Raw genomic sequence first — 144,179 nt, 5'->3', positions numbered from 1 at the left:
TCAAGATTGACATCTGACAATGTTATAATTTTTTGCTTCCAACACCAAACATACAAAAAAACCTCAAGAGGAAAATGATAATATATTATACTGTGCAATTTTTTTGCCCTGTTATTTATTTTACACTGCTGATATTTCATAATTTTCTCTATTCATCCTTTTACGTTTATGGTTACAAATTCTCTTATTTTTTCACTCCCATTCCTGAAGGATATTTTTGGTGGATATAGAACTCTGAGCTAACACAGATTTTCTTTCAACACTTGAAAAATGGTGTACTACTTACTTCTGGCCACTATGATTTCACTGAGAATTCCACTGTTACTTGAATTGGTGTTTCCCTATAAATCAAGCGCTATTTCTCTGAGCTTTCAAAGTATTTTTGTTTGTTTTTAATATAATAATGTGGATTTCTTTGATTTTTATCGTCTTCTTTGAGTTTGATTGTCTTCTTGAATTTAGGCTCTCTTTTGCCAAATTTGGGGAAATTCCAGCAATTGTTTCCTAGACATTCCATGTGAATGTTGGCTGAATTTCACTCTTATTATTATTTTTCCAATCTATTTTTTTTATTGTTCAAGTTATGTGTATTGATTTATCCTTGGGTTCACTGATTTTAAACTCTGTTGTTTCCATTCTACTAGTAAGCCTATCCTGTAAGTTTTAATTTCAATTATTGAATTTTCTAGTTCCATACTTCTCTACCTGGATGTTAACTTCTATTACTTTGCTGATATTTTCAATGTTTTGATTTGTTTCAGAAGTGTTATAATATAATTGCTTGTTGAAGCAGTTTTATGATGACTGCTTTAGAAACCTTGTCAGATAATTGTAACACCTATAGCATGTTCATTTTGGCATCTGTGGTTTGTCTTTTCTCATTCAAGGTGAGATTCTTTTGATTCTTGGTGTGATGAGTGAGTTTTTAAATTGGATCCTGAATATTTGGATATTATACTATGAGTCTGGATCTTATTTGATTCTCTATTTTAGCAGGCCTCCACTGATAGTATACTGGTAGAAGAATAAGAACACCTCTGCATTGTCACTGAGTTGGGGGGGGCGGTCCTAGTTCCCCACTCAGCCTCTGCTGACACCACCCTGATGTGGTATTGGAGGCATCCTTGTTACCACAAGAAGGGGTGCAAGTATAAGCTCTCCATTCGGCCTCCCCTGACCAGGAGCAGAGGGATGGCAGGGAGAGGATTACGTGCCACTTTTCCCCCTTGGTTTTTGGCTAGAATGGGGGATATTATCATGAAGACTTGTCTTGTTAGGGGCATCTCTTCCCATTCTTCTGGCTACAGAGATCAGGCTCTTCTTGCGTTCTACCCTCTCTTTCTCCTCTTCCTTGTCTGTGCGTATTGGAATTTCCTAATTGTGGGCTTCTCTAGTGCCTGTCTGGGATGCAAGAGGGGATTCATCATCATGTTGCTCCTGAGTCCTGAGGTTCTTAGCTAATTTGTGTTCTCTCCAGCTTTCAGAGTCTTATGTTTTATACATTATGCTCAAAATTTTTAGCTGTATTTAGCAGGAAGAAATGAATCTCCTTTATCTTGCTTAGAACTGGAAGTCCTAGGTTTGTGTTTTTAAATCAATAAGCATAGCAATCAATGAATCTTTTTAATCTGATTATTCAAATATCTTAAAGTCCATACATTTTTCTTCTATTATTATTTTGGGTGGGGGTGGAGAGGGAGACTAGGGATTGAACCCAGGGGCACTTTGCCACTGAGCTACATCCCCAGCCTTTTATAATTTTTTAAAATTTTGAGACAGGTCTTGTTAAGTGGTCAAGCCTGGCCTTGAATTTTTGATCCTCCTGCCTCAGCCTCTGAGTTGTTGGGATTACAGATATACACCACTGGGCCCAGTTTCTTCTATTATTTTTTGGTTGTTGCTCTGCTCCCTGCTTATTTTTTGCTCCATTTGGTCCTCCTGTTATTTGCTGTCTTCTGGATATTGCATCCATTTTTTAAAACCTTTTCGCTCATAATATCTATTATTTTGTATCTTTGGCTTTGTACTGTGGGATAGTTCTCCTTTTTCTTCTCTCAGATCATTAAATAAGTTTTCAGTGGTGTTTATTCTGTTTTTCACTTCCACAACTGTAAAGTTTAAGCTTAAAAATTATCTGTTTAATTTCCAAAAACAACTTTTTCTCACTCTGATCATTTCTTTTAAATTTCTACCTGAATCTCCTTAAAATTCTTATTAAATATATTCTTTCATCTGTTTATCTCAGAATGATTTCTGTCTTCTAGTTATTTATCCATCCTAGTCTTTTCCCTCAAGCTTTTGACTTCCTCTCAGTGATCTCTGATCTATTTTGACCACTGGTTTCAGCATCACCTGGTCAGGTCAGGCTGTTGTAGCCTCTTGGTAGTAGTAGTTCAGCAATTCTAAGAGGAAAGAAAAATGCTTCATTTCGAGTGGTCTAGAGGGGAGCAAGCTTGACTGACTAGATCCATCAGGCTTAAGTGAGTGGGGAGAGGCCTCTAGGATCTTTGGATACTCCCAGGATGAATGGGGAGGCTATGGGCTGCTATATGCCTTTATGTATGTGGTCTACTGCATAAGAGCACCTGGTTGAGAGGCTAAAAAGAAGCTAAAATGTACTGGCTGAACTGCATACGCTGGTGTGGAGTTATATCTGCCCAAAGGAAGGGAGCATTGTTTTCTTATTATCACAATGACATCTGAAATGAAATGCCTTTTTCTTACCCACATAAAGATGCTGTGTGTGCTAGTAGTGGACCTATAAAAAGTACTTTGACCCAATTGTGACATTCTTCTCTACAGAGGTAAGACTCAATAGAATCAGGGGCCTTCACTCAGGCAGGCAACAAACATGCTATAAACGGACAGGCAATTTTTCCTTCCCTGCCAAAGGGTCCTGCTTAGTTGGGGTCAGCTGAGCTCCTCTGCTAATTCCAGGATCAAAAGCTTTCACTGCAATCTAGTGAGGCAGGACATTCCCCAGGCTCCTGGGCTTTGGTTTACCTTGCAATTTTAAACAATGTTGCAGATACTACCTTTCACTGTTCTGTGCTGGATTTCTCTGCCAGCTGTATCCCCTAGTGATCTCCCTTAGGCTCCAGCTATAAGTCCCAGTGTCCTATGCCCTCCATTCACTGTACATCTCATAGTTTGAGTTCCCTCTATAGGCAGTTGGGTGAGAGAGTCATTCACTGTAGGATAAGGTCCCTGTCATCTAAGAACCCCCTTGGATCATCCTAAGGTGATCGAGGTAATTTCTCCATAACTTGATATGAAATTTCCTAATACCTTTTTCACACCAAGGAGAGAACTCTGCTACCCAGATAAACCTGATTTAAAAAAAAAAAAATTTTTAAACTAGGGATGGAACCCAGGGCTTCATAAGCATGTGAGGCAAGGGCTTTACCACTGAGCTATATCCCAGGCCCAGATAAACCTGAATTTTAATTCCATTGACCAGCTCTGTGGCTTCATGAAGATCATTTGACTTCTCTGAACTTGTCTCAGATTCATCTTATGTCAAATGAGGATCATAATAGTGTTCTGGATAATTCAAGGAAATGGTGGGAAAATAACTGAGAGCACTTCTGTCTGGTGTGTTATAAACTTTAAATTCTTTGAAAGAGTAAAGGGGTGACATGGAAATGGTGGAGTAGCACTGAAGATGGTGGCATCTGCTCCTGAAGCTGTGGGGAGCAGAACAGAACAGAGGTGCAAAGCTGCAGTCACCCAGCAGATTCAGAGCAGAACGGAACCTCTGGAAATTGGATCAGATTAGTTGGTGAGACCAGCATAGGGCCACACCAGAGATTGGCCATAGCCTCAAAAGCACATACTCCTTCCAGGTGCTATCTCCCAAAAGCAGCAGAGGTGAAGAGATTTTTACAGAGATAAAAAAGAAAGAGTAAAAGATGCTAAAGTCACTCCTATATATTCAAAACTGTCCTCAAAACAGATTTATCGCCTAAGAAATGAGATTCAAATGCGTCTAACAAGAGGCATAAAGACCTTGAATATTTTTTAAATTGTTATAATCACTCCCAGTTCTATACTCCCAGTTTATATCACTCCCATCCTCTCCCTCTCTTTCTGAGTCACTAAGTTTATCATATTAGCAATAGATTAGAATATCAGTTTTATCAAGGAGCAAGAAAAGAAATCTAAGCAAAGCTTCTGTGAGAGCTAAGGAAGCAATCCAGCAAGGAAAGATGTTTCCTAACCGCCCCAAGGAACCTCCCACAAAGAAAAAGTAAAAATTGATGATCATCTTTGTAGGAACAGCTGTGATAAGTGATTAGGCAAGATTTGGGAAGTTTTGGAGGACTGATCCTGCTTCATGAATACACAGATGGTAGATTGTCTAGCCCAACACCCTGTTCTCTGTATTTCCCAGTGAGTTGGGTGGTTCACTGTTAAGAAGTGAGCAATGAATGTCCCTGTCTGTGTCCTAGAACCTGGGGAGTAAGAACGTGTTGTTTTTATGTAATCATTTCTCTCTGTACAGCAACAATTTCCTCGTCCTTAAGAAGTAATGTAATCCCCATGATAAGTATCCAGTTTCTTTTGCAGAGCACAGCAGTGCCTCTCTTTGTGACTCGATAACACTTTAGCTTACTTAATCTCAAAGAATCATTTGGTGAAGAGCTCAAGGGATCTTGGTTATCATCAGATACCATTCTCTCTTCTTATGGAAAAAAAATATATAGTCCAGAAGAGTGGGTTTGCCATGAAGCAAGGTAGAGAGAACTAGGATCTAGAACTCTGACACAGATCTTGGAAAGGGCTATTTCTTATTTTTTTGTGTGTGCATGTGGTGCTGGAGGTCAAATCCAGGGCTTCATGCATGCTAGGCAAGCACTCTATCACTGACTCACATATTTAGGCCTTGAATAGGGCTATTTCTTTATTTTAAAAGATTTAATTTTTAAATTTATTTATTTCAGAACTGAGGTCTGAACCCAAAGATGCTCTACTACTCAGCTACATCACCAGCCCTTTTTATTTTTAATTTTGAGAGAAACCTGAAAGGTCATCTTGTCTCTTCTTTTTTCTTCTAAAACCCTAAAAAGACGTGTACAAGTGTAAAAACACTATTAGAAACTCCTGTCTACACTGTTTCCCAGGACAGTGTGCTTTCTTTCACCTGCAGTACTTCTCATTAACTGGAGAGGAAGTCATTAAAATTGCTAATATAATTGTGTTGTGGTACAAAATAAATGTTTCTAACATCTAGTTGAAAATCACTACTTCATACAAAATGAAAGGCCAGTTTTTAATTTATTTATTTATTTAGCCATATGGAATTTGATCATTCTGAGGAAGAGTAGAAATTTGTCCAGGTTACTGCAGACAGTAAAGCTGAAATTTGAAGCAATAAACTATTCTATTTTGGGAACAATAGATGTGCATTCAGGAAGAGTTAGACATTCTAAGAGTGAAATTGTATAGAAAAGCTAACTATTTAGTCAGCTCTTAGAATTATTTGAATGCAAAGAGATTAATACAGATAAAGGGAAGGTCCAGGCACTTAGCAAATGACAAATGGTACACTCATTGCCATAGAGAAAGCAGACTTTTAGCTGAAATGGTACTTATGGGAAATAAATTCAAACCTCAGATGTTTTAGTCAGGAAGTCTCATTAGGATGCAACATGGCTTCTCATTATGGGTTATTACATCGTGTCACTAAAATAAGGAGAGACATTCGAGAGGGACAAGGCACAACCAAACAGCAAGATGAGAAATTTCAGTCTTGCTACATCTTGCTCTATATCAATATGGGATCATTTGATGCTATTCTCTCACCAAAAAATTACTCTTCAGAGTGACAAAAATAAATATTAAAAGTGATCTATGGGGCTGGGGATGTGGCTCAAGTGGTAGCGCGCTTGCCTGGCATGCGTGTGGCCCGGGTTCGATCCTCAGCACCACATACAAAGATGTTGTGTCTGCCGAAAACTAAAAAAATAAATATTAAAAAAAATTCTCTCTCTCTCTCTCTCTCTCTCTCTTTAAAAAAAGTGATCTATATGGAAATGACAGCTGTTGGGTAAAACTCTTTTGAGAATCTTATGTATATTTTATGTGTTGATTTATTCATTCATTCAACAAATATTTATGGAATTCTAAGAAAACAGAAATGAGACATTGTCTTTCTCAAAGAGGTCTAAAGGTGATAGACATATTAACAAACCATTGTAATGGGCACTTTATTTGATGTAGATGCTTCAGATAGCAGAAGCACAAAGAGGAACTGGGAAGTCTTCATGGAAGAGGAAGTATTTTTTACCAGATTTAAAGGAAGAAAAAAAGCTTGTCTAGCAGGCAGTGGGTAAAGTAGGGAAACAAGAGGGAGGTAAGAGCTTATTCAAAGTTTTTTTTAACAGTATGTGATTTAGAATCCCATGTGAATATCAGGGCAGCCACTTTATAGCTATGGAATCTTAAGTGAATTACTTAATTTCTTGGAGTCTCAGTGTCCTTCTTTGTAAAATAAGCAGAGTAATCCTCACTGTATAGGATGATTATAAGCCTCACTAATAGTGCTGGCTAGCAGGTTATCATTACCAGAAACTCAGAATTTAGAGAACATTACTAGGTCATATGTATTTTTTGTTTGTTTGTTTTTTGGTTTTGGTACTGGGATACTGGGGATTGAACCCAAGGATGCTCTGCCACTGAGCTATATCCTGGCACTTTTTATTTTTTTAATTTTGAGACAGAGTCTTGCTAAGTTGCCTAGGATGGCCTTCAATTTTTAATCCTCCTGCCTCAGATCTCCCAAGTTGCTGGGATTACAGGTATGTACCACCTTGTCTGGCTTGAGGTGTAGGTATTCTTATTATGGTCTCTTTGCAGAGAAAGAACTGAGAGGTTATGGAAGTATCCCTTCAAATTACACAGGTTAAAAAGTGGCAGCACTGGGATTTGAACCCAGTTGGTTTCACTCAAGACTCCTTAAAAAAAAAAAAACAAAAACCTCAGTGCTCTTTTCTTATTGCATGAAGCACCCTGGAAACATAGGGTGAAAGATATACAGGTATATTGTGAAGTGGAGATGAAGCTTCAGTGGTAACAGGTTGGATTACCATGCTAAGATGTCAAGACTATTACTAGGTCAAAAAGGAACAATGGAGCTGACTACAGTAGCACATGCCTATAATCTCAGTTACTCTGGAGGCTAAGGCAGGAGGATTACAAATTCAAGACTAGCCTGAGCAACTTAGCAAGACCGTGTCTCAAAATAAAAATAAAATGGCCTGGGGATGAAGCTAAGTAGTAAACCTGGGTTTATTCCCTAGTACCAAAAATAAATAAATAAAAGGAACAATTGTAGTATCTTCCGCAGAAAAGTGACTTGTCAGATTTGTGGTTTAAAATATTATATATTACTGTCAGTATTTGAGGATGAATTGCAAATAGTTGAGACTAGGGGCAGTTACTACAACAAGAAATGGTAAGGCTCCAACTGAAACGAGGGCAGCAGGATGAAGAGGAGACATGCATAAGGAATAAGAAGGCACAGTTGATTGGACTTAGTAACCAGTAGAATATGAGGGCCAGGAAGAAGGAAGAGTCTGGAATGTACTTTTGTTTCAGACAGGGAACAATGCAGAAGGGGTAACTTGGGGGAAAGATGTGATTTTGGTTTTGGTTGCTGTTATGTTTGGATAAGTGACCCCCAAAGCTCCTGTGTTAATGCAGGAATGTTTGGAGGTGATGTGATTAGATTACAAGAGATGTAACCTAATCAGTTCATACTAAGTGGAATGAACTGACTGGGTGGGAACTACAGGTAGGTGGGGCCTAGCAGGAAGAGGTGTATCATTGGGGGTGTTCCCTGGAAGGGTTCTTCTTTCCTTTCATTCTCCACACCCCCCCCCCTCCATTTCCTAGCTGCCATGCCCTTCCCCTATGATGTTCTGCCTCGTCTTGGCCCTGGAGCAATGGAGTCAGGAGTGTATGGACTGAGACCTCTGGTACCATAAACCAAAATAAATTTTTCCTCCTATAAGTTGTTCTTGTTCGGTATTTTGGTCATAGCAATGCAAAGCTGACCAAAACAGCTGTGTTGGGACCAGGGTTCTTTTCTTTTTCTTTTTTTTTTAAATATTAGTTGTTGGTGGCCCTTTATTTATTTTTTTATGTGGTGCTGGAATTGAACCCAGTGCCTCACACATGCTAGGCAAGCGCTCTACCACTGAGCCACAACCCCAGACCCAGGACTAGGGTTCTTAAAGTGCATTCAGGAGATGTCTAGCAGGCAGTTATGTGTCAAAAGAAGGTCTGGGCTGAAACCACGCAGCCAACAGAATGGCTTAGTGAGACTGAAGGGGGGAAAAGAGACTAAGGGGGAGCATGCAGAACCTCAGTATCTGCCAGATTGGCAGATGAGGAAGAAATGACAAAAGATGCTGAGAAGGAAGAGCAATTGGAATGGGAACCCTAGCAGAGGGGGGACCCTGGAGCCAAATGTGGCATTGTTTATACAGAGCACCTAAAGAGGCAGATTCTTCTGGCATAGGCAACTAAGAAATTGAGAAGGATGGGACAAAATGCCATTGGGAAAATTTTTACTCACTGGACAAGAGGTTTGAGTTCTTACCTTCCTTTTTGACAAGTGGTCTCTTTGATGCTTAACCTACACTGGAAACCAAAATTTGGTTATTAATCTTTATCTACAATATACTTTTTAAGTTAAACTTTATTTTGAGAAAACTGTATTCATATGCAGTTGTAAGGAATAATACAGAAAGGTACATTTATTTTTTTTTAAAGGCTTACTTTATTTCTACTAGGGTTTCAGAATTTTCCATTTTTGTCCATTTCTCCCAATAGTGCTTACCCTTGGGCAGAACTTTGTACATCATATCTACAACAGAGATGAGTGAGATGAGAAGCAAATTCCCAGGAGCCAAGGCTTATTCAGCCCTGAGTGGCACAGGGTTGGGCAGTGAGAGAAAAGAAAGCTTGGGTGCAGTACCTAGGAGGCCTTTCAAAGATGGAGTTGCTCAAGGGAGAGTTTCTGGAGGGAAGCCTAGATTTGGGAATGAAGGATACAGAGAAGGCAGGTGCTGGAGCACCTGCTTACATCTGGATCCACTTGGCTCCAATGCTGCGAGACTGCTTCTTCCTCCCGGCTGGAAAAAGGACAACATCAATCTGTGCTGGATTTATCCACTCAATGGTCTGACATGACAATCTACTGGTATTCCTTCCATCCTCATAATCCTTCTCATGAACCTGCCTTTTACTGAGAACAGAGTACAAATTCCTGATCCGGCAAGGGCCACTCTGACTTTCTGGCTTCTGCTCTGATTTCCTGCTGCTCCTTCAGTGGGAACTGCCTCATCTTTGGGTCTTTGTTTCTGTGGCCTCTGCCTGGAATGCTGTCTCCACACTTTTCTTTCTTTCTTTCTCTTTTTTATTTTTATTTCTTTGTAGTTATAGATGTACATCATGCTTTTATTTTATTGATTTTTCAAATGTGGTGTTAAGGATTGAACCCAGTTGTTTCACAGGTGTTAAGCAAGCACTGTCACAGAGTACAGTCTCAGCCCCACTTTTCCCTTTTGTTGGCCAACCCCAGTTGACTTTTCAGGTTTGTTTAGAGAGTGTCTCCTCCAGGAAGCCTTCACTAAGTTAATGCAGGCACTGCAATGGTGTCCTGAACACCAATAATGTGTTATTGTTACTGGAGCTGCACTATATTAATAATCCGCTAGACTCTACATTCCTTGAGGGCATGGATCCTATCTTGCAGAAGGCTGTATCTCTAGATACTTGACCCTTCAAGTATCTCTTGGTTAGAGACAGGCATATGGTTATATGGACAGAGAGGTGGTAGGCTGGAGCCAAGGGAGTGGGTGAGATGGCCCAAGGAGTCAGAAGAGGACTGAGTGCAGTCACCCAGGACACTCCAGCAGTTTAGGGCTCTCGGGATTTGAGGAGCCGTCCAGGAGGGTTGGAGAGACACGAGGAGAGCTGAGAGTGTGCAGCATCCCGGCGAGACCAAAGGAGTTTGAAGAGGCGAGAGAGAGAGTTCCACAGTGCCATATGTGCTCCCTCATCCTGCCCTCTCCCCTCAGCCAAAGGTCCTGAGGGGCTGAGGGTTGGGGAGGTTATAGGGGAAAGGAAGAGTCGTCTGTGTCCCCCTCTGCTGAAAACCTTGGGGTAGGAGAGCCGAGGAAGATAGGAGTGAGAAGGAGGTCATTCTGGGTTCCAATTTTATCCCGACCGCTTTGGGTCTGGGTGACCTTGGGTAGTCCGTTTCCTCTCAGGCCTCAGTGTCCCCATGGGTACTTGGCGGACGCAGGGCTCCGGCTGGGAGCTCTGGAAGGCGGACCGAGACAGGCCCGGGTGGGAGCAGGACCGCCCACTGCGGCGGCCAGGACCTCCCGGGCCCTAGCTGGCGGTGTGCGGGGCTCCTCCCCCGGGGCGGGGGTCGCGGCGCCGGCAGCTGGCGGCCTCGCAGCTGCAGCCTCAGCACCTGCCGCCGCCAGACGGCGCGGGCGCGGCCCGGCCTGGCGCCCCCCCTCCGGCTGCAGCCGCTGTGCGGGAGGCGGAGCCCGAGCCGAGCCCGAGCCGAGCGGCTGCAGGAGCCTGGCCCGCTACTGTGCCCGCCGCTGGGCGGGGCCGCCCCTCGCCGAGAGCGTCAGCCCGCCAGGTCCGTGTCCGCGCGGGCGGCACCTCCTCTGCAGGTAAGGGCGAGGTCCCTTCGCCGCAAAGTTTTGCGGGGACTGCGGGTCTCCACACCCCAGGCCTGCGCCTCCGGCAGCTGCAAGCTGTCTGCCCCCCGGCTTCCTCCGCGCCGCCCTCCACGGTGCGCTCTGCCTGCATCAGCTGTCCCGGGTGATCCGCGCCTGCCTCCGGTCCTGGTGTCCCCAGTCCCGACGCGAGATTAGTCCGCCGCCTAGTTCAGGACCTGCAACGGTTAACTCTTTACACAGGACCGATGTGTCGCTTAAGTTTCCGAGACCTGCATGGTGTAGTTAGTGGAAAGAGCGGCAAACCGGGAGGCAAACCTGAGTTCAGGTGCGGCCGCAGCCAGCGCCAATTTTCTGAGTGACCTCAGACCGTCCCTCCCTGCCCTGCCCGACCTGGACCCGGAGGGATTCGCCAGGGACTGCCCGCTGAGCACCAAGCCTGTGTTGCCATTTTGTGAGTGGAGGGGCGTCTCTGTTTCGGCTCCAGGGTTCATTGGGGTTAGAGAGAAATGTTGGGACCCATAGAAGTGAATCTCAGGAGTCCTATCGCTAAGCTTCAGTAGCTTCGGCTGAGCTTTTAGGAGGGGTATTGAGAAAGCTTCAGAGCAGAAGAAGCTCCCAGTCTGATGGAAACCCAGGGTTGAGAGTCTGGATCCTGGTGCCTCCTCTACCATGGAGGCTGTGTGACCTTGGGCAAGTCCCCCACTGGTTTTGCGGCTTCTACCATAAGGTGAAAGTAGCGTTCACTAGATGTTCGCTGAGGTCCTCCAGCTCTAAGTTCTAAGGAAGTGGAACCTTGGGTTTCTGAGTTAAAGGGTCAATTTGGGTGGAGGCAATGTTTCATCAAAAATCCATCCAGCACTTGCAAATGGATGTTTAAAAAATAAAGGAAATATTTGCAGTTTGCTTTGGGAGTACCAAAATAGCATTTGGTGAATGCTCATTTTGCCTCCTTCAGTGCTTTGGACCATCATAAAATATTCAACGGCATAATGATTTGTTTTCAAAGTGGCTTATAGATCAGGAAATGTTTCTGTTTGTGAGGTGGATATTTTTGTAAAAACCTCAATTAGTTGCTTGGAAAAAAAATAGTGCACTATTCTAGGGGTCTGATAGAGAGGCCAATCTAGTTGTTTCTAATCTAAAGCTATGGTTGAGATGTTTTCCAGTGGAGACCATTTAAAATCACTTTAAATCAGGCATCCCTGGTCGGCGGTCTTATAGGGGTCCTTTGGGAGGCCTACAGATCAGCAAGTACATATTTTTCAGAACAGGAGAATTATGGTACAGCCGCAGCAAGATAAGCAGGAGGTAGTTAACTGTGATATGCTAGAAAGTGAGCTTTGTTCTTTTGCCCAAATCATGTTCCTCTTGTGCTGCAATTAGTGTCTCCCCAGTGTGTGGATAAAATGCATTACTATGAAAAGATTCTCATGGAAGTGATTTTATTATTTCCTTCCTAGAGATCCTGGTTTTAAATTTCAAGCTTTATGAAGTCAGAGGACTGGTGAGAGCATGCTTTGTGACTGGAGCAGAGTTGTGGGGCATAAGTTTGCCTTTCTCAAGTGATACTTTGTATTCCAAGCTAATTTGTCCAGAACCTTTTATCTCTCAGATGCATTCAAATGCAAACCTAATTTTTCCTTCTTCATTCTCTAGTGGTTCAGCAAGCACTTTCTTACCACTCATACAGGAATAAACAAACATGAAACTTACTAACAGGCCCTCTCCTCAAAGAGCTCAGATTCTCCTAAGGAATAAAGAGGTTATATCACAGGGCATTCTGAGCTTTATCATCTAGGACTTCTAAGAACAGGAGGATGGTGAATTACAACAGAATGGAAAAGACTTTCCCCTAGAAGGTGGAGGGAAGAAGAAGATTCCAGCAGGTGGTGACATATATAAAGGAACTGATATGAGTAAAGGCAAAGAGCTAGGAAAGCCCAGGATACAAATGACACCAGTGAGTCTGGTAGAAACACAGGAGGTGGCAGAATGTTCTAAAGCAGGGTCAGTGGGAAGAGGTGCAGTAGGCTCCAAACCTGAGCTTGGTGTCCACTGGCTTTGGCATATTGGGCCTCTGAACCTCACTTTTCAAAGGGAAATAATGATATTTCAAACTCACAAGATTAAATGAAATCATGTGTAAAAGTGCCTAAATAGAGTGTCACTATATAATAGGTGTTTGATAAAAGTTGGTTCCTCTTATCAATGTGTTCTTGGACAAGTTCAGTATATTGCTAAGCACTATTAGAGTATAAAATGGTGCTTTTTGTTTTAGCTTGTATATTGACTTGAGCGTCTCCACCAGAATAGATCTGCAGTGACAATTTATGTACTCAGAGTGCATTCTGATTCCAGAGACAAGGGCTATTTGTTATTTTGAAGGTTCTCAGGTCAAATAGTAACATCAGCAGCAGCCAATGTCCTATAAATACTATTAGGTAGTAGAAGCTATAGATGGGTTAATCAGAAGACTCAATCCCTGCCTCCCACAAGCTTATCACTTTGTGCTGAAGGACCCAGGCGGGAGGATTTGATAGTCAGAGACAGTTTATAAATATATCTTCTTTGTCCATATATGCTGGGAACTGGACTCTGGCTCCCTTCTGCCCTCATGTAAGTTGCTGAGCATTTATGGTGGTTAAAGAAGAAGAGGACAGGAGGGTGAAGAATTGCATCATGATACCTTACGACCCCCAGGACTCTAGGCCTTTGCCCTTCTATGGCTTCTCTCCCTCACAACTGAGTCTTAACAGTCTTAGCCATGCCTGAAGGCCAAGCTCAAATCCTCCTTCCCCTAGGAGGCTGTCTTTCTGATCCCTTTGTCCTGGGACTTTTCTAGAACCCTTATCATCTCTCACTGTACTTGGTTCCTCCCTTGGAGAAGCAGTTGCCATCAGCCATAAGGCATGTTGTATGTGGTCATTGATATATGTGGCTGTGGCCCAGAAGGAGCCCCTGGAACGGCAGACATGATTTCCCACTTCACTCCACAGCCCTTTTCATAGAGCCTACCACTAGCACAAGCTTGATAATGTGTTTGCTGTTTGGGACTGATAACAGCCTATGATTTTTCTGAGATCTGAAGTGGTTTGAGTCAAGCCAGAAATTCAGTGCTGCTATGTAGGGGTTGCATCTGGTCCTCAGCTGAACAAACTCCTGGCATTCTGATGCCTCAAATGTAGGGCCTTCGTTTGATGAACAGTTCATGCAGCCTCAAAGATGAGCCTGCACGTTGAATCTGGCTTTCCAATTTTCCTATTTTAAATAAATATACTATGTAAAACTTAAAGCTTCAAGTTTTTGACAATAATTGTATTATAAAAAACATTCTTTACTGTACCAAAATATCTGAGATGGAAAGTTTGGCAAATACCAAACATGCTGATGTTCTTAACACCGTTCAATATATAAAATTTTGATTTCTGTACAGCTATTGTAGTTGTATTTCTATTTGGCATGTTGGGGAGGAGGTATTGGGGTGAACCCAGGGCCTCATGCATGCTGGGCAAGCTCTCTACCACTGAACTACATCCCTATCCCTTTTTCAAATTTTATTTAAAGAAAGGATCTTGTTAAGTTGCCCACATTGATCTTGAGCTTGTGATTCTCTTGCTTCAGCCTCCCTGGTAGCTGGGATTATAGGTGTATATTATTATGCCCAGCTGTTTCTACTCTATTTTAAGATATATACTAAATTTAATAATGTTCATGGAAGCAGTAGCAATACTGGCTTAAATCTGTTTGAGTAACTACAGATTACAATTTGTTACTCAGCAAAAAAAAAAAAATTAAAATTTTAAATTAACTCTGCCTGAAGGACAGTGGGAAGCTTGGTTTGGTGTTTGGCCAATTAATGGGAGGGCAGTAGCCATTATTTTCAGTGAAGTGAAGCATTTTCAGGGACTTATTTAATGTTTGGAGACCTTTTTTGCCAGTGATTAGAAAAGATTCAGGCTTCCAATCATGTCCCAAGATGTCTGCTAAATGATGTGTGCTCTTAACACTGGCTCTTTTGGAGAAAAAGTGGGGTTAAAAAAAAAACCCAAAACACTAATTACAGACTAGGAAAGATATGATGGTAAATCTAAAAGTATGAAAGTGTATTCTTTTGACCTGTCTTGAGGAATGATCTGAGAACCTTAGCTGTTTCAGTAAAAGGGTAACATGGCAAATTTTCAAAATCCTGAATGGAAAGAGTTTCAGAGGAACTCATCCGGATGCAATAGTGCTGCGTTCTGAGATTTTGACTTAAAAGAAGACAGATGTGCAGACAGATGAGAAATGCTGTGCTTCCTTTCCTGAGTATCCAGAATACTCAGTGTAGGCTACAGCCTCTTAAACCTGCCCTCACCCAAAACACCTTCCCCGGAGCTAACTTGTGGACATTAACATGTTAAGCTTCTGAGTTACTACTTTGTTGTTTTCTTTGTCGCAGATTCAGAAAAAAAGATGAGGGTGTCATTTATTTGTTCTTATGAAAATAATTCAGCTGGTAGCCAGAGCCTCTGTTCTCTCTGATTTTCCCTGGGAAAGGACATCAAACCCAGACTGTCCAGGGTTCCCCTGTCACTTGTGTATGTGCTATGGTCCCTGGTGAGGTTATAAAACGATTTCTATACAGAGATACATGCTTTTCTGCTCTCCTGATGCCTGGGAGTGGGAGGCATTTTGTATGTAGGGACAGGAAGAATTGGTTCTTTTTAAATATTTTTGTGGAGCTGAGAATCAAACCCAGGACCTCACAGAGCTAAGTAAGTACTCTACTACTGAATGACACCCCTATTCCTTTTTTTTTTTAAATTTTGAGATAGAGTGTTTTTAAGTTCTGAGGCTCAGATTTGGGATTCTCTTGTCTCAGCCTTCAGAGTACTGGGATTATGGGTGTGTACCATTGCAACTAAGAAATAATTAATTATTTCTTTTTAAAAAAAGTTTTTAGGGCTGGGGTTGTGGCTCAGCAGTAGAGCACTCACCTAGTATGTGCGAGGCCCTGGGTTCGATCCTTAGCAACACATAAAAATAAATAAAATAAAGGTATTGTGTCCAACTACAATTAAAAAATAAACATAAAAAATTTTTTGGTTGTTGATGGACCTTTATTTCATTAATTTTATGTGGTGCTGAGAATTGAACAGAGTGCCTCACACATGCTAGGCAAGTGCTTTACCACTGAGCCACAACCCCAGCCCAAGAATTGATTATTTCTTTCTCAAGTCATTTCTGGGTAGTTTTTGATCTTAGTCCTTCACAAAAGCTGCATAATAAGTTTCTTAGAATTTGATTTGTCTCTAAGTACAAAACCTAGATTCACATACACATTACACGATATTTTAGCCACCAATCCTAGACCCTCAGACACAACTGCCAGCTCCAGAGATGATCAAGAGCAGCCTTTGTGTGACTTAGGAATTCCCCCAGCACACCCAGACTTTGTCTGCTTGGACCTGCCAATCCTCCAGGCACTCCTATTCTACTCTCAGTTGGCTCTGATTATTAGAAAATTCTTCATTGTACTTAGCCAAAAATCTTCCTCCAGGCAATGGCTGTCCCATTGGCCTTGATTCTGTCCTTTGAGGCCCCACACAAAAAGTCCGTTTCTTCTTTCCTGACAGCCACATGGGCTATTTGGACATTCAGAAAGAGGCATCAGGCCCCAGAGTCTTCCCTTATTCAGGCAGAATGCTCCGGTTTATCCAGTCCCCTGACAAGGACAGAGCTAAGAATTGGACAACTATACACGTGGAGTCTGATGAGCCCAGAGGAGTCCAAGACACTGCAGCCCCATTTCAGAGGTCTGTGCTTGTGTTAGTACCGCTTAGGCTCACTTAGGCTCCCCAGGGCCCCTCTTCTGGGTCTTGTGTTGTGCCATTAGGGGACTCCATGCCCTTTGTCAGAGGGACCAGTGGCTGATGTCAGGTGGCCCCAAGTCAGTTGGCCACCACACTGGAAAGGAAATTCCTCATCTGTTTCTTAGGTTTTGTATAGTTTCCTGTGGATATTGGAACAAATTATCATAACCATGGCTTAAAACTGCAAAAATTTATCTGTTTATGGTTCTGGAGACCAGAAGTTCAAAATCAAGGTATTGGCAGTGCTGACGGCTATAAGGGGGAATCCTTGCTCTGCCTCTTCCGGTTTCTGATGTCTGCAGGAATATCTTGACTTATGACCCTAGCACTCCAGTTCTCTGCCTCATTGGTCACATTACCTCCTCCTCTTCTGTCTACATCAAATCTCTCTCTGCTTCGCTCTTATAAGGTCACTTGTCATGGGATTTAGAATCCACCTGGGTGTTCCAAATAAGTTCCTTATCTGAAGATCTCTAACTTAATTGCACATCTAAAGACTTTTTCAAATAATGTCACATTTGTAGGTTTCTGGAGTTGGGACTTGGACATTTTTCCTTTTGGCTACTTTTGCATCTGCCTTTTCTCTTGAGTGTATTTGAACCTAGTTCTCCAGGGTCACTGGCCTCTGGTCTTTTTTCTGCCTGTTTTGGGTGTCTCCCTTCTTTCAGCATCCTGGCTGCTGCTCTGAGGGGTGCCAGTGCTGCTCTAATCATCCCAGTTGTATGACTGGGTGGGGCCATCAGGGATCGGGCTGTTCAGAAAAGCTCAGGTCTTTCTGGTCCACACCCTCATTTTCACCAGCGTGCTCTGGCTAGTCAGTGGAGTTTTTATCAATGGGAAGGAAAAGCTGCAGCTATTAAAATATTCGTTACAATTGTTAGGCTTAGGAAGGATCCCACAGTGAATGTGCTCTAGACAAGGAAGGCACACAGAGGAAAACTTTGGTCCTCATATTTCCCCACTAATTTAGTCCAATATTGGCTCATTGAACTTGAAGGAAAGTATTTATATTCTCAATAATCAAGTGTACATCTCTTTCTGTTAAAAATAAGGTCATGCCTGGTAGTAACCCTGAAAGAGTACTATAGTGCAATCTTGTCTACAATTGCCTATTTTGAAGCCTCATGGTCCTGTGTGCCCTGCAGCTACTGCTGGCTTCTGAGCTCTCCCAATGCAATTATAACATGTGCTTTTGTCCCAAAGCGTGGGCACCACTTTGTTTGCAGTTGACATTCCAGAGCACCAAAAGAATCCTCAGGGCAAGCAGGAGTGCTGGGTCTGGTGCAAGCTATAGCAGAGCCAAGGAAAATCAGGGTGATCTGGGAGGATCTGGGTACAGAACAGATCCAGACTCTGCTCAGTGCTGTCCCTGCTGCTCCCAGGGTTCCCGTCTCACATCTGCCCAGATTAGCCTCCTAGGCTGCTTACCTACTCAGTTCACTGTGCTTTTCTTAGAAAGTCCTGTGTAGGGCTGGGTTGCTGGGGAGGTTAAGAGGGAGGAGACAGGAGACAGATGAATCAGATAGTACTGCCCCACCTGCAACTGGCAGTAAGTGAGCCTGAGCAAGGTGCTGTACTTTACAGAGACCTGTGGGAGCCCAAAAGAGAGCTGGCCATGCCTTAGAGGAGATCCAGAGAGGCTTCCAGGAGAGACTGGCTGTTCAACTAAGCCCCAATGGGTAAGAGACAAAGAGGGGAGAGATGATTAGAGCAGTGTGCCCAAAGATGCCTTTAGTTGTGTCTTCTCCAGGGTTTCAGATGACCCCTTTCCTGATCATCAACCTGAGCTGGTATTGAGAGAACCTTAGGTCTGAAAGGGACTTTAAGTACCACCTACTAAGGCAGAGATATTCAGTTTGTACTGCTTGGAGCCCTAAGGGCAGGGCAGTTGTTCAGAGATCCTTTCTTCTTATTTTGTTTGATGGATTCAAAGCACAGTGATTCCCTATTTTGACAAGGCTTGTTTAGCATATCTACTTTGAAATATGTCCACATCACAATGTTTTCCTTTGTCTGAGATGTTTTTTCCAGGCTAAGGGAGCCTCCTCGCTTCAAAATAACCTCCCCAGATTGCATGGTCACATGGGTTTCTGTGTAACCTGCCCCACTGTATTATGAGCTTCTCCTGAGCAGGCACTGAGCCCTGCTGCTTACTCAAACCAGAACCCAGAAGTGAGGCCAGTCCAGGGCAGAAGTTCTGTGTATTGTCAACTGATGAATGAATGAATGAATGAATGAATGATGATCCTGATTACACTGCCTCAGTTGCTTCTGGCTCCCTGCTGCACACTGCTTTCCTTACTGTCTCCGGGGGCATGCTGCCTAAGTCAAGAACATATGTGGTCCTCTGCGTTTCTCCATCTTACACCTGGAGTCAATCTGCCCTGTCAGTCAAATGCTAGCATGAACTCAGAGGGTAATGCCACTTGCTGCATTCTCAGAGGACGAAGAGGCCAAGAACCCAATATGCAGCCTCTGGGTCTGCTTCCTTTGTCCTGGGACATGGCCAAGCTGACCTGGAGTCCAGCTGGCTCTTTCTTGGTGCACTATAGCCTTAGGACTAGGGTCAGAGGGGAAATGGGGTACAGAAGAAAGTGCCTGGACTTCTCACTCCATCAGACCTTGGTTTACTAGCTATCCACATAGCTGAGACCTATTATTTAGCTGCTTACTAATCATCAGGGAGTGTTAAACTTACAAAATAGAAGATACAGGGAGGACAGGATTCGTGTTTTCTACCTGCATATGGGAAATGTTTGATAAATGTTAATTTCCTTTTTATATTATCTGAAGGACTGTCATAGAGAAGAGATAAGACTTGTTCTATGTGTTAGAGACAGTCTAGGACCAAGCTTAGTTTTTCTCTAAGTTGAAATCCATTTCAAATTCCACTAACCACCCCTTCCCAAGCCTACACCTTCTATTTCCTCAAGTTTAAAACATTGCTGACATTTTTTTTTCTATCTTTCACTCTTTCACCTACTGAATACCACCAATTCCCCAGGTGAATTTGGAGATCGCTTCCCCTGTCAGGGCCTGTTTTCTGTCTGTGGACTGGGTTATTTCTAAGGTCTTTTGATGCCCTGACACTATATTTAATTCCACAATGTAGAAAATCTGTACATGCAGGGTAAGGTTCTAGGCCTCAGGGACATAGGAATGGAGATACGATCCTCAGTCTTATAGAGATCACAGCCTAGTGTGGGGACAAATAAATCAGCATGAAGAATTCTTTTGTAGGGGATGAATCCAGGACTGAGGGAATCCAAACCAGAACAGGGAAAGACCAGCCACTTGAGGAATGTTTGGGCTTTTACCTTCAGGGAAGAATTATCTAGAAATTTCTGTTGTCTTCATGAAAACATGAATGGTGAAGATGAGGTCCTCCCATGATTATTGCTTTGAATTGGAATTATCAGTATTGAAAATCCCAGAAGAATAGTCTGTGTTAGGGATTTTCTTTCCTGTTTTCTTTTCCTACCTTTCTGCAAAGGAAAAACAAAAACAAAAACAAAACAAAACAAAAAACCCTTTAGAATAGATTAACCTTCTTGCACAGAAGCCTTTGGGCTATGCAGCTCAGCTGAACAAGTACCTTTTGTGTGCCTAACTGAGAAATGTCTAACTAGATGCAGAATTACATGCCTGAAGAGAATCAATCCATCCTTTGCCATGATTGTGTTTAGAAGCTAATTTTCAAGGACAGTTTCAATTTTCCCAGCTGCCTGGATGACAGTTAGATGCATCCAACCCATGTATACTCATCCTGTCTTGTGTTTATTCTGCCCAATTTAATTTGTTTAGATTCTATAAGCTTTTATTGATTGCCTGTTAGATAAGTTTAGCCCAGGGTTGAGAACCTAGGGATATGAGAACATATCAGTAGCCAGAAGTTTCTTTTCTAGCTTGACCTATAATACTTACACTTAGGAGTCAGCAAACAGTTCTCTATTCACTGGGGATTGCTGAATAGAGTGGTGTTCCAACCAGGATTCCTGCCCCAGCAGAAAGATCTGGATAGATGGATGCTGATGAAGGCTCTCAAGGAAGGTTTTTGGAGGAGTCTGCTGTGCCAGGCAGGGATTGCAAGCCAGAGCTGAAATGCAGGGGAAAGAGAGCAGATCAGCAGGTGAACCCAGCATGTAAATTTGGCATGAGCTAATTTTTCAGCCTCTCCTTCTTATGCCCTAACAATGAAAATGTTCCTTCAACACATGAAACTCTAGCATACCTCTGGAATTTTGCACATGCTATTCCCTTTGCCTGCCTTCTTTCCCCCCATCCCTCTCCTACCAGCAAAACTAGGTATCTTTTAGCTTGAGTGTAGTTCTGCTGCTCTGAACTCATTACTTTCCCTCTCCTGGCTTCTTATAGTATCAGTCTATTATTTTCTCTTAGTATGATGCCAGAAGCATAGCAGTCCCCTGAGAGATGTCAGTTGAAGAAATGAATGCATGAATAAATGACCCATGGGTTCTGTCTGACTGCCCTGCTAGAATTGCAAAATGTTTTCTGAGAGAGGAGTGAAGGGCATGAAGGTGGAAACAAGTGGTAGATGCAGAGAGGGAGGACCACTGGGTTGCCCTTGGAGGTAGAGTGGGGGACATACCCTTTGCAGATGGGGTCGGATGTTGGCTTTTTGATGATAAGAAGTGCACAGTAAAAAATATTCTGAAAACTACTATTGACACTGAACTGTTGGGGAAAATAGGCTTCTAGAATAATCAAAGAACTGCAAATAAAAGCAGCCACACTCCCTTTATGAATCTTCAAATTAGGTATTGGTGAGCAAATGGGAGAAGTGGCTTTCCCACTGATGGAGAGAGTGAGATTAGGATAACCTTTCTGCAGGGCAGTTTAACTGTATCAGAGCTTTCAAAACTCATGCACAGCCTTTGACACAGCAATGCCAGTCCCCAGAACTTATCTCAAGAGAAAATCTAGATGTATTAGGCAAAGATGTTTATCTCAATGTTATTTGTAATACAGACATTAAAGATAAACCAAAATGCCCAGCAATAGGGAATTAGTTTAAAAATTAATGTCCTATGTATAGGACATAAAATAATGTTGTAGGATAATGAAGATTCAGGGAAAGTTTACTGTGTATTTTTCTAAGGAGAAAATCAGGTTATAAACCAGAATATATAGTAAGTTCCCAAGTGATGTTAAAAAATGTGTATTTTAGGGCTGGGGATAGCTCAGTTGGTAGAGTGCTTGTCTTACATATGAACAAGGCCCTGGGTTCAATCCCCAGCACCACCAAAAAAAAAAAAAAAAAAAAAAAAGTGTATTTTCACACATTCACACACAAAGCTAGAAGGGTAATTAGCAACTTGTAGATTTTAGTGGATAATTATTTTCTTCTTTCTGAAAAATGAAAAATTTCAACATTTTCTACCAGGCACATGTGTTAGTTTTATAGTCAGAGAGGGAAAATGAGTGTTATTTAAGAAGAAGAGATAAGCTTTTGAAGAGCATTGTTTAAGCATTAGTGGGTTGAAAGCTAGCCTGACATGTCATTTATCTTGCAAATTCCAAACAGGTAGTGTTTTCAGAAGGAAAAGTGGTCTTAGGTCCATTTGTGTGTATGTATTTATAGAAATAAAAGCTTTAAGGGGAGGAAATAGATTGATTTTTTTTCCCCTTGAACTTTTGAAATTATTTTCTCCACTCCATTTGTAACTGAACCCACAGAGCTATTCTTATTTCTTCCTTTCTTGGACACTGTGTTAGACCTAAAAATATTAACTTGCTTAGGATGTGGGTTTTGCTAAAATAATTCCCCTTGAAGTCTCCACTGGAATCTCTCTTATACTTAAAAATGGGGTCCCAAGGAAGATCACACTATTTTCTATTTTTCCCTTCTACCTTATCATTTTGCTCCCAAATTCTTTGGCAACCTTGGATTCCCATGTGAGAAACCACTCTTGCATTCTTGTAATGATGGACTCCATGAGCCCCATGTAAGGGATTAGGGAAAGTGGGCCTATATTGCTACTGTCTGTTGGAAATGCTTCTTTAGGGGCCAATCTGGCATCACCTTATCCTGTGAACGTAACATTAGTCTGCAGAAAAAGAGATCAGAGCTGGGTAGCATCTCATTAAATATTAATTATAGTGATGCCTTTTGCCACATCTTCAAAGAGCTCTGGGCATTTCACAGACATTACCTCATCATTAATTTTCAGTGTTCTTGGGTGAGAAGTTGATGGAGAGTATTATGTTCTCCATGTGGGGCAAACATAATAAATAAGGAAACTTAAAGTTGTCCTAATTGTTGACAAAAGAGAGTCAGGGTTTTGTTTATTTGTCTGTTTTTGCAGTACTGGAAATTGAATCCAAGGGTGCTTTATCACTGAACTACATCCTCATTCCTTTTTATTTTTTTATTTTGGAACACGATCTTGCTAAGTTAGTGAGACTGGCTTCAAACTTCAGCCCTCCTGCCTCAGCCTCCTAAGTCACTAGTATTGTAGGCTTGTGCCACTACACCTGGCACACTTCTCATCCTGAGCTGAACATTTGCTCTTCAGACTCATGCAGTGCCATCTTCTGTGCACTTTCTGTGCACTTTCCTAGATACTGCCTCCAGTGTCTTTCTCCTCACCCCAGTATATCTCACTTTCTGACCATCATTAACAGGCCACCTCCTGCTCAAAGCCTCCTGAGAGCTCACTCTGTCTACCTTGGGAGTGATCTGCCACCATCAGACTCCCAGCTTCTACTAGCTGTGGTCCTTGCTGTCTTTTACCTTGTGTTTAGTGATTTATGTATGCTCCTTGGTGATATTTAAAGCTTCTTTACTGAAGATATGGTCTATTCATTTTTATATTTCTCTCAGTTTCTTGGACACATTAGATGTGCGAGTGTTCATTGTGGAAAAGAAAAAAATGGGCACAGTTTTAGGCCAGCAGCTTGTGCAGAGCCCTGTGGCGTGCAGAGGACAGAGGTCACTGATAGCGCCCATTTGGCCCTGCCTCCTTTGATCCTTTTCACTGAGGTCCCTTGCTGCCAATCAGCCCAATGCATCTGTGTCCACACAATCTTTTATTCAATACTTGTATATTTAAAAATCATTCTTTTCTCATGGTGTTCTAGGAGGCACAGGCCAAGAGAGACAAATGGAGCAGTTTTAAAAAGGTTACCTTTCAACCTCTGTTGTGCAAACCATCCATGCTGCATGGGATCCTAGAATTGCAAAGGGCTTTCTCCAGAGCATTCTTTGTTCACAAGCTGGCATGAGGGCTGAGATCCTCTCGTGCTCCACCTGTGGCAGGTGGTGTGAGGCTGGGCAGGTTATTTAATCTTCCTGTGGCGTCATTTCCCCATCTGTTAAGGGGGGATGATGTGCTTGGGGGTGACCTGCATCCCTGGGATGCTATGAGGCTTAGTGAGCTAATGCCATTGCTATTAACTTTGACCAAAGGTGACTCCTGCAGAACCAGCAGTAGACCAAGTATTAGGTGGCACAGAATATACTACAGCCATTAAAGGGATGTGTCCGAAGACCTTTGACGTCATCAACTCTGCTGCCTTTAGCACAGAGGAAGCCAGTTTGCCAATCAAGGCCCTCTAGGGTTTCCTCTGTGGGCTGGCTCAGGTGGCCAAGGTCTTGAGGATGACAGTAACATCTGGAGGACTTCTGGGCCCGTGGTGCTGAAAGGAGAGAAGCCAGACTTGAGTTGAGAGGCAGAGCTGCTGTGCCTAGGATCAGCAGCCACAGAGGCTCTGCAACCACTGGTGCCCAGGCCACACAGAGACCATCCAGCTTTGCCCACAAGGCCACACAGCCCGCTTCACTTGGGCTTATTGATGAGCTATGGGAAGGTCATTTGATAGTCACATTCTTGTGGCTGCAGTCTTGGAAATGTGGCCTTTTGTCTTTAAAAATAGCTGTGTGCTGGGAGGCCCAGGAGCAGTGTCCAGAGATGGAGGGGAGGTGTCTTCATGGGGAGGAGGCATGCATTTTGTTCCTCAGAGGAGTTTTTTCAGCTCTGCTTGAATGGTGAGTTGATGACTTCTCACTCTGAAACATCTTCTGTTTCGTCTAGACTATTTTCAGAAAGGCAAGCTGTTTTGCTTTTCAATTATAATATCTAATCTGTATATTTTTATATATTTCCACAGTATATTTGTTCCTGAATATTTATCCTTTATGCAACCTGTTTGAGTAAAGGTTCTTCCAGTTTTCATAATGGCAATTTAATTGTTGATGGTTCTTCTCAAGTTTAACTGACAACTATTTCTCACATTTGTGCTTTTAAATGGCAGTATCTTCATTGTTTTATATATAGATAGAATAATCCTTCAATGCTTTTGGAATTAAATTGGCCACAGGTTTTCAAAATTGTGAGATTGTAGGATGTAAGACTGGAGAGTAGAGGTTTTCAGGTTGAATAGCTCTATTTCAGATAGTGCAATGTTGTCCTGAGAGGGTAATGAGTGGTCTTTGGTTACATAGCTCACTAGTGACAGAATTAGAACTTGAGCCCAGGTCCCTACTCCCTTGTCTATACTTCCCTGGTCTCATCTGTAGAATTTAGCCTCTGAATTACAAGTGAGGAGGAAACGGACACAAGCATTTCTAAAGCTAGCAAATTCATTTTAATTGATCAAGACACAGAGAAAAAGTAAATCAAAGAGTGATTTTTTTTCCTCCTCACTTGTAATTCAGAAGCTAAATTCTACAGATGAGACCAGTAGGGACCTGGGCTCAAGTTCTAATTCTGTCACTAGTGAGCTATGTAACCAAAGACCACTATATACTATGGCTGGTATATAGGCACAAGCATTTCTAAAGCTAGCAAGTCTCAACCACCCTCTTGACCTTGACTTGAATCACTTGATTTTATTTGACAGTCTGCACTGATGATTCTTAAAATGTGATTCCCATAGTATTGCTCCAGTGAACTGGTTAGAAATGCAAAATCTCAGCTCCACCCCAGACCTGCAGAAACCCTGGGGTGGGGCCCAGCAATGTATGTTTTAATGAGTTTTTCATGTGATCAATATTCCGTGAAGTTGGAGAACCACTGCCTGACATGACCTGTGTTTTGACAGCCAATGCTGTGACTCATCTTGTCTCTTTTGTGGATTTTGAGTTTTCTTCACCAAAGAGAATTTTTTCTGTTGCTGCTGCCAGCTTTTAATAATAACTCCTGTTCTTCACTCTGCTTCCCCCTCATTCCTACATCCCTAGCAAGAGTGAAATATATATTGGCCAATAATGAAAGTAAATAGAGGATTTCAATAGAAACAGTTTAGCAGATCCAAAAGAAAACAAAATAAGTCTCAACCACCAAGACATATTTCCTAAGTGTCAAAACTTGCTACTTCTCTAAACTCAGAGATAAATTAGACAGCTTCTGACCATATTGTGCCATGTTTTTCTATCATTTACTTGTTATTTTACTCATCATTCAGCAAATACTGTAGTACCATATATTTGCAGGACATATGTTAAGTGTGTATTTGAGTTTATGGTTTCTCAAGAGGTGGAGCACACATTCAGAAATACCATACTACAAGCCAGCAATACATGAAGCTCATCTTTAAAGAAAGGGCTTGGAAGATGGTCTAGAGCAGGTGTCATGGAGGAGGACATGGAAGATTTCATGAAGACCATGGGTGAAATTTAAAAGGAGGTAGTGTTTGACATGGAGATCTTGGGGGTGGGTAAAGAACATTCTAGGCAGAGGTGGAAAAAGATAAAGGCATGGCAGGGGTACCCAGTGCAATTTGTTTGGATCAGAATGATTTGAAGGTAATTAGAAGAAAATGAGGCTATGTAAGTAGGTCAGTGCCAAAAAGAGAAGGATCTGCACATATGCACTTTGGAGTTCTTTATCCTGAAGGCATAGGTTGCTACTGAAGGGTTTCCAACAAGCGTGAGGCTTGACCAGAGCTGTACTTCCATTCTGCCATTAGTGCAGGAAGTAGATTCAGGTGTGTAAGGGGGAGGCTTTTGTTATTTTTATTTTGTAACTATTTTGCATTAGTGTGTTGATATATTAAATTTTTGTCTTATGTTTAATTAGGAGATAGTTACTTTTCTTAATATGGTTATTGGATTTTGAAATAAGTTCCCAGGGCATAGCTTATTGTTTGGGGGAGATGCAGCTCTAATTTTATAATGGGGAATCTGTAGGAAAATGAAAATTGCTTAACAGAATAGCTTTGTAGGAAACTTCCAGAACTAACTCCTTCCTTTTTAAAAAATATATATTTTTTGTTGTTGTAGATTGACACAATACTTTTATTTTATTTATTTATTTTTATGTGGTGCTGAGGAATGAACCCAGTGCTTTGCATGTGCTAGGCAAGTGCCCTACCACAGAGCTACAACTCTATTCCCTAACTCTTCCTTTTAAACATTTTTTTTCTTTTTTTTTTTTTAGTTGTAGTTGGACACAATACCTTTATTTTATCTCTTTTATTTTTATGTGATGCTGAGGATCGAACCCAGGGCCTCGCACATGCTAGGCAAGTGCTCTACCACTGAGCCACAACCCCAGCCTAGCCTTTTAAACATTTTTAAAAGTAAAATGTTTAAGCAAAGAGGCTGAAGAGGGGGGTGAACCCTTGAATGTCTATAAGTTATTAAATAGCTACCATTTATGGAGAGCGTGAATGCAAGGCACTGTTTTAAGCAGTTTACATTCATTAACTCATTAATTCTCACAACCACCGTGTGAGACAGGTACTGTGGTTGTCCACGTGGTATCAGTGGGGAGTTACCTGCCCATAGTCATGGATCTGTTAAGTGACAGAGCTGGAATAGGAGCCCAGGAGGTCTGGCTTCAGAGTTCACAGTAGGGACCTAATAAATTATCATAAAAGTTATGGGATTACATCATAGAGTTTTATGCAGGAGAGTGAAAAGGTCAGATTTACATCTTATAAATGTAAATCTGGAGGATTGGAGGAAAGCAAGGCTGAAGGCAGTGACCAGCTACTGCAATGATCCTGAGAGACTCTATCACCTGAGTGTGTAGGATGGCAGTTGGGATGGAGTGAAGTGGAAACTTGAGAAATGTTTGGGTCACATTCACATTGTTCTGTTCTACATTCTTTTTTATATATATATATATTTTAATATATATATATATATTTATATATATATATTTTTTTTATTTTTAGGTGGACACAATTATTTTATTTATTTCTATGTGGTGCTGAGGATCGAACCTAGGGCCTCGCACATGCTGGACAGCGCTCTACCCCTGAGCCCCAGCCCCAGCCCCTGACCCCTGTTCTACCTTCTCAGAGACAGTCTGTGCCTCAGTGAGCACCCTGCTGAGTGGCCTTTTCCTTTTCTTTGTAGGCAACACTCCCAGCCACCAGTCTCTATGAACTTTTAAAGTGACTCAAACTGGACACTTTTCTCTACCAAGGCTAGGGACAGAGGACAGAATGTTTAATGAGGGCTGACTCTCTGTGTTTCTGGGCCCTGTGGTTTTCACAGGTCTCTGAATCCAGTTGGCATTCATTCACAGCTATCGGCTCCGTTCCTAATGGCTGCCATCTTCTAACAGCTGACCTGATTCCCTGAATCACTTGCTGTAAACTGGACAGTTCTACAGGAGGGAGAAGAGGTTTCTGGGCAGAATACTTAATTAGGGCTTAATTAAGACAGCCAAGGAGGCCCTTTGGACTGAACTTTTGCCGAAGGTTCTGATTGGCAGGCAGCACCTGGCATTCTTGGCTGGCTGACAGCAATCAGCTGTTCTCAAGCCCCAGGCAGAGGTGAGCGAGGCCCAGGCGGCCCTGTGGCACAGACGACCCTGTTGTTCGGCTTGAGCACTTTCTTAGACTCCCTCGGGCATTTGAGACCCCTGTTCTTATGGACCCTGTAATCTGCCTTATATTCATAAAGAGTCGTCTGTGTGTTTCATCTTCTTTATAACATAATGAACCCCCTAAGGAAACAAGGGTCAAGTTTGGTTAACCTGGGTCTCCTCTACCATACCCAACACACATCCCAGTGCAAAGAAGGGACTTGAGATCAGTGGAATGAATTGCATTGATTTGGGGACCAAATTCTTTGGCTTGAGATGGCTGCAGACCCTTCAAACTGGAGTCTGAACTACTGGGACTGGATTTGAAAAATGCAGAGACTGGGGTCCCATAAACCATGGCTAGTACAACGTCTATAGAAAGGGTAAGGACTTCAGAGAAGGGACCTCAAGCACAGAACAAAGCCTTGATGTCACAGGTCATGGATAGGAGCTCTATGGAGCATATCTTGGGGCCAGCCCTGGAAGCTATTCTTAATATCTTGTGCTGTAGTTGTAGTTGTTATTGTTTATTTCAGCATAATAGGATTGGAATCTTTCCTTCCTTCTCCAGTCACAGACACATGAAATCAAATCTCAGTCTCCCAGGGTGGCAAGCAGCAGCTCTGGGAGTCTTCAGTGTGAATTTTTCAAGCACTGTAGTTGCCGTGGGTTTTGTTTTTGGCACTTGTGGTATTGAACATTCCCAGAAGTTGAAGAAAATTAGTTGGTGTGCAATGACATTTGATAGTAAAAAGGAAAAAAATCCAGATTTTGAGTTCACATTCCACAATTTTGTTGAATTATGCCTAGGTGGCTGTCAAGAAAATATAAAAACAAAACAAAACAATAACAAACCAACCAACCAGATTCAAGGCATTTGTAATAACCAACAAATCTAAGGAGAAGAAAACAACCTCATATTGAATGGCCAGGGGACACTAAAGCCCACGGATCTTAAAATCTGTGAGCTGGACAGCCTAACAGACTTCTAGTCCAGTTCCTGGGCACTTTGTGTGACTTAACAGCAGGCGGCACCAGGAATATATGTCATTGTGTAGGTCTTAGTTGTCAAATCTACAGGCCCTTTTCAGCATGACTCTTTTGATTATCTTGGCTTTTTCGGACTTTAATGTGGTTGATCGTGTACTTTTTCATGATAAATAGATAACATAAATTTACCATGTTTGAACCACTTTAAATTGTACAATTTTAGGGGCATTTCATCACACCCATTAATCAGTCTCTTTATCCCCTCCTCCCTCCAGTCCCTGACAATCACCAGTCTGCTTTTGATCTCTGTAGCTTTTCTGTTCTGGACATTTTAAATGGGATCATATGGCATGTGACCTTTTGTGCCCAACTTCTTTCAATCAGCATGATGTGTTCAAGATCAGTCTGTGTTGTAACATGCATTGGTACTTCATTCTTTTTAATGGCTGAATCATATTCCATTGTATCTCTATTGTTTCTTGCCTAGTGGAAACTTCCACCAGAATGTAAGCTCCACCAGGGTATTGTTTTTCTGTTTTGTTCTTGATGTATCTCAAGACCTAGAACAATGCGTGGCACAAAGATTTTCGGATTCTGTATTTTCATATGAAAAGAGCAAGCATAAGGTTTTCAAGGTGCATCAACGCTTAACCCCTTAACTTTTTACAGGTAGAAAAACTGAGACTTGGAGAAGGAAGGGATGTGACTTGGATCACTTGTCCAACTGGTAACAGAGCAGGAAAATGAAGGTCTTTTGTCTCCCTGTAAAGTACTCTGTCTCTCACCCAGGTGGAGATAGGATGTTCAGCAATATCATTTGCCTTCCATGTCTGAGGCTGCGTAAGGAACCCCAGCAAACCAGCTCTGGTGAAGTGTGGCCTTGCAGGTAGCATCGGTGTTAGTGTCAGCCCTGTCCTACATTCTCTCCAGAGCTCATTGTCCATCTTATAAAATGTATGAGTGGTGTGGCCAGTATCCCATCTTTTACTTGGAGTAACCTGGGCCCCACCCTCTGTGATCACTAGCAAGAGAAAGACACAGCCTGGGTCCCTGTTGAAGCTTATTATTCTTGTGGCCGCCTTATAGTTCCCAGAGGGCCACATGGAGGCCATCTGTACTGAGCTAGATAAGAGACTAAGCCCTTTCTCAGAGATGTCTAATCCTGTTAGGCAGATGTGAAATCTGAGGGGCATGACGATTATCTGGACTAGGGTTCCCAAGAGCTTTGTATCATGTGAACTCAAGATGATTTTGGGTGATATACAAATGAATGGGGTTTTGTTTGTTTGTTTAAATTGTTGTATATTTATTTTAATGTGTATTAGGGTGAAAAATACCCAGAATGATGAAACCTGTGGTTTAATGAATATTATTATCTAAATCTTTTTCATGCAGAACTGTAGATGTGACACATGTGTGGTAGCCCGGTAATTTGCTGACATGATAAGTCACGAAGGCAGTTTGAGGTCAGCTGTCATGGGGAATGTTACTACAGGATGATGGTGATCCAGGGTATTTTCCCATGAACTACCTCCTGTGTCACCTGATACAAGGTGAGATGGCAGAGGATGCTAGTGCCCGAGCTCCTTCATATGACCTTAGGAAACCAGCTGGGAGCCACTGTCTTTACTTTAATCGATGATAATAAACCTGCTTTTAGTCATTTTAAGTCCTTTTATATATATGTTTAAGAAAGAAAGAAATAAAAAGAAAAAAGGCAGGTGGGAGTGGGATCCTGTTAGAGATCCCATGTTTATTATGAAGACGCCACAGTGAAACTCTACATCATGTTCAACCACAAGAATAGGATCCTAGTTAGAATAAATTATACCCCATGTATGCATAATATGTCAAAATACACTCTATTGTCATGTATATGTACAAAGAACAAATAAATAGATAAAAGAACAAATAAAATTTTAAAAAAAAATTTAAAAAGAGAAAAAAATGGAGAAGACATTGGATGATATGTAGTGCTATTCCAAAATAAGAAATGAAGTGATTCCACTTAGTTCTTCCTTGTCTTCTTTTATGGTCACAGGTTAAAGGACATGTGAAGGCATCACATATCAGGTCCTGTGTTGTAGTGAAAGATTGAATGGAATCCCTGCACAAGAGAGAGATTTGAAACTCCTTCATGGAGTCCTACTTGCAATCGTGCTTTAAGGAGTAATCACATGGTATATTAGAGAAGTCCTCTCTCCTTTTTCAGTATTGTCATTTTTCTAATGAAATATCATCTTAATCTGAATTCTTTTTAAGGAATTTATGCAAATCTGAGACTCCAGCCCGCTCTCTCTCACTGAACTCTGATCATTGTAATGAACCAAGGCAACATCAAATGATTGAGATTAGAAATACAAATGTGAGCTTCCCTGAAATATTTGTCAATAATTTTTTCTTTGTGCTCAGAAAGTTCTAGAATTAAAGCTATCATTGTTCTGGTGTTCTGTTCTTTCCACTGTGTATTAGACATCCATAGCCTGCCATTTTAAATTCAACAAGTATCTATCCCTGAAGGGATTGTAAACCAGGTACTCTTCTCCACTCAAGGAGTTTACAATCTAGGGGGCAGAAAACAAGACCTGAATCCAAATGAAGTTAGAAAACACAAGTCAAAGCACAGGGAAGATGGTCACAGGCTGGATGGAGGAGTAAGATACTACACAGCAGCACTGTGACTGGGGACCTTGGGGGAACATGGTACGCTAGTTGCCAGGAACCTGTCTTGGATGGGGTGGCGCTCTAGCTGGGTGTTGATGGTTAGATAGGATTTGAGTAAGTCTCCAAGACTGGGGAGATCATGAACAAAGACACAAGGAGGGGCTATGTAAGGGTTTTTTTAGGAACCAAAACAGCATTGAAACAAAGAATTACATGGTAGGAAGAGGATGAGTCTTTAGGGTCCCCTTGACTATTCAAAGTTCTTTAATCTTACCCAAACCTCAGTTTCTTTGCCCTCAAAATGGAGTTATGACTTACCAACATGAAGTGTTGTCATGAGGAGTAAATAGTTGAAATTTTTCAAATTGGTCAGGAGAACAGTCTTTTGGGGTAGCAGTGGGAGATGGAATTGGATATCCTGGAAGAGATTGGATTCTAGGTATGGGGAGCCTTGGAGGATTTGAGGAGGGGAGTGACAAAGTAATAGCATTTTAGAATCAGCAAATGTTCAGTGAAGATAAAAGAGATAACCAGAAATTTGATGACGTGTATAAACCTATGCTTAATTAGGGCCAGAACCAGAGAGGACCCCAGATGTCCTGATCCTAGCTCAGTGCTCTTTTCAGCTTCCCTAGGTTTTCCCTAGATGCTAGAAATTCAAATTCTTGGACCCCACCTGAGACCTACTGAATTAGAAATTCCAGACTGGTGATCTGTATCTGAACCAGTCCTCCAGGTGCTCTAAATGACAGGAAGGAAGGAAGGAAGGAAGGAAGGAAGGAAGGAAGGAAGGAAGGAAGGAAGGAAGGAAGGGAGGGAGGGAGGGAGGGAGGGAGGGAAGGAAGGAGGGAGGGAAGGAAGGAGTGGGGGAAGGGACAGACAGGTGAAGTTGAGCACCATGCAAAAAATACTTTTTACCTATCAGCAATTAATTTCTGTTTCTCTTTCCCCATAACCCCTGGCAATCACTAATCAATTTTCTGTCTCTGTAGGTTTGTCTGTTATAGAATTCTCATACAAATGGAATCATGAAATATTTGAACGTTTATGTCTGGAGTCTTTCTCTTAACATGTTTTCAAGGCTCTTCCATGATATACCATCTGTCAGAATCAAATTCTTTTTTTAAAAAATAATTATTTTATTTATTTTTATGCAGTGATAAGGATTGAACCTGGGCTGGACTGTAGCTCAGAGGTAGTGCCCACCTCACATGTGTGAGGCGCTGGGTTCGATCCTCACCACATAAAAATAAAAAAAGATATTGTATCCAACTACAATTAAAAAAAAAAGTATTGAACCCAGTGCTTCACACATGCTAGGCAAGTGCTCTGCCACTGAGCTGCAGCCCCAGCCTTAGGATCAAATTCCTTTTTATGGTAGAGAGAAACTTCTATTGTCAAACTTTTGCCCTAAACAAATTGAGTCACATACCTGAGTTCACACTACCTCAGAGAAAGAGGTTATACTTGGTTACTCATATTTGCATAGGACTCTATAGTTTTCAAAGCATTGTCACAACAGAATGGAATGTAAGGCTTACAGCAATCCTGGCACACAGTCAACAGGGATTATTATTATTGTTTTTGTGGATGAGGAAAAAAAACCAGAGAGGGGATGTTCTCTGCTGGTCATGTACTACCATTTCTGTTCATGGAAGTGTGAATAGGAACTTGATGGGTAGGCAGTGGGGGTTGGGGACTAGGCAGAGGAAATTGCATCTGCAGAGATGTAAGGGCATGAGAAATCAAGGCCTACCTGGGGAACACAGGCAATCAGTTGCTCTGAAGGGTAAAGTGAGAGAGATGAAATGGACAGGTAGGCAGGGACCAAATCACAAAAGGCTTTGATTGTGACTCCAAGAAGGAGAGACAGGGAATGGAATGGAAAGGTCAGTCCAGCTGCAGCACAAACTGAACTAATCTCATTTTGAATCTCATTTCTTCCCCTTTCTTTCTGTGTATTCTTAACCAAATTATTTAACTTCTTCATGCCTTAGTTTCCTTCTTTTGTGAATGAGGATTGTTACAAGCATTAAATAGTATCTATGAAGTGCTTAGCTCAGTGACCGGCACATAGTAAATGGTAGTATTGTTAATGTAGTTGTGTTATTCACATTATTGTAGGACTTTATTCTAAAAAAAAAAAACAAAAAAAAAAACCAATGGGGGATTTTGAAAATAAAAGTGTTGGGCTGTGGGGGCAGCTCTGTGGTAGAGCACTTATCCAGCATGCAAGAGGCTCCTGGTTTGATTCCCAGAATTGCAAAATAATTTTTTTAAATGAATTAATGATAATAAAAGTGTCATGATTAGAATTGTATGTTATCTTACTTTGGCAGTCACATAGAGGATAGATTGTTGGAAGGTAAAGCTGTGGAGACTGGCTGGGAAGTTATTATAATTTTTCAGATGGAATGAAAGTTTGCACTACAGCAGTAGTACTGAGAAAGGAGAGAGGGTGGGAATTAAGGTAACTGTGAACAAAGCTGCAGGACCTAGAGACTGGACCAATGCAAGGTATGAAACAGGGAGTTAAGGATGATTCCCCAATTTTTTACTTGGGTAATTAGAGAGTTAAAGGATGGTCTTTTTTTTTTTTTTTTTTTTTACTGATAAAAACAGTAAGAGATTTTAATTAATGTCTTTCAGGTGATAAGATCGAACAGATTAAAAGTAAATATATAGGAGATTTAATCAACAAGAATAATATAAAGCAGCCAGGCACACGCCTGTAATTCTAGCGACTTGGGAGGCTGAGGCAGGAGGATAGAGAGTTCAAAACCAGCCTCAGCAATTAAGCAAGGACCTAAGCAACTCAGTGAGACTCTGTCTCTAAAGAAAGTATAAAAATGGGCTGAGGACATGGTTTAGTGGTTAAGCACCCCTAGGTTCAATACCCTCCCCTCCAAAAAAGAAGAATATAAAACATGCATGTTGTCTACAATAATGTAAAAACAAAGAATATATCTACACATACAACTGTATGGAGGAAAATTTTAGTCAGCTTTCTTTGCTTCTGTGACTAAAGGACCCAACCAAAACAATTGTAGAGGAGAAAGTTTATTTGGAGGCTGAGAGTTTCTGAGGTCTCAATCCATAGACAGCAGGCTCCGCTCCTCCAGGAAGGGATGGTCTTTTTAAACAAGATGTTCTACCTTAGAGGAAAGCATGGGAGGAATAGAGCCAAGAAAGATGGTGAATTCTGTTTTAGATGTAATAGCTCCTTTGTTTATTGGACCTCTTGGTAGATATACTAAAGAGGCAATTGGTTCTCAAAGCAGCAGGAATTGTGGGAATAAGTGGGATTGTCTATTGAGAGCAGCAAGCCCCAAACTTTGCTGTTCACTAGAATTACTTGCGGGGGAGGGGGGGGGGGGCATGTCTTTAAAACTACCAGTGTCTGGCTTTCATCCTCAAAAGTTCTAATTTAATTGATCTGGCGTGTAACCTGGAGTTTTAAAAACTCCCCAGGTGATTCTAATATGCAGTGAAGTTTGGGAAACCATGGATTTAGAAGTAACAGTTACTATATTTTTTTCTGATGAGAAGGGAGGATGGGAACCAAACTTTGGAATTCAAGATAGCGGGGAGTTTGCAAGAAGGCTTGAGTAAGTTGTAGCCTGAGACTGGACAGGTGTCACAGGAGCCAAGGAGGAAAGTTGAAAAGTTGTATGTAACATTTTTATTTATGTTAGTTTAAGAGAAAGTGCTAGTTTGTAGTTTATTTCTCCCATTAGTCAAAAGGTTTAATATTTGTCATATATTCTGATTTTCCTATTTGCATTTTCTTCTTGTGCCAACAGTCAATTTATATACCTTTTATATATTGGACCTCATGTATTGTGGAATGGTTGATATTTCACTTTTCTATTTATTACTATTGTATTAACACCATCCTATTTGTGTCTCATTTATTCATTTATCATTTATTCACATTAGCAAACGCTTATTGAATTTATTGAATGTCTATTTTATGTTAGAGCCAGAGACACAAACATGACTAAGACAAAAACCCTGCCTTCAAGTTATTTATGATCTGGCCCCAACCAGCTTATAATATGGATTCATCTCTCCTAAATCATTCTTTAGTTTGGAAAACATGTTGGGTCTAGTCCTCATCCAATCTTGATTGTCCCCTATAGGGTCTCTGACAAGCAGATCTTTTTGTATTCTTATGTACTTTGGTGATGAAAAGCAGGGTAGCCCAGTGCAGTTTTTTTTTTTTTTTTTGAAAATTTTTTAAATTCATTTTTTTGTTGTTATAGATGTACTTTATTTTATTTATTTATGTGGTGCTGAGGTTCGAACCCAGTGCCTCACACATGCTAGGCAAGTGCTCTACCACTGAGCCACAGCCCCACCCCCGCAGTGTAGTTTTAAGAATCCTAATTATGAAAAATTCTTTACAAGATGGGAAAAAAGGGTAAGTGTTCAAGCTGAGTAACTTTACACGGAGATTCTGTCTACTTTTATGTATGTTTAAAAATTTCCCTAAGAAAAATTTAAAAGCTGTTTAGATTGAGTCAATATTTTTCTTCTTGAGCTTGAATGAATTGTTACTTTTAGACCATACAGAACAAGTCCAGGCTTCTTATACATAGAAAGTCTACTCCAGTGCTTTTGCTTGTTCCTAAAGTCTCCTAAGCCTCCTAAACAAATTTGCTAAGGTTATTCATGATCTCCAATATTTCAAAATTGAGTCCTTCTTATATATGTGTGTGTGTGTTCACACACACACACACACAAAACAGCAGAATGCATTACAATTCTTATTACCCATATAAAGCACAATTTTTCATGTCTCTGGTGGTATACATCAAAATTGAGTCCTGTATACAGTCATGCTAATTGCAGGTATTTATAGGGTTTAAGTACTGCCCGAGCTGTAAATCTCTCCAATTTCTTGTTAATTTTCATTGCACTGGCCAGCAACTCTAATGTGATGAATAAAGTAATTTTGTTTTCTCCATTTAGTGGAATGTTTCTATTTTTCTTTCTAAAGTAGCATTAAATCACCTGGTATTTCTGCATTTATTTATTTATTTATTTATTTATTTATTTATTTATTAAACAAGAAAATGAGGTTACATCTAACAAATTATTTCCAGCTTCTTATGATGTAATTATGTACCTTATTTATTTTTTTCTCCTTATTAAATAAAATATATAATACTTTTCCTTAAATTTAGCTTTTTAAAAACTTTTTTTTTAAAGGACAAATCCAACTTGATTATAGCATATAATCCTTATAATATGTTGCTGCTGGATTTTGCTGGCAGTTACTTTTCATTAAAAAAAGATTATTAAGGGAAAACTTAAATGTACACAAAAGCAGAGAGAATGGTAAAATTAACTTTGTGTATTTATCTCACAAATTCATGAATTATTAAAATTTTCTGGCTAGGTTCTTATTTCATAATTTTATGAGTAGCTCATTAGTGAAATTGACCTACATTTCCTATTTTAAAGTATAATCTTTGTCAGATTTTAAATTCAAGATTATCTTTGCATCATTAAAAGAACTTGGCCAGCTACTGTCATTTTTTCTGTTAAGAGATGTTATCTATTAATTTTGAGGAGAGGTTTTGATAAATATACTACCACATCAGGTTCTATGTGGGGTTTTTTCCTTCTCATAGGATTTTTTAAATTTTATTTTCCTTTTTTATTCTGCAGATATAGATTTACCTATAGTTTTAACTTTGTTGTTTTTGTTCTGATCCTTTGTTTTTGATAACAAAGACATTGAACTACCTCAGTTTCAGTTGATCAGGCTGAAGTTGATCAGCCTTTGGGTAGCTGAAGGTTAAAGTAATTTGTGGAAACAACAGAATAAGTGAGTCAGATACACTGACCACCTTGCCAGGATCTCTTGCCACTGGGCAGTGAATAGTTTAGTGACTGGCCCTTCCTGGTGCCATTCTCATTCTTGAACACCTGCACTGAGTGTTTTTCAGTGAATTGGATGTTTTACATTACAAATGGTGTCTTCAGCACATCCAGGAAAGACTAACATCAACTACTTTATCCTGCAAGTCCCCAGAGGCTGTCAGGATATTTCATTGGTAAGAATCCTATTTTTAGATTCTTCTTTAAGATTTCACATGGAATCTCACATGTCCAAGGAACCTGGTCTAGGGGTGTTTTAGTCAACTTTTTCACTGCTGTGACTAAAAGGACCCAACCAGAATAACAGGAGGAAAAGTTTATTTGAGGGCTCACAGTTTCAGAGATCTTAGTCCATAGAAGGCCAGCTCCATTCCTTGGGGCTCAAAGTGAGGTAGAGCACCATAGAGGAAGAGTGTGGCAAAGCGAAGCAGCTCACATGATGATCAAAAGAGCAGAGAGACTCCACTTGCTGGATACAAAATATATACTCCAAAGCCACACCTACAATGAACCAACTCCCCCAGCCACACCCTACCTTTGTGGGACACCTCACATCCAAACCATAAGTAGGGGAATCCCTTGATAAGTAAGAATGCACTTCTATCCCAAAGGGTTAATATGGAACTCTTGGGAGAGCACCATTCTATGAAGTTGATCTTGTTACCCAGGATTTGCTCTGCTGAAATTGAAAGATTTATCAGCTGGGCATGGTGGCACATGCTTGTAATCCCAGCAGCTCATGAGGCTGGAGAATCATGAATTTGAAGCCAGCCTCAGCAACTTATCGGGGCCCTATACAACTCAGCAAGACCTTGTCTCTAAATAAAATACACAAAAGGACTTGGGATGTGGCTCAGTGGTTAAGTGACCCTGGGTCCAATCCCTGGTACCAAAAAGAAAAGAAAGACTTACCAGGCTGACTGGAAATAGACATCTTCCAAAGTCACCCAGTAACTCAGCTAATCTAAATTATTTGTGAATAACAAGTACAGTGTTCTCCCCTGCCCTTGTGGTGTCAGGGATTGAACCCAGGGTCTTGGATATGTGAGGCACATCCTCAAAACAAGTGTGGTACTCTAATATTTTCCTTTTTCCCTAATGTTTGTTTTTGCTCATTTCTCATTTTATTGAGAATAACTTGTATCATTGGTTTATTGATTTTGTCAATCTCACATTATTCACATTGTCTCTATTAAGTGAAATTTGATTCTAATTTTCTACTTTTATTTAAATATTGTTCATTCATTCATTTACTTATTCAACAACATAAATCAAGTTTTATTATGTTTCACACCCTGAGAGAAAATAAATGGGTGTAAGACATGGTTTCTATGCTCAAATTGCTGATAATTAAGAGGAAAGAAGAAATAGTGAAAGGGGGAAAAAAAAAACCTAAGCTGACAAAAGAGGTTGAAAAATCACAGAATGACTCTTAGGGATGTCTTTCACTGATGTGTCATATATCATTTATAAAGATTTTATGCTTTTCAAAGAGAAAAATAATGAGCTTGAGTCTATATCTACATAACATGCTGCAAAACATATGAAATGTAATCTTTTCTTTTTTAAACAATCATTTTTTTTTCTAAAATAAGTTTTAAGGGTGATTTTTTTTTTTTTTTTTTGTGGTCCTGGGGATCAATCCAGGGTCTCATGCATGCTAGGCAAAGGATAATTCTTTAATCTTTGAAATTTAAGAACTTGAGTAAGAACCTTCCTTGGAGCATATCTGAGAATTGCTTTTTGGTTCTTCATATTTGAAAACAGAGGTGTTTTTCAGCTCAAGAAATTTTACTACTACTTTCATTATAATTTTATGCATTCCTTTTTAATTTTTCTCTGCTAGTCCCTATTATTTGTAAACTGGATATTCTTAGTCTAATTCTAGGTCTGACCGTTTCACTTGAATTGCTTTCCAGTTTTATTTTAAAATTCCAATTTTGTGTAAATGATTTTGGGCACTTCAGTTTCTCTTCTATCCTTCACTGCCTCCCTCCTTGTTTTTCATTTCTCAATAGCTTGTTTAGTTACCTGAAATCTCCATCACTTCTTTTATCCCTCTTGAAGCTTTATCTCTTTAATTATCTATTTGCTTTTGAGATAACTATCACCCTGTCATACTGAGTCATCTTATCCACTTGCAAAATATGTTGCAAGGGTTTGCCTTTTCATATTCACTTTGTTCCAGAAGCATGTTCAGGTTGGGAGTTGTGCCTTTTGAGGGATTTTGCTAAGTTGATATGTGCCCAAGCAGGGTGATCTAAAGTGTCACTGTATTGTGAAGAATTGTTAGAGGAACTGAGGATGTTTAGTCTTGGGTAGAGGAGACTTAAAGACAACAAGGTTTCCATGTTCAAATCCAGAAAGTCTAGTGTACTGAGGAGGTAGCTGATTTATTCTGGGGACAGTGGTTAGAGTGGTCAGAGGACAACACTACTGCTGAGGACCAGAGCTTTGGGTAATGACACTTTCTGTTAACAAGATGGGTCCAACAGTGAATGACAGAACCATTAGAGACCAGATGACATCTTGGCAGTGAGATTGTAGAGAAGATTCAAATATTTGGGGGATTATCCAGGCTCTTACTCTGTTCCATTAGCCCTGCAATCCAGAGGCTAATATTAAAGCCATTAGCAGGTCATTCTCTTGACTTGAAAAATCCCCTGCTCAGACCTTGCTGAGTCAAGGAGCACTTTTAATGCTTCGTTGATGTAGCCATTTCTTTGGTCTTTGGGGAAATCCTTGGATGAAGGCATGTGCTTACCCACAATCCAAATTAATTATTTTAATTAGAGTCATATATGCTTATAGAAATCAGTTAGCTAAATTGTATTTGGCAGCAGTTTCTTAATAATCCCCTGTAAGTAACCATTGCAATTTTGATGACTTTCAAAAGGAATTGAAAGGCTTGCTGACCTTCAGTACTTGTGGACATGTCTGAGATCCCTGACAACACTGCAGCCATTCAGAGACTGAAACAATTTAGAGGTCAGAAATTCTGCATCTTCCAGTGCTGTGGTTACCTCAGGACTTTCAAATACTCTAGGGGTTTTAATTCAAGACAGAAGGCAACACATACCATCTTGCCTGGCTCTGAGATCTAATGGAGCCCTCAAATTGCATGAATAGAAGGAACTGCTAAATTCTTCTAGTCCATGTACTCCATAGAAGGTCCCTCTACTCCACTGTAGTATCCCATCTGCTTCCCCCATGCAGGGTTATTCAGTCTCTGCTTCAGTACCCTCAGTGACTGGGATCTTAACAATTCTTGAGAAGACCCATTGAACCCTTGGATTACAAAGAACCCTACAGAGGTCTTGATTTAAACTGAGCTAAATGCTGCCAATCTGTGACATTCCCCATTAATCCTGGTTCTGCATCCCAGAACCATATGGATTGTGTTCTCACACCATGGCTTTTAAACTGTTTGTGAACCATAACCATACAGGTCATCCCCAAATTTTGTCTAATAAGAATTCTGTGATTTTTCAGTGAGTCTTCATATAATTTGGTTTTAAGCTTCTTTGCCATCTTAGATTCCTGAAAGTATGATACTCAGAAGAAGACAAAGTTAATATCCATATCCTAAAACTTCCACCTAACTTGATTCTATAGAAGGGCTGACTGAGGCAACTGATATTTGAAACAAAGTGTCCTGTGAACTTTGTTAGACATTTATTCTGTCCTCAGTGATTAGTCCTATCTTGTCAGAAAACCGAACATACATTCTTGATCATACTCCATGTTAAGTCTCACAGAAATATATGACTCTGTGTCATTGGCAAAGGAACCTTAAATAATTCTTATTTATAAAAGAATTATAAATAATTCTTATTTATAAAATTACTGATTACAATCAGTAATGAGAAGGCCAAAATTTCAGTAAGAATATAAAGGGAGGGGTTGGGGTTGTGACTCAGTGGTAGAGCACTCACCTACCATGTGTGAGGCACTGGGTTCAATCCTCAGCACCACATAAAAATAAAATAAAGATATTGCATCCACCAATAACTAAAAAATAAATATTTTTAAAAAAGAATATAAGGGAAAACCAGAAACAGAAAAATAATAAAAAATAAATATAAATGGCCAGAGCATATAAAAAATGTTGAGATATACTAGTTAACAAATAACTTCAAATCAAAACTATAAGGAACTCTGACCTGGAAATATGTCCATAATATACTCACAGGTTTAAAAAATACTAAATGAGACCACTGAGTGTAACATTATATAATTTTTGTGGAAATAGCATTTTAATATTTGTAATATTGGCCTCTATAAACTTAGGGCAAAGTTAATATGAATTCATACCAAATTATTAACTGTGTTTACCTCTGAAGGGATGGATTGGATATTTGAAATAAAATTCTTATTTCACCTAATTTTTAATGTGATGGAATTATGTGTGATTTTTACTTTTGTTTTATATAAATATGTATACTTATGTGTGTGTGTATATATATATATATATATTTTAAATTAATGATAGATTCTACTTTCCATACCATTAGCAAATATTTTTCAAATTATAACATCCAGTTTTTATGAAAATGTGGATATTTGCTTTAATTTCTGTGTTTCTTAAAATATTAAATATTCAAGTTAATAATTAGACACCACTTTCCAACCTCTTGGCAATATTTTTTAAATGGTAATATTCAGTGTTTATAAAGGCCTCTCGTGGAAAGAAAGCAAATTGTTGCTTTCTTGGAAGCAATTTGATAACATATATCCAAAATTTGAAGAAATGAATATATATTTACATCCAATAATTTTACTTCTATGTATTTATCCTAAGAAAATACCTGATAAGTGGCCATTGGTCATGAATAAGGATGTTTGTTGTAAAGCTTTTTATAAGAGTGAAATACTGGAAACATAAATTTCTGATGATATATTTATTGAATAAATTATAAGAGAAAATATACTATATAGCCATTTTAAATGATGGTGTAAATGCTTAAATATTAATATGTAATGATATTTATGAAACTATAAGTGGGAAAGTATAATATCATTTTTCTTTTCAGTGCTGGGATCAAACCCAGGGCTTTACCAGTGAATTATGCCCCTTTTCTTCACTTTATTTAAAAAATACACACATTTTCTGCTGAGCTTGATGGCACATACCTGTAATCTGAGCAGCTCGGGAGGCTGAGGCAGGAAGATCATGAGTTCGAAGCCAGCCTCACAACTTAGTGAAGCCCTAAGCAATTTGGCAAGACCCTGACTGTAAATAAAATATTTTTAAAAAAGATCTGGGGATGTGGCTCAGTGGTTAAGTGCCCCTGAGTTCAATCCCTGGTACCCCCCCCCTCAAAAAAAATACACACATTCTCTAAACATAGAAAAAGAATGAAAAGTTAATAATCAGTAACTCTAAGATACAGGATTATAGAAGATTTTATTTTCCATTACATTTTTATGTTTTATTATAAGCATATGTTACTTCAGTTTTAAAAACATGAGCTAGGGCTGGAGATGTGGCTCAAGCGGTAGCGCGCTCACCTGGCATGCATGCGGCCCAGGTTCGATCCTCAGCACCACATACAACAAAGATGTTGTGTCTGCTGAAAACTAAAAAATAAATATTAAAAAAAAAAATAAAAACATGAGCTAAATAATTTTAAAAGTTAAAAAACAAAATAGTACTAAGGCTTTTAATAAAAATCAGTGGCCTTAACCTCTTAGAAGCAACCTCTTTCAACTCTTCTAGCTTTTTCTCCTGGAATTTTCCTCCATATTTCTGAGAAATATGCTTATATTACTGTTTCCTAAATTTATTAATTCAGAACATCATCTAATCATTATGGTAGATAAGGATTTAGCTCTTAGGCCACTACACTAATATTCATTACCATATCTTCCCAATATCATTATATCACTTTTTTTGAGAAATCACTTTTCAGTGTCTATTATTATGGAAATGTAAATGTTCATGGCTGAGCCAAGTAGGGAACTATATAATTTTATTTTCTTTCTTGCACCGCTTTTTATATTTCCTAGATTTCATAATTTCCTATGTTTTTTATTTGCTTAGTCTTCCATGTATTTACTGCGAATTCTTCCCACACATTCCAACAGCCTCTCACATTTTCTACACAAACAAGTCAGATAATACAACCATTTCTATTTCTGTTTCCTAAAAGATCTCTGTCTTCATGCACCAATCTCTACAGTTTGCTCTTTAGGTCTTTTTTGCAGGTGTTTCTGTGATGCATCCCTTCAGAGTTATCACAGATGCTCCTTTTGCCTCTTCTCTGTATTTCAACACCAATTTCTTAGAATTCATTGTTCTTTATTTACTTACTTACTTGTTTGCAGAAACACATCCCTCTAGTATCATCCTCAGAAAGGGTATGTGAGAGAGAAATTTTTTGAGATCTGAACATGTACTTGATTGTGAATTTGGATATAGAATTCTAGATTGAAAATATTTTCCTTCAGAAATTTGAAGGCATAACCTCAATGTCTTTTCAGCTTTCATTTTTGTTACTAAGTGCAATGCCATTTTTGCTATCAATTGTTTGTGACCACCCCCCCCCCAGAAATTTGTAAGATATTTTTTGTTTCTAGTTTTTGAAATGTTATAATTTGTTCCTTGGTGTGGGTATTTTTTCATTTGCAGTTCTGGGCAATTAGTAAATAATCTGAAAATAGATTCTTCAGGGAAATTTTGTTGAATGATTGGAGAATTTTCTTACCTCTTTTTCCTTTATTTTCTATTTCTAGAACTTCTATTACATGAATATTGTACTTTCTGGATAGATAGTATACACTTATTGGATTGTATGTTTTCTCTGTCATTTACATTTGACTATTCTCTGCAATATTTCATCGACTACATTGTTCAAAATTTTAATTGAATTCTTTAATTCCAGCTCTTATTTTTAATTTGTAAGTATTTATTTTGTTCTCTGATAATTTACTTTAAAAAAAGACACTTTATGGACATAACATCTTTCTGAGGAGGTAAACTATAGATAATTTTTTGAGAGAGAGAGAGATAGAGAGAAATTTTTAATATTTATTTTTTAGTTTTTCAGCGGACATAACATCTCTGTTTGTATGTGGTGCTGAGGATTGAACCTGGGCTGCACACTTGCTAGGCGAGTGCGCTACTGCTTGAGCCACATCCCCAGCCCAATAGATAATTTTTTTTCTTTTGTTTCCTGTATTGTCTCTGTTACTTCTGAATTCTTCTATTTGTTTACATCTGTTTTTCATAATGCAGTCTTTCCTTCATTACCCATTCATAGGGAATAGTAACATAGTAAAAACAAAGAATTGGAAGCTTCAGGCAATGGGTCAGACCCATGGATAAGTAGGCTTCAATGCATGATGATTTGCAATAAACTGCCTCATCACTAGGGAAATACTGAAGGTGTCATTATCTAAAGGCCTTTTCTCTGTGCGTTTCAGTTCTCCAGAGGTTTCTGTAATCTCTTGTTTGGGATATAAATTCCTAGCTGCTCTTATTCTGGGAACTGTACAAAGAAAGACGTCATTCAGCAAAAAGAGTTTTATTTAATCCTTCTATTTTCATTCTGGCACCTGCTATTGTGCCTGGTTGCTCAAGATAAGGGTTTAGGATAAAGAAAGAGATATACTGAGTCTCAAAGGAAACATCCATGAGCCACTGAAATGCAGAAAGCATCTGGAACAGTTGTAACTCCTGATAGACATGCCCTGGGGCCACCCCCTTGTAAACTGAGGGAAACATGCACACTTAGAGAAATCCTGTATGTAGATGTGAGGCTTTACTCTGGCTCTACCTCCAGTTTGGCCCCCAACTACTGCCCCTCTATAAATATTGGAGCTCCTATGCAAGGAGGGACTTCTCACTCTCCAGATAGCCTGCATTTCCCCTTGCATGTCTGTCTACTTCCTGTGCATTTGTCTAACGTGCTGAGATTCTTTTTCATCATGTATGACAAGAACCCCACTGGTCCAGAGTCGAATTTCCCTTTCCTTCAGGGATCTCCTAGGACCCTTCTCCAGAGACATCTCTTCTCCCATGACATCCCCAATCCTTTTTTGTTTAATTTTTTCAGCAAATAAGTCTCTTGTCTCCAGTAGGATGGGGGAGAGATAGTGGTCTGGGTAGGCAGTGGAATGGAGATGGGACAATTGCTGCTTGTGGAGACTTTTCCCCATATTTTCAGCCTTTTGCCTCCTTCCTGCTTTCTCCTGTACCTACTGCCTCTAATTTCTGAGGCATTGGGAGAATCTGCTCATTTTTCATGAGCATCCCCCTGGGAATGCGCATAGGTCTCTGTTACCTCTCTTCCAAACATTTCCTACCTTCCAAACATCATTGACATCTCTCATCTGTTGTCTTCTCTCCTCTACTCATTATTCTAGAGATTTATGTTTTTTATTTCTTTGCTATAATATATAGGGTCTGGGAAGAAGAGATTAATACAATGTTTTCATTTGCCATGTCTAACCAGAAATCTACTCTCTCATATTACTTTTATATATTTGGCAGTCAGGTGTTTGGGTCTGGTGATAGTGGGGATTGAACCCAGGGTCTCATCCAGGCTAGGTCAGTGCTCTACCACTGAGTTATATCCTCAGCCCTTTTGAGACAGTGTCTCACTTTAAGTTGGCCAGGCTGGCCTCAAACTTTTGATTCTGCGCCTCAGCCTCTCAAGTATCTTGGAATGCAGGAGTGTGCTAACTCCCCTGACCTACACATTTTAAAAAGTGAGATGCCTAGAACTGAAGATAGTGTTCAGGTCTGATGTCCCCATAGAATAAAACTAGATACATCCCTTGATCTAAGTGTAATTTATTTTTGGTTGCAGCCTATGTTTCTGTTAGCCTTTTGCCCCTGAATTCGTATTTGGCTTCCATTTGACTGAACAGTGTACAACTCCAGGTTTTCAAAGTGATCAGGTTAGGTGTCCTGTGATCATTTTTGTGTACCTTTGTCAGTCCTCTCTTCTTATATCCCTGGTATAGATCCCACAGTTACTTTCTTGATTGCTGCTAGATTTTTTGCTAATTTTAAAGGATATTTTTGTATGCATAGATAAGAGTGCATTTTTACCGCACCATACGTGTTTTTGTCAAAATTGGTATGAGTGTTACACTGGCTCCTTAAAAAAGGATTTGGAAAGTTTCCTTCTTTATGCTCTTGAACAGTTGAAATATCATTGGGGAAAAATTAACTAAGCTGGCTAAATGCAATGTGGTATCCTGGATTTGATCCTGGAATGAAAAAGGAATATTAGTGGAAAAAACTGGTGATATTTGATTATAGTCTATAGTTTGGTTTAATAGTATTGTGCTAATAATGTTAATTTGTTAATTTTGAAAAAAGCATAATGCTTATGTAAGATGTTAACAGTAGGGAAAACCAAATGAAGAGCATCTGGTAACTTTTTTTTTATTATCTTTGTAACCTGATTATACATCTACAGTTATTCCTAAGTGAAAACTTTATTTAAAACAAAACAAAAACAAATCACTAGGGTGACCTGCATCTTATAAATGTGGAGGACTTCACCTTTAAGCCAGACTGTGAATGGCTTTTTTTGGTAAGAAGAGGGGTGAAGCATTTTAACAAATTTCTCTTCTACAATAATTATAGCTTTTCTGTATCTTCCAGGGTCATCTTAGATCATTTATGCTTTCCTTTGGAAACTATCCATGTCATCAGGGTCTTCAAGTGTATTCATGTAGTGTTAAGCAACATAATATCTTATAATTCTTATTTTTTAATTGTTCTGTATCTATGTTTATTTCCAAATGTCTTATCTTATTTTGTGTGGGTATTTATTGAGCTATGGGATTAATTTGGTGAGTTGAGACCAATTTTTAAAAAATATCTATTTTTTTAATAATAAGTGGACAAAATGTCTTTATTTTACTTTATGTGGTGCTGAGGATCGAACCCAGTGCCTCACACATGCTAGGCGAGTGCTCTGCCTCTAAGCCACAACCCCAGCCTGAGACCAGTATTTTTTAAAGTGAATAGACTATAATAAAAAAATCAATATATATTGATTTGTGGAACATTAATCATATATATATATATATATATATATATATATAGTGTGTGTGTGTATGTATGTGTGTGAATATATATATATATATATATATATATATATATATATATATATATATATATATGTATTTCTTCCTTTGTTAACCTGAAAATATCTATCAAATCACAAATGCATGCAACTTTTGACCTAGCAATTTAATATTTGGGAACCTATCCAGGTATATAATTGTAAACATGCAGAAATGATATATGTACAACATAACTCATTGAAATATTGTTTATAATAGTGAAAGATTGGTAATAACCCAAATGTCTACCAACAGCACTCTCTTTTAAATTACAGTACATTCATACAATGGAATACTCAGTAGTTGCAAAAAGAATGAGGAAGGAATCTATGCACTGATGTGGAAAGATATCAAGGATGTATAGTCTAAAAAACCCTGGTGCAGAACAGTGTGTGATGTACTGCCCTTTGTGTTGAGGAAATAGAAAAATCTGTATTTGTGTTTATTTGCATAGACATGAAGAAACTCTGGAAGGACAGATAGCAGGAGAACAGTGTGGGCAGGGGAGCTGGGTGGATGGCAAGTCAAGAACTTTCACTGTATACATATTTTTTACTATGATAAGGATACATAACAAAAGATCTACCCTCTTCACAAACATTTAAGTAGACAAACAAGTAGCTACATCTTTTTTTTAAAGGCTAGAATTGAATTATACATATGAACAACCTCTTCAAAAATGAAATATAAAATATTGAGCCAAAGAAGCAGCACTTGGAAGAATATGCTCAGCATGATTGAGAATGCTCCCAGGTTCCTGCAGTTCCTGACGCAGGCTACACTGAACTGTGTTGTCCAGGGATGCACACATAGTTGGGGGAGAAAAGACAGTGTCACATAGTCATGAAGTTTGAGAAGCCTTATCTATTGCACTGTCTCACTCTTGTGTGACAGATACAAAGCTATTCTGTTGACCAAAGATTGGCCTCTTCAGGGCAGAGATTGCTAAGTGTTTACTTTGCAGGCATTGAGCTTTATGTTGATTTCAGATAGAAGAAGAACACTAGATATTTGCTCAGCATGTCTTCAAATGGGCCAATACAGGAAGTATCATACCTTACAGTATTTTGGTTAGCTTCTTAAGAACACTCTTCTTCTTTTTAGGTAAATGGAAGAACTGGAGACCAGTTTATTCCAGACTCGGAAAGCACACAGAATAGAACAAATGGTAGCGAGATGGCTTCGACGCTCCCGGGACAGCTCAGCCCGGTAAGGCTCCCACTCCCGGGTGAGCAGAGATTTTTATCTGTCAGGATTTGGTATCCCTGTGGAGGAGATTTTGCCAGTCCTGGCAGCACCTGGGGATGGCAGTCCCTGCTTTGCTTTGTTCTTACACCATATGGGAGGGAGAAGTGTACATAGTTCAGTGATTTGGCTGGGATGCCTTTCCCTGTACCCCCACCCCAACATACACCCACACGCACAGTCATATTCACTTCAAATTCACACACGTATTTAAAGAAACAGACACAACTAGACACAGTCACACAAATGCTCTTGCATACTCATACACATGTACATATGCACTTTCTGGTATACATGCTCATATTCTCTCTCTCTTTCTTTCTCTCTCTCACACACACACACACGCACACACACACCCCTTGTCTTGGTATTTGATATGTGAACCAAGCAACCTGCTGTTTATATTCTTTCCCTATCTTTGTTTCCTGCAGCTGTTCCTTCCTTGTAGTCCTTATTTCATTCTAAACAAAATAAAATGAAATCAAATACAGATCTGATTTGACTGCTACAAGAGAACTTTAAAATATGTTCTGTTTCAAAGTGTTCATTTTCCATCTCAGATTTCCCGTCTGGCCCTGCCACAGAGATGAAATATCACATGTCAGGTGTTTCTGAGATACACATTCTTCCAAAGGAAATGGAAACAGCTGTTCTGCTGCCCAGTAAGAAGCTTTGCTAAGGGCTGCACTGCTCACTGGGCAAGTTCCCCGATCCTCACACGTTGAGTTGAGATAAGGCTGTAGAATTAGTCCCATTTTACAGATAAACACCTGAGGTTCAGAGAGTAATTTCTTTAGGACCATTCCTACTCAGAAATCCTTGGTGGGTCCCCATTTCTTATAGAATGAAGTCTAAATGGTTTTTTGGTTTAACACTTCCAGTTTCTCTGTGGTTGACCCACAGTCTTTCAAGTTATTTATCTTACTACTCGCCTTCATTCATATTATTCAAAAATGAACTATTCACTCTTCACTACTACAGCCACTGTCTCTTCCCCTTTGCCCCTTGAACCTGAGCTCCTATACCAGGTCCCTTCTCTCATCTGCATATGTCCAGAACCCACCCATGGTTACGGCTGCCTGAAGTACTGGGTCTTCCATGAAGTGTTACCCAGTCCACACTCAGAATGAACCCTCCCACAGGACCCCGTGGTATTTGAATTATAGCCACAGCATTGTGCTCCTCCTGGTGTGTTCAACTTCTTTGAACACATTCATTTTCCTTCTTCTAGACCATCCTTTCACAAGGTCCTGGAAAGTATTAGCCTCATCTCTGTAGCCCAGAAGTGACTGAGTTGTACAAGCATTAGAGGTGATCAGGTAGTGCTCAGTGAATGAATGGGAAACTACAAAGCATCTTGTTTCCCAGTATTCTGCAGAACTTAGTCCTGTGAGGTGCTGCTCCACTAAAAATGATCCTGTGACGAGAAGTGTTTGGGAAATTATGTTGCCTATGTCCTATCTAATCAGGTACCTTGTTAGTTCATTATACATACTATGCACATGGTATCAATTAAACCTTTAAAAAGTTCTGTAGAAAAGATACCCATTTAATTGGATGTTGCCTAACTATTTGACCTTGGGACCTGTTAACATCTTACTTCTCTCACAGGATGTACATGAGAGATAATATTGACCTCTAGCAAGCTTCCCCCCATATCCTCTTTGGTGCATTTCACATACCATAAAATTCAACCAAATATACAACTAAGTAGTTTTTAGTACATATATATATATTTTTTAGAACATAATCTGATTTTAGAACATTTTTAATACTCCAAAAAGAAACACTATACCCACTGTCATTTCCCATTTATTCCTTCCCTAGTCCTAGGTTCCCACTAAAGTACTTTTGGTGCTATAGATTTGCTTATTCTGGATATTTCACATAAATGGAATCTTAAAATAGAGTATCACTTGGGTCTGACTTCTTTCACTCAGCATAATGTATTCAAGATTCATCCATGTTGTAGCAAAAATCACTATTTCATTTATTTTTATTGTTAAATAATATTCCATTATGGAATGTTTTCTTTGTTCATTTTTCAGTTGATATATCATAAACATTTGGGTTGATAAATACTCTCAAAAATATATAGCATGTATATATACACACACGCATGATATGTATTTATATGATAGAAACATTTTGGGTTGTTTCCACTTTTTGACAGTTAGGAATAATGCTGCTATGAACATTTGTGTAAAAGATTTCATGCAAACTTATGTTTTCAGTTCTTTTGGGTATATACTTAAGGAATGGACTAGCTGGGTCACATGGTAACTCTATGTTTAATCTTTGAAGGAACTGCCAGACTGTTTTCTAAAGCAGCTGCACAATTTTACACTTCTGCCAGCTTTATATGAGGGTTCCAGTGTCTCTATGTCTTTGCTAACACTTGCTATAATCTGTCTTTGTTATTGTAGGCATTCTAGTGGGAATGAAGTAGTATTTCATGGTTTTGACCTGCTTTTCCCTGATGGCTAATGACATTGAACATGTTTTCACATGCCTAGGGAGTTTTGTTTTTAAGTGCTTGAGAAAGAAAAGAAAGAGAGAAGTTCCTCACAGCACCCATGGAAGACAGCATTTTTGCATCTGTGTTTCCAGAGTGAATCACATGTAGGCTTGTTTAAACAGTTTTTCATCTCTGATTCTGAAACCTGGATATAGGCTGGGTTCTTGTTCTCTTATGATTACTTTTAAAATGATCAAGAATTAAAAACCCTAAGTTTGGGGTAAATAATTACTTTTTCCAGGAGTAAAGTAAAAGGTACCACTTACCATCCAGTTGCTTAATCAGGAATCCTGAGAATCATACTGAATGCCCTATATCTGGCCCACCAGCAACTCCTGTTGATTTGCCTTCAAACGTATCTCAGATCTTTCTGTCCCTGGGAAAACTGCGATGGTCATTTATTCTTTCTCTGTCCCAGCTAATTCTCCACTTTATAGACTTTTCAAAATGCAAATGGCTCTTGTCCTTGAGCTAGCCCCCAATTCCATCACCCCCCACCCGAAACTACTCAGTGGTTCTCCTTCCATTGTGCCACGGCCTATAGGTCTCTTCCTAATCTGCTCCAGCCTAACTCTCCAACCTCACCTTGTTCCTCTTGCAACCTTGGTTAACATTTTCCATTATTATATTCCCTCCACATTCCTGGAACCAATCAAGCTCTTTCCATTTTACTCAATATTAAGTTGACCTAGAAAGTTTTTTCTTCTCTTCCTTTTACAGCTGGTCCTTATTCTTCAGGTTGTTTAAACATCACCTTCTTTACAAGGTCTTTCCTGATCATCTAAGACACGGTGGGTCCATCCTGTTTCCTCCACTCACCACACTTGGTAATAACATCAACATTTATCTCAAATCTCTCTGTCCCTGGGAACACTGCCATGGTCATTTATTCTTTATCTGTCCCAGATAATTCTCCACTCTATAGACTCACCATTTACCTATTTACCTCCCTCACTTATTTATTGTGTGACCTTTCTCCCATGACCCGACTGTCACATGTGAGACCATGGACCATGACTGTCTTGTTTTACAAAGTATTCTCAGCTGTGGCAGAGTGCTTACTATGTAGTAAATGTTCAATAAATTTATACTGATAAAGAGCTTTCAAAGTATAGGACTGTATTATTTATTTAATATATTTGAAATTTCCATCCCTCCATCTTCCAAGAAAAATTTTTGATGGCATACAGTTTTAAGACATGTAGGAAAAATTAAATAAAAAATAAAAATGTTATAAAAAGATTTCCAGCTAGTTAGATAGGATTTAGCATTTTAATATTTTAATATTAACATTAGCTCTGAGTTTCCTGGTAGCTATGGCCAGCAATGAAGGAAATACATCAAAATGTTTTCTATGGTCCAAAACAACGGAAACAGATGCTCACCTTCAGTCATATCAATTTACACACATATTCTGTTATATTTTTTTCAGAATTAAAAAAACTCCATGGGGCTGGGGTTGTGGCTCAGCAGCAGAGCTCTCGCCTAGCATGTGCGAGCCGCTGGGTTTGATCCTCAGCACCACATACAAAAAATGAAATACAATTTTTTAAAAATAAAGGTATTGTGTCCCACTACAACTAAAAAAATATTTTAAAAAAATTCCAGTCATTTCAGCCTTGTACTCACTCACTTTACCTGTAATTGGCATTTTTTCCCCCATAAAATTTGATCTCGGGCTCTGAGTGAACTATCCAGGAGTAAATTTGTCAAATAACAATAACAACAACAATAACACAATACTAAATGCTGTTTTTTTCCCCCTTATCATACTGGGGAATTGAACCCAGGCCTCACACATGCTAGGAAAGTGCTCTACCAATGAGCTAAATCCCAGCTCTGCAAAAAAAACTATAGCACATTGAAAGAACTCCACAAACAAAGTAATTTTTAACCATTTTTCTTTCATTTAAATGGTCGTCTTCTTTATAGGTTTATATGATTATAGAAGTGATAAAATGGAGTTGGAGGTATAGTTCAGTAGTAGAGTACTTGCCTAGCTTGTGCAAACCCTGGGTTTGTTCCCAGCACCAAGAAGAAAGGAATGAAAGAGGGAGGAGAAGGAGGAAAAGAGGAAAGAAAATAGACTTAGATCATAGTATAGCTTTCCATTTAATTATATCAGGTTTTTTTTCCCTGTGAAAGTTTCCATTTTTATATAGTTTTAAATAGTATCCTTTTCTTGGATGACTTTGTTGATTGCTTCTAAGCTTACAAAAATCCTCATCCTATAAAACTTTAACTTTCAACTCTATTTATAATAATTCAAAATATTTTACAAGTAAGTCTTTATTTTGAGTTTTAGTGAATGCTAGGAAATGAAGATCTATCTTGATCTTTTTCTGAGATAGTAAGTAGTGGTTTGCATCACCATTAATGCTGAGCAATCTTTCCCTTCTCAATTGACTTATTCTTCCCCAACCCCTCTCCTTTGTTGTATATGAAGGTCCTGTGTCTCCAAGTGGAAGATTGGATCCATTTCTAGGCTATTCTGTTCCATTGATGTAACTACCTATTTTTAACAAAACTGTGTTAAAATTATTTACTATAGCTTTGTACATCTTATTATCTATTAAACTAGGCTTCTATTTCTTGTTTTCAGTGTTTTTATTCCTACCTGCCTTTTCTGCCATTTGAACCTTAGAATAATTCTGTTATTAAAAGCAATTAAGCATGAGATTCACTGAACTCTCTTATGCTTAATCTAGAAAGGTTACTTCTATGGAACAAGATCTAAAGAAGCAGAAAGAGCTTAAGGCAACTTCTTACCTTCTTCGTTATTGCTTACTTGTATCTTTAGGGTTTGAAAAGAAGATTTCTTTCAACTTAGCTTGGAGGACTTGAGGAGGGGAGTGACGAGGTAATAGCATTTTAGAATTGGCAAATGTTCAGTGAAGATAAAAAAGATAACCAGAAGTTTGGTGACTCGTATAAATCTATGCTTAACTAGAGGCAAAACCAGAGAGGACCCCAAATGTCCTGATCCTAGCTCAGTGCTCTTTTCAGCTTCCTTAGGTTTTCATCTGGAAGGATGTTAGAAATGCAAATTCTTGGACCCGCCCCCCCCCCCCAACAGACCTACTGAATTAGAAATTCCAGACCCTGGTGATCTGTGTCTGAATCAGTCCTCCAGGTACGCTAAATGACTTTAAGCTTTTACTAAAAGAAAACTTAGCTTGAATCTTTTACTAATGAAGACACATGCACATGTCTACACACACAGGAACAAGGCACATACATACGTGTGTGCACACCCACATATGTGTACACAAACACATGTATGCATACGTGTACACATATACACATAAGGCAGCATCTTTTGTCAGAAGCCCTTGCTACTGGTTTTTTACACTTTCTTAATTTACTGTTCATTACAACTATAAACAGCCAATTTAATAATTATAAGACTAGCTTTTATTTTTTTTTTAGTCATAGTTAGACTCATACCTTTATTTTATTTATTTATTTATTTATTTATTTATTTATTTATTTATTTATTTTTGTGGTGCTGAGGATTGAACCCAGCACCTTGCACATGCTAGGCAAGCGCTCAAACGCTGAGCCACAACCCCAGCCCCTATAAAGCTAGCTTTGTTTGACCTTTTCAATATTCCTGGTGGTGTAGCAAGCCCCTTTTAGGTACCAATTTTTATTGCTGCTTTACCTGTGGGCAAAATGGAAACATTTGAAGAGAACAGTCTGGAAGCTTCCTAAATGACATCCAGAAAGTTCCATTGTTTCTCAAATCCTATTTTTAAAGTAATAATGGAAGAATTTTCTTTCTCTAAACTGTAGGAGCATTGTGCTTGCAACGTTGAATGCCGCCCTAGAAATTTTCACAGCCCCTAGCATATTCATCTGATTGTGACTACCTGCTAAATTTCTTTCTGGTATAGACTCAGCCTGCTTCTCTTTCAGCTTTCTTTGAATAGATTTTAAATTACAAAATCCAGTTTATATAAAATTTAGCTTTTTAAATCACTCAAGCTGAACACAATAAAGTGTTTAAACATAGATTCAAAATAGTTTCTCCACATCTTGCTGAAACATGAAGGTAACTTCTTTGTTGTTACAGGAAAGAGGTAATATGTATTTTTCCAGCATATCAGAGAGCAGATAAAAAGTCAGAGAAGATTTGAAGCATAATCTGTTTCCATCTGGTAATTTTTCTTCTCACTGTTATTGATCTGCTCAGTATGAACTTATGACCTGTGAAATTTAGAATTAGCCTACACAAGACTGTTTTTATGATAGATTCAACATGTTTTTCTGGTTCTACCTTGGGGTAAATCTGGTTATCTGACAGGAATTTCATTAGTGTGATGATGAGTCTTATACACTTGCAGAGTAAGATCACAGAAATGACCTCAGATTTATGGTTTGAAGTCATTACCAAGGCAGCAGACATATGTTTTTGGATCAGTGCTTCATTTGATATTTATAAGATGCTTCAGAGGAGGAAATTTTGTTACAGAAATCATTTCCTTCAGCTTACTGTCAAATATTAAATGTTCCCTGTGAGAGAGGCCACAGTTTGGTCATGTACTTAGGTAATCTCTTTCCAAACAAAAGCTAGAACATGGCCTTTGGGAAAATGTCAAATCCAGACTTTGAGCCAAAGCCACTGACACTGTTCAGAGATTAGTCAACACAGCGGGGCCTCATTTGTCCACCATTGTTGAAGAATACCCCCTTCCAAATGGAAAGTGTCAGATAACTGAAGCCCACCCATTTGGAAAGCATCAAAGTGGATTCTTTTGAAACCCTGTGGTAAGGGTTGTTCTTTCTTTTGTTCTTCATTTTGAAACCCTGTGGTAAGATTTGTTCTGTCTTTTGTTCTCCTGACAATTATTAAGCCTTATTCTATGGCTAGCATTGAGTTCAGCACATGGAACAAGAAATATTCAGTTCTTGCTATGCAAATTACACTACAGAGAGGACAAGAGACTTTGTATTGGTTGTTATGAATATGGCGTGTGTTTCAAAAAGGGATGTACCGTTTATTGGGCACATTCAGCACATTCCGTAGATATTTCCACCTACTTGGAAGTATGAGAAGCAGGTAGGCATGTAGAGTACATGGTTAGGCATGTTGGAAAAAGAAAGAAAGAAAGAGAACAAGAGAAAGAATATGTATGCATGCACACAGAGGGAAGAGCTTGTCCAGAGGCCAGTGTTTGAGGAACTCAAAAGACACTAGTTTGGATGGAACAGAAGTTTCAAAGAGAATGACTGGCTTGGTCTGAGAGACTGGAGTGAAGGGCAGAAGTGGTATTAAGCCATATTTAGGAGTCTGAATTAGGACGTTAAGTCAGGGGCAAAATGAACAAGTTTTCATCTGTAAAATCAGTCTGGCTGCTACATGGAGAATTATCCAGAGAGAAAAGAATAAAGAGCAGGAGGCAGTCAGGAGCCTATTTCAGAAATCTATCTGTAGGCCTGGTGGTGGGACCCTGAAATGGAATGGGAGATGTGGAGATGTATGAAATAAATGAACATCTTTAGAGATCTTTTGACGTTGGGACTAATGTGATGTTACGGATGAGAGCAGGGAATGATCAAGCATGACTCCCAAGAGCCTGGCTTGGGCAACTGCCATAATCCTCATGATACCCTTTACTGAGCTCTGGGATATGGAGAAGATGAATCCTGGTTAGGACAGTAGTCACAGGGCTGAGTAATGCACCAAATTAAGCAAACATAAAGGAAAATGAACTTGTAACTTATATTCAAATTGTAGTTCTATATATATTTTCACCTTTTTCTAACTATAGGAGAGGTAAAACTATAGAAGGTACCATGATATATATGCATAGTATTTTGCTATTTATTTGTCCACTGAGCACTGATGCTTCCTGTAAGCAGAGATCTTCAATGCAGGTGGATAAAATGTGGTTCCTGCTGCTTCCAAGGAATACCAAGTTTATTATATTTGAGATCTAATGACTTCTAATAAAGGGTGGGTCAGGTCTCTAAGATAAATTATGTCTAGCTAGGAAAACAGAGAAGGAAGAGCTAGCATTTGAGCTGAACTTTGACCTGGCTTTACACTTTCCTGCAGGGGCAGCTGGCTGAGTCCCAGCACTTAAAACTGGTGTAGAAGATATGATTTGTCCAGAGTAATGTCCTAGAAGGAGTGTAGGGCATATGGATGCTGGCCACTGCCTAGGTCTGAGGACACAGGACCACAAGGGCAAAGCTGAGGAGTTTGACTTTTGTTCTGTGAGTGGAAGGGAATCATGGGGACAGAATAATCCCAGTTCTCCTTTAGGAAAAGGATTCCAACTACAGCTTAGAAGTTGCATTTTCAAAGCCTTGGTTCCTTGCATATCTGAAGTTTCAAAGGTCTGTGATACTTTGTTGGTATATAGTCTTGAGTGATTCTTTGCTGTTCTTGGTTTGTCTATCCCTTCTTAGGTTGTTTCAAGTGTTTCTACTATTCTGAGTACAACTGTGATGAATATTTTGGAACATGCAAGAGCCAGGGTCTTTCTGAGCTTATATTCTATTCTAAGATTTTACTAGGCACAGGGGACACAGAGATGAATAGATGCCATGCTTGCCTTGTTAGGAACTTATGGTCTAATGCAATTATATTATTTTTTCCCTTTGGGATCATTACTAGTCCAAAGAGTAATAGGTGGTTGAAGAGAATGATCAAGTTTTAAATTCATATTATAATTTCCATGATTTATTTCCTAGAGAAATGAAATAGCCAATTTATATTGTCAGCCCTGAATCTCAGTGTCAATACATGTTGGGTTTTATATTTATTCATATTTGGTAATTTAGTAGAAATGTAATAGTACTCTGTAGCCCTTTCTGTTTTGCTTCTTAATTAATAAGGTTGTACATTTTCTTATTTACAAGCTTTGTTTCTGCATGTGATAATCATCAATTTTCTTGCTCTGAGCATTTGAAATCTGGATATTTACCATATGCATTTGTGCTTGTTCTTCTCATATTTGTATTATAAGCTTTCTCCTCTCAGAATATTTTTGTTTGTTACTGGAGATTTAACCAGGGGCACTTTACCACTGAGCTACATCCCCAGATTTTTTTATTTTTATTTTTTGAGACAGGGTATCTTTAAGTCACTTACAGCCTTGCTGAGTTGTGATCCTTCTGTCTCAGCCTCCAGAGTCACTGGGGTTACAGGCATGTGCCGTGGCACATAGCAGGATATTTTTTCTTTTACTTTCTCTTTCCTTCCTTCCTTTCTTTCTTTTTTTTTTTTTTTTTTTTTTTTTTGAGACAGTATCTCACTAAATTGCTTAGGGCCTTGCTTTGAACTTGCAATTCCTGCCTCAGCCTCCTGAATCACTAGGATTATAGGCATGCACCACCATGCTCGGCTAGGATATTATTTTTTTTTAGTCAATTTACTTATTTAGTTTTTAACCTCTTTCCTTATTATTTTATTGAGATATACTTTGCGGGGGCTGAGGATGTGGCTCAAGCGGTAGCGCGCTCGCCTGGCATGCGTGTGGCCCGGGTTTGATCCTCAGCACCACATACAAACAAAGATGTTGTGTCCGCCAAAAAAAAACAACTAAAAAATAAATATTAAAATTCTCTCTCTCTCTCTCTCTCTCTCTTTCTCTCTGCCTCTCTCCCTCTCTCTGCCTCTCTACCTCTTTCTTTAAAAAAAAAAAGAGATATACTTTGCATTCTTATATCCATTTAAAGTATACAATTCAATTATTTCTAGTATATTCACAGAAATGTATAACTATCACTACAGTCAATTTTGAAAGATTCATCACCCCCAAAAGATACCTTATAACTATTAGCAGTCATTCCTCATTTTCTCCCAAACTTCCTTTGTCTGGCCTTAAGCAACCACTCATCTACTTTCTGTCTCTATAGATTACCTATTCTGGAGAGTTCACATAGGTGGAATCATATAACACGTATTCTGACTGGCTTCTTTCACTTAGCACAGTGTGTTCAGGGCTTATCCATGTTATAGCACACACATCCATATTTCATTCCTTTTACTGCTGAATAATATTCTGTCATGGAATTTTTTTATCTATGTCATTAGTGGATGATTTGTCTCCACTTTTGAACTGTTAGAGATAATGCTGCTATAAACATTTGTGAGCAAGTTTTTATGTGGACATACATTTTCATTTCTATTGGATATATACCCAGGAGTAAAACTGCTGGACATATTATGCTCCATGTTTAGACTTGAGAACTGCCAGACATGAGAAAGAATCCCTATTCAATTTCATTGCCAAAAGCCACAGCAAGCAAGCACTGTGATCATTGCCTCTGTCTGATAGGAGCACAATGAAGCTACGATCTGTAGAAGAGAGAGAGGTCAAATGTGTGATTACATGTTGAACTTGCTCTCATTCTTATAGCAGTATTAGAGTTTAAGACCTCAGGCTCTCAAATCAGACCATCTAGGTTCAAACATCTCTGTTTGAGGCCCAAATCTACATGATATCATATATAGTACATGAAATATACCCATGTCTCACAATGAATAGTTTTTGTGACTCTAAGGTTTGACACATTCTATAAAAGTACATTTTAGATGTTTACTCTGATATGCATTAATTACCATTTTGATGTTTAAAGTTTTTTTTTTTTCCACACATAGGAGTCTCATTCATTTTTCATGCATTTTTATAGACTCTAGATTTGTATTGTCTGGTATGGTCACCACTACCCACAGATAGCTATTAAATTTTTGAAATGTGGCTAGTGTGATCAAGGAACTGAATATTTAATTTTAAGTAATTTAAATTTGAGGAATGAAAATTTAATTATGGAAAAACTTTTAAGTATATGTTTGAAACAACTTGGACATGAAAAGTTTACTTTTCAACTGTAAATTTTGTGAGAGCTAAGTTTTTTGTTTGTGATGAAAATAGATTCCACATTGGATTTTGAAGGTATTATATGGGGGGAAATGAGTAAAGCATCTATAATTTTTGTATTAATTACATGTTAATAGTATTTGAGGTATATTTGGGTAAATTTAAATATATTGCTAAAATTAATTCATTCACTTTGCTTGTTTTTCCTTTTTTCACATGGCTACCAGAAAACTTACATTTTCATCTAAGGCTTGCCTTAGATTTCATTTGGGCAGCTGTGTCCTAGAAGTTGTTATGACGTGCCTATTAAAGAGAGTAGCCCCAATTTGAAACTTACTTCACAGCCAGGTGACTTTTACCAAGTTAAATACTGTCAAAGCAAGATGCAGTCTCCTTATCTACATGTAAAATGTTGATAATGATCACACCTACCTCACATGTTTGTTGAGAGGGTTGAAGGAGATGTATGAGAAAACAAGTTAGATTATTCTACAATATACAGTTGTGCTTGTGTTATTATTATACCGTTGTATAATTCCTGTCAATTTCTCATATATTTTTTAATCTGGAAGGATTTTTTTTATCTTTATTACATTAAGTCAATATTTTAACTTAGGGCTTTTATTTTTCAATATTTAATCTTTCCAACCAGGAACCCAGCACAACTTTTGCCCAATTACTTCTATCTTCCTTTATTGCTTCAAGGAAAGTTGTATTATTCTCCTTAAATTGATTTCTCTTACCCTGCATTAAATTAATATACACCACTAATTTTATGACTTAGATCCTTTCATAGCATTTTCTAGCTGTTGAGTATCAACTCATTAAGAATGCCTGGCACTTGATGTACATTCAGCTAATCTGTTTTTAATGAGTTGTTGGATGCTTTTGCTTTGGCTTTGTTTTGTGTAGTGCTGGGGATTGAACCCAGGGCTGGCCACATGCTAGGCAAGAGCTCTACTACTGAGCTAACCCTTACCCCCTGCCCCTGTTGAATGCTTTTTTAGGCTGAGTTTTTTATCCTGCAACTCTACTTATTTTGTAGCACTAGAAAGTTTCTTTGTTCATCATTTTCTAGGTATATGTCATCATCTGCTTTAAAAAAATAAAAAGGTACTTCTCCATTTTTATGCTTATTATTCTTCTTACCATTTTTCTTTCCCTGATTAATAGTATAAGCATTTTTCCTGTCATGTTAAATAAGTCTATTGTCTAGGGTATCTTTATCCTGTGGCTTTTTTTTTTTTTTCCTTTTCTTTTCTTTTTGTACTGGGGATTAAACCCAGTGGTACTTTACCACTGAGCCACATCCCCTGTCCTTTTTTTTTTTTTTTTTTTTTTTTTTTTTGAGCAGGGTCTCACTAAATTGTTGGAACTGGACTTAAACATGGGGATCCACCTGCATCAGCCTCCTAAACCTCTGGGATTACAGGCAAATGCCACCATATCAAATTCCTGTGGCTTTTTTAAAAAGAAGGCAAATGTTGCCAGACACTGTGACACACACTTATAATCCTAGTGAGTCAGGAGGCTGAGGCAGGAGGATTATGAGTTCAAAGCCAGCCTCCGCAATTTAGCAAGACCCTAAGCAACTCAGCGATACACTGTCTCTAAATAAAACATAAAAAAGGTTGGGGATGTGGCTCAGTGGTTAAGCACCCCTGGGTTTAATCCCCAGTACCAAAAAAAAAAAAAAAAAGAGAGAGAGAGAGAGAGAAGAAGGAGAGGAGATGGAGGTAAATGTTGATTTCTGATTTTTAGTATATAGTATGATAATTAGAAAGGCCCTTTTATGCCTTTTTCCTCCCCACAAGAGACAGGGTCTCTATGTTGCCCAATCTTGGCCTCCAATTCTTGGAGTCAAATAATCTTCCAGTCTAAGCCTCTGAGTAACCGGGACTATAGGCATACACCACTGTGCTTAACAGCTGTTTTATAGCTTTAAAGTTTTTGTTTTTAAACCAGGAAGAGCTATGGGCTTTACTCAGTAGAAATTTTCTGTTTTCTGTGACTTCCCTTGTAGTAGGTCTCTCTGTTGGCTCTTCTCAGTATTACCCATTTGCTTGCCGGGAAGAAATCCTCTCTCTGCTTATCTCACTGTGTAACTTATGTCACCTATTTGGACAGAGCCTAAATCTACTTCCCATCTGAGGGGCTCCTCGGTGGCTGACATGTGGAGCACAGGAGGCTTTGCACTTGTACTTGTCATGTGCATTTTGACCCCATGAAACCGTTTTTCATGTTTCCTGATTCTTGTTGAAATTCGAGATCATTATAAATGACAGAGGTGATTTTCCAGTAAGTGAGGTCCTGTTACGTTAGGCCCAGTTCCTGACAGTGTTTAGTAAATGGATGAGAATAAATGATAGACCTTAACTGCAGAACCCCAGGAAGCTGTTACTTCTCCACGTTTCTGTTGTTTATAATGACAGTAAACACCTCATCTCATCGTCATTTGACCTTCCTCAGAGAGAACCACTGTTTTTAGAAGGAAAAAAATCATTTGCCACAGACAAATGAAAAATAGCTTGTGACTCACTTTGTCAGTTTAAGAGAAAATACAATTTTCAAGTTACCCTGCATTTAGATATAGACACAATATATATGTTTGTAAAAATTACTATAGAGAGTCCTTGCTATTTGGAATTTATATTGGAATCTCACAGTTACATAGTTTAAAGGGAAGTAAAAGTTATCATACACGCACACACACACACACACACACACACACACACACACATATATATATATATATATATATATATATATATATATATAAAGTTTTTTTTAAATCCCCAAAGAAACAATCCATCTGTAAAATTAGCCATCATCAAATAGTCAAACTAAATAACTCCTTGTTCCTGTTCACTATTCATGTTTTTCTTCTCCTGTTCTTCTGCTCAAGCAGTATCTCCTGCTTGGAATACTTCTCTGTTCATTTACCCATTCATCCATCCATTCATTGAGTCTGCAGCATATTCAGTGAGTTCCAGGATCTGGGCTGTGTAGATATACCCTAGACACCTTTCAAGATGTGGCTCAAATTCTGCCTCTTCCAGGTAACAAATGCTCCCCTGATTTCTTATCCCCTGCCCTGCAAAGTGGAAACCATTCTCCACCTTCTCTGAGTGCCCACAGCACCTCACAACCTCTCTTTTAAAGCACAGTGCTAAAGCTGGATACAGTGGTACACACCTGTAATCCCAGCAACTTGTGGGGTTTGAGGCCAGCTTTAGCAACTTAGTGAGAGTCTGTCTCATAACAAAAAAGTAAAAAGGGCTGGGAATGTGGCTTAGTGGTAGAGCATTCCTGGGTTCAATCTTCAGTACCAAACAAAAACAAAAACCCACAGGGTGAAGTTCTGCATGGTTTTGTAATTAGTGGTGTTTATGCCTTATCCCTCTCAAGAGGAGAATTGATGTCTGCTCAGCTCTGCATCTTTCTCTGTCATTACTGGGGTTGACCCAGTTTGTGGCCACCAACTAGAATCCTCCCTTTCTCTGTTTTCACACAGTCCTTCTCTTCCAGGGCTAAAATTGCTGCAGCTGATGTGCCTCCTGGGAACCCACCACAGGCCCTCACCCCTGTGAGGCACACAGTAAAGATAGAAAAAGATGCCCTCCTCCAGGACTATGGATTTCAGATTTCTGAGACCCTACCTCTCACAGTGGTGGCTGTCACAGCAGGTAAGGGTTGACTGGAAAATGTGAAAGGAGTTTGGCTTCTTGGGGGAAAGTAGCCCTGGTTCTCCTCCCATCGATCTATCCTATAACAAAAGGCATAAAAACCTACTCCAAGAAGTTAGAAAATTCTGACCTCATTCTGTCTTGGGCTTTGCACCTTTCTTTGATTCTAGGAGGAAAGGAGCCCCTAGAGCACTTGTTGCTCTGAGCCCCAGGTCCCCAAAAGCCTCTGTCCTCCCCCAGCTACGTGGCCAATCTCAGGGGCAATGAAAGTGTTTAGATAAGCTGTCTTCCTCTTTGAACCCTGCTATGCTTCTAGCTGGCAACAGTTTCTGAGCAGATAATAATAGAAACTATTGATTTGTTTTCACTTGAGTCTTTGTGAAATATAGGCTGTGCCTGGGGTGGAGAACAGCAGGCTGGGAAAACCAGGTGTTTGTTTTCATATATGAGCTATGTAGTGATGTTAAATCTGGGACTAGTTAAAATATATTAATTTCAATTTGTATACACACATGCACAGACACACAACAGAGTCCTTCAGAGAAGAATATAACAGATTCACTAACCAGCTCTATTGCTTTGGGAAGATTTCTTTCTCAGGATAGTATCTTAACACCCCTTGAAGTTGATGGATGATAGATACATTATACATGGTTTATAAAGTGTAACACTAAGTTCCATATGAACCAGTGTCCAAGGGACTCAGGCTGCCATTCAGCTGTGACTCTGTGACACACAGGGTCTGGGCACTCCTGGTCTGAGCACCAATTACTTATTTTCTGTCCAACAGGAGGCTCCGCTCATGGCAAGCTTTTCCCTGGTGATCAGATCCTCCAAATGAACAATGAGACCACTGAAGACCTCTCCTGTGAAAGAGCAGTCGACATTCTAAGGTACCAAATTGTTTCCCATCATCCAGAGCTGTATAGATGATCACAGCAAGATGAGCAACAGGAATGGTATAGTTGATCTTGTGATTTTAGGAAGGTCCAGTCTCCTTTAAAAAGTAAGAGCAACACCATCTTTAGAGTTCTAACTATGTCTGGTGAGGTGGCTTCTTGGTAGGGGCTGGTACTATCTGCTCTCACCTGCCTACAGAAGAACTTAGCCATCACAGGTGCTTATTTGTCAAACACCTCCTCTGCCCAAAACACTGCTAGACATAGTGGGAGATATAGTAATGAATATCCCGTAGGTCCTACCTTCTAAGAATTGATGAGCTTGTTGTACTTATGCCAGAGACTGAGCTAAAGTGTTACCAAATCTGTTTGTTCTTCTTAACCCTTTTGATATTTCTTACATGTTCCTGCAGGTTCAGCCTGGTTGGCATATAATCTCACTGATGTAACCTGCAACTGTCTCCTTGGTGTCATTTGAGTTAAATGCCTCACTCTCTACCTAGGCCATGATCACTGAGACCAGGGCAGGCACACAGTGGGTGCTCAGCTGAAACAGGAAATATGGTTAGCACTTGGAGCTGGTGACCCTGATTAAAGGAGGAATGTCAGTAACAGGAGGGAAGGGACCACTAGACATTCCCTAGGCATGTGCAGGTTCTGGCTTTTAAGTTTCCTACTCAACACTGATTTAATGACTTTAATATATAGAGAGATGAGAAGTAGAATTAGGTGAAAGTTAACTTGTAGTTTTTGTAAATTGATATGCTTTGGGACTAGAATTCATTTCTGAGGGCATATCATCTTAGCCCATACAAAGCAATAGGCAACTACAATTGCAAGGCAGAGAAGAGAAAATGAAGGATGCAGTCTTCACCCTTGGGAAGCATGGAGACACACACACACACACACACACACACACACACACACAGAATTTAAGATTTACAGAGCCAGGTGCAGTGGCACACATCTGTCACCTCAGCAGCTCAGAAACTAGAAGCAGGAGGATTGTCAGTTCAAAGCCAGCCTCAGCAACTTAGCAAGGCCCTAAAGCAACTCAGTGAGACCCTGCCTCTAAATAAAATATAAAAAATGGCTGGGGATGTGACACAGTGGTAAAGTACCTCTGGGTTTAATCCTTGGTGCCAATAAAAGATTGACAGAAAGTCTGTCAAATCATAGAAATCAGAATCCCTTCTACCAAGCCCAGTATTGTTTCAGAAATGCCAGAGACAAGGTTGAGTAGATGGGATTATCAGGAAAAGATTGGATATTCTCATTTAAAAATAAAGAAATACTGGGGCTGGGGTTGTGTGGCTCAATGGTAGAGCACTTGCCTAGCAAGTGTGAGGCACTGGGTTGGATCTTCAGTACCACATACAAATAAGTAAATAAAATAAAGATATTGTGTCCATCTACAACTAAAAATATTTCTAAAAAATAAAGAAATACTGGTATGGAAATCATGAAGTTTGCTTTCCCAGTTATTGGGCAATTTCCAAAAGATGATCACTTTCAGAAAATGCACTTTTAGGTTTTCAGTGTTACTAATATTTCTGTCAGACTAGCTCAAACTCTGATGAATCAACAAATGTATTGATAACATTTAAGCAATAAACTAGAATTTGGGATGTTTAGGTAATGATTTACCCCCTGTCTGTTCACTGAGCACAGATGCTGGGCAAGAAACCCTGTGGGGCAAGGCGGCTCCACAGCTCAGTCACTTACAGGCTGGTTGTGCACACCCCTCTGAGACTGAGGGCAGGTACTCGAGAAAAGCAGAGAAAATGGACTATAAATACTGGAGATTCCTCCAGCTTCAAAGGAAGTTGTAGTTTGACAAAGCAGAGAAGGTTCTAGAAGTGTTTAACTGAACCTTTAACGCTCCCTTGAGTTTGGCCCCCAAAGATGTAGATGTAACTAGGCAAAGTGATTAGTAGAAACAGCAGGGTGGGTAGCAGGGGCCACTAAACAGTTCAGTTTGCCTCCAGAAATGTTCTGGAAAGTGAAACCTAGATGATGGAGGGTCCTGGATGTCAACACAGCAAGTTCCAGTGTTCTACTCTTGGAGTGGGGTGGGGCATGCCAACTCAGGCTTTTGAGCAGGCCATGACACTAGGTGTGCTGTGTACATGTGGCCCATCCATATTTTGCATGTGAAAATCCCAGGACCTCTTATCTTTTAATGTTAATTTCCAGTGTCTAAAAGCAGTTGTAAAGGGGGGAAAAAAACAAAGCAAAACAAAATAACACACCAGGAATGGCAATAAAACCTTTCTAATTCCTTCAAATATTTGTGAGGCCAAAATGTCCTTTCGAGAGCTACTGAGACCTAGGTTCATTGTGATTTTTCTCAGAAGAGGCCTGTTATCACATAAAATGGAGAGGAGTCCCCAGACACTAAGAAAACTCAGGTTGAGTTATTCATTGGAGGAAATAACACACCTGCTGGCATTGGCTTAAATGTTCATATTGTAAGAAGTCAGATGAAATTATTTTGCAAATTGCTTCTCTATATTGCAATGACAAAGAGAAAGGATAAAATGAATCAATTCTGTGATCCCATTTACTAGTAGAAAGTGGAGGTTTGTCAGGTATCTGATTGATTTAATCACTTTTGAAATCTATAAAATAACTCAAGACTAAAATTAGTATCTTGATTATGTTTGTGCTCATTACTAACTTTGTGTGCCCAAACATAACAAACTGGTTGGTTTTTATCTGATAAATCTTAACTACAGACATTCATTCTACTTAGTGAAATGTTTACTCTAAGTTTTCTGAAATAGCAACTTAACTTATCTGTGTCATTGCTACATTTTCTTTAAAACTTTTTTGGACATAAGACTAGCTAGTATCAACTGGATGTGTTGTCCATCACATAAGACTAAATTAGGAACCCTAATTTGGTGACTGGGTGTAGACTACATGGTGAAGGTGTATCTAAAAATTCCCTTGAGGTAGAAGGAGCACTTGGGGCCAGCTTAGCTCCTTTTCAGGTGGCTGCTTTCCTCACTGCCCTCCTCAGTTTTGCTGAGCAAAGAAATCAGTGTGGAAGAGGCTGCTTTATAGTTATGCCATCAGTTTTTTTTTCTCACACACGTGCATGTGTACACACACATATCATACAGAATGACTGAATGTTTTTGTTTTTATTCTTTCTTTTTTTCTTTCAGGGAAGCCGAAGACTCTCTTTCAATCACAGTTGTTCGCTGCATATCGGTAAATCTCTCTGTCCTGTGTATTAGTCTCAGTCTTCTTGGCCTGGAGCCCCTGGAAGAGAGCTCTCATAAAATCAGCAGGAAAGTCAAAAGGCAGAGGGCAACAGCTGCTGGGCAGTGGGTGGCTTGAAGATCCCCTGCTTGTAGGTGCTTTGGAGGAACATGGTTTGGGCCTCAAGGACTTATGGCCCAGTGAAGGAGACAGACCTGTGCTTCTGCAGAGGGGAGCATGGGAAGGGCACCAAACTAAGAGTCGAGAGATGGGTTTTGAGTGGTATGACCTGGGGCAAGTTATTAGTTTTTGTTTTCACTTTTTTAAATTAGTGTTTATGACAATGATTGTCTTGTCTGTCTAATGGATTGTTTTGAGGACCAAATGAACTGTTGAATGTGACAGTGTTTTACTGACTCTGAGGCTCACAAGGCAAGGTGTGGCAGATCTGAGCACAGGAATGAAGTGGCAATCCTGAACCACCACAGGCCAAGAGGCACTTTTTATTATCATTCAAGGGAGAGCTTATGAACAAATTATAAGGGCAACAACTACCAAGGAGGAAAGTTGATAGAAAATTCTCATTATGAGTGACTAATACACTAATACAGATACACCCCCCCCAAAAAAGGTGGAAAGGACATAGATAAATTTAATAATCTAACCTAATTGACCACACACCAGGCTACCAAGAAAATGCAATAAGTTCCCCAAATGAAAAACTGTATAGGTTCCTTTTCCTGAATATAATTTAAAATAGAAACTGATAATTGCCAAAACTTTAATTAAAAGCATCTAACCCTTTGGAATTTGCAGTTTCCTAAATAAAGATGGAGTCAAATAGAAAAGCAAAGCTATTGTTATAGTTTAGAAAATAATTATAAATTAGAACCGTATGGGGTTTTTTTGGAAGTACTGGGGATTGAACCCAGGATTACTCTACCACTGAACTATATCCCCAGTCCTTTTTATTTTATTTATTTTTTAATCTTGAAACAGGGCCTCACTAAGTTGCCCAGGCTGGCCTCAATCTTAACAGTCCTCCTGCCTCAGTATCTCAAGCAGCTGAAATTACAGGCATGCATCCACTGCTCCCAGGCATGCACCTATTTCTTAAAACTTATGCACAGTTGAAGCAATTCTCAGGGTAAAATTCATAGCCTTTATTGTTTTTAATTAGTTAAAAAGAAATAGACCAATTAAATAATCAGCACCAGAAGTAGATAGATAAGACTAATAAAACTAATATGACTAAAGAAAATAATCTAAATCTAAATAATGATTTAGAAAACAGAAAAGTTGTAAAGTTATAAATTCAAGAACTAGTTCTTTAAGGGGGAAAATATAAAAATGGGAAAATAAATATGTGGGCCCTTTGTGAAGAAAACTAAAATTTCCCTGAAGGGGGCAAAAGGGTTGGGGAGCTCAGTGGTAGAGCTTGTGCTCAGCATAGGTGAGGCCCTGGGGTTTTGATCCCCAGCACAACAGAAAAGCAGGAAGGGAGAAAGGATGAAAGGAAGGAAGATTACTAATGAATGTAAAAAATCAATTCTTGAATATAAAAAGAGATCCATATCAAGCTCCTTGATGGGGAGATGAAGTATTCTCATTTTATCTTAGTGCATCAGTTATTCTTATATTAATGTATATGCTGATGCAAATTCAAAAAAACTCTCATGGAACTTTTATTTGTGTATTAACAAAATATACCAAAGTGAGACTTATCAAGAAGATATTTTTAAACAAGAACAATGAGGATGACTTTGATGTACAGATTTTAAAACTAATAAAACCACAATCATTAAAACAGGAAAGATATTGTAAAATATTGAACATATGGATGTAATCAAATAGAAAGGCCAAGAATAGATACTTGTAGCCAGGTGTGGTGGTGCATGCCTGTAATTCCAGTGACTCAGGAGGCTAAATAAAGCAGGAAGATCACAAGTTCAAAGTCAGCTTCAGCAACTTAGCAAGGACCTAAGTAGCTTAGCGAGACCCTGTCTCAAAATAAAACATAAAAAGGGCTGGGATGAGGCTCATTTGTAAAGCCCCTCTTGATTCAATCCCCAGTACCAAAACAAAACAAAACAAAACAAAACAGATTCTTGTATGGAATTTAGTATGTGATAAACATGACATCCCAAACCAGGAGGAGAAAAAACAATTATTCAAGAAGACATACTTGGACATTTGGAAAATATACATTTTCTGGACTTACACGGTTTTACAGAATTTAAATATAAAAAACAAACCATAGAAATGTAAACAACATGGATGGATATGTATAAGGTCACAGGTTTTAGAAAGAGTTCCTAAGTACCTAGGCAATAGGAACAGTACAGTGAGACAAATGGCTATTTCATTATGTGAAAATATAAAGTTCCTGTAGTCTAAACACTTCACAAGCAAAGAAATGATCTCCCCTCCTTACTCGACAAGTGTTATTTTTTGCAAATAGAGTAGGAAAATATCCACCTAATTAGGATTAAGATGTTTGCCAGGTATATGACAAACCAAGTGTTTTATGCACAATAAGTGGAGATTTTTCTATTCTAAACCTATGAAATAATGAGAAACCAATAAAGCACAGGGAAGGCTAATCAGTATAAATGGTGGTGCAGGTGTTAAGACATTCTTTTTATTTAGCTGATTATCATCTCAATGGGGAACTTCTTAATCTTACTTAGGTGGGAATTTTTTTCCTTACTCCATTTCCAAGAAATAAGCAAAATAAAACACTTACGTAAATAGGGAGGGAAACATCATATAGCAGCATCCTTTAAAAAATGAAAAGTAGGGGGCTGGGGTTGTAGCTCAGTGCTAGAGCGCTTGCCTAGCATGTATGAAGTACTGGGTTTGATTCTCAGCACCACATATAAATAAATAAATAAAGATCCACCAAAAACTAAAAAAAAAAAAAAAAAAAAAATTTAAATGAAAAGTGGGAAAGAAAGGAAAATTGCTGTATTTCTCTACCACTCTTAGAATCCCACGAGATTTCCAGGAAAGGAGTAATATGAATCCTGTTTCTCTGGAGGTCCTAAAGGGAAAGCAGGTTGTCAGTGCCTCTGAGAAATTCCCTGAACATTGGCTGTCCCCCACCCACACTGGGCCTCTCACCAGAAATGTCCTGGAGCATTTTGCAAGCATTGCAAACAGCCATATGTGTCTTGCTTCAGCAAGGAGACGTAGATTCTTGGAATCCTCAGATGACTTGAAATCAATTAGAAATGATAAAATCCAAAGTTGGAAATTAATTACTGCTTCTCTAGGACATACAATTTTATGGAAAAATATTTTTGGTTTAATTTTAAAGATCTGTATTTGTTGATATTAATCATACTATATTAATTATTTATAACAAAATTAATACTGATAGTGAATGTCTCCGAAAGGAAAACTTCCAAGGCAGGTACACTCATTATCCCCCTTTTATGGATGAGGACATGGGGCCTCACACACCCATTGTCTCATATCCAGGGTTGGGTTGTTTTCCAGGTAGTAGATTGCAGAACACACACTTGATAACATTATGCTGTTGTATGTCCTTAACCCCTGCTGTTTTCATAAAATCACATTGCATAACTCAGGGCAGGGGGTGGGTATTCGAAAAAGATGTAAAAATGTTTTCCAACTTGTCCCTGTTGATGCTCTTTTAAGCATTAACTCTTACCTCAGCAAAAACACAGAGATGTTATCAGCATGTGTCTGCTGAATTCTCTCTGATGAATTAGGTCAGAACCCTGGGAGAACTTAAAAGTACTAGAATCAAGGGTAGCTCATATTCTTCCAGTTGTCTCTTTAAAACACCAGCTAACCCAAGTGCACTTAAGTGGGTGTTTTACAGTATATTCTAGATGCCAAGGTACATGATACTGATATTCAGATGTAGGAACAACTGTGGGTCTTGTGGGTTGGGCATTTCCATGAAAGAGAGCTCTTTCTTTCTCAAAGCAGCCAGTTTCAGAGTTGGGTAGCTCCAAATGTAAGAGAAGCCCTTTTTCCCTGTGACTCCCACCAACTAGTCCTAGTTAAAAACAACTCTACCTAGTATGAAATAGCACCCCATAGATCTGGAACTGTGACCTTCTCTTCTTTAATCTAAATAACTGTTCCATCAACTCTTCTCATAGATGTGTTTTTCTGAACTCTCACTTCCATGGTAGCTTTCTGAATGAATTCCAGTTTCATGGTATTTCTCCCAAATAGTGGCACCCCCAAAGGATTACAGTTCCACCAGCAACCAAAAAGGACCATGAGAAATGGAGGGTGCCCTTCTGAGATGCACCAAGAATGCTAGTGAAGCCTGAGATTGGGTTAACATTTTGGCAAGCCCAATCACACTGTTGACTTGGGTGAAACTTGTGGTCAACTAAATACTGAGCTAGTTTTCAAATGAATAGCTTTCAAGCCAAGCACCCCCAATCCCATGCTTGTGCAATTAATATTTTTGATCCTCAGTGCCACACTTCACTTTAATCCCTGTCAGGTCATGTCGCTTTGGCCCGGTGTTCTGGCATGCTGACATTTTATAGTCAGGGAATTGTGGGACTGAAAGGTTTATTTGTACAGTTGCCAGCTGCAGTCATCTCCCTTTCTGTCAGGAAACCTCCTCTTCCAAGACTCCCCCAACTGCTGGCCAGTTAATTTTCTTTAGCATGATCTAGCTCTGGATCTAAGTCTTTCAGAATTGTTCTCCCTAAGGTTAGAGACAACAATGGTTGCCTCCTGCAAGTTCCTCCTCTCTCTGGATCTCTCCTCTGTTCTGCCTGTTTTCTCATTCCCTTGAGTCTCTAGGGTGGGGATGGTTATACCGGTCACTTTGACTGCTCACTTTATCTTGTTCCTTTCAGCTCTTTCTTTACCCTCTTATGTTTGTTCTTGGTGATTTCCTGGATTTTGACCCTTAGCTTCTCAAGTTTTCTGTGCAGCCTTCTTTTAGATTCCCAGTTCCTTGATCTTTCCTCTCAATTTCTGCTGCTTGAAATCTTCTGAACAAAATCTTGCAGTTCTGTGTCATTCACTATAAATTCACTTTCTCTGACCTCAACTAAGGCATTGCTATACAGCATTGATAAAGATCGAGCCAAAGGGAGCCTGAGTTTCTCATTTGGAAATCAGGGTGTAGCTCAGTAGTAGAGCACTTGCCTAGCATGTGCAAAACCCTGGGTTCAATGCCCAAGATGTCAAAGGTGGGTGAGGAAAGAAAGAAATCAAGACTATTTTGAGTGTAGGTCAACCAGTTTTGAATCCACCTAATGGCTCTGCCTTTGGCCTTCTCCACAGGGGGATTATAGGAGAGATTATCAAATGCTTTACAAGAATGAAGGAATACTTCCATATCCACAAGACCCTGGCTTACCAATCTGGAATCCTATCTTCAAAAGAAAAATGACCTTGGTTGACTTTGACTTATTCTTGGTAACTCCATATTAGTTGTTAGTGATTGCTGCCTAAAAGCTCTCTGATCATCTCTTGTCTTAGATTTCTCCAAAAATTTATGACAAAGCTTACCAGTATGTGTTTTTCTGAATCCTCCATATTCATTGTCTAGGAAACTTGCTATTTGAACATCTTTAGTCTCCTAATATTTTCTCCATTCTTTTCCCATGTGGAATGTCATTTGTGACCTTGTCCATGAGCTCCCTAGATTCACCTGGGAAAGAGTTTTAAACTCATTCAAAGTAGTCAAATACTCTCCTCACTAGCTTATATTGTGATTTTCTTTTTTTACTTATTTCTTCTATCCCTCTTGACCAGTAATTTCTACAGGTGAATGTCTCTTGGAACATTCCTAGTTCCCCTTCTCTTCTACTAAATGTTTGTTGTTGTTATTTTAAAGCAAATTATATATTTGAGGTGCTGAATTGTCACACCAAGATTCTAATTACCAATAAATTTATATATCTTCTTGCATTAAATTTTTAGGGTTATTTTCTTATGTTCCATACTTTATGATGTTAGTATGTTGATAAATCTGAATCTGTGACATTATCTCCAGCAGTTTTCCTGATTGCTGTTACGTATCTCTTCCCTCAGCTACACAGAACATCGCACAGAGCTCCCTATCAGGACTCTTACACATTTAACATCCTAGAGGCTGGCTTAAAGGGCCATTCAGACCAGGCAACATAGGAAGCTAGACTGAGAAATAGTGTATTGGGATTTCATCCAGGAAGATCACATCCTGTTGCTCTAAATCATATAAGATTCTTCTTGTCAAGTGCTACAGTTTATCTTAATACAGTCTAGTCCAAGGGCTTCAACATTTATATACACCAACCAATGATGATCTTTCTTTTCTAGAACAGAGAAAAGAAGGGCCAAAGGTTAAGTCACAGGGGTCAGACCTTCAGGGAATTCTACCTCTCACATTGTACAGATGGGAAGATTGAAGGCCAAAGAGGGGCAAGGACTTGGTCAAAGACACAGTTATTTTGTTTTGTTTTACACATGCAGACACCTCTAGTTTTCTTTCATGGGAATTTAGGTTTGAGATAGTTCTTACAACTGTCAAGTTAATAGAGCTTGGGTTGGAACCCAGTCCTCCTCCTTCACAAGTCAGTTCTCTGTCTTCATCATATTATAGCCTCTTTGCTGCCATATTGAATTTTCAGCTGTTCAAACACATGAAAGCATTGTCTGTGTTGGGATTCCTAGATTTTAGGAGAAGAGATGTTGAAATGGAATGGCATCTTTTCCCATAAGTTTTAATTAAATCCATAATAGCTGTCAGAGTATTTTTAAGAAATGAGAAGATATACATGGCTTTTATGGAAGCACTGTTCTAAAATATGTTATGTTGATGTTTTTTAGGGAGTTCCCAAATCTTCCTTCCTGACTGAGGAGAAGAGGGCCAGGCTGAAGACCAATCCTGTGAAGGTGCATTTTGCTGAGGAAGTTCTTGTCAGTGGACACAGCCAGGTGTGTCACTAGTCAGGGGATTGCAACTACTCCTGATGATGAAGCCAGACAATCCCAGCCATTTGGCAGGGTGAGGCAGGAAGATCACAGGTTCAAGGCCAGACTGGGCAATTTTGCCATACCTTGTCTTAAATGAAAAGAAAAAGGCTGGTGAGCACTTTCTAGCATAGACTCCCTGAAACCCTGAAATCCCATAGCACAGAGAGGACACAGAGCAACACTTTTGCTAGAGGCTTCATGCACCCTCAGTCAGATACCTGCAGGCCCTGAACAAGGGATGCCGGTGAGAGTTCTGGGCTATGAGTGGGACTAGGAAAGAAGTCTTGGGTGTAGCTCTATGTTATCCTGAGGCTTCTTTCTTCTGCCCATGTAATTTCAATAAATTCCAATAGTTAATTTCTTATTATGAACCTTCAACTTAATTATCCCCTCTAGAGTGATTTATTGATAACAGTTATATAAATGGTGGGGATTGCTTTTTTTTTAAGAGTCCATTATCTATTAAGCCTGTATTAAGTGACCTAAACTTTTTATGTACATAATCCTAAATCATCACAATACTCTACAAGCGAGGTATTTTAATAAAAGAGTAAGCAGAGGCTTAGAGAGATTAAGAGAATTAACTACTAAAATCACATAGTAAGAAAAGACAGGAACCCAGGTCTATGTGACTTCATTTCTTCTGTTTTTCATTATGACATACTATCTAGTCCTCATTGAAACATAAAGACCCAGGGTTGGAGATTCAGAAGACCTATTTGTTTTTTTAGTGTGTGTGGTACTGGGGATTAAACCAGGGCCTTATGCATATGAGGCCAGCATTCTACCAACTGAGCTATATCTGCAGCCAGAAGACCCATTTAGGAAGTGAAAATGTTGGCTAAAGTTTGATGTTTTTGATGTGGATTTTTGGATAAAGGCTCATTTATTCATAATTTACATAATAATCTATAACTATTGCCATTCTGAATACAGCAGCCAATATTAGATTTGGGGGGGGGGGAGGGGCAGGTATCAGAAATTGAACCTGGGATGTTTAACCACTAAGCCATCTCCCCAGTTCTTTCAAAATATTTTATTTAGAGTCAGGGTCTTTCTAAGTTGCATAGGGCCTTGCTAAGTTGCTGAGGCTGACTTTGAACTTGCAATCCTCCTGCCTCAGCCTCCTGAGCCACTGGGATTACAGATGCATGCTGTCATGCCTAGGCAAATATTAGATTTTGAAACTTTGAAGTAAAAATTTTTTCTTATCTGGTCTTCTTGCTACAGAGACCAGCAAATTGTGGGGCAGGAGTACTGGGTGGGAGGGATTCCTGGCCCTTTTAACAAAGGATCCAGGTGACCTGTTCCACATCTACAAAGCCTTTATTCTCTCTCTGTCCAGCCATTTAAAAGACCTGAGAGAAAGATCTTTTAGACCTTTCATTAGACCTGAGAGAAAGGTGAATTTTTTTCTGGAAGGAGCCAGAGGGTAGCCAAATAAATAATCAGAAAAGACCTATGATGTTGTTGGTCAACAATATTTGAGTTTCTGGGTGTCCATATTTATAAAAGTAGATTGAATCTCTTTAGCAGATTAAGTTTAGGTTTGACATGTGATTTCAAGAGCAGTGCACAGAAATGAGCAATGGAGGTAACAGGACAGGTAGAGAATAGGGTCACCTCAAGTGTGGACCAGATTGCCAAGACAATAATTTGTTAAAAGGGCTATGACGGCCCCCCCACAACTGGCATTCACTGAGAAGACAGATAAGGACAAGGTCTGAGGCCTGAACTTACTGTCATCCTGGCTCAGAGTTTAGGTGGGGATGGGGAGCTTAGAGGAGCAGGGCTCTAGATGATGTCTCTGGGAAGACTTGCAGGTTTGGGCACCAAGGAGAGTCTTGGGGAGTATGCATCAGCCACAAGAGGCAGATACTGTGAAACAGTGAGGCCTCATGGGGCGACCTGTCTATTCATCCTTTCAAATACTTAAAAAGATGATAAAACTGATTGTTAAACTTTTCCCTTTGAAAAATGATAAGGCAGCTTCAGGGATACCCAGTCATGCTAGAAGAATTTTAAGTAGTAAACTAGCATCTGGCATGTGTTTAACTTTGCTCACAGTTAAAGAAATGCCAAGGAAGATATAAAGTGACACTTGGTGCTTGATGTCACTAAAATGGAAACCTTGATGCTGAGAAAATAACTACAGTCTGCACTAACTGGGGCTTTATAAATTGGTTCCAACATTTTTTGGGAGGAAAAAAAGCACAAATTAATGACTGTTGTAAAAAGTAGCACAGTTTCCTATTAATTTAGAATGTAAAATAATTTAAATGCAAAAATCTATTTTAAAATATATTTAAAGATATTTATAGTATTGATATTTTAAATAACTAAGAAATAGAAAAAAATGCTAACTCTTCAGTGAAGAGGAATGATTACATCAATTCTGATAGTTCAACTTGATAGAATATTAGAAAGCTATTAAAAGTGTAAATATTACGCCCACTAAAAATTATATACAAAATATGTGTCAAATAAAACAAATGAACATAGAATTAGATATATGCTGTTATTGAGTCTCTCTAAAAGCAACTTACAAATACAAGTGAAAATTAGAGAATGTAGAAAAAACTAGATGATAAGTATGTGATATCGTGGATGTTTTTGTAAACCTGATAAGTCTGAATAATGAAGTACGAAGGAAAAAGTTTCCCCCGTGGGAAATCCAAAAATTAGGATTTCTAAGCACCCAAAGCCAGAAAAGTGAGATGACAGCAGAGTGAGCAATTGGAAACCCTTTGTCCTCATCAGGTGTGAAGTGACACTGGACTATGACCATATTTCTTTTTTGTCTCTACAAAACACTGTGGTTTAAAAAAATGGTGTAGAGAATAGTAGGATTGTGAGTCTTGCTTAGAAGATACAAGCACTCTTATATTTAGAAGACTCAAGATTCTCATCAGAAAAGGCCGCAGGAATTTTGAAAAAAGTAAAGGTGATAAACTTCTTTACCCAGGTGAGCTTTATACCTAAACCCTTTGTAGAGAAGGGCAATTCTATTCAAATCCTGGGCTCTATAATCTTACAGTGATTCTAGAGGACACCAGCCCTAAGACCCCTTTTCACTTGTAGATGAACACTCAGAAATCACTTTTTATGAGAACTGGTCCTTGGGGAATTCTCCAAAACCCTGCTCTGCCCCACCCCAGGAATCCTGACAGGCATGGGGTCATCAAACCAAGACCAGCCCTGTGTCTTCTTTCCAAAAATCCTGCAGGAGTGGCATAGTTCCTCAAAGATCTCACAAATCTGGGGTGATTGGCTGGGGTGGGTGGAGGTGGAGGGCATCCCTCTGTCCTTTGGCAGTGGTTCATTATGGGCAATATAGCAGTAAAATGACAGGGATCTCAGGCTAAGGAAGCTGTTCACCCCCTATTCCATGCCAGACCCTCATTGCAGGGTTCAAGAATCTCAGAAAAGCCCAATATGCAGAGCATGTGTGCTGGTGGTCTCATTTGCCAAATTGTCCCATAAAGGTGGCAACCAGCAGAGAAATGCCAGCTGTTGGTCATGGGACACTGCAGAGGGCTGTGCAAGGGTCACTGTTTTCCACCGTCCATCAGATCTAACAGTTCCCATGGGTGTCCATTGGCAAAGCATAACTGACCTTTGGTGAAATTCCCTAATGCCAAGAAGCAACCCCTGACATGGTGAGGTTAGAGAAGATCCTACTCTCCAAACCAGGCAGCCAAGAATTTGACACACCCAGGGGCAGGAACATTGTGTCAGAGACACAACCCTATTCTTATGTTTTCCAGGGAAATTCTCTACTGTGTATGCCCAATGTGCTCAAGCTGTACTTGGAGAATGGACAGACCAAAGCTTTCAAGTTTGAGGCAAACACAACTGTGAAGGTAATAAGAGTAAACTTGAACCTCTTTCTTGGGAGAATTGGCTGACTCTGAGGACCTGTAGCATCTTGCCCTGCATCTGCCTTGGTGTTCTCACAGTCACTGTGGTCTGAGCACTTGTGATCAGCCAGGCACTGTGTTATCTCATTTAGTTGCACAACCTCAGCAAGTATACATATCACCTCTTATAAGGGAGTAAATTGGGACTCAGAGGTGAAGTGACTTGTCCAAGGTCCTCTAACACTCCTAAGCCTTCACTGGTAATCAGGCTTCTCTGCCTCTTGTCTCCAACTACTATTCAAATACAAGAGCAGCTAAAAACCCAGGCAAGATATGAGAACAGGCCCAGGCCCCTGCATACTCTGTTTTGCCTTGAAGTCAGTTCAACGTATATTTAAAAAGCACCCACTTGAGATGCTATGGTAAAGGGTGGCATCTGTCTTCAGGAGCCTGAAGTCTAGTTGAGGGAGAGTGAACAGTCTAGATTTCCTTCAGGTATCTAGGACAAGATGAAATAAGGGCTATAAAGAGAGGGAATAGGCAAAGTACTGTCTCTTCCATGCTGCCAAGATGCTGACCAAGACTAGGGAAGAAGCTGTGCCTGAACTGAGCAGTGAAGGGCAACTAAGATTTCAACAAGTGCAGGCAGGGACAGGCAGTTGTGGGGTGCAGCACCTATCAGTCTGAGGGAGTCACGTGAACAAATGCAGAGAGCAGGAAAACAGGCCTTGCCAAGGCAATAGTGAACCATGCAGCAGGACACAGGCTGTTTGCTAAGGGGTCACTGGGGAGTGGGCATGGAAGGCCTCACATGGCCAGGCAGCAGAGTTTGGATTTTATCCAGAGACAATGAAAGATGACACTAATACGAACAAAGAAGGAAGTGGTGTTAGGGTGAAGCTGTAGTGAAGAAGCAAACAGAGTTATTCTATCATTAAAAACCATGAAAGAGTAAACATGGAGACCAGCAGGTTCAGGTGAGCTGATGCAGCTATAGATAACTGGCAGTAGCCAAAATATACACTCTCATATTCGCGCGTGCGCGCGCGCACACACACACACACACACACACACACACACACACTAGACACATACCTGAAATGGTACTATTCAGGCTCAGGGGAGAGAGAACTTCCAGATGGGTAGCAATGAAAGGCTTCCAGAGAACAGTGGCCTCTGTGGCAGACATGGAAAGGTAGATGGGCTTTTTACAGGAAAGGACTAGGAATGGGGTGGAGATAGCCTACCATACAGAATAAGGAGAGAATATTAAAAGCCACAAGAGAAAGGAATCAAATTACATATAGGGGAAAACCAGTTAGATTATGTGCAGATCAGAAAGTGAGTTGGCATTTCAGATCTAATTCAAATATTCATGGAAATCTTAGACAAATGTTTTGAAAATGCCTGTGAACTGGATTTAATTTTCTAAGTAGACAAGGTTCACAATATTCTTGCAGAAATGGTGATGGGGGGAATGGTATTGGAGACCAACATGGATGAGATTGTTACACAAATTGATGCACAAAATAAACTGGAGAAACCTGAGGCTGGCTTAGTGGGAGCTCCAGCCTATGTGTTATCAGCCTGTAAATAATATGAATCTTCCTGAGATCCTAAGAAATATTAACATTGGTGACATCAGTATAAAAGTGCCAAACCTGCCCTCTTTTAAATAAAATATTTAAAAGGTCACTCCCAGGTAAAATCCAGGGGGAAAAGTCATATAAGTTTACCATGGAATTATTTACCAAAAATAGAGGAGGAGAGTTTTAACTTTTGCTCTTGGATTTAAGTGAAGATTCTGTATAGAAATTGTGTAAAATCAATATGGAAGTTTAATGTTGCTTTTCTTGCTCAGTGGTTTAAAAGAAATTGAGTAGTTCCAGTGTGATTTTTTTTCCTCTTTAAAATTGCATTCTATGCCTACCTAAAGCATATATCTGTGTGTTGGCTATTACAGTATTTCCAAAAGTAAGATATTTCTTTAGTTATGTACAACCTAAAATGTTGATGTTTTGTATGGATCACCAGTGCAGCATTCCTTAATTCTTTCTGTTATTTGTCACAATTGTTATTTAAAGAACCAAGTGTGTATTGCATGAAAACATTATGACCTTTTCCTCTTAGTTTAAATAAATTCCAAGGTAACTGGAAAAAAACATAGCTGTTTTTTTAAAAAAAAAATAATATTAAATAACAATGAGGGAAATAAACATGGCCCTGGAATGGAGAATAACAGGGACATTTACATTTAGATACAGAGACCAGAGAGGGCCTCTTTGAAGAGGTGACATTTCAGCTGAAACTTGAAGGGAGAGAAGCAGCCTCTGACGAGTAATGGGAAAAGTGTGCAATGAGAGTGAACAATGTGTGAGTGCCCCAAGGCATTCACGATGACAGAGAGAAAGCCACCATGGCAAATGAGGGGAGTGTGGTCTAGCAACTATAAAGACCTCAGCACAGCCATAATTATCATTCCATCCTGCCAGCCACTCTGAGAGGGTAGGCATCATTATCCTCCATTTCACAGAGGAAGAAACTGAGGTTGGAAATGTCAAGACAATTTCCCATAGTCATGTGTCAGGTGGGTGGTGGGAATCTGCCTGGAAAGCAGTTGACTACGCAGACTGGAAGCTCCAGAGAGAGGGTGAAGCACAGACACTGAGGAGAGAGACGCCTCCACTGGGTGGCTTCAGCTTTGCAAGTCATGCAAGAGCAAGTGGCCATGTCGGGGTACTGGAGCATGGGGCTGAGGAGAGCAGGGTGCAGGGCCACAAGGACCTGACATGCAGGAACTGGAGCCCTGCTGACCTGGCAATGGGCCCCTCAGAACAGGCTTTTCCTTCCCTGGTTGCATCAAGAAACAATGAGGCTAGGGAAGGCCTCCCTGTTCCTCAGTTGACCCTGTGTCTCTCTGTGCCTGCTAGGACATCATCCTCACTGTGAAGGAGAAGCTATCCATCCGAAGTATTGAGTACTTTGCCCTGGCCCTGGAAGAGCAGTACAACGTCTCACGTCTACACTTGCTGCATGAGGAGGAGCTCATCCAGCAGGTAGGGAGGATAGACTTGCTACTGGGAGGCCCGGGCTGGCTGCACACCTCAGTCCAGGGAAAGACTCAGCTCTTCTTCAGGCTTGATATACTTTCTCCTGCCCCAAGAAGCTCAGAGCTCCTTTGGCCTGAGATAATAGGATGGGAATCAGGCCTGATTTTCATCTGCTCCTCTGAGGTAGGCATAACACAGATTTAAGGTCCCCATTTTACCAATGCTGATATAAAGGCTTTGAGAGGTAAATTGATGACCCCTCACTCAAGGTAACACAGCTGAGAAAGCCCCAATCTTTTGCTTCCAGGCTCTTATGAGTTTCCCCTATACCTGCTGCATTGAGCTATTAGGGAGCATCGGTTTCTGTGTCCAAGCCTCTTTTTGTGGGACTTACCCAACAAGTATAGAGACTTGTTCTCAGGATAGAGCAAACACAGCTGGTCCCTGGGTACCACTCAGTTGTTCAGCCAACCAGTAATTTGTTGTACCCACTTTCTAAAGCCAAACAACAAATCCTTGGTCAGTTCAACATATCCTTGCTGAGTGTGTAAGGTGGGAAAGAGTTGAACAATTAGAAATGAGGAGGGGGCCTTTTAAGCAGGGGGGACAGCAAGAGTAAGGTCTAGCCTCAAGGGAGTCGCTCTGGGTATTCCTCCTCATTGCAGGTGAGTTCTGGCCCCCTCCCTCTCCAATTAGAAAGTTTGCTGCTTGCAACATCTTTTTCAAATTACTTATATTGCATTTGCAGTGAAAAAGAAAACCAAATTAAATCTCTAAGATAGTTTAAATGGAAAAAATAAGGTGCAGAATGGTGTTTAGACTGTTTATTATTTATGGAAAAGAATTTACCTGTGTCATTGGGCACATATACATAGACTACCTCTGGAGGCATTTAAGGAATTGGAAAGGGATTTCCTCTGGAAAGGGGATCTGGAAGATGGGTCATTGGGACACATCACTCTTTTGAACCTTTTATTTTTTCTACTCATGGGAAAAGGAGTCAAATCAGGAATGAAGGTCTATGACTGTGTCTTGGGTAGCATTAAAATAGAAACTGGGGTTCATCTTTCATTATTTTTTTTTCCTTTTTGAAGTTGTTTTATGGAATAGCTATAAGGGTAGCTAGATTAACAGTGTCTTCTTTACTCTTGACAGGTGGTAGAAAGGGAGGAGTTACATGACTCCCGCTGCCTCTTCAGGGTGTGTTTTGTCCCAAAGGACCCCCTGGACCTCTTGAAAGAAGACCCCGTGGCCTTTGAGTACCTCTATCTGCAGGTGACTGGGTCTGTGCTTCCTGAAGTAATGGTGGTTGTCCTCAAAGATGGCACATTGGGTTATTCTGAACATGAGCTCCAGGCAATTAAGCAACTCTTTAGAAGGGATTCCTTTTTTCTGAAGGAGTGGGGGCCTGATTATCCCTCAGAATTCCCTTTTCTGTTATTGAGTTGCTGTAATAGGAGATTTGCAGTATAATAATGAAATTTAGGCTTAGTCCTGAATGTGGATGATACATTTTCTAAATCCATTTAAAGATTGTTATCATTTCAGTTTTTATTGCTAAATGGGGCTTTAGTGCTTCAAAGCCTCATTTTAGAGACAATGAAACTGAGTCTTGGGAAGGACATGTGGTTTGGGGTGCAGGGGTTGAGGGGGGTGTGGACCGACTTAGTGGCAGAGCCAAAACTTGGTTCCTTGACTCCTAGCCTGGTCCTCCCCTCTGCTGCCCCTGAGGTGACATTTATTACACCATTCTCATTTGGATGGAAAGAACCTTTTGAGGCATCAGCATTCTACAGAACAAAGGACCTATACAAATGGATCGACTTGCCCGAAGTTTTACAGAAACAGTGGCAGAAAAAACAGCAGGAATAATATTGTCAGTGTTCTCTATTTATATGAAATTATATATCTTGAAACCTGCTTCTATATACTTTATCTTTTTTAATATTTATTGTTAGTTGTAGTTGGACACAATATCTTTTATTTATTTTTATGTGATGCTGAGGATTGAACCCAGGGCCTCACACCTGCTAGGTGAGCACTCCACTGCTGGGCCACAAACCCAGCCCTATACTTTACCTTTTTTCAAGAAACCATGTAAGGTAGATCTGACTGACTGCATTTAGCAGTGGAAAACACCAATGCTCAGAGAGTCTTAGTAACTTAACTGAGGTCACACAGCCAAGAACTGTCAGAGTCACATCTCAAAACTCAGCTCCTGCTCCTGGGGCTTTCACCAGAAAGAACCAGGAGACACATATTCCTGTTCTTGTTTTCCAACTACTGTATCTAATCTCTTCTAGAGCTGCAGTGATGTGCTCCAGGAACGTTTTGCTGTAGAAATGAAATGCAGCTCTGCACTCCGACTCGCAGCCCTGCACATCCAGGAGCGGATCTACGCATGTGCCCAGCCACAGAAGATCTCTTTGAAGTACATTGAGTGAGTGACAGGGGACAGCTGCTGTGCTGCATTTGTGACTCTGCAGGTGGCCGGACTCCATGGGAAGCTGATATTCACCCACCTGCCTGTCTGTCCTTGTCTTTTCATCCATCCTCTGCACCCTTTTCTTGCCCAACTGTCAGAACCCACCTGTTCCCTCTGGGGCAGAAGACAACTCCAAAGGGAATGACAAAGGATTCCCTTGTAAATTTCCAGTTTCTGGAAAGAGGTTCTGGTCCATCAGTGAACAACTTCAGTAAAGCTCTTCCAAAGGCAGAAATGCCCCAGAAATTAATTTTTTATGGGGTGTAAACCAAATCCTATTGTATTGTACCCCCCTTAGGGCATTTTCAAGTCCTAGGATCTAGTAACTCCTGATTCTGAGCTTAGAATCGCTCTGAGTAGAATCACCCAGGTTTGCCAAGCCCCTCCCCAAATCTCAGCTGTATCTTGCCTCGGCATCAGAATCATACAGGCAAATCATATTTTTAAAATAGAACAGATCCTTGCTCTTACCCCCAATATACTAGTCAAAACTCAAGGGTACAGGGGTCCGAGATGCTTTATTTTTTAACAAGTTTATGAGGAATTTTGAGGCTTCTAGGCTAACACCATTCTGAAGCTTGGCTTTGAGGATTCGTAGGTGCTCTTATTTGCCCCACAACTAATATTTGGGCTGGGAATGTTACTTGGTGGAAGAGCACTTGCCTAGCATGTTTGGGGACCTGGGTTCCAATTCCCTAGCATTGTAAAAAGAAAAAAAAAAAGTACTTTATACGTGATCGTGTCACACATGTTGTCATATGTTATAGTGAAAAAGATTGAGAACTTCTGCTCTGATTAATGGAGTATCACACCACACCAAGAGTCATTTGCTGCCAGAATGGTCAATGGAATTTGATTCCTGAATATCTGTGGTGGTTTGTGTGGAGTATGTGTATTGATGTATGTCTACTGAGGGGAAGCACACAAGCACGCGTGCATATGCACACATGCACTCACACTCCTTCTGCTGGAGAAGCAGGCTTATAATAGCTATATTATGGGAACAATAAGTACTAAATCAAATGTAATTATGCTCTTCGTTAAAGCCAAGTACACTTTCCAAAAGGGCCTGCTTGTCTTCAATGTCTCGTGGCAGGAAAGACTGGGGAATAGAGAACTTTATATCTCCAACTTTACTCCGAAACATGAAAGGCAAAGACATCAAGAAGGCCATTAGTTTCCACATGAAGAGGAACCAGAATTTGCTGGAACCCCGACAGAAGGTAGTGTAGCTGTGGTCTCTGCCCACCCCATCCAGCTGTCTGTTGTGAGCCTCAGGGAAAACATTTTCAACTTACATAGATTTTAGGCGAGAGTAACTCTGACTTCAACAATCTTTTTTGTTTTTGTTTTTCTATTTAAGCAACTTATTTCTGCTGCTCAGCTACGTTTAAATTATCTACAGATCCTTGGGGAGCTCAAGACATACGGTGGGAGAATCTTTAATGCTACTTTAATGGTATGTATTAGAGAACTGTGGAATTATGCTCTTAAATAGGATCAGTGTATCCTGAGAACTCTGCATGTACTAGAATTTATTCATGAAGCTAAATATCATGCCATAGGCAACTACTTATCATGCCCTGGCTTGGGATTAGCCCTATGGAAGATGCTGGGGGAGGTGGAGCTGAATCATCCTGCCCTCAAGGACAAAACAAGCTACCCAACAAGACAGAGCAAAACATGAGACAAGGCAGAGGGCTGTCGCACCACTGCCAACATAGGGTGTGTCTAGGTGGGAGAAGGCATTAAGGACAGGTGAGACGGTTGCATGGGGCCAGATGTCAATATGGCGGAAAGGCATTCTGGGTGAAGGGTATTATAAGCAGTGTACTCTGGAGCTTTGGGTACACGAAGGTAAAAAAGAAAAATTGGGAATCATGAAGGAAAATAGAAATGTTAGACTGACTGCCAGGGTGGGGTCCTGATTGTTCAGAAGAAGGGAAGAAATGAGTGGTGGGCATAAGCAGAAGAGCCCCCTGCTCTGTGCTATTCTTCCTTTGGTACTAGGCCTGGAGCACGTGCTTTTCAGAAGACCAGCATCTGAGGGTGTGATTGAAGGGACTCTACCCACTACATAGTCAGCCCCAGAACTCTCCAGAACAAAGCCAACTTGCCATCAGAGTGTTTTTGCTTATTTTTTGTTTGTGTGCTATTGTTTTCTTTTAATATCAACGAAATTTTTTTTAGAGAATTTATTGTACCTCTCAGTTATTTTCAGTGATGAATCTATTTAATCAGACAGCTGACTGAACAACGTAGATGGAAAGAGAATCAATGTTTTTGAGAGAAAAGAAGAGTGCCAAGTAGTTAGGAAAAGCAGGGAAATAGATGGAGGTTTTGTGTAAGTAGAGGCCCCAAAAGGTGGGGAAAAGTCTAGATTGCAGAAAGGAAGCTTTCAAAGGTATAAGAAAAACTTCCCAAAGTTTCCAAGGGCTGGAGTTCTGTCTCCAGTCTCTCTTTACCTTTCTTATTTAAGGAAAGAACTGGTGGGCTGGGGATGTGGCTCAAGCGGTAGCGTGCTCGCCTGGCATGCGTGCGGCCCAGGTTCAATCCTCAGCACCACATGCAGAGATGTTGTGTTGTGTCCGCCGAAAACTAAAAAATAAATATTAAAATTCTCTCTCTCTCTCTCTCTCTCTCTCTCTCTCTCTCTAAAAAAAAAAAAAAAAAAAAAAAGGAAAGAACTGGTAATGGGGAAAGCAGCCCAGTCACAGAGAATGGCTCAGGGTGCTTGCTGGATACCTACAAGTATAAGTAGATATAGACCCTCTTGTCAGGGACCTTACCATGAATACAAAATTTGAATAGCAATAATTAGGACAAGCCATACATACCCAGTTTGATCAGAGAAGCCCAGAGAAAGTACCATGGGAACATGGAGAATATGGAGGAAAAGGGGCTGTTCTAGGTGGAGGCTGAGACCAAGTAGAAGCTCTCTGTAGACAATATGTTTTGATGCAAACTTTTTAAAGGAGGGCTAGGATTTCATTAGGTAACAATGGCAGAGAAGATATTCCTAGAAAAGGACATAGCATGAAAACAGGCATAAGGGTAGAAAGTACATGGGCTGGGGTTGTGGCTCAGTGGTAGAGTGCCTGACTCACACGTGTGAGGCACTGGATTCAATCCTCAGCACCATATAAAAATAAATGAACAAATAAAGATATTGTGTCCATCTATAAAAAAAATAAAGAAAGAATAGATTGTGTTTATGGAGCAGGTAATAGTCCTCTAACTAGAAGGGGTTTTATGGGAGACAATTTTGTTTGTTTGTTTTATCATCAAGGATAAAACCCAGGGGTGCTTAACTACTGAGCCATATCCTGCCCCCAGCTCTTTTTAATATTTTATTTAGAAACAGGGTTTGGCTGAGTTGCTTAGTGCCTTGATAAGTTGCTAAGGCTGGGTTTGAACTCACAATCCTCCTGCTTCAACCTCTTGAGCTGTGGGATTACAGGCATGCATCATCACACCCACCTAAAAAAAATTTTAACCTGGCTATATTCAGAAATAATTTTAGAAAGTCATGCTGAGGGCCTAAAATAGGAATCAAGGAGGATGCAGATGGAGATCTCATTTCTTGAATGAGGACTGTATTTTCACTAGCTTGTGAATGGAAACTAATCCCCCTTCCTCCCTTTTGCAGTTACAGGATAGAGAATCCTACATTGCCATTCTAGTTGGAGCCAAGTATGGGATTAGCCAAATTATCAATAGTAAACTCAACATCATGTCCTCATTGGCAGAGTTTGCCAACATCAGCCGTGTAGAGCTGACAGAAGAGTCTGAGAAAGTGAGCATGGTCAGAGTGTACCTTCAGGACATTAAGGTAATACAGGGGAAGAGATTCTGAATTCAGCTTCTGGAATTTGGGGCTAAATTATTCTAGGATTATTTATATGAATTTTGAACAGTAACAAAATCAACATCTGCTTATAAGGATGGATTATCCATCCTATCCCATTTAATGGCAAGGGGTGAACAGGGCACATTAGCCTGGGGAGAAGGTCCTAAAAGTATTTTTGTTTGCTTTACAATAAGAAATAGATTTATTTCTTATAGTTATAGCTGCTGGGAAGAGATTGCAGAGGGAGGGAGGGAGGGTGGAAAGAAGGGAGGAAGGAGAGTAGAAGAGTTTGTTTATTTTTATATAAACTGAGATGGATCATGTGCTTTCATGATGGAAAGTTATGAACCCAAAGTTTGTTGGTTTCTGAAAAGGTAGATGGGAACACCAGAGGATTTGATCAATTGCATGGGACCAGAATGGCTGCCCAAGAGTTTTGAGAGGTAGAAACTAAAATGGATAATTAGTTCAAGGTACCTCCTGAGCCTCTCGGAAGGTCTGACACTTACACTTCCCTCTTTTGATTTAATCCAATATGCTCAAGAATTGTGCTGTATTCTTCTCATTGCCCTCTCCCTCATTCTGCTACTTTTTCTTGCCTGTTTCTTTTTCTAGGTCAGGTCTCAAAGGGGCCCCATTGTATGAATGTGCTGGGTGGAGCCAGGGCTGGGGTGGAGGATAAAGAAAAGAGATATAGTATAGATTTGGTGGGAAACCCCACTGGGCAGGGGCAATTGTGTACACATACAGTCAGTTAGAGCCTGATTGATACAAATATGAGGCCTGTCAGTGAACCATGGCTGGGTTCACTTGGTGTTTCTCTTTGGCCCTACATGGCCTTGTTTCCCTTGCCCTTTTCTAAGCAAGAGTTCTCTTTGCCTTCAAAGGTTCTAACATTGCTGCTAGAATCCAACAGTGCAAAAGATCTAGCCTGCCTGATTGCTGGGTACTACAGGCTGTTTGTCGACCCAGTTACCTCCATTTTCCTCTGGCCTGGAAAGAAACAAGTGCACCGGGTGTCTGCTGAAGAAGGTGAGATGCTGAGTTTTCCCCCAGAAAGGACAGGCCCATTTCCCCAACCTTGTAGGTAAGGGCAGCCCAAAGGGAGGCGGTGGATTGAATGGAACCCAGACATCCACTCAAGGTGATGAAGATATTTCTCCATTTATTCCCAAGTAAACAGTTTTCTGTGTACCTAAAATTCTCCTAAGCCAAGGAATGCTAATGCTCTGATTCTCTGTAGTAGTTCCTGAAATCATCCCTAAGATCCACTGCATTTTGTCATCATTTCTCAGCAAAAGGAAGTGTCATGTGTTCAGAAAGTAGATGGCCTAGTTCCTCTCCAGGCCTCTGCACTCTTTTGCATTCTCTTGAATGATAATAGAAATTCTCAGCCTTGAGTTTAGGAATGATAGCTGGAGACAAAAGAGACTAGGGGTGGTGTCCTGTAAGGAGTGGAGAATTGGAGGGCAGGTGGGAGGCAGGCTCTGGGCCAGCTTCCAGCCTCCAGCTTCCAGCAGGCTTTCGGGTCAGCACTGTTCTGTTCCTGCAGCACTTTCCAGTGGTGTGCTGATAAATGTTTAACAGTTGTCACTCAGGTGGCTGGCTGGGGAGATGCTGGAACACAGGCTGTGATAGTTGTCCAGGTTGCCTTCATTCAGCCTGGGGTCCAACCTGCCCAGACTCAATGTTGGCTTCAGGGAAAAAAACAGGGGGAAAACAGCCTGACTTGAAACAGTTGCTTAATGTATATTAAACATGGTATAAACACTCTCACCATGCCAATTTCAAGTGCCCCACACGATATCAGGGAATATGGAGGTGGGACGAGGTGCTCAGTAGAACACCTTATACAATATTTCCTCCACGTGGGTAAAATAGGTGTAAATCACCTCAAGAGAATAGATAATAGTAAAATGCAGTCATCCCATGTTATCTTTGGGGGATGGGTTCCAGAACCCCCTGGGATACCCAGATCCACAGATGTTCAAGCCCCTTCTATAAAATGGTTTAGAATTGATATATAAATTCTGGAGGGGGCAGTACCTGAAATAGGTCTTGAAGAACATGTTGGAGTTACCAGGTAAAAAAGGAGGAACAATCATCTGAGCAGAGGGAACGTGGAGGTGGGAACACCAGACAAGGCTGTGGTCTATGAGAAGTTCTGGGTGCAGCTGGAACGTGATGAGGAAGTCTGCAGCAGGCCACCAGGCTGCTGAGGAGGGGTCAGTTCATACTGTGAGGGGGTGTGACAAGCAAGCCTGAGGATAGACCAAAGCCATAATGTGAGGCAAGCAACGGACTGTGGAAGAGGTGTCAGGGCAGACTGCGAAAGGTCAGACTATATGACCTACTGCCTCCAACCAGGCTCCACCTCCTGAAGTTCCTCTGCCTCCCAGTGGCATCACCAACTGGAGACCAAGCTTTGAACACTTGTGGGGAGACATTTAAAATCTATCCAAACCATGATAGGGTGTGGGTGAGGAAGATGTTGAGGAGGGTCAAAGCCATACTGTGAGAAGGGTGACTGAACTGTGAAAGAGGGCTATCCTGGAAGGCAGGTGACTCAACTGTGAGGGAGAGCAAGGAGCTGCTGAGGAGGGCAAGGGGTCAGGTCCATCCTGTGACAGGGGCAGCAAGTCCATATGTGAGAATCTTTAACTCCTGTGGGAGAGCTTTAGCCCTTTCATGAGAGGGCAGGGTAAGACGTGACCAGAGAGAAGTTTTAGAAAAGATCACTGGGGGAAAGACCAGAGACCTGGCTCAATGTCCCTTCCCTTATTCCCACCATGTAGTTACCTGCAGCTAGATGAATTTTCACTGTCCTGAAGGGCCCATAGCACCAATGGGTCCCCAAGTCCAGGCTTAAGGATAGTACCAGCCTAGCAGCCTCAGAATCCCCATGAAGTTGCTAAAAATAGATTCTCAGGCTCCGTTCCGTAGAGTTTGACTAAGTGCATCAGGAGTAGGACTAAAGATGTTTTTTGTGCTTTAAATATGATTCCCCATATGGTTTTGATGCTCAAAAAGGACAGAGGTAAGATATGAGGAGCGGCTTGGCAAGCTGGGTACTGCTGCTCATGGCAAAGTAAAATCTAATTCAATAGTCAACATGTTTCCACAGACAGAACAGACAGGCCTCTTTAGAAGAGAGTAAGGGTTAATCATCTCTTCTTGGGTGGCTCAGACAGATGTGGGGCACAGTTAGCCCAACAGTGTGGGGAAACTTGGGATTGGGGATCCTGTGTCAGTCAGTAAAGTGGGATTTAAGCCCCGTCCACTTCCAGACCTCTGTTTTCCCTTCTGACTGGATGAGGCAGGAGGACTCACAGCCATCTGCCAGTCCTGGAGGCTGTTTTGTAACCCTAGTCCCTTGTGTTACAGGCTATGAGTCCAGGGCCTGCAGTGACTCAGAGGAGTCCTCTGAAGTGGACTGTGTGCTGGAGCCTCTCTCGGACAGATGCCTGGTGAAGCTGAGCCCCTGCAGATTGTCTGTCAAAGAGGACCAGCTTCCTGGGAACAGCCCCACTCCCGAGCTGGCCAGGAGGGGTGTGAGCACTTGCGGGGCTGGCAGCACCACAGACAGTGCCGAGTCTGAAGCATCCGACTCAGCCAACACCGAGAGCCGCGGCTGCAGGACCAGTGGCTCCAGCGAGTCCATGGATGCCCTGGAAGAGGATGACTTAGATGCCTGCTCCTCCAGCAGGTCTGACTTCTTCCGCTTTGGCTCATCAGGCTTCTCGGAAGATCTTGATTCTGACAGCCTAGAGGACAGGAACAGGATTGAGACCAATGGCTTCCTCTGTCTCCTGGACCTGGCCCAGAGTGCCAGTGCTCAGTGCCAGAAGATGGAGTGTTCCCAACGGCTAGCTTCTGAGAACTGCAGCTGGGGGCCAGAATTGAGTGTGGGCAGGTTGGACCCCAGGCTGTATGAGGGCAGCCGGGACAACTACTACAGCCTGTGTTCCAGCGTCTCCCCAGCCAGCCACCTGAGTGACAGTTCAGAGAGCACAACTTCCAGGCAGGGGGTTATCCTGCCAGCCTGGAGCCAGCAGGGCTGGACTGAGCCCCAACCCAGCTCCACACTGGAAGCCCTGCCCCTGCGCCCACCGCTGGCCTTTGAGGATGGCAGCTCGGATGAGGAGTACTATGATGCAGCTGATAAGCTCACACCCCCAGATGTGCTCTCAGGTGAGCCCCCTGCAGGTCTGCAGGCTCAGCAGGCAGCTCCTAAGGGCTGGGGCCAAGCTGAGAAGACAACACAGGAGTAAAATGGGGCCCTTGTCCACTTTCAAGAAGGTAGACCTGGGTTCCCTGGACCAAATTACCAGCATCATGGCTTCCAGTCAGGTCTGCAAGCAGAGATGGGAGGGACTCATTCCCCAGTGGGAGACTTCCAGGAAGAGGGGCTAGATGTGCTGGGCCCTGTGGATTGACAGAATTTACAAAAAAGAAAAGGGTTTGACAGAAATACCCAGCAGAGGAAGTAGCTGTGTCTTTGTTGACCCTGAGGCTACCTTAAATGAGGCCTTGAAGCAAGATGACTGTAATTGACAGGCTCTCAGAGGCACTCAAGGCCTTTTGGGGTCCAAGGGACCCTGACACCAGAAGGTACATTTCTGCCAGGTTCCTTGTACGTTTTTCCATAGAGAGTGTGCAGTATCCACACAGAATGGCTTCCAACTAGACCTGAGAGCCAGACATACATGCCTATGTATATTCATTCTCTCTCTCTCTCTCTCTCTCTCTCTCTCTCTCTCTCTCTCTCTCTCTCTCCCTCCCTCCCTCCCTCCCTCTCTCTCTCTCTCTCTCCCTCCCTCTCTCCCCTCCCCCACACACACCATGACACTCACAGCACACAGGCCGGGTGACCTCCTAAGAGCTGGGAGTGCTGCAGCCCTCTTCTTTCTGCTCCAGTGCTCTCCTGCTGCTCCCTGATACACCACTTCCTGCTCCCCAGCAGTTTCCATTGCTCTTAGAAGACAGGCCAGATCCTGAGTGGACACTGTGAAGCCCTCTGTGACATGACCTCTGCCTCTCTCACTCCTGAGCTCTCTCTGTACTCGTGACACACAAATCTCTTTGCCATTTTTAAGAAGCACCAAGCTCATTCCTACCTCCAGGCTTTGTACCTGCTGCTGTCTGCCCTGATCTTCAGTTGCTGACGCCCATCCCTCCATCAGGTCTCACTGGAGGCCCACTCCCTCAAGAAATGGTTCCCAGATTTCCCAAACTAGAGCAGGTCTGCCCATCTTGGTCACATATTCTCTCACACTTGGGACTTTCCTTCCTGGCACTTAGCCCTGCCTGTAGAGGTATATTTATTTGTATGATTCTGTATTGTTCTCCCACAAGACTGAGAGCTCCTTGAGCCTAGCTACTGTGTGTTTTCACTCATCACTGTGTCTCTGGACAGAGCCTGAAAGTTGTTGCTAAATGATGAATGAACTGGCCACCCTCTAGTCTGAGTTCAGTTATTGACTCTGCCCCCAAAGAAAGGAATAGCTATGGCCAGACTGCTGTCCCTGAAGAGCCCAGACAACAGCCTTCCATGCCTCTACTTTGCTTCACTGGGCCAGCCATGAAGCTGGGGATAGGGTAGGGGTGCTACAGAGACCGTCAGACAGGCCCTTTCACAGGAGTCTAGCCAGGGACTTAAGTTCCATTCTGGATGCTTTTCTTTTTCCACAGGGAGGGAGCCAGTGAGGTCCTCAACAGGATCCCAGAACTGTGACTCCTGCTCCTGAGTTCTGGTCTGGCCTTGACTTGCTGTGGGAGTCCTTCCTTCTCTGGGCCTCAGAAACTCCTTTGATCAGTGGCTACAGGTAGCCTAGGCAGCAACATATCTGGCCATCAGAATCACCCAAGGGGCCTTGTTTTAAAACTATGGATTCCTTCCTTGATTCAACTTTAGAGATTCCGATTTAAAGGTCTAGGGAATTGCCTGGGATTTGATAAGATTTTTAACACTGTGCAACTAGGTTGGGAACAAGTCATCTAAGTAGATGATTCCTCTGATTCTTAAGTGCAGATCTGTGATCTTGATTCCTTCTGGCTGATTCCCAAGACTTCTTCACAGCAGTGCTTTTTCCCTCGGAAAGATCCATCCCAGCTTCCTCAAAACCCCTCATGCCTGTGACTGAGGTTAGGGCCCTTGTTTGTCAAAAGAAAGTTCTTTTAGACCTCTCACACATGAAATGACCATAATAACAAAAAGAGCAGCTTCCTTTTCATGAATACCTATTAGACATAGGCCTTACACCAGGCAAGTTACAAAAACACATGGCTTCATCTAACCTGCATGGCAGCATTGACTGGTATCATTGGTACTGATTCAGGTTAACGTGAGCACCAAGAAAAAGTGTTAGAAGGAGGTAAGAGCTTGTGAATTTCCAGGAAGCCTGGGGAACTGGGCTCAGACAGGGACAATAACCAGCCCAGGAGTCTTGAGTAGCAGAATTCCTCATCTATGCTATCAGAAGATGATGGCTGGAAAGCATAGGCTTTACTTGCATTACTAGTTTTTAATCAATGTATTCAAGTTTGAAATCCTGGAGAATTTGAGTTAACTGGGCTGTAAATCTGATCACTTGACTTGAGTGGGAGTAACTTCATTAATAATTCTAGGGCCGTAGGGCATAAATCAGTGGTACAGCACTTTCCTGGCATGCATGAAATCTTGGGTTTGATCTCTGTCACTGCAAAAAAATAAAATAATGATGATAATAATTCTTTTTTAAATATGATTTTTAATTGTAGATGGACACAGTACCTTTTTTTTACTTATTCATTTTTATGTGGTGCTTGAAGATCAAACCCAGTGCCTCCCATGGCAAGCAATCTACCAGAGCTACAAACAACCCCAGCCCTAATAATAGTAATTCTTCCAGATGACTGTAACTATTGGGAAGATGTCATCCCCTGAAAGGATATTCCCTGGGGGGAAGTGATTTTACCAAAAGACAATAAAACAGATCTTAGACAACCAAAAATCAAAGAATGTCTTTCACAATTATTGTTCCCATCTTTTGATGAGGAAATTGAGAAGATCAATATTTAACCTGCCTAAGGATACACAGCCCTGTCAGGATTTGAATCCAGGCAGGCCCATGTCCTGAGCTCAAGTTCTATAAACCTTTCTTTTTCTCCTCTTTATGTATTTTTTTTCTTTCTTGACTCCCAGGACCCAGAGCCATTTCTGCCATAGAACCCAGTGCCACAGGCTTGCAGAGTAAGGCCAGCACTTGCACTTGTGATGATGGCCTACACCCCAGGCCAGAAGGAATACAGCCAAGTAGAAGGGGAGGAGCAAAGAAGTATGCCAGGACCCTGAGGAAAAGAAGGTCCTTTCTGCAGACTGACTACACGTCTCAGGTCTCCTTCCCCCTGGTGCCATCGGCCTCCCTGGAGAGTGTGGATGACGTGTGCTACTATGATAGGGAGCCCTACCTGACTGTCAGTGCACCTTCCCCAACTGTGTCCTCCCTGCAGGACGTGCAAGGTGAACCAGGCCTCCTGGAGACCAAGGCCCTGGGGCTGCTGGCTCCCCTGAGGGAGACCAAGAGCAAAAACCCAGCCTCCAGGGTCATGGAAATGGAGCCCGAGACCATGGAAACCAAGTCGGTCATTGACTCTAGAGTGTGTTCTATTTCTGCCATTCGGTTCAGGATTGACCCCAACAATAAAGAGAATTCTGAGGTTGCCTCTTTGGCTGCCACTGTTGACAGTTCCTCAGAAAGCACTCCTCGTGGTTCCAACCCAGGTTTCTCTGGCCCAGAGACTGCTCAGTCTAGGCCTTTCCAAATTTTGTCTCCATTTCAAGACTCCGATGGCAGTGCCCCCAAGGAACTCATCCTAGAGCTTGGGAATAGCACCTTCCCCCTCTCCAGTGCAGACCCCAACCCAGACAGCCCAAGGCCACATAATGTCTCTCAAAGAGACTCACTGGAGCTGGGAGGCATCCCATTGGCAATGAGATTGGGATCTTTTTTAACAAATCATATTCAAGAAACTATCACCCAATACACAGAGCTTTTGTTGTCTCCTGGAGATGGACCTAGAAGTGATGAATGTGGAATGAATTCTAAAGAGATGGCCACATTCCTTACAAAAGAGGAGCAACTATTTTTGGAAAGTGACAGTGAAGTTACAATCAAATATGATACCAACTTATTTCAGGAGGAATCTGGGGAGAATGCAGGTGGCCTGAAAGGTGATATGTCAAATGTTGTTTCTCAGGCTCTTGACGTTAGTACTGCAGATGGTGAAACAATTACCTCCCTCTCCTTGGAAGCTTCTGGGACAGGCACTGAGCAGACCCCACTACATATTCCCAAAGACCCCCAAGGACAATGCAGAGAAGCCCAAAGCCAAGCCTTGCGGGCCCAAGAACAAAAACACTTGGCAGAGTTGGATTTAAACCCTGATTTTTTACTTGGGAAGCAGACTGTTCTATCAGCCTTCCCTCCAGAGGGGGTCAAGGCAGAGTCACTTAACCATGTCATAGAGGAAAGTACAGCCCTTAGAGACACTCCTCAGCAGGTCTGTTTTAATCCTTCCCTAACAAAGCCACAACCCTGCCAAGAGGAGTCCCACTATGAAGCATCAAACCATTGTTCACTATCAGAAAGCAAAGACAGCAGTTCTAGTATTTGCCTTCCTACTGAGAAGTCTTTCCTCTGCTTTGCCCCAGAAAGCCATCCTGCAGTTTCTGTCGGTCTTGGGAAGGCCACATCTCTGGGTTTTGCAGGCATGAATGAGGAGGTAGTAGCCCCCAGGATTGGGATGGAACAGTGTAGCTGCCAGTTCTCCTATGCCACATGCTTTCGTGGCCCACAGCCTGACACAGAGGAAGAAGACAGGGGCCCTGAGGCACACCCCATGGCCCCGCTCACCTCACCACCCTCTGCAGGAAGCAGGATGGCTCTGCCTTGGAGGCCTGCCCGGTCTCACAGCTGCAGCACAGCACCAGTGTCAAGGGAAAGCCACATCTGGCCTGAGTACTGTTCCAGGGCACTGAGACAGCTGAAAGCTGCCCCTACTAGTACCCCTGAGGGCTTCATCCAACTCATGGAAAACTTGCTGGAACTACAAGACATCCTAGAAGCTTCCTGGGGGGTTGGAAACAAACATCCCCCAGAAAAGTGCACCTGGCACTTTTCAGAAAGCCGGAGCCGCCTCTGCATGGGCTCTCAGAAGCTCCTTTCGAGCTGTCAGCATGTGATCAGAATGGACCAGTCCCCTGAAGAGATGCAGGGTGCTGTGTGTGACACCTTCCAGCACCTGGTCCAGCTGGCTGGATTGTGCTTCCAGTTCACGGACTGCAGCCGTTGCTCTGCCCGGCACAGGGAAGCAGCTGGGAACCTGAGGGACGTGGTGTATACCTACCACCAGTTCGTGGAGGCTGCAAAATTGACCTGTGAGAGAGGCTATCATGACCTGAGTGTGAAACTCTTGGCCCGTCAGTGCACAGCCCTCACGGCTGCTGTGTTCTGTTTGACCCAGAAGTTCAGGGCATCCACTGCCCTATGAGCAGGTCAACTGCCCAGGGGCCCCTTCCCTTCCATGGACACTTCCCCAAGGACCCCCTTCCAGTCCCCTGCCCCCATTCAAATGTTTACTATACAGAGTATTCAAATAAACTGCTGCTTAATCTTGACCTGAATCATACTGAGTGATAACAAGTATGGGTCAAAAGCACTCACTTATATTCATTCAACAAACATTCACAGGATACTTATTCTGTGCCAGGCTTTGTATTAGTAGCTTGAGAATTACAAATAGGCAGGAATGAGGGAGAAAGATGGAGGCGACTATAAAACATAGTCATACATTCTCATGTCACACTGGTTTTGACAACAAACTTCGCATATGGGGTGATATTGGATGGATTACCTTCCCAGGTTTTCAACCCACCCAAGGAGGCCTGGTGTTCTTGGCTGTCTTACTGTAGCAACATAGGTTGCCACTAGGTGGCAGTAAGTTCCTTAGTTGTACAGCCAACCACAGGCAGGTGTATTCTGTACTTGATCTGAAATTGCATCCCTGAATCTTGAATCTATTTTATATATATATTTATATATATACAAATATATTTTTTAGACACAATATCTTTATTTATTTATTTTTATGTGGTGCTGAGGATTGAATCCAGGGCCTCGCACATGCTAGGCGAGAGCTCTATCGCTGAGCCCACAACCCCAGCCTCCCCATTTCCATTTTTAAATATATAAAAGGCAAATTCTAAAGCTCCAGTTAGATGTGCTTTTTAAATAATAATATTAGGTCAAAAGAAATACATTCAGTACCTTTCTAACTAATCCCAGCTGAACCAGTTAATCCTAGTAGACCTTGGACAAGCTATTTAACCTCTCAGTGTTTTGATTTTCCCCTCTGTAATTGGAGATGCTGACACTTTCCACATTATGGGACCTTGATCTAGGAAATAGATTCTCAATCAATGTTAGTAATAACTTTCAACATTTATGAATGGCTCTCCTAGTCTGAAACCATTCCCTACATTTTGTTCTTAGACTCCTGGGAGACATTTAAGACTCCTTTGAGAAATGTTTTGCCCTGGTTCTCTCTCCAGGCCATAAGTGGTTCAGTGGCTCACCTTGGGCTAATAGAGGTGACTAAAGGGGTGCCATTGTCCTTCTGGTACTCCTGACCAGTTGTGAGCTCAGAGCTTCCCTTCTGTCAGCACCCTGGTTCCTCCCCTTCACCTAGCAAAAGCAAGATCAGGGATGAGTATGTTAGATCATGTTCCTCAGCTTTCTGCAGTCAGCAGAAAAGCAATACTTGGAAGAAGAGAGAAAGATCTCTCTCCTGAACTGTTATCAGTTACTTGTTAACGAGTAACTACCTGTTCAGTACTTGCACCAAGAAAAGATTTATTTTCTTAGAGGGCTATTTCTTTCCACATAATATTTTGAATACAATTTAGATGAGGCTTTTGAACACAAATTTGAAGTAATTTAATGGTAAGGAAAATAGGAACAATAGGGCATTAATTTTTTTTAGACATAAGATGTTAAATAGGACTTGAAATTTTCTCCATTAGAAGGATATAAAGAGTCAACTAACTTATTTATGTGAACAGAGCCTATGTGTTCATGAGTTTAGGGAAGGTGCTTAGAACTTCTCTCAACCAGGGCTTGGATCCTGGCTGTGGCCTGTGGCGTTATAGACACTTCTCTGGGCCTCAGTTTCCCCATCTGACAAAAGGAAATAATACTAGTCTCCACTTAGTTAGTAGAACAGATACCTTATTTAGATAGCTTGAATAGCTTTTTTATTAAATTATTTATTATAATTTGTTTCACACGATGGCAGAATGCAATTCATTTCATATTACACATATAGAGCACAATTTTTCAAGTCACTGAGTGTATAGAACGTGTTTTCACACCATTCTTGTCTTCATACATGTACTTAGGGTTATAATATCTAACTCATTCCATTTAGATAGCCTGAAAACATTTTTTAACATGACCAATATCCCAGGGATTGTTATATACTATATATGCAGCATTTTGAGAGAATAGTCATGGAGGCCAAGGCGGATTGAAGCCTCCAGCTGAGGCACTCAGGAAGTGTGAGCTTTCTTCTTTCTTTTCCTCCTATCCTTTCAAATCCTTCACCTTTCTTGGGTAGTAATTGTATGGAGATGGTCTTTTTCTGGACAGTTCCCATGAGAAGGACTAAGTCCCAGAAGTGGTGGGAACTCTTCGCTGCTTGTTGAGAAGGTAATGCAGGAGAAGTCTCAAAGTCGGCCCTTTCTTTGAGACATATGAGATAGGCAGGATGAAGCTACCTACCCTACAGTGCAAGAGTCATTTGTTTAATGACTAAGAAATTGCTGGACATGTATACCCCTCCTTTCTTTTCCCAACCACCATCGTATCAACTGATTTTTGTCTCTTTCAACAAACCCTTATGGAACACCCATGCCAGGTGATGCCTGACGCCAGACTATGGATGTAAGTAATTGGGTGACAATCCTATTTTCAAGAGCTCATGTTGGAATGGCTGGAGGTTACATGGCATATAGAGAAAGAGACCGAAAACATAAGGCACAATGTACTCAAGAAAACATAAGGCACAATGTACTCAAGGTTGCCAAAGAGAGGAGATAAGGTGCTGTGAGAAGTCATTTTGGGGGTGAGAAGCAGAGCAGCAATCAGAGAAGACTTCCTGTAGGAGGTGGCATTCATTAGAACTAATATGTCAGGAAGTATTTATTGAGTATCTACTATGTATCAGGCCCCAGATTTGGTAGTTAGGATTTGGATCTATCAAGAAAGGACAAAAGTAATTTATTCTTTCACCAAATATTTACTATGCAGTGGCATTAAGAATACAAATGTGAGCATGTCAGACATGTTCAAAGAACTTATAGTTAGAAGGAATAAGAGGAAAAAAAATAAATTACTGGGCTGGGGTTGTGGCTCAGAGGGAGAGCACTCTACCTAGTGTGTGTGAGGCACTGGGTTCCATCCTCAGCCCCACATAAAAATAAAATAAAGATATTGTGTCCACCTATAACTTAAAAAGTAAATATTAAAAAATAAATAAGTTACTGACTGAAAAGTGATTTTTAAAAACAAAGAAGGTGTCAAGACAGGGATAGGAAGAGCTTGTCTTACCTAGTGTAGATGGGAAAGGCCCTTCTGAACTGGAAATATTTGAGCTGAGACCTAAATAAAAGCCAGCCATGGAAAATGTGAGAGGAAAGGGAACATTATGTGCAAAGGCCCTTGGTGTTTTTCAGGCATTTCAAGACCAGTGAGTGGAACTGGAGGGAGGAAGACAGAGAGGATATGAGAGTGGCGGGGCAGGCAGGAACCTATTAGTTCAAGGCCTTAGGAAGACGGTTGGATTTTACATGTAAGTACATTGGGAAGCCACTGGGGGATCTGGAACAGGGGATGCATAATCATCCAGCAAACAGATGTGGTGGGGATGGGAAAGCAGTGACACCAGCCAGAATGTCTTTGCTTTCCATGGGAGAGTAGCCATGAGAGCTCATTCAGTGATGAAGGGACACAAGAGCTTGGTGGTGGTGATGATGGGTCTATTCAATATGGCTGAGTCTGAGGTATAGGGACAGGCAGGTGTGGTGTGAGCTCAGTCATGAAAGGATCATTGAAAGTCATTTGAACCACTTCTCAGGCCTCGCTGAGGCACTGCAAGCAGGCTGTAGGAAGCCAGGACCAGCTTCTGAGCAAATAGCTGATAGCACTGGGTTTTAGAAAAAGATTTAATGGGGGTGGGGGTTGGGGAGTAATGTTTTGTGTTCGTGGTTAAAAAGTGGATTGAAGCATGGGTTTCAGGGACTGTGCAAATGAAATCCAGAGGAGAAAATGGGCCAAGGAGGGCTCCAGCCAGGCCTTAGTTTCTTGAGGAGATATTTCTGGCCTGCTTATGGTAGGGTCTCTCTGAAAGGGCATTCCCCCAGGACTGCAGGAGTGAAGGAAAGAGTAGCTAGTAGTCTTTATCAAGACAAGGCTTGAGCAAGTCACTTCATGTCTCTGGAGTCTCAGTGTCCCCATCGACGTATGAAGGGAAATGGAGGAGGGAGAGTGACCAGAGGCTATGTGCTCAGAGAAGGGCTGTGTCAGCTTGTGGACCCTGCTGGCTATGGGGAGTTGGGGAGCGCTAGGCTGAGAGATGGTGGTGATTCAAGACATGGTTTCACCTGTTTTGCAATGATCAGCCCTTGACAGCCAACAAGGCTCCTGGTCACCTACAGGAGCCCTGCACCTTTGGCAAGTGTCTGGGATCCTAATCTTGACTAACAGATGAGGAAATCTAGGCTCTGAAGAGCATTGCGGGGCTTGGGTTGTAGCTCAGTGTTGGACAGCCTGCCTAAAACGTGTGAGACACTGGATTAGATCCTCAGCATCACATAAAAATAAATAAAATAAAGGTATTGTGTCCATCTACCACTTTAAAAAAATTTTAAAAGGGCTGGGATTGTGGCCCAGAGGAAGAGCGCTTGCCTAGCATGCGTGAATTACTGGGTTCGATCCTCAGCACCACACAAAAATAAAATAAATGTACTGTGTACCAACAACTAAAAAATAAATGTTAAAAAATTAAAAAAAAAAAAAAAAAAAAAAAAAAAGATCATTGGGCATCTTGCTGCCAAGTTGAAAACTACAATTCCCAGGATGCTGCTCGGAGCGGGATCCGGAACCGGAAGTGGGCTCGGGGCGGGGCCAAATGTGCACCGCTGCTGCTACGCGAGGCGTTGGTCCCAGGTATGTTCGGGGCTCGTTTCCGGGTGGAATAGGAGTTAAGAGGCTCAGCATGCGAGAGTCAGCATGCTCTTGGCCGGTGGCGGCACTGAGGTCGAGTGACCACGGTACGCTGCCTTCTTAGTGCTTCCCCTTATTGCCACCCCTCGCGCTCGCGGCCTGCGGGGCAGGAGGGACCCGTGTGCTCCCGGGCCTGGAATCTTGGGGTGTTCTAGTGCTGGTGGGGTGCTTTCCTACCATGCGCGAGGCTCTAGATTCCACTCCCAGCTCCGCAGGAAAACAAAAACAAAAACAAAAAACAATAACAACAACAACAGCAAAAAACAACCAACAAAACTAATAAAAGATGTAAAATGTGAGGGGGATTTGCTTAAGTGATTTGAAGTATCATTCGAAGCCGGTAAGTTCAAAGCAGATGAATCAAGAAGTCATGTGTAAGCATATAGTTTCAAGGCTAAGGAGTTAGAACTAAAAATAACTGGTTAACCAGGGTTGCCACTAGAGGTGGAAGCAGGTGGGACGGAAGATCATTACTTTTCATCAGAAATAGGTCTTTTTATCATATACATGAATCACATATTGAACAAGCCAGGGGCATTATTTGTACCACTCTTGGTCTCTGACACTTTACTATAGATCATTTCTGACCTGTTTTCTCTCAGATCAGAAATTACCCGAATCATGACATCATTTCTTAAGTGAACTGTTACAGTGCTTCTCCATATTTTCCAACAAAGCATTTCTAAGGGATATTTAAACAGTCACACTGGTGACTGGCTTTCAGCAGCAGTGACACACAGCTGGAGGGGGTGGTATATAGTTTGAAGAATTTTGATAGTCACCAAAACCTAGAAGAATTCTTGATTGCTTTCATGACCTTTTACCATATTTTTTGGCTGGTTCTTCATTCTCCCATGATGTTTTTAGTATAGGACCTTGTATGTAGTAGATGCTTAATAAATACTTGTTAAATCACTGGTTTGAAAGTAAATTGTTTGAAAAATAGTCATACAGTGTATTTCAGAAAGAACACCCACACAATAAATAACTTGGCTGTCTGTGTCACAGTAAAAAGGAATAATCACCCATTGCTTGGAGATGTCAGGAAATATGTTTGTCCTCAAAGAAGTATGTTTGGCTTCCTTACTACCTGCTTCTGTGCTGGATATTTCTCTGAAAGACACATGCTTTTCTTGGGTCAATAAATAGGGGTCAGTATTTTACACCTGTTTGCTCCATCAGCAGCACAGTAGTACTATTTATCTTTTGGATATAGGGAATTAGCCTTGTAAGTGAAATAGTGTATTATCTCACGTAATTTTGTATTTTTCCAATCTGGTTGAAAGGACAGAGACTGGCACATGGACTGGAAATTGGAAAGGAGTGTTCAGAGAACAGAGTCACCAGAGTTGCAGGGGCAAGAAGGCATCCTAGAAGACATAGGTGAAGATGGACTCTCTGAAAGCTTCCAGCTTCTGCAGATTGATGTGGAATGTGACTGCCCAGACAGGGAGCTCCTCCCCACAAGCAGTGCAACATGGTGCTCGGTGAGTGCAGGGGGCTTTCAGTGATGGACTGATTGTCCCCAAGACCCCTGCTTCAGGGGTAGTTACTAGTAATAAAAAGAGACTGGGAATGATTTTTGTATGTTTAAAATAGTGAATTAATTTTCTGCTCATCATAATATTTCCGTTTCATTTGAGTCATGGGAAAAGTAGATAAAGTTCAAAAGAAATTTTTTTACATACCTGAGAAGGTCAGGGAATCTAAACTGTAGGTTAGGTCCTGTCCCTGATGGATTTTACTGACATTGACCAGGTCACATATCTTTTCCAGGGCTGTATTTTCTCTAAACAGTCCAGTCTAGGTTTGTTTTTAAGATGAAATCTTTTTCTCTCTCCTAACTTTACCTGTAAATAATAATTTTTTAAAAACAATTAAGTAACTTTCTAATATTCATTTTCCTTTTTGTTGCTTATGAAGTTCTCAAACAATTTTTTTTCTGGATAACATAAGAAAAATGTCCAGAGAAAACAGAGACACTGGGAAAAGATAGTTGCAGCAAAGAAGAGCAAAAGAAAGCAAGAAAAAGAAAGAAGAAAAGCCAACCGTGTAGAAAATCCAGGTAATGATTAATGAGATTATTGATGTAATCATTTATTTTTTAGCAAACTCATGTCCTCATGTTCCTAAGAGAGTAGGAATTATGTTTTAAGGAAAAACAAGAATCTGGGAGGTAGGACCCATTATCTGATTTTGTTGGACATCAAAGTATCAAAGCAAAATTGAATGCTGCTTTTTAAATATAAGCAGTCTGGTTGACAAATGTGTTTATAAACTCAGAAGTAAAGATTCCAGCAGCAACTAACATTTATATAGTACTATGTGTTGGGTTCAGTTCTAAAAATTTTACTGGACTCTCTTAAGGGGAATGATTATCTCCATTTTGTAAGAAAAGCAGCAGAGACTCATAGAAATTGAATCTATGCCTAAGATAATTAATTTAATGAATGAATAGACCGTACTTGGATGTAAACCTAGCTGTCTGCTCCAGATCCCACACTCCTCACCACTGTGCTAGACATAAATCTAGTGAATGAATGAATACCTTTCATGAGTCTCAAGATTCTCTTTATGTGCAAAAATAAAAGGGAAGTCTATTTTTTTTAAAGAGAGAGAGAGAGAAAGAGAATTTTTAAAAATATTTTTAGTTATCAGTGGACACAGCATCTTTGTTTGTATGTGGTGCTGAGGATCGAACCTGGGCCGCACGCATGCCAGGCGAGCACGCCACCGCTTGAGCCACATCCCCAGCCCCGGGAAGTCTATTTTTACAGAATATTATTCCTGTTTTCCCATTTCTTTTTTTTCTGATATTTCTGCTATAGGCATCTGCCCCCAGCACAGCAAAAGATTTCTGAGAGCCTTAACCAAAGAGAAACTCTTGGAGGCCAAACATTCAGGACCAAGATTGTGTATCGATTTGAGTATGACTCATCACATGTCAAAGAAGGTAGAACATGCACTAAGCCTGGAATTCCTGCTTACCTGAGGGAGGTCCAAAGGGTACAGCCTTTATGAAGAGTATGCATCATCAGCTTCTGTAGTTCTTTAGTAATCCAGCCAAAGTGTTCTCTATACTGGGCTACTAAGTTCTGATAAGGCTGTTGGAAAGAAACTGAAAGAGAACATACATCCATTGGTTTATTTGCAGATGTTACCTTGTCTTCTGTTTTGAGCCCACCCCCTTTATCTCTCTGTTCATGGTGTCTTTAGTCTGGATGGAACCTTTCAGGCTCAATTCTCCAGACCCTAAATCTTTGGCCTTCTGCTGGGAAGAGGACTATTTACCTGGTTGTATGTTGTGGGGTAGTTACCTGGTGGAAGTTTTTCTTGCAGTGTATGTTTTAATTGTTTCTCATTCATCCCATTGGTGAGGGAGGGATTTTCACCCTAGGGTTCTGGGGATGGTCAGATACAAAAAGTGTACTTGACAACAGATATTAACAGCAGTTTTTTTAGTCTCATATACTCACTGCCTTAGGGAGGAGTATTTTACACATCCCACGAAGCCACAAAAGGGGTTGTACTTGAGAATAAAATGAGCAACCAGGGTGATGGGATGTGGGCTCTGTGGTATCAAGGGGGTGAAGTGTCTCCTGGTTCCTATAGGAAGATATGACTAGTTCGTTTAGTTTTTTCCTTGAGCTGGCAGGGAACCAAAACCTGCTACTCAGGGATAAACAGGAATTATACTGCATCCCCTTGATAAAAAGGGTTTTTAAGCTAGGGAGCCTCATCTCATGTCTAGGGGCAGAGTTGGCAAGGGAACTTGAATTAGGTCATTTGAGGTCCCCTTGTTTTCACCAGAAGTCATGGCAGCATATAATGTTCCTCAATTTTAGGCCTTATACTGCAGTAGAGACTTTAAATAAATCTCTTTGTTTTCAAACTTTCCTGTTATATGTGCTAGTGTTTAACATGTTTTTCAGAGAAAATAGGAGAATTGTAGATCTGGGGATTTACATGGAACCTCCTGCCCCCTGAAAAGGTGAACTAAGAATTCTCTGCTAGTTACATTACTTGATATAGCAGATTAAATCAAATACAAAGACTTTTTTCCTCTACCAAACAAATCAAGTTAGGTTATAAGATAACCATTCTAGAATGAGGGTGGAAAGTTAAAACTTCCAACCCTATGTCATCTCCCTAAGTTATGGGCAGAGATGCCAAATATTCCTGAAGAAGTATAAAAATTTCAGTAATCAGCTTCTTTTTAATAGCTTAAATAGTAAATATCAATTGGTAAAATTTAAGATAAAAGCTAACATAACCGTGGTACATATATACAATGGAATATTATTCAAACATAAAGGTGAAATTATGGCATTTGCTGGTAAATGGATGGGACTGGAGGCTATCATGCTAAGTGAAATAAGTCGGTCCCCAAAAACCAAAGGCCAAATATTCTCTCTGATATGCAGGTGCTGACTCATAGGAGGAGGGGTGGGGTGGGGAGTAGAGGTTCATCAGATTGGGACAGGGGGGATAGGGGGAAGGGAGGGAGGATGGAAATGGGAAAGACAATAGGATGATTTGGACATAACTTTCCTATGTTAATATATGAATGCACAACCAGTGTAACTCCACACCATGTATAACCACAAGAATGGGAAGTTAAACTCCATGTACTTATGATATGTCAAAATACATTCTACTGACTGGGGTTGTAGCTCAGGGTTGAGTTCTTATCTTGCATGCATGGGGTACTGGGTTCGATCCTCAGCACCACATAAATAAAATAAAGGTAGTGTGCCTATCTGCAACTAAAAAAAAAAAAAAGAAAAAAAAATTCTTTAAAAAAAATACATTCTATAGTCATGTATGACTAAAAAGTACAAATTTTTGAAAAGATAATTGGGGGGAAAAAGCTGACATAACCAGTTTATGTATTAAATATGCAAGAGTGGGGTCACCTGAAGGGAAAATGTTTTTCCATTCACTCATCATTTCTGGGTTGATATCATCTGAACTTTCATCTGTGAGGTGTAGTATCACAGGGTGTGTAACACACTTGCATGTGCTTATTTCTAGAGTTAAAGGTGCCATCCTAGTCCATGAGATTTTCTGGAATAGCATTTTGTGTAGCGATTGTTCATTAGTGAATTGAAAGTGATTTGGCATGTTTCCACCCTGAGTTGTCCTTATTTCTTTGAAGGAATTAAGTAGGCTGGCTGGACAGATCCGAAGGTTGTATGGTTCAAACAAAAAAGTTGACAGACCCTTTTGGATCTGCCTTACTGGATTCATGACAGATAGTCCCCTCTATGAAGAATGTTTGAGGATGAATGATGGATTTTCTAGTTACCTGGTAAGAATCTTTTTGCTTATTGTTTGAATTATCTAAAAAGTAGTCATGGATTAATAGTAATTTTTAAAAATTTTTCTTATTTTGATATACAACTGGTCTCTCCCTATACCAAACATGTATGAACTTTTTTTTGGTCATTATTCCTTGAATAATGCAATATAACAACTGTTTACATAGCATTTGCATTGAATTGGGCAGTATAAGTAATCTAGAGATGATTTAAAGTATACAGGAGGATATGCATAGCTTCACTGCAAATACTAGGCCATTTCATATGTGGGACTTGAACATCCTTGGATTTTGGTATCTGTAGGGGTTCCTAGAACCAGTCCACCATGGGTACTGAGGGCACTGTAATATACATCTTTTCACTATTGCAATTTAAAATTCAGAACTTATTAGTTATTAACTTTTAATTTTTTTTCTCATTCTTCCACTGCATTGGCAAGTTAATATAATATTATAATATAATAATATAATATAATAATATTATAATATAATATAATATAATATAAAAAAATCACCACTATTTAATAGGACTGTTTTGCTACCTGTATAGCTCATGGTAGACTATAAACTCCAGAATTATTTTTGGAAATGCCATAACTTCTTTCTTACTCTTGGGTGCAAAACTAGGAAACATGATTTTTGGAGGATAAGAAATAATATTTTTTGAAGTAGCTTAGATTCCAGATGAGTTTTAGGGAATATTAGGTACTTTTAAACTCCTATCCTAGGATCTTATAAATGATACCTAGGATCTTATAAATGATAAATATGCAAGTGAGAATCCAGATCAGTTTCTAAGAAATGACACTAAAAATGCCTCATGGGGGCTGGAGATGTGGTTCAGTGTTGGAGTGCTTACCTAGCATTTGTGAGGCCTGGATTCATTTTCCAGCAAAATACACACACACACACAACCTTATGTGTTTGCATTTTGTAGCTGGGGCTGAACACTTGTGGCCTTCCCTATGGAGATCCATAGAGGCTGTGAGTGTGCAGGGTATGCTCTGTGGTACTGTGCAGCTGGCTGTGTTGCTGTTACTGTCTGAACAGCCCCTAGTGTAGTACAGTCACTTCCAGATTTACTTCTCTATACTTTTTTTTTTTTAATAATTCTTGTATGTAAGCTGAACAGACCCACTTACATATGGTTTCCTTACTTTTCTGTCTTATTGCTGTCTTACTGCTTTTTTTAGGCAATTCTATCTGCTTTGAATTCTTCTTCCATTTGTTTTTCCAGAAACCCAGCTCCAGCATTTCCTTTACCAGAAGGTTGTCCCTGGTGTTGTTACTCCCTCACCTGTAGTCTTGTGTGATCCCTGTACCTCCATGAGAGCCCCATGTCACTTTCTGTCTCACTTTATAGTTTCGCGTCTTTTTTTTTAAGTTATAGATGGATGCTATATCTTTGTTTATTTGTTTTTATGTGGTGCTGAGGATCGAACCCGGTGCCTCACGTGTATGAGGCAAGCGCTCTGCCACTGAGCCACAACCCCAGCCCCTTTCACGTGTCTTTGCTCCCTGACCAAGTACTTTCTGAGAATAAACTGTCAGGCATGCCACTCCTTGATCACTTAGAGCTAGCTGTGCCTGATGGAAACTAGATGCCACATAACTAGCTGTTGAACTGTGGGCCACCTTCTAACCTCATTCCTACCGTATTGGGTTCTTTGCATTTTCCAGATGGATGTAACAGAAGAAGACTGCTTTAGTTTATTTCCCCTGGAAACCCTTGTGTACCTGACTCCTGATTCAGAGCATGGTATGTATTTTACTGCTCCTAGCCCTTAGTTTAAGTATTCTCTGGCCATTTATTAAAGCCACTCAAGAAGTACCCAAAAAGGCATTTGTTGAACTGCTTTGCAGAGGGTGTGAACTGTACACCTTTTCTGAGCAGAGGCTTCTTCAGGTGTCCTGCCTTGATCAACTGCCGCACAGATTCAGGGTCTCCATTCTCAGGCAATCCAGTTCCTCTGGTCAGCTTCCTTCATTGTCCCTTCTTGGGTCAGTGTTCAACATATATATATTTTTTCCTCTAGAATATCATCATTTCACTTAGTTTTCAAATTTATTGGTATTAAGTTGATTGTAATGTTCTCTTTTAATTATTGCATGTTCCTCTTTAGTTTTAATTTTGTCCTTTCTGAATCTGATATTGATTTAGACCTTCTGTCTTGTTTTCTTGATTAGGTATGTCAATAGGTTGTCTATTTTATTGGTCTTTTTTTTTTTTTTTTTGGTACCGGGGATGATTGAACTCAGGGCACTCAACCACTGAGCCATATCCCCAACCCTATTTTGTATTTTATTTAGAGACAGGGTCTCACTGAGTTGCTTAGGGACTCGCTTTTGCTGAAGCTAGCTTTGAACTCATGATCTTCCTGCCTCAGCCTCCCAAGCTGCTCGGGTTACAGGCATTCATTATCGATCCTGACTTTTATTGGTCTTTTTAGAGAATTAATTTTTGGATTCTTTGAACAAGTCTAAAATCTTTATTTTCTATTCATTAAATTTCAACTTATTGGGCTGGGGATGTGGCTCAAGCGGTAGCGCGCTCACCTGGCATGCGTGCGGCCCGGGTTCGATCCTCAGCACCACATACAAACAAAGATGTTGTGTCTGCCGAGAACTAAAATAAATAAATATTAAAATTTTCTCTCTCTTAAAAAAAAAATTCAACTTATTGCTAATATTTCTTTACTTTTGCTTTCTTTGGATTTTGAAATTATAAAATGGATTTGATCTCAATGGCCTTCATTTTTTCATTAGCTCTTCAAGATGTTGACCTAAACAAAGTTTACATCCTTGGTGGACTTGTGGATGAAAGCATTCAGAAGGTAAGTGTACATTTTGGCCCCAACATCTGTATTTTGAAAAGTAGTGCTTACTTTTTATAGATGATTGCCCTGTTGTAATTTTACCCAAAGAGTCTTGGAGCTTAGAGGGACAGGAAGAAAGAGCCTGGCTCTCTATCAGTGCATTCCTTCTTCTCACCAGCAGTTCGGCAGTCCTGAACCTCACAAAAGTCAGAAGCAGGAATTAATATAGGTAGTGTGTGGCAGTTACAGAAGTAGTCATTCTTGAGTTTCTTTCTTCTGTCTTCTCTTCAGATCTACAGGGGTAACTCTGATCTTGACCAAGTAAGCATTGATACAATATTTTTATCAGCCATTTTTTTTCTTGGCTAATTTCCCTGCCAATATGTATCTTATTCCAAAACTTCAAACTCAGTAAAATTGTCCAGATTTTTTTTTGTTATTGTTACACTGGAATTGTATTGGAATAATTTGGGTGTTATTAAAATTTTAAACTTTGTTTCTACTATACAAATATTTGCTAAGATAATTTTCTTTGTTTATATTTACTAAATAATATATGTTATGTAGTGATTAAATTTTATAATGGATATAATAGTTAACATGTACATAAAGGAGTATAGGGAAAAGTAAGTCTCTCTCTCCCTATTCCCCAAGGCAAGCACTGTTTTCTTATGTGTTCTTATGGTCAGCTTTTTCACTGCTCTGATTAAAAGATCTGCCCAGGAAAATTTTAAAGGAGAAAAGGTTTATTTGAGGGATCTTAGTCCATAGAAGGCCGGCTCCATTCCTTGGGGCTTGAGGTGAGGTAGGACATCATGGCGGAAGAGTGTGGCAGAGGGAAGCAGCTCACATAGTAATCAGAAAGCAGAGAGAGGTTCTACTTGCCGAGATACAAATATATACCCCAGAGCCCTGAGTTCCCACCTCCTCCAGTCACACCCTCCCACTTCAGTTACCACTTAGTGAATCCCTTTTTGGGGATTAATTCACTGGTTGTGTTGACATTTTTTCAAGCCAGTCATTTATCCTCTGAACTTTCTTGCATTATCTCACACTTGAGCTTTTTGAGGACACCTCACATCTAAACCATAACATGTGACCTTCTTTTTTTAAAAAAAAAAATATATATATATAATTTTTTAGTTGTACACATTACCTTTATTTTATTTATTTATTTTTCCTGTGGTGCTGAGGACTGAACCTAGCACTTCACGCATTCTAGGTGAGTGCTCTCCTGCTAAGCCAAAATCCCAGCCCCAACATGTGTCCTTCTTGATATGTTTTGTGATCCCACAAGTATATGTTGGTGGGTCTATTTTATATAAATGTTTTTGTAGGTTTTATGTTTTTATGCTTTTTCAATATGTGTGATACACATATATGAAACATATTTAGCTCAAATGATAGCTCAATTTAATTGCATTTATTTTTAAAACATTAGTATTCCATGACTTCATAATGCTAACTTATATGCATTAACTTATATAACTTATAATGCAGGACTCTCTTATAGAATATCAGCTAATAACCACAATAAGGGGGGCAGGGAAGAAATATAAGTTCATTGGATTAGACAAAGAGTAATGAAAGGAAGCAAGGAGGGATGGGAATAGGAAAGACAGTAGAATGAATCAGACATAACTCTCCTATGCTCATATATGAATATACAACCAGTGTAACTCCACATCATGTTCAACCGTAGGAATGAGATTCTAATTAGAATAGGTTATACTCCATGTATGTATAGTATGTCAAAATACATTTTACTGTCATATATATCTAAAAAGAACGTATTAAAAATTTTTTAAAAAAGAAGACACAGCTAATAAATGAGGGATGTATGATAGAATTAGAATATTAATGTTTTTAATCACTCCCAATGTAGTCATCAACTCAGGCAATTGATAAATGAAAAGTTGTGGAGGAACCATTTACATGGTCTCAAAGTACCATAATACAGATTATAAAAGCAAAAATATGCTATTAAATTGAAGCAATCTGTCTAATCCAAATTTGATCAAACATAGTATCATAAATAGTGACATAGTATCATAAATAGTGACATAAATAGTGACATTGCCTCCTGGTGTGATAGAATCTCACCTGTGATGTGATATATTCTTACTCAAGAATGTTTAAACTGAATTTAATGATGAGGAAACAGACAAATCCAGACTGGGGGCCATTCTGCAAGACAAAAAATCTTGCCAAAAAAAGGCCAATGTAATAGAAACTAAAATAGAAGGCATCTGTTGTAAATTAAAGAGATTAAAAAAACAAAAAACATAGCCTGGCACAGTGGTGTCACTTATAGCTTCAGCTAATTGGGAGAATGAGATAGGAGGATCACATGAGCTTAGAGCCCTGAGGTCAGCCTAGGAAATATAGTGAAGTCCATCTCAAAAATATATGAATAGCTGGACATGGTGACACCTGTAATCCCAATGGCTTGGGGAGATAGCGAGTTCAAAGCCAGCCTCAGTAAGACCCTGTCTCTAAATAAAATACTAAATAGGGCTAGGGATGTGGCTCAGTGGTTGGGTGCTCCTGAGTTCAATCCCCAGTACAAAAAAAAAAAAAAATATATATATATATATATATATATATATGTATATATGTATATCTATGAAAATGGATAAAAATAATGATCAAATACAGTGAGCCTTGGTTGGATTCTGGCTAAAAAGACATTTGAGGGATAGTTGGGGAGCTTTTAATGTAGATATGTATTAAGTGATTTTACAGAATTATTGATGAATTTCTTAAAAATTTCTGACACACTCAGAAAAAGGTATTATGGCAAGGCAAGAGAATATCATTGTTCTTAGATGCATGCTTAAGTATTTTTGTGAAGTGTTGTGATGTCTATAGCTTACTTTTAAATTGCTTCAGCATAATGAACCTGTGTCTATACAGGTAAGCAAATTTGATAAAATGATAATAACTGGCGAATGTAAGCTGGGCATGGTGGTGCACACCTGTAATCCCTGTGGCTCTGAAGGCTAAGGCAGGAAGATTGCAAGTTCAAAGCCAGCCTTAATAACTTAGTGAGGCCCTAAGCAACTTAGCGAGAACCTATCTCAAAATAAAAAATAAAAAGGTCAGGGGATGTGCCTCAGTGGTTAACATCCTGGGTTCAATCCCCAGTACCAAACAAAAAACAGTAATGGCAACTGGTGAATGTAGATGACAGGAATGGATATTGATTACATTATTATTTTAGCTTTTCTTAGGTTTGAAATATTTCAAAATAAAAACTTGGGAGAGGATAGCCTTATTTAAGAGACAAGATTACTGTTTACCCAGCAAATTGACGCTACTCTTCTGTAGTGGATACACAGCCCCCTTTTTGAGGCAGTAAAACCCAGAGGGTCAGTGAGTAATCTCTGGATTTGCAGTTTTAACACGTCCTCTTTTATCTTTTTATCATTTAAACTGAAAACAACTGGTACAAAAATGTCAGATGTGTAGAACTTTTTGTTTCTTACTGGAGATTTTGGCTTTTTCAGGGCCATACATTAAAAACAACATTTCTTCAAGGAAAGTCATTTATTTTGTATTATGCAAAAAAATAAACTACTTTGTAAGCTCTCAGGGTAGCATCTAGGCATCCTACTAACTTTGAATTCTGTACTGTAGTTCAAAGTGATTGTACTGAGTTAGGGCCACAAGTGTTTAAATGGCAGATAGCTCATCTGTGCAAAATACTATTACCCTTCTTCAGTGAAATCCTATCAGCCATGCCTATCCCATCCTAATTGCATCACTTAACATTTTTGGAAGTCGTCTCTTGGAATTCTGTTTCATGTCAGTCTGAGGCAGGTGATCTAGTGTATTAATCAGGGTTTTCTAGAGGAGCAGAACTAATAGGATTTATAGAGATGGCTATAATCTATATTCTTATGATTATAAAAAGGGAATTTATTAGACTAGATTGCAGAAACTAGATAGTCCCACAGTGATTGTCTGCAAGCTGCAGAGCTGAGGAACCAGTAGCTGCTCAGTCCAAGAATCTGGAATCTCAGAACAAAAGGGCCCAGTGGTCTAGCTTCTGTCCGGGATCAAAGGCCTGGAAACTCCTGGAGAGTTACTGGTCAGAGTCTGCTTTGGAAGAGTGAAAGAGCTGGAGTCTGATATCCTCAGGTGATTGCACAGCAATCCAAGCACTCACTCAAGAAGAACAGAGTTTGCATCCACTGTTGCTTCCTCATTCTTCCGCATTTTTGTTCTATTCAGGGCCCCAATCAACTGGATCTTGCAGCCCACATTTAGGGGGGTCTCCCCTTCGAGTTACTGTCCCACATGCCAATCATTCCTAGAAACACCCTCATTGACACACTCAGAAGCCTCTTAATCTTAGGTATCACTTAATCCAATCAAATTGACCATCACATCAGGATTGGCTATCATATCCAACATCTAAGCAGAGTATATGTTAGACCTCCTTATACACAAGGTTGTAACTCATGTTGACCAGTAAGTTATAGGACCATAAATTAAAGGATGTTGACAAGCTAGAACAAGTTCAAAAGAGGCTGACCTGAATGATGAAGGGACTTGAAACTAAGTTACAGTTAAAGAAGAGTGACAGAACTGAAATTATCGGTCTGGAGACAAGAGCATCCATAGGGAATGAATGATCCCTGACTTAAAGTATTTGAATGGCCATCTTGTGGCAGGGCCATTTTACTTGCTTAATTGGGATAAAAGACCTAGATAAATGAGTAGAGGACTAAAGGCAAATGGAAAATTTGTTTCAATATCAAGATAATTTCTTGCTATCTGGTACCATCAATTTGAAATGGGTCACCCCAGGGTATATGAACTCTGTCACGATGGCTGTCCATCTAGAGGCCAGATAGCCAATGGGAAAGAGGTTATAAAGGATAGACAAACACTGGGTAGGTGGTTGAAGTGAGATAGTCAACATAGGGGCTGAGGTTGTAGGTCAGTGGTAGAGCACTTACCTAGCATGTGTTAGGCCCTGAGTTTGATTCTTAGCACCACATTTAAATAAATAAAATAAAAGTCCATCGACAACTAAAAGGTTTTTTTTAAATTTTTTTAATTTTTTTTTAACTCTTTTTTTTTAATATTTATTTTTTAGTATTTGGCGGACACAACATCTTTGTTTGTATGTGGTGCTGAGGATCGAACCCGGGCCGCATGCATGCCAGGCGAGTGCGCTACCGCTTGAGCCACATCCCCAGCCCAGGTTTTTTTTTTTAAATATAAAAAGTAAAATAAAAGTCAACATGGCTGAGGCCCCCTCTAAACCCAAATTTGGTGATTATCCTTGTGATCTAAACCTTTCTCTTTAATCCTGATATCTTAAAAACAATTGTAAAAAAAAATCTTTCCTGTGTTTCTTACAAGGTAGTGAATGTTGTGAAGCTTCAGTTGTGGCCCAGGGGCATCTCATAGAGTCATCAGTTCTGTGCACTGACCCTGGGGAACTTTAGATGGTTGGACTTAAGTTCTTTTGATTCTTATGACTCCGTTTTGCAGTTTCTGCTCTTCCTTTTGATGGGATTGTTGAACCTTACACTTCAGTGCTGTCTTTTTTTTAAATTTAATTTTATTTATTTTTTTATGTGGTGCTAAGGATCAAACGCAGTGCCTCACCCATGCTAGGCAAATGCTCTACCACTGAGGTACAGCCCCAGCCCCTCAGTGCTGCTTTATTGCCAGCTGCCTAATTTTCTTGAATCCTGTTTTCCTTTTCTTTCATTTGCTGCTGTCAATTGACTGAGCTTAAAACACCAGATATCCAGAATCAAGTCTTAACTTAGTTCGGGCCAGGAACAGTCTCTGGTTAAACTGCTTAGGCTCTTTGAAGCCTTGTAGCTGTAGATCTGCCTCTTTTGCTTATTTTATTTGTCTTGTAAGTGGTAGTAAATGGAAGCTTGTGAATAAATGGTCCCCAGAAAGTGAGGTGTTGCTGCCATTTCTTACTTGGGATGAGTACTCTTCATTTTCTGAAGTTTCTTCCATTCTACCATATACTACTTTTATTTTTTATATGTATTTTTTCAGTTATCAATGGACATTTAATTACACGCAGTGCTGAAAATCGAACCCAGTGCCTCACACATGCTAGGCAAGCACTCCACCACTGAGCCACAACCCCAGCCCTAAACTACATATTTTTAATGTTTGTCTCTGTGATTACTGATGGAAACTAGCATAGGCATAAATGGGGATCTCACAGTTTGCTATGCATATTACATGATTACCATTCATGTCCATATGTGTGATAATAATTCATTTATAATTTTTGTAATATGAAAAGTATTTAACTTTGATTTACAGAAGGTGACGTTTCAAAAAGCCCAGGAGTATTCTGTCAAGACAGCCCGCTTACCAATCCAGGAATACATGGTCAGGCTCCAGAATGGGAAAAACTATCATTCAGAGATATTGGCTATCAATCAAGGTACTGCTTACGTGACCCTTGCCCAACATACATTAGTTCTGAGGCTGCTATATTGCATTAGGTATAATGTCCTTTGACTCAGTCTCCTGTGACTTATATGCCTGGACTTCATCGTGTGCATTTTGTGACATGTATTCTGGCCACCAAAAGGCATTTTTCATTTTCTTCCTGCTTCCCAACTACATTAAGGATAGTTGAAATTGTTCTCCTTGCCTATGACCTGCTTCATTGATTGATGAATTCCTATTTGTTCCTCAGGAGTTCAATTCAAGAACCTGTAAGCTAACTTTCCTTCCCCTCCCAAGCCATGTCAGAGCCCCTTCTTTGTTGACTGTGTTTCTGTATTGCAGTATTGCCCATTCACAGGCCTGTATCTTAGTGTAGGATGAGGTCCTTATGGTAAGGCAAGGCTGTGTCTTTGCCTCCGTCCTGTACCATGTGAGATGCAGAGGACATATGTTCAATAAAATATACTGGAACACCCATTTTTCTCATTATTTATTTACTCGTTCTCTTTTCTCATGGTTGTTGTCTTCTGTTTACCTTTTAACAGTGTTTGATATCCTGTCCACTTTCTTGGAGACTCACAACTGGCCTGAAGCATTGAAGAAAGGAGTTTCTTCGGGAAAAGGCTATGTTCTTCGAAATTCAGTGGAATAATGGGCAGCCTGAGATTGCAGCTGCAGGAGATGAAGTGCCTGAGGTGTTTCAACCAAAGAAAAGGGCAGAGGGTAGTAGTGGCATACACTTGCCTTTACTTGATATCTTGGATCTTCATAGTATAAACTAATGACAGGGACCATATTTTATGCTTTTGCATTGTCCACAGTGCCTGGCTCACAGGAAGTGCCCTGATCAATGTTTAAAAAAAAAAAAAAATTATATAATAAGGATTATCTCTAAAACTACATGACTTTGGATATGTTAATTCATCTTTTATACTTCTCTATTTGTGAAAGACCCTACTTTTAGAGACTGTTTGTGGCAAAATAATTGTTATATCAATTATTTTATATATACTAAACTGGCATTAAATTGTATGACTTTCTTCAGCTGCCTCTGAGTATGCTGATTTTTTCAGCTGAGTGATATGCTGCACATAAGCTTTGCAGAATCTTCCTGACCTGACCTATCTACTTTGAGCCCCCAGAGCACACTTTGTTCCCCCGCCTGTGGCTCTCACCCAGTACTCCCTTGTTCTGAATATAGGAATACAGGGCCTCTCCCAATTTGTGTGAATAGTTTGCATTCTGAGCTTTGTACAAACTACATTCTTAATATATATTTGTAACAAATTAAAAAGCAAAACCAAAGTATTGATGAATCTTAGAAAATGTTGCATTGGACATGCAAGCATGTTAATCTATCTCTTATCAAATATACTTCCTTTTCTTGTGTCCTAAATACAGTTGCTTCATTTACTCTTGCCAATTGGGGTTAGTTAACCTGTTAGCAAATTCAGAAAATGTTTTATCCCAGAACCAAAAGGTTATTTTGCTTTGTCTGCATCCCTTACCATTTAATCCTTTGTGAATTATGGTCATTTGATAAACATCAGTTTTTTTTTTTTTAACTAAAATAGGCCATCCTTCAAAAAACATCTTTATGAACACATAATGCTTCTTAATCAGTACCAACATAATGAATAAGTGCTATAATCTCTTTCATCTTAAAGGGACTATGTAGGTAGGCTTCAGGGAGCCCATAGCTATTCTAAGAGGTCTGACCCCAGAACTACTGAGCTTTTATCATCTGCCAGTCTTCGTTTTAACCTAAAAGGGCATTGGTTAGTACACCAAATAGCATGGAAGAATTTTCTCATCAACCCTATCACAGACTTCTCCCATTTATGCAGAACCCAAGCAGGTATACTTTGTTTGCCTTCTAGAAAATGGTTGTCAAAATTTGGCCAGACTTGAATTCAGAAATCCTCATCATGTTGAAATTTGTGTAACAACAAAAAGCCAAATATGTCCAAAATATTCTGTAACATGAAAATGAAATATCCAGTTGTTGGATTTTTATTTTTGTACTGGAAATTGAATCCAGTAGTGCTTAACCACTGAGCCACATCCCTAGCACTTTTTTGTATTGAGATAGGTCTCACTGAGTAGCTTAGAGCCTTGCTTAAATTGCTAAGGCTGGCTTTGAACTCGAGATCCTCCTGCCTCAGCCTCCTGATCTGCTGGGATTACAGGCATGTGCCACAGCACCGGGTGAATTTTAACAATCATGAATTCTTCAGTCTAAGAAAATACCCTATAATTAATTCCACTTTGAAGAAATACATACACCTAGTGCTTGGGAATGTAGGACAAGCTTAATCTTGTGCCTCAGTTTCTTCAACTATGAGGATAAATGTCTTCTATAGTTACTAAGAATAAATTTTTTAATCCATGTGAAAACACTTGGAACAATACATGCTGCATGATAAACATTATTAGCTTTACTCTTCCACTTACTAATGGGATTACAGGAAACTTGTGTTTACCTCTATATACTTTTTATGTATTCTACATTTCCTTTGGTAAGAAGTTTTACCATAATGATCAGAAAATATTTTAATGCCGACTTCTTGTTCTTATTGAAGCTGCCTCTAGCAAAATAAAGGGAGTTGACTTCAAATAAGTAAGCCATGATACTTTTTAGTAAATTTTATTGTATAGAACATACAAACATGATTTTTTAAAATTTTTCTCACCCACACAAGAACATGAGTGAAAACCAGTAACTTTCTTATAAAAATATTTTATTTAGAAGACAAAATTCACATCTTCTCTTCTGAAGATTTAATAGGGAGAGATTAACCTCTCCCTATTAAACTCATAGTCTCTTGGCTCAAATGACCCACTGAAGAAGTCCACATGTATCAACTTTCTGCCAATCTGGCAAAGATTTGTTTTCTTTGATCTGCTGTCATGTGTTCACAAGCTTCTAAAATATTTGCCAAAATTAAAGTTTGCTGAATGGTTTTTGCCTTTACCCATATTCTTCCATTCATTCCAAACACAATCTCCAGTGGATAGAGTTTTCCCACTTCCTGTATGATTTCACATTCTGGAGCTAATAACCTAGTGGTAAAGAGGAATAAAAATAAAATTTAATAAAAAGGTAGGATGTGTTCTAGATCTCCTTCAGAAGGAGACTCCTTTTCTGAACTATTAAGTTATTAAAGGCACTGTCATCATCACACTAAGAATAAGGCATAAAATGACACTGTCCTCTTTACACACCACCCTACCCCATTTAGATGGGGTCTTGCTACGTTGCCCTAGTTGATCTCAAGAACCTCTTGCCCTCAATTTCTTGAGTAGACTGGATTAAAAGCATGTGCCAATATACCCAGCTCGCAGCCCCCTTTCTTCCAAGAAGTTTTAACACTTTTCAAAGGTATACCAGAGGTCACAGTAATAAGCTACCTCACTACAAAGATGTCAAACTCCTTTTGTCATCAACATAGCATAATATGTAAAGTTCTTCCCAGAGATTGTCAGAACACTTAATTCTGGACTTTAGAATCATAGTTATTAACAATCCAAATTTCAAAGCAGGTGTAGTAAAAATAAAAGAACACAGGCAAGCTAGAAGGCACTAGGACTTACTTTCTAATTAGGCCCAAAGTCACTTTAAAAAGCAGACCATCATGTCCAATCACACCCATTCCATTAGCTCGTCCACAGCTGTCAATACAGACCATCTCTGGTTCCATATCTTTATTAGCAACTACAAATTGACCATAGATGAGATCTCCAACCTACAAGACATTAAAAGAATAATTGAATCCTCTCAGCATACCATGCTACAAAAGGTGCTATTGGCTCTTTTTCATAGGCAGCAATACCAGCAACCTACAGTTTTGTGGCTAATGGGCTGATTACATCCTAGGATTCCACATTGGAGTTGAGTCTTAAAAGGCAAAATTAATACATGTAACCCTCCCTTCACCCTCCAAGAAATCATTAGAGTAGGAATCATCTCAAAGCCAAAGAATACTCTTCAACATTGTGTTGCTCAATATGGTATTTATATAAATTTACATTTAAGTTAATTAAAATTAGATATTTAAAATTCAGTCCCTCAGTTGTATTAGCCACATTTCAGATGCTCAACAGCCCTGTATAACTAGGAGCTACCATATTGGGGCAGACGTAAAATAGAACCATCATATAAAGTTCTATTAGCACTATTCTGAATAATTACGGATTTATAGAGAAGGAGGAAAAACCTGGCATGCAAATTATTATAGGACAGTGGTAATTAACGGATACTTCTCCATACATGATTTGCTTAAAAACCTCACAGAACTGAATTTCAAAATGATGAAACTAAGGAAATGAGTGTGTCACATTAGATTGGATAGAGAGAAAGGATGGGAGAGGAGGGGAGGAGTAGGGAGGATAGGAAGGGCAGCAGAATAGAATAGACAATATGATTGATGTATGTTCATTCCATGTATGTATTATATGTCAAAATACATTCTGTTGTCATGTATGACTAAAAATAAAAAATAAAAATAAATCGTATGGTAAAAAACAGAAAAGAAACTAAGGAAATGGAAAATGAATTGTTTTCTTCTCAAAATGTTTATTAAGTACCTATTGTTTGCTGATGACTTCAAGAACCAGAGAAGAACAAAACACTTTTTGTCTTTCAGAATTTAATCTTGGAGGACAGAGGGAATAGACATGTAAACAACAAAATCCCTTACAGAGGTGGTATGTTTAGCCTTGGCCTAGAAGGATGAGCATGTGTTCTACAGACCGAGGAGATAATCAAATCCAGACAGAGGGAACAGCATGAGCAAATGTACAAGAGTAGGAAATAATTCATTTATGTTTGTATGGGTTAAGCATGGCTGTATGACGGATATAACATGGATGAGAGAAGCGTGTAATGCCAAGGAATTCTGCAGGCTTTGAAGAATCTTTTAAAAATTTTTGTTTTTTCAAGAAAGGGAGCACGTGAAGATGTCATTTCTCAAAAGTCTGAATGCAGGGGTAAAAGTATATAAGCAGGGAAGTTAATGAGGAGACTATTGACTGAGTCCTGCCAAAAGGAAGCTGACATCTGAACTTATGAAGTGGAGATAAAGATCAGAGAGTCAAAGAGAATCAAAATAGGGTTAAACTTGTAAGAGGTGGAAGGAAAGGTGCATAGAAGTCAAAATTTCTGGCTGGGTAGACATAAGAATATGGCTATAGTATCTAAAAAGTCCAAACTGAAAATCTGCAATAACAAGTTTACTCCTAAATCAGCTCTAAGGACCTCTAAGCAAGATGGATGGCCGACAATGTTAATGATTTGCCTTTCCTCCTGAAGCCTATGGCTGATATCCTTGTGCAATGGATATGGACATGACATATAACAATGGAGAAAACAGATATAAACTTTTAACTCACTAGAGATCAAATATCACAAGAACCAATGTAGTGGCTCTGGTCTGGCACTGGAGCATCTGAAGAACTCTTGGAGCCTAGGACATTAAGCAGATGCTTAGAGTCTATCCTGTAGAACTAGGAAAATAGTTCATGCTTTGGAGACAATTCAGGTAGCCTTTGGGGCAGGCAAGTATTCTGAGAAATGGATATTTTTCTTACTGTTGAAACCAAATAATCCCATCATTACCTGCACATTTGGTCTGTTTCTTTTAGTTGCACCTTCAAATGCCAAATAAGACAAAGAAGCTGGTTCACTCCCTCCAACATCAACTTTGAATATATCTCCAGATTTAGCAGTCACTATGCCAATCACATGGTCTCCTTTCACTGGTACATACTACAAAAAACATCAGAACAAACAGCCATAAACAACAAGGAATCAATGGAAGATATCTTCATTAAGTCCTTAGTCCTTGTTTTTCATTAAAGAGATGTTTAAAATATTTTAAAATTCAAGTTTACAAACTCATATAAGTCTTACATAAAACAATGATACTATTTCAATAAAAGAAAATCACAACATGAACTCTTGGGTTTGCAGGGTTTTTTGTTTTTTCTGTTCTCCTCCCCCCATACCCGCCCCCCTAGTACCGGTAGTACTAGAGATCAAGTGCAAGGGTCTTTTATCTAGACCTACATCCCCAGGGCAATCTTCACCCCCTTTTGAGGCCAAGTCTCACTACGTTGCAGAAGCTGGTCTTGAATTTACAATCCTTCTGCCTTAGCCTCCCAATTTGCTGGGATTACAGGCGTGCACTACAGCACCTGGCAGGGTCTACCTTGCACAGGCTCATCTCAAATTCCTGGCTCAGGTGATCCTCATACTTCACCCTCCTCTGTAGCTAGGACAACAGGTCCATGCCCCCAGCCCGGCTTTGCAGTCTCTGATAGTCTGTTAATTTGAGGCAATATCCCATACTTAAGCATTATTACCAGAAAGCCCTAACTTCTGTTGCACGCAGGAGCAGTAAGAAGCACAGGGCTGCTTAAAGCCAAGGAAGACTATTCCATTGTCAAGAAAAATTTTTCTATATAAAAGTTCTTAATTATTCTAAGAGCATTTTAACTCCCTGTGACTTCCATTCACTGAGGCTGGTCCTGCCCTCTGGGATTCCAAAGGCAAGCCTACAGCTTCTTGGTTTTGAAGACAATCATGACACAGGGTCTCTAGAGGCTTTCCTCTCCTGATCGCTCTTCTCAAGCAACGTTTCTATTGTTCGTAGTCCCTCTAAAAAGGACAGAGGTAAGCAAAAGACTACGATGCCTCTAAGCGAACCTTGAAAAAATGAGGGCTCCAGGGCCCCGGCCCTGCTTCTTCCAGGAAGTCTCCTAGGCGCAGGATTAGACTTTCACTACCGCACTGCCCCTCCGAAGTCCCAGCTCACCCGCTTCTGTTGCGAGTCCACCCAGTAAACACCACCACTGCTGCCACTCCCGGGGTCCTTGTGACGGAGACGGCCACACTTTGTAACCAGCAGGCGGTCGCCGCAGCGCCGCAAGCCGGGGCCACACACTACGCGTAACCGCGAGCGCGTCCCAGCATTAAGGCGCAACGGTCGTTCCCCCGCACCACCAGGGCCTTCCACATCCTCCTGTTCGGGCAAAAGCAGCTCCTCACCCGGGAGCACCACCTGATCAAGTACTGAGCGCGCAGCTCGTGCCCTGCCACCCGCGAGAGATTCAGCCGCAAACTGCACGGCTTCAGCCATTCTGAAGCGGCCACCAAACGCCACTTCCGGTACCCAGTTTCCGTTTCCTGCCCCTCCTCCAATCCCCAGCACCCTCAGGGTCTTCCGTTTCCGTCAGTTGCGGTCCCTGGGTCTTGGACCTTAGTCTCTGAAATTTGGTCTTTGTCAGCCTGGCGGTCCACCTCCGCCTCTTCCAAGTGGTAGTGACTGTGTATCTAAACGTTTGTCCATCTTGCAGTCTGTCCGCGGGCGGGTAGAAGAAATGCGTAGCTCGAGTAGATTGAGAACCCCAGGAGCTGTGCAGAGGGACGAAGTCAACTGAAGTTGGCTGGGCCCAGAGGCCCTCCCTGTCGACTTCGCGCACAGAAAGGCAGCTGGCTTTTCACCAGAATTTTTTTTTTTTTTCTTTTTCAAAATAAAACCTTTTTGGTTGTTTCCAGAGTGGAAAACAATAAAATAAGGAAATGATTTATGGTCTTGCCCATTTGATTTGCTGTGCTGTCAGCTGTAGTTCTAAGTTTGTACGGTGGTCTGACATGAATAGACAATACCTGACTGGTGTAACACATCTTTCTCGCTAGACCCTCTCCAAATATAAATAAAATATCATGTCACCTTTTCATATACATGAGTATCCCTACATGGCCTGAGAAAGTAACGAAACCTTGTTGCTTCGTACTCTGCAGCACACTTCAGTTGCCCACGTGAGCAATTGCTCAAATTCCCCGCAGTGGTGAGAGCTCCTAGAGAACGAGAGGGCGGGATTCTGACCCATGTCTCTTAGCTACTGCCCATATCTTTGCTTCCAACGTGAATTTTTAGATTTTTTTATTTTTATTTTTAAGATAGACATCACTAACACCTCCAAATTTGACAAGATGCTGTAGAGCCATTTTCTCTTGGAGTAATAAAAGGCCAACTGAAATAAAACTTGTTTTGCAATCAGATTGTTGAAATAGCTGTTCTTATTTAATCACCCTGGCAGGAGTGGAGTTCATTGGGCAGAGATGATATGAACTGCGCTCGTCTACTTCCCCACTCCATCTCAACTCCAGAGGGCCTGGAACCTGCAGGTAGGTACTGATGACCAACTCACATAGATTAAGGCTGATTGAAAGTTATTCCTGAGGCACCCTCAGGCAATAACCTCAAGTCCCACTGAGGAAACAAGGGAGGTCGGTAATATTCCCTGAACTGTCCCTCAGCGTCTCCCCCGGACCCACGGTTATTAGTGGAGACTGAGGCTTATCAAGCCCACAGTCCTGTCGCACCCGGTGATCTACCCAGCTAGCTTCGAAGGCAAAGCAGGTGCGGAGTCACCCGACACCGGAAATTCGGGGGCGGAGCCCCAGCGCCTCGCGGGCAGCACCCACCCCGACGCCCAGAGGGTCCATCACACCGGAAGGCTGCCTGCTCACACTAGAGTGCCGAGTGCCAAGCACCGCCATGTCGGTGCTTCGCTGCCTCGGCGCCTTGAGGCAGCCGGTGAGTGGGAGCGCGCGGGGCGGGTTGGCGGAATTCCTCCCGCGTGCGGCAGGTGGGATCCCGAGGTCCTGGGATCTGTGGGCGGCTCCGGGCTGCCTCCTTGGACTTAAAGGCGCGTAGGCCTGCCCTATTTTCCGATGGGTTCGCAGTTATAGTTCACATTTTGGAACAACACCTGTTCCCTTTTCTGGTGGTAAAAGTGGCCGCGGTGATTGAGAAATAGAAAATCTGAGGCCGTTGGATGGCCCAAGTGGATTAGGCCTGTTCTCTCCTAGAGGCTTGTGGTTTTGGAGCCCTGCAGTCAAGACCAATGCGCCCCGATACCTCTGGCCTTCATCTACTCATAGCGAGTATTTCCTGCAGGGAATGACCAAAACCTTCCAGATTCTTTTCCAGAAATTACTTTTCGGAAATTTTTGCTACTTTAGGAGTTGGAAAGATGACATCTCACAGTTGTTTTTCACTGCTTACTGGCGAAGTTGGGCTTTTTTTGCTTTCAAAGCTTTTTTTGCGCATTTGCTCCGAATAGAAATTGAGCTGGGCAGGCAGCTGAATCCCGGTCCCTGCCCTGGGAGAGTTCATTGTCTTTGCCAGCAGATACCCACTGCTATGGGGCTGGAAAAAACAAAAACTGATTAGAGCATCCTCCCACACCCAGTACAGAGGATGAAATGGTTCTCTCTACATGCCTGGGTTTGGGGGTTAGGGGTCAAGATATGTGTCCTAAAGGAGGCAAAAGAAAGGAAGGGCTGGGGCTGTAGCTCAGTGGCAGAGCACTTGCCTTGCATGTGTGAAGCACTGGGTTCGATCCTCAGCACCACATAAAAATAATCAAAAAAAGGCTGGTATTGTGGCTCAGAGGTAGGGCGCTCACCTAGCATGTGTGAGCCACTGGGTTCGATCCTCAGCAGCACATAAAAATAAAGATATCCACCTATAATTTAAAAACAAACATAAAAAATAAATAAACCAATAAAATAAAGGCCTTCTGTCTATCTACAACTATAAAAATTTTTAAAAAGAAAGAACTTAAAATAATAAAAACTGCCTATGAACATCTTGGGTCATGATCCTATTATTGGATTATACACATAGAGTGTTTTCTATATACCAGGCCCAAACATATAGGAAGACATGAAAAAGCATAGTGTCTATCAGTCAGAATATATTCAAGAGAAAAAAAAAACCACAGTACTTTGAAAAGGAAAGATTAAAGAATTACTAGAATAGGGCATTAGAATAATGAGGGAATGGCTAGTAAGAATTAAAGGGAGCATTAAAGAGTACAAGAACGAGCCAGGTACAGTGGCACATGCCTGTAATCCCAAATACTTGGAAGTCTGAGACAGAAGGATCATGTTTGAGGCCAGCCAAAATAAGGAGGACTGGGAATTTAGCTCAGAGGTATAGCACTCCTGAGTCCAATCCCCAATATTACAAAGAAACAGAACAGGAATATCAGATATAAGAGAATGACCATTATACCTCTGTTGTGGAGATGTAATATGCAAAGAAGAGCTCTATCCCTCCCCAAGTAGCAGTGATCAAGATCTTTTGGGAACAGGTATGGCTGGCCATGGCTCATTAAATAGCAGCAAATGACTGAGGATATGCCAGCGAAACTTTACACAAGTCTACCCTCCAGAACTTTGCTGAAGAAATGCTGAAGACAGTTATTCATTGGAAGGGAGCTCCTGGAAGCCTCTGTCACAAAGCTGCCCAATAGAATGCCAGGGAAAACTTGGCTGCTGGATGTTTTGGGTTTCCAAGCAAAGCAGAAGTAGGCACTGAAAAAAATATTTTAAAACTCAAATGCATTTTCTAGAGCAGGCAGTGAAGGTGATTTTGGTGTTGAGAGGCAGTACACTGGTGAGGTTTATGAGCCAACTCATCAGTAACAGCAATCAAATAAAGTCTGCCCGGGCCCAGATGGTTTCACTGGTGAATAATATCACACATTTAAAAAAGAATCTCTAGCTGGGCACAGTAACACATGCCTGTAACCCCAGCAGCTTGGGAAGCTAAGGCAAGAGGATCTGAGTTCAAAGCAGCCTCAGCAATGGGGAGGCACTAAGCAACTCAGTGAGACCCTTTCTCTAAATAAAATACAAAATGGGGCTGAGGATGTGGCTCAGTGGTCTAATGTCCAAGTTCAATAAAAAAAAAATTTCAGTAGTTGCAGATAAAGCATTTGACAAATTGTGATTTAAAACAAACTAAACTGGGATTAGAAAGGAACTTTCTTCACCTGATGAAGGTCATCTATGAAAAACCCGCAGCTAATATCATATAAATTACAATTAAAAAGTTCACTGAGGTTTTAGAATTAAAGAACATATACAAAATTCAATTGTATTTCTATTAGTTTGAAATGAACAACCCAAAAATGAAATTTTAAAATCCCATTTATAGTAGTATAATAAATACTACTATAAAATATTTCATATAGATGGGATTGAGTAATATATAGTTTTTGGTCTGACTTCTTTCACTTAATTTTTAAAATTTTGTACATATTTGTAGCATGTAAAGAGAATAAAACATTTGAGAATTTAACAAAAAGACCTACCAAATTTATACTCTGAAAACTTACAAAACATTGTTGAAATAAACAAGATGCAAATAGCTGGAAATGCACCCTATGTTCATACATGAGGAGAGTCAATATTGTTAAGACAATGATACTCTCCAACTTTATATAAAGATTTGACCTAGTCACAACCACTGTCCCAAATGGCTTTATGACAGAAACTGACAAACTATTCCTAAAATTCATATGAAAATTTAAGGGATCCAGAATAACCAAAACAATGTTTAAGAAGTTGAAGGATTTATGTTTCTGATTTCAAAATTTTATCACAAGTCTACAATAATCAAGACAGTGTTTTTCCTGGAATACTCATTATACATAGATCAATGGAATAGAATTAAGATCATAGAAATAAACCCTATACTTAATGCTCAATTGATTTTGGGCAGGGATGCCAAGATGATTCAGTGGGGGAAAAAAGTCTTTTCAACAAATGATATTTGGAAAACTAGGTAGCTACATGCAGAAGAACAAAGTTGGACCATATTAAACTAAATACAAAAATTATCTCTAAATAGATCAACGATCTAAAAGTTAGAACTAAAATTATAAAACTCTTGGAAGAAAACATAGAGACAATTCTGATGGTAGTTTCTTAGATATGACACTACCAAAAACACAAGCATCAAAAGAAAAAAATAGAAAAATTAGACTTCATAAAATTAGAACAGAAAACCCAATGGAATGGGAGAAAATATATGAAGAATCATAACTGATAAAGGACATGTATCTAGAATATATAAAGAACATTTAAAACTCAATAATAAAGATATAAATTTTTCAGTTTAGAAATGGGGAAAGGACCAAAGATATTTCTTCAAATAATAGATAAATAGCCAATAAAAGCACAAAATATGCTTATATTATTAGTCATCTAGTAAATGTAAGTAAAACCACAATGAGAAACTGTCTCAACCCCACTAGGAAGCAATTATAAAAAAGACAGTTTTAGAATATTTGTCACACTAAAAGATCCTTTGTACCCATTTGCAATCAATTCCTTTCCTACCCCAGCCTTACCCAACTGCTAATTTAGTTTCTGTCTCTGTAGTGTACCTCTTTTGAGTGTTTCATATAGATGAGATTGAATAATATAAAGTTTTTGGTCTGGCTTCTTTAACTTAATTTTTAAAATTTTGTACATATTTGTAGCATGTATTAATTCATTTCTTTTAAATTCTGAATAGTAGTATATTGTATCAGTACACCACATTTTGTTTATCCATTCAGGAGTCTGTGGACTTTTGGGTTCTTTCTCCTTTTTTATTATTAATGCTATGATTATTTTTATACAAGTCTTTGTGGAGAGCTATATGTTTATTTGTACTGGATAGATAGTTCCCTAGGAGTAGAAATGCTGGACTATATGATAAATTTACATTTAGCTTCTTAAAAAACTTATCAAATTTCTCTAAAACAGCTACACCGTTTTATATTTTTATCGGCATTGTGTACAGGCCCAGTTTCTCCACATCTCACAATTTTTATTTCTTTTTTGATTACAGCTATGCTAGTGGGTATGAAATATTATCTCGTGGTTTTAATTTGCATTCCCCTAATTTCAAATGATGCTGAGCAAGTTTTCTTGTACCTAATGGCCATTTGTGTGTCTTGTTTTGTTTTTTTTTAATTTGTTTTAATACTGGAGATTGAACCCTGAGGCACTTTCACCACAGAGCTACATCCCAGCCAGTTTTCTTTCTTTCTTTCTTTCTTTCTTTTTTTTTTTCAATTTTGAGGCAGGGTTTCACTAAGTTGCTTAGGGCATTGCTAAATTGCTGAGGCTGGCCTCAAACTTGCAACCTCCCTCAAAGTAGGTGACCACAAGCCACATTTTGAATTTTCACATTCAGCTTCTCTTGAAAATATATAAGCTTGTATTCCCTCATGGTAGCTGAGCCATGATTTCCCCCAGTGGAGAGAGATATGGTAGTTCTGTTACTTCAGCCTTGCATTGCTGTGACAAAATTCTTGAGAAAATCAACTACAAGAAGATTGAGAAAATCAACTACAAGAAGATTTGTTAGGGCTCATGATTTCAGAGGTTTCAATCTGTAGCCTGTGGTGAGGTAAGGCAGTACCTCATGACAGGCAGCACTTTGAGAGAAAATCTGCTCACCTTGTGGCAGCCAGGAAGCAAAAAAAAAAAAAAAAGGAAGGACCAGGGTCCCAATGCGTCCTTCATGGGCATGCCATCAGTGACCTAACTTCCTTCCAATAAACCCCACCTCCTAAGGGTTCTACTACCTCCCAGTAGTGCCACAGGCTGACTACTAAACCTTTAACAAATAAGCCTTTGGGGACATTCCAAATCCAAACTATAGCAGTAGTTTAGAGTCAGCGCCTGTGAGGCTCCATCAATAAGCCTAGTGAAGTACTCACTCAACAAATAAAAGTTGTACTTTTTATTGATATTACAGTTACTCACAGTTCAGAATTAAAATGTTAAAAAGTATTTAGGGGAAAGTGGGGACAAGACCTGAGATTTATAGATGGACTTGGATTTAGAGGTTTTTAAAGAAATAGTGCTGAGTTACCATCCTTGGCAGTGTGCTCATACATGCAGTACTGTACATGATTCTGAGTGAGAACTCTGGAGCTGGATGCCTGGCTCTGAATCCATGCTCTACTAGTTATACACTTGGTAACTTTTTTATGCCTATGCTTTCCCATTTCTAAAGTGGAGAGAATAACAGTACCAAGTTAACTTGAGTTTTGAGTAAATATATATAAAGCAACTTAGAATACTCTTAGCTGTTCTAAGCATTATATGAGTATTTTCTGTTTATTTTTAAAACAAAGTTATATGGGCTGGGCACAGTGTCACACACCTGTAATCCCAGTGGCTTAGGAGACTGGGGCAGGAGGATCAAGAGTTCAAAGCCAGCCTCAGCAATTTAGTGAGGCCCTAAGCAACTCAGCAAGACCCTATCTTTAAATAAAATACAAAAAGTGCTGGTGATATGGCTCAGTGCTTAAGTTAGTTAAGCCCAGGGTTTAACTCTGGGTTCAAACCCTGGTACCCGCCCCCCACAAAAAAAAAAAAAAAAACACAAAGTTATATGGTAGGAGTGCTTTACTCCTTAAGTCCATTGTTTCCTTTGAATTATAGAAGTTGAAGGACCCATTTGCTTTCTTGGTTTCATTCTAATTTTTCTTGTCAGTGCATGACTCTGTTTCAGGCATTATTAAATCATTCCACATGGAAACTGAAACTGACAAGTTGTTCTGATACCTCCAGGTACTGCTGCAGCAAGGCCCCAGGAAATCTGCCAGGAACAAGTCTTGTCTCCTAGTTCAGTATCTTTTTATCTATCTGCATCTCTTTCTATTAACAACTTTCTTGTTTTTTAAATATATTTTTTAGTTGGACCCAATACCTTTATTTATTTATTTTTATGTGGTGCTGAGGATCGAACCCAGTGCCTCACATGTGCAAGGCAGGTGCTCTACCATTGAGCCACAGGCCCAGTCCTTTTTTTTTTAATATTTATTTTATTTTAGTTATCAGCAGACACAACATTTTTGTTTGTATGTGATGCTGAGGATCGAACCCAGGCCGCACGCATGCCAGGTGAGCGCGCTACCGCTTGAGCCACATCCCCAGCCCCACAGGCCCAGTCCTTAACAACTTTCTTCCTCCCATCTACCTTGAGTCTTTTCTCCCCATCATAGTTGCTGCTTTCGCACAATTTCTGCCTCTCACTCCTTTGATATGCTCATGGTACATCATGATTCCACCTGGTCTTACTCTGCTTTATGACTTTTCAGCCCCAGATGTCATTGCAAACTGCCTCACTTTTGGCTTCCCAGTCCAAATCCTCTATAGTATAAGTATGAAGCAGAGCTTTTTTCCCTGGAAGCTTTAGAGACCAATGGATTTGGCCTGGTGACTTGGATATTTGCACCACACTGGCTAGAGGATATAGAAAGCTGAGGTAACAGAGCTATAAAATTTCATAGCCTAGACTTTACTCGTAGGGAGAACATTGCTGGCACAAAGATGAAGTGTCAGATATGAACATCAAAGAGGCAGGCTCTTACAGTAGGTGGCATTCATGGAGAGTTCTCACGTGGTGTATTATTCAACATTCTCCAGAGAAACAGAACCAATAGGAGACAGATACAGATATAAAAGGACACCTAAATTGAGACTGGGTCACAATTATAGAGCATTTCCACTATCTGTGGTTTGCAAGCTAGAGAATCAGGAAAGAAGGTGGCATAATTTCATATAAGTCGGAAGGCCTGAGAACCAACAAAGCTGATAATGTAACTCCCAGTCCAAGTCTGAAGGCTGAGAACTGAGAATGGGAGCCACTGAGAACCAGTATCTGTGATGCCTAAGGGCAGGAGAACTCGGGCATTCTAGTTTAAGAAGAAAGAGTGAATCTGCCTTCTTCTGCCTTCTTGTTCTGTTAGGGATCACATAGGATGAGCTCTTCTAGTTAGTAAGGATGGATCTTCTTTACTCAATCTACTTATTCAAATGGCAATTTTTTTCTGTAAACACCCTAACAGGTGCACCCAGAAATAATGTTTTTTTTAAATATTTTTATTAGTTGTTGATGGATCTTTAGTTTAATTACTTATTTATGTATGGTGCTGAGAATCAAACCCAGTGCCTCACACATGTTAGGCAAGCATCTACCACTGAGCCACAACCCCAGCCCCCAGAAATAATGTTTTAACAGCTATCTGTTTGGGCATTTCTTAGCCCAGTAAGGTTGACACAAAAAAGTAACTGTCACAAGGGTGTGAGGGGAGCTGCCCAGATCTTTTCTGTGTATCTAGCATTTAAATATGTAAGCAGATGTCATTTGATAGGTCTACAGTATACTAACTTAGCAAGACCCTAAGCAACTTAATGAGACTGTCCCAAAATTAAAAATAAAAAAAATCTAGGAATATGGCTCAGTGGTGAAGCACCTCTGAATTCAATCTTCAATACCAAAAAAAGAAAAATTATTGAAAAATCAAATAAGCAGAAAATTTAAAAATAATAAAAAGTGACACCCTTATTCTAAACCTATAACATTTTATTTAATAAATATATAGAATTTGCTAAGTGCAAAGATTTATTTTATTTGTTTGGTTGGGTTTTTTTTTTTTTTTGGTGTTGGGGATCAAACCCAAAGCCTTGTGCACACAAGGCAAGCACTCTACCAACTGAGCTATATCCTCAGCCCCAAAGATCTATTTTAAAAGCTATATATATATATATATATATATATATATATATATAAAAATTCATTAAATCATCACAACAGCTCTGTGATTTGGTATTTCATCCACACTTTACCAAAGAATAAACTAAAAGGACAGAAACGGGTTTTCACCCAAGCAGCCTGGCTTCAGAAAGCCCTTTGTTATATTATCTTTCACAGCCTTGGGTTACCTAACTAGATTGAGCTTTCTAGAAAGGCATAATCTTTGATTTTCTTGTAGCATTCTTATAACTTTACATGATAAAAGGCATGAGAGGGCTGCCTAGTCAGATTTTTTCTGTTTCACCCTTTTCACTTAGAATAATGTGACTTTGTTACTTTTTTTTTTTCCTTTTAAAAGACAGGGCTACATAGTGGGAAGAACATAGATTCTAAAGTTAGGCAGTTCTGAATTTTAATCTAACTCAAACATTGAGCTCTGTGTGGCCTTTCTCATTCTTAGTTTTCGTATCTGTAAAATGCAGGATTGCTGGGAGTATTGGAGAATATATGAAAAAAAGCAACTGGGTATAGGTGGGCACAGTGGCACACACCTGTAATCCCAGCAATGCAGGAGACTGAGGCAGGAGGATTGCAAGTTTGAGAAACAACCTGGCCAACTTAGCAAAACCCTTAGTTACCTAGTGAGACCCTGTCTCAAAATTTTAAGACATAAAAAGAGTTGGGAAGTAACTCAGTGGTGGAGCACCCTAGGCTCAATCTCCAGTACCAAAACAAACACCTGGTACATAAGTGCTCATTATATAATAGTTAATGTTGACAGAGGATGACAAAATCCTGGCAATCACTTGATAGACTTTAAAAGAGCCACTAGAGCCATGAAGAACCCCAGGAGATTATGTTACTAATAGGAAGTACTAGGCTGGACTTTAACCAAGTATTGCAAATATAAATTACTTGGGCCACCATAACCCATTCCCACATCAGACATTCCTAACTGATTACAGCATTGTTTCAGGTTGGGCCCATGATCCTTTTCTGGATCCTCAAGGCAGTAACTTCTGATCAGTGGGAATTGGCCCAAGAGATGGAACCTGTTTTCCATCTCTCCTTTAAGCCCAGATATACAGCCATTCCTTCAGTAACTCATCTCAGCCTGTTTGTTTCCTTTCAGTCTTTTCTTCGCCTTGTGACAAGTAGAGTTTGGAACAGGTTGCCTGTGGTGACCCTGAACCTGCGTCTTTTTGAGGCTCAGCAGGAAGAGAAGTCCAAACCCATCAGTCGTTACCCTATTCCCTACAAGAAGGACCTGCCTTTTGACATTGTAGAGCTCATGGAGGAGATAGAAAAGAAGGTGAGACACACTTGGTGCAGGGAGTCACAGCCATTGCAGACCTTGCTTACCTAAATGAAATCCCCTGGTACTAATTGCCACAGCCTGTCCAACTGTCCAACTTCCCCACTGTGGATGGACTCTTCCTTTGGGTCCTGTTTATCTCATCCTTTTTTCCTTTTGGGTTCTGGGACTTTTCTTTATCATTCAGTTCTCTGCCCACCAGTGACTGAGGTGCACTCTATAGTTCTGTTTGGCACTGTAGTGTTGAGATAAAACCATTGGAATATGAGGAGTTGCTTAAACAAGTGTGACAGGTATTTTTTCTTTTCTTTAAAAATTATAATAAAAGGGCTGGGGATGTGGCTCAAGTGGTAGCGCGCTTGCCTGGCATGCATACGGCCCGGGTTCGATCCTCAGCACCACATACAGACAAAGATGTTATGTCCGCCAAATACTAAAAAATAAATATTAAAATTCTCTCTCCCTCTCTCTCCTCTCTCTCACTCTTTCTTTAAAAAAAAATTATAATAAAAAATTACATGTTGAGCCAGATGTGGTGGTGCAGGCCTGCAATCCCAGTGGCTCGGAGACTGAGGCAGGAGGATCACAAATTCAAAGTTAGCCACAGCAACAGCGAGGTGCTAAGCAATTTAGCAAGACCTTGTCTTTAAATAAAATATTTTAAAAGGCTGGGTATGTGATTCAGTGATTAAGTGCCCCTGGGTTCAATCCCCAGTACAAAAAATAAAAAATTCCATGTTGAAGCCTGGGATGGTGATGCATGCCTGTAATCCCAGTGACTTGGGAGGCTGAGGCAGGAGAGTTCCAAATTTGAGGCTGGCTAAGGCAGGGTGTTCCAAATTTGAGGCTAGCCTCAGCGACTTAGCAAGGCCCTAAGTAACTTAGTGATACCATCTCAAAATTAAAAATAAAAAAGTCTGGGAATATGGCTCAGTGGCAAAGTGCCCCTGGATTCAATCCCCAATACCAAAAAAAAAAAAAAGAAAAATTATTGAAAAAGTAGACAAAAAGCAGAAAATTTAAAAAGAATAAAAATATGATTCCACTATACAAAGTCAACCACTATTAGCATCTTGGTGTTTTCTTCTTCCCTATTTTGTTTGTATAAATCTATATATGTACTTTTTTAGGGCTGGGGTTGTGGCTTAGTGGCAGAGTGCTTGCCTAGCATGTGTGAGGCACTGGGTTGAATTCTCAGCACCACATAAAAATAAATGAATAAAATAAAGGTTCACCAACATCTAAAAAATATTTTTAAAAAAATATATATATGTACTTTGTAAAATGAGATCATGTTATCTTGATTTCTAGGTCAAAACATTATTTAGGGTTACATGATATAGCATTGTATAACAGAGATACTGTAATTTAGTTCAATAATCTCCAAATCTTAGAGTTTTAGGACTTGTAACAATTTTTGTATATATGTATTTTTCATATATATACATATTTATGTTTATACATATATCTTTTTGTATATTATTTCCTGATGGAAGTTGTTTTGGGGGGAGGGGTACCAGGAATTGAACTCAGGGGCACTTGACCATTGAGCCACATCCCCAGCCCTTTTTTGTTTTTTATTTAGACACAGGGTCTCATTGAGTTGCTTAGCACCTTCTGTTGCTGAGGCTGGCCTTGAACTGCTGTCTCAGCCTCCCCAGCCATTGGGGATTACAGGCATGACCATACACCTGACCCCCTGATGGTAGTTTTAAAGCGTGTGATCTATGCTGCCAAATTATAAGATGCTTCCTTAAACATACATTTGTTCTAAACCTTTGTTGTTCCAACTTGGTAGTAGAATTTTGTGGCACTTCTTTCCAAACACAATATTGCATGGAAATCCATTATAGAAAGATAAAAAAATGGCTGTTGGGGATGGGTTGTGGCTCAGTGGCAGAGCGCTTGCCTCGCACATTTAAGGCACACACATAAAAAAAGAAATGAATAAACAAAATAAAGATATTGCATCCATCTATAACTAAAAAATATTTTTTTAAAATGTTCTGGTGGGAAAGGTTTGGAGCCCTTGGCACCGTCAACAGCTCTCCACACCTCTCCCATTTCCCAACCCTCTCCCCAGACTCTCCCTGGTTAGTACAAATAGTTCTTTATGCTCTGTCTTTTAGACCACTAACAAACCTTTAGCATCTGTTATCAGCTAGGGTGCTTTCAGCTATAGTTGTATAGAAAATCCAATTTAGCTGGCTTAACAGTAAGGATAATTCAATGTTACACTTAATTGCTGGTCTAGCGGTAGGGAAATTCCTATATTGTTAAAATTCAGTAGCTTACTGTTACCATCAAGGACTAGATTTTTTTCCTTTTTTATGTGTGTGGTACTGGGAATTGGGTACTCAGGACCTCACACATGTTAAGCAAGCACTCTATCCCAGCCCTTTTTTATATTTTATTTTGAGATCGGGTCTTGCTGAGTTGCCAAGGCTGGCCTTCAACTTGTGATCCTTTGCCTCAGCCTCCTAAATCACTGGGATTACAGGCAGGTATCCAGTAGATTCTTTCCTTTTTGAGCTCTATCTTCCTCAGTGTGATAGCTGGTTAGACTTATTCCCTATAGTCATTAGATGACTATAGTATCAGCAAACATTACATCCTTGCACAACTTCTAACAGGAGTGAGGAGGGCATACCCTTTCCTTATATTCCTTTTGGAGAGCCAGGAAGGCCCCCAGCTGACTTCCCTTCATTTCTCAGTAGCCACCATGGTGTCACATGTCCATTTCTCAGCCTATCATTGACAAGTGGAATGAAATCACCATAATTTATTTAGAACAATCAGGATTCACTCATTAGTGTGGAGAAGGGTTTAACCTGTTCTGAAATCCATGACAACTTCATATCTGAACAACATCCAGATTCTGTTGTCAAGAGGGAAGAAATGGACAGTTGTTTGCCATAGCGTGCCATCAGAAAACACACTGAAAACTCAAAATCCCAAGGTATGGCCTTCAGTTCTGGGCCTTGGTTTCCTTATCTGTAAACCAGGGATAATAATAGCTCCCTTGCCTACCTTACAAGGTTTAGAGGATAAATGAGATTGAATATGTGAAAGAACCTTACAAAATACTTTACTAATATTGGGGCTTGTTACTAACTTAATTCTTAGAAATAATGAATGCCACCAGCCCGTCTGTAAAAGGTAGGACCTAAACAGTAGAATCTAAATTCAAATAAGTCTCATTTGTTTTGTTACATTCACTGCCTAAACTTCATCAGACTGTGTATCAAAAAGACATTTTATACACCTTTAGAAATAACAATTATAATACCCTGAAAGGTTAAGATATGTATAAAAAGGCTATGACCTTTCCAAGAGTGCATCTGGATTCAGACAATATGGGGAGTACCAGATTACTGTTTATTCTTCTCTTAGTTTTCATTTTGTGTGACCCTGTCTTTTCTTCCCTGCAGACAGGATTTTTACCAAATGTATTGAAAGTTTTGTCTTACCGGCCATTGGAATTCCGAGCCTTCTTTGCTTATTACAATGCCATCTACAACAAAACAACAGGTAAAGAGAGAAACAATGCTAAATCATTCTTGGTTGAGATATAGGTGCCTGTTTGCCAACATTGCTTCCCATGTGTTCCAGATTGACGAGATTAGGGAGAAGCTCCGCTTCTGTGACAACTCTGGATTCTGAGTCTGTGGGGACTGAATCCAGCTTTATGGTTATAGATATAGAACTGAAATAAACTGGCAACCATGGACGTGATACTAGATTCAGATTAGGCTGCTGCTACTCAGAGACAAAGACTTTGGTTTAAATAACATTTTTTTTTCTCACTCTTTCACTCTCATCTGATAGTCTATATAAGCTGCTAAGGGCTGGCAAGTGTTGTTTACAGTTTGGGACTGCCCTTGCCTACAAGCTTAGCTGGATCACCACTGTACCAGCAGAAAGGAGCATCACTGGTGGGCACAAGTCCTTTCTCTTTAAGGTCCTGACATAAGAGTTGCATATATCACTTCTGTTTATATCCCATTGGGTAGAACTTTGTCTCACTGTCACATCTAGCTATGAGGGAAGCTGATTGGTCATGTGCCCAGCTAAATAAAGAGATTCTGTTACTAAAGGAAGAAGGCAGATACTGGAAGACAGCCAGCAGTTATGGGGTGGTTCTCTTTGGTCTGTCACCAGCCTGCTTCCTACCCTCAGTCCCTCTTTATGTTCTAAGTCAAAATGGGAGCTACATTTTGTCCCCTTCAGCATTTGGATCTCATTAGATCTTCTAACTTTGCTATGCTCCTGGGATGCTTTTTCTCCTATTTATGCCTTTGTGAATCTGACTTTTCCTTCAAAGTCCATCTCACCTTCCTTCATGTATAAGGAAGAATTCCTTGTCCGATTGCCTACAACCCCCTCCTTGCCCTTTTCTAATGGCATACAGAGTCCTGTCTGCCTTTTATTTTCATCATATCTTTCTGCAGCTTCTCAATCCTACTAGAAAAAGACCAATCCTGTGTTCAAATGTGAGTTCTGCCATAAATAATCCAAGCAACTTCAGCAAAGTATTTGGACACCTCAGAGTCTTAGTTTCATTACTAGTAAAATGGCATTAATAATACTCACTTGAGGAGCTGAGGTAAGGAGTAAATGAGGTTACATATGTAAAGTTCCCAGAATTGTGCCCGGTACCAAAGTGGGTTCTCCCCTTTTCTGCCTATCCCTACCTCAAATAGTAGCTTCCATGAAGTTAGGAAGTCTGTTCTTTTTTCTTCTACTTTATTTACTTACTTACAGTACTAGTGATTAAACTCAGGTCCTTGCATATGTTCTGCCACTGAGCTACATCCCCAGCCCTTTTTGTTTTGAGACAGGGCCTTGAACTTGCAATCCTGGCCTTGAAATTGCAATCCTGCCTCAGCCTTCTGAATAGCTGGGAAACACAGGCCTATGCCACCACACCCACTTCTTTCCTCCTCTTTTAAGTGTTAGCCTAGTACCTGATAGGCCTCACAAAATATTTCTTGAATTTAGTATTTCATTAACACATTTTCTGAGCAACTACTATCTGCCAGGTATTTCTTTGAGGATATGATTTTTATTTTAAAAAACAAATTTAAAAAAAATGGATTTCCTTCCTTCCTCCCTCCCTCCCTTTCTTCCTCCCTCTCTTTAGGGATTGAACCCACCACCCCTTTTTATTTTTATTTGGAAACAGGGTCTCATTAAGTTCCTGAGAGAAAAAATGGGATTTCAAACATGCTCCTTTTTTAATATTTATTTTTTAGTTGTAGTTGGACACAATATCTTTATTTTATTTATTTTATGTGGTGCTGGGGATAGAACCCAGGGTCGTGCACAGGCTAAGTGAGCGCTCTACCACTGAGCCATATCTCCAGCCCCTCAAAATACTGCTTTTTAAAAATATAGTTTTTAGTTGTAGGTGGACAAAATACCTTTATTTTATGTATTTATTTTTATGTTGTACTTGGGATCGAACCCTGTGCTTCATTCATGCTAGGTAAGTGCTCTACCTCTGAGCTATAACCCCAGCCCCTTGAACATACTCTTAAGAGGAGAAAGTGAATAGTGAACAACTAAAGAAGATGGAAGGAGGAAGTGGGGGAGGGGAGGAGGAGGAGGAAGAGGAGAAGAAAAAGAAAAGAAAGAAAGAAGTCTGTTGATTTCAGAAAGTACTACATACTGTGAAGAAAGTAAAATAGCCTAGGCATGATGGCCTGCCTGTAGTCAGGAGGCTAAAGCCAAGCATCAAAAGTTTGAGGCCATCCTAGGGCCATTTAGTAAGACCCTGTCTCAAAATAAAATTCAAAAAGGGCTGAGAATGTGGGTAATTGGTAAAGTGCTTGGTAACATGCACTAGATCCTGGTTTGGGTTCAATCTCCAGTACCACCATATAAATAAATAAAAACAAAATAGGTCAGTTGGTAGCTAGGGACAAGAGATGAATGAATGAATAAATGTATAAGTGAAAGGCAGGCAAGTTGGTGGGTGGGCAGAGCCTGTTGCTAAAATATAGCTAAACCTGTTTAGGTTCTAAGCCATTGCCCAGGAATTATGAACAGCTCTTCTTTCCTCTTCCTCCCCAGGACAGCTCAGCAGAGCAGATAAGGAACTCATCATTGTAGTGACCAGCCTGGTCAACAGGAGCCTATACCATGTGGTTGTCCATAGTGCTTGGTACAGGGTCTACTCAAAGAACCCAGTGCTCTCTGATCAGGTTAGTGCCCACCTCTCCTGTTCCAGTTTCAGGGCCTTTCATACCTGAGGAAAGAACAAAGCCCATGTTATGATATGGTGCAGGGAACAAAATCTCTAATTGCTTGAATTCCCTTCCAGTTCCTGTTATGTGCCCACTTGCTTTTGCATGTATGTGATGTTTAGTATTAGGAAGAGCTATGCCCCAGATGAATATCAGTCATAGTGGTGGTTATTTGGCATACATTCTATCAGATGCACATAACTACCTGTCCAAGGCAAGCCTTATAACCATTTTAGACTTAAGGTTCAGAGATTTAACTTAGTATGGAATATATAGCTATAATGTGGCAAGAGTCTCTTTTCAAAACTTGCCATCTTTCTGCTAATTATACTGTTTGCACTTCCAGTATGAATTTTGTCCATCCACTAATTATTCCTTCTGGGCCCAAACCAATGTTTTAGGCTTTTGAATTCTTACTGTTGACCCCAGGCATTGGCCTGTTTGCTTCTCATTCTGGAACTGCCTCCACCTGCTCTTGCCCATCAGTTCTTCAGTCAACAACTTATCCTGTCCTTACTTTGTCCAAAGTCATGCCCTTTGGGTATCATTACTATGTCCATTTCATTACAAAGTCCTACTGAACCCTATAGTGAAATCCCTGATCCTTAAGACTGGGGAACAGAAATATCTGTTCTTTGCATTTATTCTCAGAGTTGAGGTTCATCATTTTCACTATTCCCCAGTCTTCTCTTCTGATCTGATCTATAGAGACTTTGTAAACTATTCCCTAAAGGTATCTCTTGCTGGCCTAAAAATGACTTCATGATCATCCCCTTTGCCCTGCTGAGTGCATCCTGCCTCGACACCCAACTTTTGCTCATCCAGGATCTCTCTCCCGAGGGGGTCATAGAATGTGTTGTCACACAATGGTTTACTGAATATTATAGTTTAGATATGAGGTGTCCCCCAAAAGCGCATGTGTGAGTCAGTGCAAGAAAGTAGAGGTGAAATGATTGGTTTAAGAGAGCCTTAACCTAATCAGTGCATTAATCTACTGAGAGGGATTAACTGAGTGGTAACTCTAGGTAGATATGGTGTGGCTGGAGGAGTTGGGTTATTAAGGGCATGCCTTTGGGGTATATATTTTGTTCCTGGTACACAGTTAGTGTCTCTCTCTCTCTCTCTCTCTCTTTCTCTCTGTCCCCCTCCCTCCCTCCCTCCCTCCTTCCTGATTGTCATGTCCTGAGCTGTTCTCTGCCATATCTACACTCAGCTTAGGCCAATAACAATGGAGTTGGCCATCTGTGGGTTTAGACCTCTGAAACCATGAGACCCCAAGTAAATTTTTTCTCCTCTAACAGCTTTTGCCAGGACTTTTGATCACAGTGGCAAAAAAGCTGACTAAAACACCAAACTATTTTATTTTAAGGTTTGTAGTGGTTTCTAGTGTTTTGCTTTAGCAAGGGAATTGATTACCTAGTATAGTCTTTGGAATCCAGTGTATTTGAAATCTGATCCCAGCTATACTGTGCTCTAGCCATATAACCTTGGGAAAGTCACTTCACCTCTTTAAACTGCAGTTTGTCAATAAAAAGGGGATGATAATAAAAATACAACTGTCTGAGGTTTTTATAAGAATTAAATGAGATAATGAATACAAAACACTGAGCACATTCTTAATTTATAGTAATTGTTAAATGTAAACTCTTTGCAAATATTGTATTTTGTTTGGTATTGATGTGGGGGGCAGGTCAAAGAGAGTCTTTGAGCTCTACTTTTCTCAGAAAACTTTTAGTCTGATTTTGCTCCTTTATTCTAACCTTCAGGGGCCTTTTTTTTTTTTAACCATCAATGTCAATTTTATTAAGCCCTTGTTTGTTTATTTATTTGCAATAGACAAGATAATCTGCTTCTGACTATATTTTCTTGCAGGTCTGTGTGAATTGGAGAAAGTCTGACCTTCCTGCTCGGGAAAAAGCAATGCTGGAGTTTGCACTTGCTGTTTCCGGAGCCGATGATATAACAGATGACCATTTCAAAAAGCTTGAGATATATGGCTTCAGTAGAGAAGATGCCTGGGACATAGCTGCCATTTCATCTTTTTATGCCATGGCCAATCGCCTTGCTCATTTTATCAAACTCGTTCCCAACAAAGAATTCTACTTTATGGGCAGAACTAGTGATCATCGAGAGTGAACGTGCTGCTCCCAAAGTATAAAAGCCTGAAAAGGGAAAAAACAAAACAAAACAGTGTTTATCATTTCAGTCATGTTGTATTAGGAGACATCAGTTGGAAAGTAATTTTTTTTAAAAAATCTGTCATTGGATAGAGAAGAAGAGTAAATAAATGTGTTTCCTTGTGCCTCAGCCTCTCCCTTACTGAGGACTTTGCTTCACTCCCCCAAGAAACTGCCAGGTCTTATTAACCCTTTTCTGTTAGCAAGTTCTATATATTATCCTCAGCGACAGTGATGGAGGCCTCACCTCCATCACGGTTCCATGACCTCCCTGGCAGATGCAGTACAAGGAGGACTGACCCTGGGCTCTGTCGCTTGTGAGATTGATTTGATTCAGATCTCCAGTGCCTCTCAGTCCCTCCTGGCTGGATATGTGCCCCTTCCTGTAGGAAGGAGCGTCGATAAAGACTTGGTCTACTAGACCATAGATGGCAATTGGGCAGAGATATTCAGGGCATCAACAGTCCACAGTTTCAGGTACTGTGCAGACAGGGCTTTTTAGTGCAAAATTTACTATCCTGAGCCCTCATACTTATAGGCTGAGCAGGTAGTATGCCATTCA

General features: G+C 40.3%; 3 protein-coding genes across 8 annotated transcripts; 2 read left to right on the top strand and 1 right to left on the bottom strand.

Moving 5' to 3' along the window:
* Positions 1 to 49,078: 49,078 nt before the first annotated feature.
* On the top strand, positions 49,079 to 98,104 carry Frmpd1 (FERM and PDZ domain containing 1). 2 transcript variants are annotated; one of them, XM_076843264.2, is made up of 15 exons: positions 49,079 to 49,179; positions 64,096 to 64,253; positions 65,044 to 65,146; positions 68,326 to 68,371; positions 75,182 to 75,289; positions 79,096 to 79,191; positions 82,119 to 82,244; positions 83,394 to 83,513; positions 84,542 to 84,678; positions 85,820 to 85,946; positions 86,087 to 86,182; positions 88,373 to 88,555; positions 89,461 to 89,605; positions 91,958 to 92,764; positions 95,757 to 98,104. In XM_076843264.2, exons 1-15 carry the CDS (start codon positions 49,079 to 49,081, stop codon positions 98,102 to 98,104), a joined length of 4,701 nt encoding a protein of 1,566 aa, XP_076699379.1. The 2 variants fall into 2 exon arrangements, with proteins under 2 accessions (XP_076699379.1, XP_076699377.1); XM_076843262.2 differs by having other exon boundaries at positions 91,958 to 92,779.
* Positions 98,105 to 102,784: 4,680 nt separating this feature from the next.
* On the top strand, positions 102,785 to 121,832 carry Trmt10b (tRNA methyltransferase 10B). Of its 4 annotated transcripts, none has more exons than XM_076845794.2 (9): positions 102,785 to 102,837; positions 104,181 to 104,381; positions 104,851 to 104,959; positions 105,723 to 105,847; positions 108,053 to 108,205; positions 109,895 to 109,973; positions 110,981 to 111,048; positions 117,343 to 117,466; positions 118,020 to 121,832. In XM_076845794.2, exons 2-9 carry the CDS (start codon positions 104,196 to 104,198, stop codon positions 118,124 to 118,126), a joined length of 951 nt encoding a protein of 316 aa, XP_076701909.2. In that variant the 5' UTR covers positions 102,785 to 102,837; positions 104,181 to 104,195; the 3' UTR covers positions 118,127 to 121,832. The 4 variants fall into 4 exon arrangements, with proteins under 4 accessions (XP_076701909.2, XP_076701910.2, XP_076701911.1 ...); XM_076845795.2 differs by lacking the exon at positions 102,785 to 102,837 and adding an exon at positions 103,182 to 103,234; XM_076845798.2 differs by lacking the exons at positions 102,785 to 102,837; positions 108,053 to 108,205 and having other exon boundaries at positions 104,293 to 104,381; positions 105,723 to 105,845; positions 109,897 to 109,973.
* Positions 120,140 to 124,626, bottom strand: Exosc3 (exosome component 3). 2 transcript variants are annotated; one of them, XM_076845799.1, is made up of 4 exons: positions 124,290 to 124,626; positions 123,092 to 123,241; positions 121,069 to 121,220; positions 120,140 to 120,537 (listed from the first exon to the last, which is right to left on the bottom strand). In XM_076845799.1, the coding sequence occupies exons 1-4, from the start codon at positions 124,611 to 124,613 to the stop codon at positions 120,336 to 120,338; spliced, it is 828 nt and encodes a 275-aa protein (XP_076701914.1). In that variant the 5' UTR covers positions 124,614 to 124,626; the 3' UTR covers positions 120,140 to 120,335. The 2 variants fall into 2 exon arrangements, with proteins under 2 accessions (XP_076701914.1, XP_076701915.1); XM_076845800.1 differs by lacking the exon at positions 120,140 to 120,537 and adding an exon at positions 122,866 to 122,939 and having other exon boundaries at positions 121,131 to 121,220.
* Between the last annotated feature and the right edge of the window lie 19,553 nt (positions 124,627 to 144,179).

The sequence above is a fragment of the Callospermophilus lateralis genome, chromosome 2 (genome assembly GCF_048772815.1).
Source record: "Callospermophilus lateralis isolate mCalLat2 chromosome 2, mCalLat2.hap1, whole genome shotgun sequence".
NCBI classification, from domain to species: domain Eukaryota; kingdom Metazoa; phylum Chordata; class Mammalia; order Rodentia; family Sciuridae; genus Callospermophilus; species Callospermophilus lateralis.
The sequence above is the reverse complement of the archived record's forward strand: the minus strand, read 5'-3'. Positions and strand labels throughout refer to the sequence as shown.

Excerpts from the sequence above, each read along its gene's own strand:
- Frmpd1 (XM_076843262.2), top strand. The coding sequence starts at position 49,079 with ATGGAAGAACTGGAGACCAGTTTATTCCAGACTCGGAAAGCACACAGA. Across the intron at positions 75,290-79,095 it reads TTGTCAGTGGACACAGCCAG|GGAAATTCTCTACTGTGTAT; the intron begins GTGTGTCACTAG and ends TATGTTTTCCAG. Across the intron at positions 79,192-82,118 it reads AGGCAAACACAACTGTGAAG|GACATCATCCTCACTGTGAA; the intron begins GTAATAAGAGTA and ends TGTGCCTGCTAG.
- Trmt10b (XM_076845794.2), top strand. The coding sequence starts at position 104,196 with ATGGACTGGAAATTGGAAAGGAGTGTTCAGAGAACAGAGTCACCAGAG. Across the intron at positions 109,974-110,980 it reads GACTCCTGATTCAGAGCATG|CTCTTCAAGATGTTGACCTA; the intron begins GTATGTATTTTA and ends TTTTTTCATTAG. Across the intron at positions 117,467-118,019 it reads GATATTGGCTATCAATCAAG|TGTTTGATATCCTGTCCACT; the intron begins GTACTGCTTACG and ends ACCTTTTAACAG.
- Exosc3 (XM_076845799.1), bottom strand. The coding sequence starts at position 124,613 with ATGGCTGAAGCCGTGCAGTTTGCGGCTGAATCTCTCGCGGGTGGCAGG. Across the intron at positions 121,221-123,091 it reads GAAACAGACCAAATGTGCAG|GTTGGAGATCTCATCTATGG; the intron begins GTAATGATGGGA and ends AATGTCTTGTAG. Across the intron at positions 120,538-121,068 it reads ACTTTGGGCCTAATTAGAAA|GTTATTAGCTCCAGAATGTG; the intron begins GTAAGTCCTAGT and ends CTTTACCACTAG.